This window comes from Mchenga conophoros, linkage group LG14 (genome assembly GCF_057382185.1).
Source record: "Mchenga conophoros isolate Kocher_MC1m ecotype Shallow Benthic linkage group LG14, M_conophoros_male_GT1.1, whole genome shotgun sequence".
NCBI lineage: Eukaryota > Metazoa > Chordata > Actinopteri > Cichliformes > Cichlidae > Mchenga > Mchenga conophoros.
In genome coordinates, this window is record NC_140539.1 from 13,102,736 (window position 1) to 13,227,966 (window position 125,231).

The 125,231-nt window shown below is 43.3% G+C and overlaps 4 protein-coding genes across 7 annotated transcripts; 2 read left to right on the top strand and 2 right to left on the bottom strand.

The window, feature by feature from the left end:
• Positions 1-941: 941 nt before the first annotated feature.
• hip1 (huntingtin interacting protein 1) lies at positions 942-51,081 on the bottom strand. Of its 2 annotated transcripts, none has more exons than XM_085245360.1 (31): positions 50,748-51,081; positions 31,850-31,913; positions 31,234-31,376; positions 31,073-31,129; positions 26,976-27,056; positions 26,228-26,304; positions 24,258-24,319; positions 23,029-23,169; positions 21,304-21,361; positions 21,044-21,119; positions 20,682-20,825; positions 19,429-19,526; positions 19,074-19,146; positions 18,800-18,983; positions 18,574-18,662; positions 18,337-18,453; positions 18,063-18,164; positions 15,970-16,164; positions 15,687-15,834; positions 15,489-15,575; positions 15,233-15,340; positions 7,810-7,946; positions 7,600-7,710; positions 7,381-7,439; positions 5,675-5,768; positions 5,473-5,573; positions 4,559-4,664; positions 4,317-4,440; positions 4,165-4,226; positions 3,304-3,421; positions 942-3,213 (listed from the first exon to the last, which is right to left on the bottom strand). In XM_085245360.1, the coding sequence occupies exons 1-31, from the start codon at positions 50,862-50,864 to the stop codon at positions 3,203-3,205; spliced, it is 3,144 nt and encodes a 1,047-aa protein (XP_085101486.1). In that variant the 5' UTR covers positions 50,865-51,081; the 3' UTR covers positions 942-3,202. The 2 variants fall into 2 exon arrangements, with proteins under 2 accessions (XP_085101486.1, XP_085101487.1); XM_085245361.1 differs by lacking the exon at positions 50,748-51,081 and adding an exon at positions 42,919-43,431.
• Positions 51,082-54,401: 3,320 nt separating this feature from the next.
• On the top strand, positions 54,402-56,803 carry bcl7bb (BAF chromatin remodeling complex subunit BCL7B b). Its single transcript, XM_085245362.1, has 6 exons — positions 54,402-54,564; positions 55,066-55,141; positions 55,234-55,321; positions 55,629-55,787; positions 55,882-55,985; positions 56,096-56,803. Exons 1-6 carry the CDS (start codon positions 54,452-54,454, stop codon positions 56,165-56,167), a joined length of 612 nt encoding a protein of 203 aa, XP_085101488.1. The 5' UTR covers positions 54,402-54,451; the 3' UTR covers positions 56,168-56,803.
• Positions 56,804-57,578: 775 nt separating this feature from the next.
• Positions 57,579-74,162, top strand: baz1b (bromodomain adjacent to zinc finger domain, 1B). 3 transcript variants are annotated; one of them, XM_085245363.1, is made up of 22 exons: positions 57,579-58,351; positions 59,526-59,642; positions 60,622-60,766; positions 60,936-61,125; positions 61,270-61,391; positions 61,552-61,749; positions 61,843-62,031; positions 62,131-63,451; positions 63,660-63,815; positions 63,908-64,046; positions 65,095-65,258; positions 65,497-65,611; positions 65,716-65,814; positions 65,968-66,145; positions 66,983-67,168; positions 67,351-67,498; positions 67,748-67,885; positions 68,078-68,225; positions 68,741-68,856; positions 69,525-69,664; positions 69,751-69,857; positions 71,053-74,162. In XM_085245363.1, exons 1-22 carry the CDS (start codon positions 58,233-58,235, stop codon positions 71,750-71,752), a joined length of 4,935 nt encoding a protein of 1,644 aa, XP_085101489.1. In that variant the 5' UTR covers positions 57,579-58,232; the 3' UTR covers positions 71,753-74,162. The 3 variants fall into 3 exon arrangements, with proteins under 3 accessions (XP_085101489.1, XP_085101490.1, XP_085101492.1); XM_085245364.1 differs by having other exon boundaries at positions 62,161-63,451; XM_085245366.1 differs by lacking the exon at positions 67,748-67,885.
• A 24,390-nt stretch (positions 74,163-98,552) lies between these two features.
• On the bottom strand, positions 98,553-101,245 carry fzd9b (frizzled class receptor 9b). Its single transcript, XM_085245367.1, has one exon. It carries the CDS (start codon positions 100,690-100,692, stop codon positions 98,935-98,937), a length of 1,758 nt encoding a protein of 585 aa, XP_085101493.1. The 5' UTR covers positions 100,693-101,245; the 3' UTR covers positions 98,553-98,934.
• Positions 101,246-125,231: the final 23,986 nt, after the last annotated feature.

Here is a 125,231-nt window from a genome sequence, read left to right on the forward strand (position 1 = left end):
TTAGGTCTCTATAAACAATAGAGATGGGTGTGTGGGAAAATCCCAGCAGATCAGCAGCTTCTGAAAGACTCAGACTTTAACTATAGTGTTGTGATTAAAAGTTGCAAGCAGGGTTTATAACTCAGACATTACCAGCAGAGTTAATGATGATCTGCTGCTGTGAGGTGGTATTGTTTGTATTTTGTTTCTTCCTCAGTGGCAATCAGCTGTACTGCAGTTAGGAGCATTTAAGGCTCTTATGAGGAGACACGTTTGATCCTGGAGCAGCCCAGATTGGGGATTTATGTAATCTCAGCACAGTGGTTTTAGATTACACCGATTCATTTACTCACAAGTCCCGCAGCGCCTCCAACCATATCTCGGTGCGGTGGGGGAGGGTGTGGCTCAGGCTGATTCATTAGCAGTTTTTCCTCTTTTGTCTTTCATTGGCCAGAAAATCTAGGCAAAGGTGAGTGCCAACAAAGCACTTTAAAAAATACTCGAGTCAATCCTTTTACTGGAAAACAGTCCAACCCAACCCCTGCTCCTGAAAAAGAAAAATCAATTAGCTGCATTAGGATTTCAAATCTGATCCAACGCACATGAAGGGGTTATTGCTTCTGTAAAAGATGGTTATTGAGCCTACACCCGCTGCACCCTCCCACCACTGCGCTCTCATGCACATAAGGATGCCATTGTTTGCACTTGTCTGCACGTCGTCTCCACCAGCTATTCACTTATTTCTTGGAAATCCTCAAAATCTGCCCAGCGACCACCGCGTTATCAGGTAAAAGGATTAACAGAGCAAAGACTAAAGTAATTTATCAATCAGTGACTGTTGTGCAACGTTGACGTCTTCCAAGAATACTAACATTTCTCAAAACTGTGCTCTTTACAGGCTTTGGTTTGTTCCCCAGAACTAAGATCCAACGAGGGAAAGAAGGAGACGCAGTCACGCCATGGTCTGTATTAATGAGCTGAAATATTTATTTTTAAAAACTGAAAAAATAAAAACAAACCCACCAACATAGTTTTAGTATATTATACAAAGACATATTTCAATGTTGCTATGTGAGTATCTGTTTCTCTCTGACTACAGTGTGAGGCAGTTTGAAAGGCTGGCTGAGCTGGTAGGACTAAACAGACATGAACCAGAGAGAGAGCCAAAGAGGGAGAGAGAGGTTAATAAAAAGGTAATTTGGGCAAAAATAAAATAAAATAAAACCCAAAATATCACTCGAGGTGCAATCCAGTCTTTCAAGACACTTGGAAAAAAAAAATCCATACAAAGAAAATGCTCCTTTCTTTTATGGAGGTTTTCTTCTTCTACTGAAGTCAGCTACCAGATGTGTTGTCCAGATGTGGAAGAAGTGACAGACTACAGCTAAAAATCATTTAGTACAAAAAGACCTGGACTCAATAGCACTGCAGATAATACTTCTTATTATTATTGGCAAATACTATTCGACCAGCAGCTGTTAAATTACCCAGTGTCACAACCTTTTAGAGATATGCAGCTGAAGCGGAGCGTCCAAAACTAAAGTACGTTAAGACACAGAGAGACAAACCCCCACCACCACCAACCGCGGGTCATCGAATAGAAAGAAGGTAAGTAACGTGTTGAGGGTTGAAGATAAACGCCTGCTCGTCTCAGGTTTCAGAGTCCAGAGCCAAACGGCAGCTCGTCGGGTTCAGCAGGAAGTTAGGAAACTAACTGTTTTGTTTAAGTTAAACCGAATCCTTAAAAGCAAGCAAAATATTATTTCCAACAACAGGAGGCTTGTAGTTTATGTCCACAGCTACTTGGTCTTTAGGAAGCTATTGAAAAAACACTGCAGTTTGCTTTCGTCCCAGACCCCGTGATCCCTCTGTCACTCAGAGAAGGAATTCAGGGAAAATAACGGCAGTCGGTCCCCCGCTGTGCGTGGCGAGAGGCTGGGTCACGTGATCAAACCGGGCCGATCTAAAGGTTTGTGCAGCGGGAATGGCCTCGAGTCCTCGTTTAAGTCTGACTTCAAGAAAGGTCAAAGTTCTCATGGATATTTCTTCTCCTGCTGATTTATTGGGCTAAGCTTGTGACGAGACAGCAGAGGAGGGTCTCTGTCTTTACTGAACCGAGGAGCAAAACTTGTGTTTTGATGAAGAGAAAAAGACATCAGAACGAGCTCTATATTTAAAAAAAATAACGATAATAAAGAGGGCTGCCTCTTGCTACCCTGTTCCCCAGTTTAACCAGTATAAGAAGGAAAATCTGAAAAATCAGACCCATGTTATTAGTGTTTTCAGCAAACCTGCTCATCTAAACCTTCCCCTGATGCACGGCTACCTCCAATGATGTAGCATGAGGTAGTTCACAGGGACCGTGTGTGTGTGTGTGTGTGTGTGTGTGTGTGTGTGTGTGTGTGTGTGTGTGTGTGTGTGCTACTTTGCAACCCAACCCTCCTGCACATGGACCGTTCTATTTGAGCGCTTATTAAAATAAAGACCAAAAATCAGGGGTGTGTCTGTGTGTGTGGGAGGGGTCGGTGTTTAAGTTAACAGTCATGGTCGTTACAATGGTGAGGAGGTGAAAGGCAGAAAGTCCAGCGAAGCGGACTCAATAAGGTGAGAACTCACAGTGAGAAAAAAAGAAGCGTCTCGGGCTCCCGCGGTTTCACGCGCAGGACAAAAACATCTGTTTTTAAATGGGAGAGCACGCCGTCTATGTTACGGAGACACGAATGTGGGCTGGGTGGACTCATCTCCCCCCTCCGTCCTGCTCCTCAGAGTTCGCCCTTTGTGCGGTGCGTCCCGGGATGACGAGTAGAACTTGTGCAGCGAGGAGGGAAACGACAATAAGAGACCTCGCCGCTGAGTTTTCCCAACACAGTCCAGGAGGAGGAGCGGGGGGGAAGGCCGCGAAGCCGGGCTGTGGGTCGTCTTTCACACCGTTCCTCGTGTGCACATGTTCGTCCCTCCGATACCACTAACACCCCCACCCATCCTCCGCTGTTGCTGAGCCCTTGGTGCTGTCCTTTATGGAAGCTTCGGGACATGGGTGGAGAAGCGGGTTTAGAAAAGAAGCACCTTTTCATTTGGCTTGGATAACAGACAAACAAATAATAATTAAAAAAATAACAAGGGAGAAGAAAGGCTGAAAAGTGTGTCTATAAATAGAAAGAGGCAGACAGAAGCCGGTCTTCTGGGTTGAGGAGGAGTGGGGTGACGACACCGGTGGCGGGGATCAGCCTGTGCCTGTGGAGGACGAGGAGGAGACAGATTTTAAGTGTTTTTGTTGCTACGGTTTTTTTAAAACCGTGCATAAATTGTAACGCAGGTGCCCACCTTCTTCATCCTCGCCCCAGCCTTCTGCTACGCCGGCCAGTTCGTAATGCTTCTTCCTCAGCTCGCCGAGACGCTCTCGCTCCTTCTGCAGACGGGTCTCCAGCTCCAGAACCAGGACCTGTGGAGACGCCGACACGTTCACAGGACTGTTAATCACTTTCCCCTCTCAAATCCTGGAAAACGAAAAACTATAAACAGATCGGCTCGAAGCTGAACAAACAAGGGAGAAGACGACCTTTCATCGAGCAACAGCTGATGATTTATTACATTTAAAACTGTACGTAACGCAGCCACAGCTGCCAGCGTGGGTTTATGGGTGTCACGGTGTGATACAGATACAGCTGTTTAACTTTTCTCAAACACGGAAAATCCAACTGTCATCCAGGCTGAATTATGTCAGGCTCGTGTGTTTGTGTGTGAGTGAGAGAAAACCTTCTAAACAACCAGATGAAAGCTGTTGTTTAAACAGGTCTGACTTAAACTAAAACACACATCTTAAAATAGGAGCCCTGTGTGCGTTTCCAACAATGAGCTGTGTGTGTGTGTCTGTGTGTGTGAGAGAAGGTTCAGAGCTTCCCGTGTTTTTCTTTCAGTGTGGGTGAAGCAAAGCCACAACACAGACTCAAGTGTTCACATGAACCTTGGCTTCACTCACGATGAAAAACGAACCTTCAGAGTCTCGGATCGGCACGCCTACCCGAGCGGCTCGCTCGTTAAAAATAAGACTTTGTGATTATTTTGGGGCCAAAAGGGAGAGACTATTTTTACTCCACGTCCAATGAAAGGCACCTTGTGAAAAGCTTCTCGGATGAAGTTACGGTCACCTCCTGATTTAATTAAGACTGTCGGCTGCTCGCTCACCTGTGCATCCATCTCCTGTCGCTTGATCTGGGTGAGAGTCATGCTGGAGAAGTCCATAGTGTCTAGAAAAGACCGGCATAAATATTTTGTGGTTGTTTGGTTTTTTTTCCTTTCTTTTTTAAGGTAGCAGGAAATAGGAAACTAAAACTCACCTGTCTCTTCAATCTGGGACTTCCCAGACTTAGTGGAGGCCACGACGGCCGCGGTGGCCTGTGTGACGCCGCGGGACGCCTGCTGCAGGCGGTGCAGCTTGGTGCTGTCTTTGTCTGCTTTTACCTGCAGAAGGAGAGCAGCAATAATGCGAGAGACGTGAAATCTTTAACATCTTTCCCTAGAGTTAACTGCTAAAGTAACGTTTTCAGCTTTCTCAAAAAAGCTCAACTTCTTTGCTCACCTTGGAAGCAGCCACGAGCTGTGCTGTGCTGGCAGCAATTTCATGTGAGCACACCATCAGCTCCTCAAACTTCCCTTTGCCCTGAACCACCAGGTCAGCAGCATCCCTGCAACAACAACACAGTGCAAAACAAACTCAAGGGAAGCTCTGATTTTAATTTAAAGCTAGAAAGGAAGTGGAAACAGAGTTTTTATACACTGGAGATTTTTATAGTGTTAACGCGGCTAGCATCTTAAACCAAAGCACACATAGAAACAACGAAAACGACTCCTTAAAACATAAACTATACCCCACATCAGGGTAAGTGTTTATAGCATAACATTTACATAACATTAGATAACAGCCATCATTACTACAGGACATGAACAAAACTGTTAAGTTTGTCCACCTGTGGTTGAAATTCAAAGGTTTTTTTAAATATAGTTTTACTGGTTTCTTGTATTTGGCAATTCCACTTGTTGAAAATACAGCACTTTAAGCAGAGAGCGCAGCTCATCCTGGGGAACACTGACTCAGCTAACAGAGTCTGTACCAACGCCACATCTAGGAGGTTGCTTGGATGCCTGAACAATTTCACTTTGCTCCTTTTCTGCTTTGAACGACTGCCCGACCTAATCCCATCTCTAAGTGCGCCCAGGAACGCTTCAGAGGAAGCAGTCTGCATCTGCGATGTCATCTTCCCTGTCACTAGCCAGAGCTCCTGGGCATCACGCTCAGAAGAAACTAAAACTTTGTAAATAACCTCACAAGCCTTAAAGTGTTCGCTTTATCAATCTTCTTCTAAAAAAAAAAAAAGTCTCCTCTTTGCTCATCATCATCATCATCAACAACTTTCCCACAGCAAGCACTCAGCCTTCAAGCACTTTAATACTTTGCTGTGAGGAAGACTCACAGAGGAGAGGAAGGCTACTTACACCATGACTGTAGCGCCCCATCCCACCGCTTTGGAGGCAGAGATCAGGCCCTCGGTCCAGCGTGAGTTCTTGGCATAAAATTCCTTCATGGAGGCTGCCCCCTGGTGGACAAACACCAAACATGTTTAAATTAGATGTTAGATATTGAGTTTATTTAAACTATGCTAAAATACCAGTAACATAAAGCTGCAGTGTGACTCACCCTTCCACTCTCCACGATGTCCCTTTGCAGATCTTTGGAAGACAAAATAAGCTCCTTGATGGCCTGCATGAGCTCTGTGCAGGAGGCCAAGATCCTGCAGAGGGCGACAGAGCAGAAGACAATCACTGCCTGCAGCTCTCCAGCTCAAGCAAGCCTGATGTAGCTCAGAAGCTGTACCTGCAGATATCTTGAACGCAGCTTGTAGCGATAGCTAATGCACGACTGATGCACCACTGACCCAAATCCTCAGTGCAGTTTGTGTGTTTTGTTTTGGTTACAGCTGTAGTGGCTGTTTGTTCCTCTGCATGATCATCTCCCACAGCAGCTACAGATTAAACACTTTTTTCCTTTTTTACATGAATAATTAAGTCACCCTGAGAGTTAAGAGAAAGTTTAATTAGCTTAATTTGCACACAGAGTTAATACACAGCCTGGATGAATACCAGAGAAACCTAATCAACCCGATCTTTTTTTATTGTGGGTCCGACAAACGGCCGACGTTTATTTAATGAGGCTGAAAAGACAGAATACTGCATTGAAGACAAGTGTCAGGCTGGCTTCAAATGTCAAGCTTTGTCCTGGTTTTGTGGTTGAATTTATGAAACTCTTCACACATCAGCACTCAGCAGGTGACTATCCGACATCTCGCGGTTGATGAAAACCATCTCCCTTTCCTTTCCCGCTTCATTTCCTCAGATTGCGCACATCAGAATACAAACAGATACCTGCAGGCTTGTGTCTGTGTTATTTATTCAAAATGAGATGGAGGAGTTCGCCGCTCTCTTAGGAACACTCGCCTCTGCCAAGGAGGCAAAACGCCACCAAAAAACACAACATTTGCACATTTTTGGTAATGTTTGTATGCGTGTGTGTCATTCTGACACTTTGTAGTGGTGTAGAGTGAGGTCATGTTAACAATCCATTAAAATTTAGCTCACATCTTCAAAGTTCACTTAAACATTTATTGGTGGAAAATTAACAAAAAGCCTCCAATTTAGAAACTATGATTCTTACAAGTGTGGGGTGTATCGTCAACGTATTGTGTCACATTTGACCTCTGACCTCTCCATCAAAATGTGTTATATCTATAAAGAAAGTATTTTCAGGAAATATACTGTAGTATCATGTTATATAGTGACTTCTAGTTATTTACAGCACTATTCCCTTGAAGGTAAACACTGCTTTGGTGAAGGTTTGTGGAGAGCTTCTTGTTGTTGAAGAAGATGCTGAGTTAGTTTTTGGAGATGACTCAACTTCTTCTAAAGTTCAAAAGCATTTTGCTGCTGTGCAGGAAAGAGAAACCAAAACAAAACCACCGGAAGTTAAAAAGCTTGAGGTTGAAGTTTGTTTCTAATTAGAGGTAAAATGTGGTGTTGTTGTCTGTGCTATGTTTGGCAGGTCTATATCAGAGCTTCAGTGCACTGTGTGACTGTTTGCTTTAGGAGGAGGGTGCTGCCTGGTTAGAGCGAGGACATTACATGACTCTGAACTCATTTAAAGGTCGCTGAATGTCCGCTCGTCCGAGTTTTACGCTGTTGCATGAGTGTAGAAAGGCTCACGGTTGCAGCTGCTTTAAAAGCCAGACAGTCAGTTATCTTTGGAAACCCACATTTAACTAAAAATGATGTTATAGGAAAAAGATAATCTGCTCAGCTTCCGTGCGGTGCCCCCCCTCCAAAAAAAACAAGTCCTAATCTGAGCATTACCTCTCGTTGACCTCCATCTTGATTCCTGTATCAACTGCTCGAGAATTGTTGAGCATTTCCTGTTGGCGCGCACAGAGGAGCATAAGGGGGGGAGAAGAGTGAGAGGTTAATACTGCTGCAAAGTCAAACAGGGGACAATGTTTTCACACTGGACACTCGCACAAACACCTGGTGCCTGATGACCAAAGTTAAACACCCCTCCCAAACACACTTATGCACCTCTATCCTGGCAGCGGCTGATTCCACAGCGGCTGAAGTGGCAGCCATTTCCTGCTCCACGAGGTCTCCCAGCTCCCCCTGCTGCAGCTCCAAACCCTGAGGACGCAATTTCTGAAACAGCGGAAAGTCAAGTATTCACATTAAGGGAGAAATTAGCCATCGTATCACAAAGCGGCTGCGGAGACAGAGCGACTCTTTATCTCTACCCACCTCTGCCGTGGCCAGGACGGCCTCCAGAGCTGCCTTCAGCTTGCCGCTGTCCGCTGCAGCGAGGCCGTCCTGCTGCTTCATCAGTCCCAGCAGAGCCAAAGCTTCAGCCCCGCACACCTTCACACTCTCTGACAGGGCTGACACACAAAAAGGGGCAGGAAGGATGCACGGGTTATAAATCCACAAACACACACACTAAGTGTTTGAGCTACCAGATTTATACTCTGAACTCTGGGATATGACTGTGCCACAAGCAGCTGAAGCTGGAGTGTTAATTAAACCGATATCTCCTCAGACGTGTCAACCGCTGCAGACGAACACTCTGACAGGAGGAAGCCAAAATATAACTCTGCAGCACCTGACAGCCAGATGATTTGCTCTAAACCAGGGGTGTCAAACTCATTTTAGTTCAGGGGCCACATGGAGAAAAGTCTATTCTCAAGTGGGCCGGACTGGTAAAATCATTGTATATATAACTTAAAAACAACAACTTCAGATTGTTTTCTTTGTTTTAATACGATCAACATAAAAATAAATCTAGAGCCTGTGGACAGTATGTTCAAAATAGTACAGGCACAACATAGCTAATAATCATAAAACATCAAGTTATTTGAAAATTCTGAGGACAAAGAACACACAAACACACAGTGCCTCAGTGATTCACAGACGTATATCACAGATCACAGAACTACATCAGGGAGTCTCATGCAGCACTTTCAGTGGGGTTGCATAGTTTATTTGACTCCTGATACCTGGCATCTTTTAGCTTTCACCAGCTCATCAATATCAGGCTTCACATCCTGAGCGTCAGCTAACTTCAGGATGTGCTCTTTACAGAGAAAACTTGCTCACAAAGACACACAACAGTTTTGCAGCGAGGGCTGTCAAGTTGGGGTAACCTGGCAAGAGATCCTGATAGAATGTGTTCAAGCCACCTGCGGCAAATTTGCCCTTCAAATCCGAGTCACACTGCAAGTCTATTATTTCAAGTTGGATCCGGACGGGCAGATCAAAGGGATTCACGGTGAACGGCGAGCAAAAAACTTTGAAGTCTTTCTCCAGTTCACCAAAAATCTGAAATCGTTGCTCAAACTAGTAACAGTCCCGTTATTTTATCTTTAAACCGCTTCATATCTGCCACATCGTGCACACATTTTTCAGACAGGGGAAGTGAGCTGCGTCTCCCACAATAACAGCTTCAACTTGAAAGAACGCATGCTGTCATAATACTGCGTGACAACTTTGTTGCGTCCTTGCAGCTGTTTGTTCAAGTTATTCAGGTGCTCTGTAACATCCACCATAAATGCAAGGTCCTGCATCCATTCTGCGGAATGAAATTCTAACACTGGTTTGCCCTTTTCTTCCATAAACCGTTTAACAACAATTTCTCCTCGTAAATCAAAGAAACGCCTCAGCACAGCACCTCGGCTCAACCATCTTACCTCAGTGTGGTATGGCAGGCCATAGATGTGGTCTTTCTCTCTGAGAAGACTGTCAAACTGACGGTGATTGAGGCTTCTGGATCGGATGAAATTAACAGTTTGGATGACCACCTTCATGACGTTATCCATTTTCAGTGACTTGCAACACAAAGCCTCCTGGTGCAAAATACAGTGAAAAGTCCAAAAATCACGTCCTCCATTTGCAGATTGCACTTTATCTCTGAACTTTTTTTTACAACGCCTGCCTTGAAAAGCGCTATATAAATCCAATCCAGTATTTCTTCCCGATCGTTGAGGGCGCACCATCTGTAGCCAGGCTGACAGCGCGGGACCAGTCCACTCCGACCCTGTCCAGCGCAATGAGCAATGAGGTAGCTAGCTTTCACTGCAGCATCACTGATGTCTGTGAGTAAACACAGACTGCTGTTTCTTCAGACCCGCCAACAGTTCATTCACCTTCTCTCTTCTCCGCTGCCCTTGAAAGTTGTCATATTTGTCGGCATGAAGACTCACATAGTGGCGACGGAGGTTATATTCTTTCAGCACTGCAACATGCTGGGAACACACCAAACATACAGCTTTCCCATTCACTCCCGTGAATAAATAGGAGGATGACCATTTTTCTTGGAACACTCTGCATCCACTTTTCTCTTTTTTGACAGAGACATATTGGGGCAATAAGGGTGCCAAAGCACATCAGGTTTAAATTTCGTGGGCAAAACAAAGTAGCTCACAATTGCTATTGCGCCATCCAATGGACACAATTGGAACAGCAGTTTCTTTATTGAAAAATTGATGCTCATTTTTATACTTTACAAAATCATCTCATGGGCCAGATTAAACCCGTTTGCGGGCCTGATCCGGCCCGCGGGCCGTACGTTCGACACCCCTGCTCTAAACTGTAAACAGGCTCCACAGGCAATGTATGGAAGCACACACACCGAGTCAAAGCTAAGTGCTCCTCATTGATCCTTAGCCTCTGCAGCCTGTGGTTTTGACCCAGTGTTTAGGTTTTGTTTTTTTCTTTTGTTGCAGTAAAATAAGTGCTGGCCAGAACGCTATTATATTTGGGCATGTTTAGACTTGCCATCTCCCCGAGGGCGAAAACATTACATCTGCATGAAGTCAGCACTTTTGTTCTATTCTGGCCTGTTTTGGCTCACATTCTGTATTTAAAACACGACTAAAGAACTATTTGCGACTGCAATGTGAGTGTCCCGCCACACGATAAACAGACATACACTTAATGGTCACTTTATTAGGTACAGCTGTTCAAAAGCGCAAGTTAACGCATATCTAAATCATCAATGGACTTATGTGTGCAGACATGGTCAACATGAAGAACTGGGTAAAGAAGTAAGCTGTGGCTAAGAGGAGAGGGCAGCTGTCACTAGCTAGATCCATTTTCACACAGCTTTTCAGTGTCAGTGTTGTGGAAGGAGAAATATCAAACAGTTAGCAGGAAGTTAGCTCGCTAGAAACTAGCGAGCTAACTTCATTGATGTAGCATGTTCTGGGAGATTTCTGAACAAATTAAAACGTACAGCTCTGCTACCACTTCTAACATAAATGAAGGCCGAAAACTAAACAGCAATGACTTCTGTAGGGTTACTGAAGTTGGGCTAGCTGGTATATAATGATGTGCTACGTGATCGCTAGCGACACAGCTATGTTACCATAAGATTAGCACAGTGAAACCAGTGGATGAACGCTAACTTTTTCCCACTCGATAGAAGTTGGAGCAGCTGCGAGAGAATTCAACATTAATGAATCAATGGTACGGAAAAGAGGAAGCAAGAATATTGAGTAGAGTAAAGTTTGACTTATCTGACTGTTTTGTTTCGCTTAATGCACCTTATGTATGAAAACAGGCCCGTTATCGACAGTGAGCCTTTCGGCCCGAAAAATACGGTATACCCAGTGTGCTGCACTTAAACATTCATTTAATATCACGTACACATATACACATACCCCCAAGAAGACACTGAGAAAAAATAAAGAATAACATTGAGACTGTCTCTTTGCCATAAGTCATTGTTGATTTTGTGTCTTCACTCTCCATCCCCTGCCAAGCTGCACCTGTGATTCTGCGGCTGCTCGCTGATGAGCTGACAGATAAGTAAATCTTTTCTTGGATCTTATCCTCTGCATCCAACATCATGGTTGTAAACCGCCATGAGTCTCCCATCAACGTCAAACTTATAGACTTTGGCCTCGCATGTCCTGCGTCTGCAGTGATGCCTGGTGACCGTGTGGAGACGGTTGGTTATAGTGCACCTGAAGTTATGCTTGGCCTTCCTTACAATGAAGCAAGTGACATGTGGTCTCTGGGGCTGGTGGCTGTGGAGCCTGTACAGGCGTGCCACTCTACCCTGGAAATGAAGACTATGATGTTTTGAAATTCATCATAGAGACTCAGGGTCAGCCACCAGATCATGTTCTAGACTCTGGCGTGTACACTGAAGACTATTTCATTGAAGACAACGACAACCAACAGCGCTGGACATTTAAGACTGACCAGCAATTTCAGTACGAGACAGGATATGAGTCCCTGGAGACAAGATACATCAAACTGACGCGTCTCGATGACCTCGAACAAGTTATGATGTTTAGAAGAGGACCTGAAAATGGCCAACGTTTGTTTGTAAGCTTAATTAAACAAATGTTGGCCTTGGATGCACACCAGCGCATAACACCGTCGGAGGTTCTCCGGCATCCCTTTTTCAACCCTAAGAGTTCCCCTTGCATTGACATTAGTGCCGAAAGACCACAAAACCCTGTGGTCTTTCAGCACCCTTCAAACTTGAAATGCAAGAGATCAGAGAAAATCAACTGCAGTTTCCAAAACTCGGTTGAATTTTCAGCAAGTATTCGTACACACGTCAGCCAGCCCATCCTTCAGCTCAGATGAGCTTGAAATAGTTGAAGGGAGCATTTTGGGAAACCACTACAAGGTAGAGGCTTTCCTCGGAGAAGGGGGCTTTGGTATTGTAGCCAAATGCCGTGATACCAAAACCAACCAAGCTGTGGCTATTAAGGTGAACAAGAACCGCACTGATATTCTGCAACAGGCAAAAAAGGAAATTTTCATCCTGGAGCAGCTGAGAAGGTTGGATCCAGATGCCGCCAACATTGTTAAATGGAACGGCTTTTTCCTTGACAGAGAGCGGGTTTGCCTGAAATTTGAACTCCTAGATCGATGCCTGTGGACTACATAGGGGACCCGAATAACCGGTGTCTCCCCATAAGCGAAGTCAGGCCAATTTTAGGTCAACTCACAAATGCTCTGTCCCACCTGGGTTCTTTGGGAATAGTGCACGCTGACCTCAAACCTGGAAACATCATGGTTGTAAACCGCTATGAGTCTCCAGTCAAAGTCAGACTTATAGACTTTGGCCTCGCATGTCCTGCGTCTGCAGTGATGCCTGGTGACCGTGTGGGGACAGTTGGTTATAGTGCACCTGAGGTTATGCTTGGCCTTCCTTATAATGAAGCATGTGACATGTGGTCTCTGGGGCTGGTGGCTGTGGAGCTCGGTACAGGCGTGCCACTCTACCCTGGAAAAAAATATGATGTTTTGAAATTCATCATAGAGACTCAGGGTCAGCCACCAGATCATGTTCTCGATCCTGGCGTGTACACTGAAGACTATTTCACAAAAGACAACTACAACTACAACCAACAGCGCTGGACATTTAAGACCAGCCAACAATTTAAATATGAGACAGGATATGAATCTTTGGAGACAAGATACATAAAACTTAAACGTCTGGATGACCTCGAACAAATAATGATGTTTAGACGAGGACCCGAAGATGGCCAACGCTTATTTGTCAGCCTTATTAAACAGATGTTGGCCTTGGATGCACACCAGTGGATAACACCCTCTCAGGTTCTACGGCATCCCTTTTTCAGCCCTGGGCTCTCCAACAGGTTCCCAAGTATCAACATTGAAAGACCATACAGAGTCAATCTCCAGCATGGCATCTTCCACCCTGGACCAAAGTGATAAAAACACAAACTGGGGTTGGAAAAGGATATTAACAGCAAATTACACTGGAAATATTAGTTAAGCTGCTCCAATAATTATCACTTTGGCTTTTTTTAAAAATTTTCACTCCCCCCACCCCAACCAGTCGTGACAGAGGGCTGTCCCTTCCTGAGCCTGGTTCTGTCGAAGGTTTCTTCCTTTTTAAAGGGAGTTTTTCCTTCCCACTGTCGCTAAATGCTTGCTCATAGGGAATCTTCTGATTGCTGGGGTGGCCAAAACTCTAGGGGAACTAGTAATTCTTGTGAAAATAAAAAAAATAAAAAAGCCTACCAATATTCAAAGCAGAGCAGCGGACACCTTACCATCACATCAGTCCCTTAATCCGACCTAAAACACCATGTTTACAGAAATAAATTCCATACAAATTGGAGCCTCCTAGTAGACATACCTGTGTTATAAATGTGAAACGCCTCCAATTTTCAGAAAAGTTGACCTCTGCCCTTGAAGTCAAGGTCACTGAGATTTAAGCTTCACAGAGATTTTCAGTAGATGCAACCATGGTATTGATTTGAAAAATCGACACAGTCACAAACTTGGATGTCCACAGCACCTCGCCATATACCAAAGATTAAGAGGTGTTTTTTTCTAGGTTTTTATAAAGATTACAAAACACAAATAACAAAAATGTCAACGCTATTTTGATGTTGTCTAATTTAGTGCAAAAAACAAAACAAACCCAAAAACTAATAAATAAAATAAATATATATTACATACATATATATATGTATATACTACATACTATAAAACATTTTAGTGGTTCACAATGGGGTCAATGAACAGAATGAAGGAAGTGAGTCATTTTTATATGACAATGGTGTGAAAAATCATTTTTTTGTATTTGTTTGTCACACTTAAACATTTCAGATCATCAAACAATAAATTTTTTTAATGTATAAAGAAAAAATCCTTTAACTGTCCAGTTTTCTTGATGTTATTATGCTTCTACCACTGGTTTGTCATTAATAAATCAGACTTTGATTGCTGCAGCAGAAAAAAGACGAATAGAAAATGGTGCAGATTTACACTTTACCTGAAACAGAGCAAAAGTGCTCTTTACATAGGTTAATGAATATTAACTAATATAGGCTAGATATTTGGACATTACTAGCTTCATTTGGGCCTTCTGAGCCATTAGTCCTCTGGCTTATTGGAATCTTGACTGTCTCCAGTTAGTCCAGAATGCTGCTGCAAGGTTTTTAACTAAGACACGAAAAAGAGAGCACGTTACACCAGTTTTATGTTCATTACACTGGTTTCCAGTACATTTTAGAATTCATTTTAAAATCTTGGTACTGACTTTTAAAGCTTTGAATTGTGATGCCCCTTTCTACATTTCTGATCTTTTAGAACCCCACGCTCCCTCTCGCAGCCTGAGATCATCTAATCAAAGGCTGTTGGTAGTTCCACAAACACGTTTTAAGACCAGAGGAGATTTTTTTTAGAGCAGTGGCCCCCAGGTTGTGGAATGCTCTCCCTCCATCATTACGTCGCCTTGAATGTATTTATTCTTTTAAAAAGCAGCTTAAGGCTCATTTATTTAGATTGGCTTTTAATTAGATTTGATGATGATTTCACATCACTAAGCAGACAGTGACTTCACTGTACTCAGATGACCTCTACAGTCAACAGACCTCCATCCAATACAGCACCTTTGGGATGTGGTGGAACGAGAGATTCACAAATCTGCAGCAGCTGTATGATGCTGTCATGTCAAATCTCTGTAGGTTGTTTTCTGCACCTTATTTAAAGCATGCCATGAGGAATTAAGGCTGTTTTGAAGCAAAAAACAGGTCCAACCCAGTATTAGCAAGGTGTACGTAATAAAGTGACCAGTGAGTGTAAGGATCAGAACAGTTCAGATAAGTAAGGAAATGAAAATCTCCATAAACTGAAATCATCTCTCTGTACCTCTCACAGAGAACAATCTTACCGTCAGCCTGCTCCACAGGCACCATGTGGGAGGTGGCACTACCCTGAACTATGGTGTCGCCCACCAGGTGGCCAGACTGGGTCACTGCACGCACCAGCTCAGACACACCTGCACAAAACAGCAGAAAAAAGAAAGTAAAAATTATCACAAATATTCATCAGCTTTATTTAACAGCATTAACACAGCGTGATTTTAAAAGATAACAAATTACAAACAAATAACTAATTTTTTTCTTTCACATTCTGTTTCGTCTCACCCGTGTTGTCAGCCAGGAAGGCCACTCTGGTAGAATTTAATCTCTCCATACACTCTAAGGAGGCTTGACACCTGGATGCAAGGTAGTCTGCAGAGATGGAGCGACACACTTGATGAGCGCATGCACACGAACACGCTGCTACACAAAGAGGTGATGTTCACAGTTGCACTGCACAGAATCCACACGTCAGATTCTGACCTGCCGAGCTGGTGCAGCTGATGTGCGCCGGGTCGTCTATCTGAGCCAGACTGTCCTGGATGATCTTCTCCGCCTCCTCCACGGCGCCCTGCAGGCTGGCCCAACGAGCCGCTGCCAGCTGGCTCTCTAACGCCTGCTCCCTGCTCTCCTGTGGACAAACGCACACAGTCAAACTTACAAACATCGCAATCTGCACACTCAGAGCCGCTCGCGTCTCCCACGTGCTCGATTTAAAGTGACTAAAATTAAGAAGTTTACAAGGGGAGATGTTTGAATTCATCACCTTCTCATTGAGTTGGTTCTGCAGGGTTTCAGCACTCTTCACCCTGCTCTCTCTTTCAGTCACCAGCGAGCTTTGGACCCGCTCTAGCTCCTCCCCCCGGGCCGCAAGCTCCGCCTCCACCTTCGACAACGACTGGACCAGCTCGGCTTTCTCCGACTCCAACGCTGCCAGCTGAGTGCCGAGCACCTCGCTCGACTGTGTCGAGGAAATAAAACATGGAGGGATTACGAAACAAAAACAATGAAGTGAGAAGAACAACAGAAGGAAACGATTTGGATGGTCAGGATAATTCACAGCTGTCGGGATCAGGAAGAGCTCTGACCTCACTATAAAAACCCAAACACACACACAAAAAAAACCCACTTCATCTTTAACCACAATAACCATGTTGTCTCAGACCCCAGAGCTTTGGGGTTGACCTTTAAATAAAGGAACTCTGGGAATTTGTGGTTTTGTAATGTAGCTACATCCTCCTGTCTTTGGACGAGAGCAGTGGAACTTGAGCCGAGTGCCTGCCCTTTTATTTGCAGGTAGATAGTGAAGTGTAAAAGCAGGAAAAGGTGAAAGACTTACAGCCTGGGTGCCGGCAGGTCCGACAGACAGAGGAGGAAATGAAGAAGAAACAGAACTGTTAGGCTTTTTAAAGCTGCGGTGTGAGAGCTGCTCATCGGGGAGAAGGAAAAATAAAGTGACAAGAGCGATAAAATGTGGGCTGTGGGAGCGAAAAGAACTGGAGAGAGGCGGAGGAGGACAGAAAGAGTGATGGAGTTGATAAGTGGATGCTGCAAAGAATAGGAAGTCAGGAGTGGGAGGCTGAGAGACGGATGAAAGGCACAGGGAACAGAGCATGTGCAGAGAAACGGTACAGTCGTCGGGGATCCTGAGGGTTAACAGCATGATTCAGGGATTTATTTATTTATTTATGTTTAAATTACGCTTATCCCGTTATGAATTTTCCTGTAAATGATCTCGTTAGCTCCAGCTTTTTTTCTCCCCTCTGAAACATCCGTAGTTAAGATCCTGGAATGAAATGCTGCACTAATGTAAGGGACTAAATAGCCGTGTTTCCATAAGCAGTTAATGTTTGTGCAAGATTTTTACCGCTCTCATCTCTCGCTCTCTCTTTGTTTTCTGCAACTTTTTCTATTCAGCTCAGCAATGACAAAAAAAAACAACAAACAAACCGAGAGGCGAATAAGAAAAGAAACGAGGCGGTGAGGGGGAAAAAATGAATACATAACAATTGCTTCTGTTTAAATTTCTCCACTGTGAAAATCGTTTTATTCAATCGCTGATGTCAAACAAACGAATTAGCATATCAATTCTAACACAAGCTGCGCTTTGAGCCTCTGAAGCGGTTCGCGTACAGGAACAGTCGTGATTAAGAGAGGAGACGATGAAAAAGAAATGGAGGGCGTGGATGATGGACGGGGACGGAGTGTGTTTTTATGGAGCGCGATTGTGACAGAAAAGCGGTTATTTATCTTTGAGTCATTGTCCGGGATGTGTTGTTACCATTTAAAAGTACTGTGTAAAAGTGTTGAGCATCCCTCATTTGTTTAATTCCAACAAGCTTTGCTATGAGCACCTTTATTAGAGATAAGCCTCGTTTTCCCCTGACAGCTCTCTGGGTCAAACCGGAACCAGCGTCTGATGAAAAACTGACAAACTTTCAGAAAGCCTGGAGAATTATTGCTTTAGATCACTTTACAAATGCCAAGAAAGCCTGACTCCTTCGAAGAAAAATCTGCAGATCTGAGGCTTGGTGTGCTCCAGGATCACAGGAGGATACCAGCTGTATTTAACTTTGTCCCTTCTCTGCTGCCAAGCTAGAGAGTGACTGAGATCATTTAATAATTGATGATTAGAATAAGAGTGTGTGGTGTCAGCGCCCCATTATAAGACTTTATACATAAAGATCACACAGGTCACCCATGTCATTAATCTTTTCGCACACTCTTGTGTTAGTTGGTGTTTTTATAGATTAATGTTAAAGGGCAGGGAGCGGGCTATAAATTAGTTTTGTAAGTTTTCACAGCAACTCCGGGATCTGGATTTAGGATCTGAGCGAAGAAAGGAGAGGAGAGGGAGACCTGCTGCGAAGAGGCCACGCTGGTCTTCAGGGAGTCCAGCTCTGCCCGGCTTGAGACCAGCTCTCTCTGGAGCTCCTGAAGATGCTCGAGCTGCTCCCGCTCCTGAGCAAGAAAAGCCCAAATTAAACTTCAGACATCTTAAAAACAACAGCCTGTTTGGTCACTTTGCGGCAGAAAAATCCAACTTTACCAAACTCTGCACACCATTTGGAGCGAAACCGTACTGCTTTCCGTACACGTTTGGCAGTGATGACCAAACCAGCCTCGTTCTCACCTGTCTGTCCGCCGCCTCCTGAGCGGCCTTCACCTTCTCCTGCATCTCTTTCCTCACCGCCTCCACTTCATCCTGTGCCGCCCGAGCTACCGTCATCTGCCGGGTCACCTCTGCGTTCTGCATACAGACACACAAAGAAACACTTGTAATTCAGACAGCAGATCCTCAGCTTGACAGAAATAAAGGACACGAGGAGGCCACTGCGATCTAAGGATCTCATGAAGTAGAGGGTCTCACCTTTCTCAGCAGGTCTGCGTGGCTCTGAACCAGCTCGGTGTACTTCTCCTTCAGCTTGGTGTAGCGCTGCTCGTTGGCCTGAGCTTTTCCTGGTAAAAGTCGCGTGAACACATACAGAGAGACACACACAGAGCAGGTGAAGCGGCTATGTCAGATGACCATGACCAAAAATTCGACTCGTTGACTGAGTAGATAATGTGCCGGTGTAGAATAAACAGAGCCTTACTCTCAATCTCCGTTAGGCTTCTCTGCTCCTTCTCCGTGTCCTCCCTGACCCTCCGCAGGTCGTCCAGTTCGGCCTTCAGGAACTCGCTCTCTCCCACAGCCTGTAGCCTCAGGTGGCTCTGCTCGGCAAGCTCCGCCTCCAGCTCGTTGACTCGCCCCCGCAGAGCCTGGCACAACCGGCCGCTCTGGCGACGGACAGGAGAGAGGGGGAAAAGGTCATACGTTTTGTGAGGATGCTGCTCGGATAAAGTTAGGAAAAAAGCTGCTGTTTTTACCTCCAGTCTGAAAGACTCCAGCTCCTCTTTGAGGGCCTGGATCTCCCTCGTCAGCTGCTCGATCAGCCGGTCTCTGTCATTAACATCACAGATAAAAATGAATCTAATCTGATCTTACAAGATTGTTGTTAACATAAGCAAAACTTTAGCTATTTGGGGTACGATGGCACACGTGTGTCCTGGACTGTTAGAAATACTTGGCAATATTTGTCATCTCTGCTGCTCTACATAAAACTGGAGAACAAGATTCACACGGTACCATTCAGGCACCAGAGACATGTTTACGCAGCGCTTGGGCAATTTTATATACAATAAGTGTTTATTCATGTCACTCTGCTCCTGTAATGACACTCACTTGTCATCCTTGCGCATGCCGTTCTGACTGTTGAAGTTGAACGGGTCGATAGCAGCCGAGGTGCCAAACAGGTCGTCGAATTTTGTCTCCACAGGAGCCTGAAAAGGATAAACACACAAATCACATAGCAACCTAAAGTGAAACATGTCACCACTTTTTTTTTTACTTTGATAATTATGATAGCTCATAAAAATCCAGTATCTCTTGTATTTAGAACATTTCCTTTACAGTTTGTGTTTGTACAGTTTGGATTGTAATTTACTCAGAGTGTCTGATGGGCTAGTTCAGTACACGCAAGCACAATCATGGGGAGAACTGCTGACTTGACAGCGGCCCAGATGATCATCACTGACATCCTCAACAAGCAGGCACAGAAAGAGCCTGCAGAGAAGGAGCTGACTGAGGCTGTGGTCAGAGCACCACACGCTCAGACATCTTCAGGAAACCGATCCATTCCTAAAATGAAACCACTTGTCAACCAGAGACAGCACTGAAAATGTTTTACCTGGACTAAGGACATCCGCTGTGGTTCAAAGTATCTTTCCAGATAAAAGTAAATTGTGTATTTCATTTGGAAATCAAGGATCTAGAGTCCAGTGTGAGATTTCTGCAGTCTGGGATGATGTTGAGCGCTGTGTCACCTGCTGCTGTTGGAGGTGTTTGATCCAAAGTCAACACAGCTGTCTACCAAGAGATTTTAGAGCACTTTATGGAGAAGCCGACTTCACACGTGCCCACGGTTTGTCGACCTTTTCATTAGTGCACTCGATCGACCTGCCTGAACTGAACCGTACTTGGAGGTATTGTCAAGAGGAAGATGAGAAACACCAGAGCTAAAAATACTGACAAGCTGAAAGCTTCTGTCAAACCCTCAGTAACACTTCAGCAGTGCAACGAGCTGATCACGTCCATGTCATACCAATAATTTGCACCAAACTGTTTAAGGTTGGACCTTAAACAGTAAAACCTTTTTTTTTTTTTTTTTTTTTTAATTGATCTTATTAAATATTCCAATAAGCTGAGACACTGGATTTCATGTGCATCTGAAAAACAACATAATTAATACTATACAAACCAGATGTATACAGAGGAAATGCTTAGATAGACGACACATTTAAATATAAATCTATGCGATGCGGCAGAACAGCTCTACTGGATCCTATACGAGTTCACAGATGTTCCTAATAATTTGGCTGGACAAACAGATGGGCCAAATTTAAGAAGACAGCATCCAGAGCTGCTTATCTGGTTACCGGCAGTACGGGGACGTCCGTGTCCACCAGGTCGTCCGTTTCCACTACGTGCTCTGACTCCGGGGACGACGACTCGGCGGGGATCACGACCACGGGGCTGATGTGCTCCGACAGAGCAGATGCACGCAGGAAGTTTGGAGGGTTCTGCGACAATCAGAAAGGCACGAGGTTATTCTTTGTATAATGTCCTGGTTTCGTCAGGTTCATCACAGTGGAATCTATTTGCCTACATTTTCATGAAAGCGTGACATCACATTTCATTTTCAGTTGTGAAAAACGATGGGATTCAACAACAAAGATAAAAGCTTTGAACTGAAACTTTTACACGTTTAGGTGTGGTTTAAATGCGCGTAAGTCCTCACCTCAGGCAACTGTGGGATTTGAATCAGCCTCTTAAAATACTGCAGGTTACTGGAGCGATAAAACAGACTCTTTAGCCTGAAAGCAAAAAGGGGAGAGATATAAAAATGAAAAAGAGGAAACGGGAAAACCTCACTGAGAAAAGCAGACAGAGCAAAAAGGTCTGACACTAAAAATTCATTCAGCACGGTAACAAGAGCTCAGAGAAACTGTGACCAACTCTGTGTGTGTGTGTGTGAGACACTGAAAGTGAACTTCATACTTCTTGAACTGTTCCTGGAAGCGATCTCTGTGGCCCTGGAGAGTGTCAGCTGGAAGGCCTGCGTGCACACAAAGACAAGTGGCCAGGAATTACTTACAGACAGGTAGATCAGGATACTTTAAAACATGTCTGACTGCATACACATACGGGGGGATTTGATTAAGAATACTTCAGAACTGCAAATTTCCACATCTACCTTTCCAGAGAGTAAGAAAAAGGCTTTTTGAAACTGAGCTGCTGGTTAATTTTTTTTTCCCAGTGAGGCTTTGAAAATTTTCATGAGCCCGAGGGGTTCTGAGGAATCCATCAATTCAGAGAGGAGAAACGCATCTCTCAATCTTTGAAGATAACTGTCAGAGATTTTAAGTATGCACACATCTGAGGAATATTAAGAGCCAAAGGTAAGGCTAGAAATCCTACAGCTAAACCCAGTGCAGTTCAGGAGACACAGGGCTTCATCAGCTTGTACTTAAGTGGTGCTTACGAGTGAGACCTTGAATACAAGCCCATACTACAGTATTTATTCGTCTGTGATTTTACTATTGTAGGCAAAATGATGATGTCAAATATTTGAGGTATAGTAATGTTCAAAAGTGTCGAGCCGCCCCACATTTCTTTATACTTTTCTTGGAAAAGGTGCAGTGACTTATTGAAGCGGGCAAACAAAACTGCATTGGGAGTGTGTTTGGGATGATTATCATGCTGAAAGTTGAAAGTGATGCCAGTAGACGGATCAACTGAAGGTCCAGATGCATCACTCAGGTCCTGTGTCAGGTCTTTTTCCTATTTCTTAAAGATGTGACTTTCAGATGCTGTTTATCTGCTGTAGATAGTTTTTTTAGTCTTTCCCTTTCTTCTTTTGTCCTGCATCTGTTCAGTTTCCTCAAATTTGTTTAAGGACACATTGCACACCACGCTGAGATATGCCAAGTTTCAGACTAATAGCTTTTTGAGAATTGCCTTGTTGGTGCAAAAATGCTATTTTGTGGAAATTGTTACCAGCAGTCTGTCACAAAAATGTTTACAAAGTGTGTAAAGACATTGGGTCTTTGTTAGGTTGTCTGTTACGTGTAGACACAACACTGGTCCATCCACTGATCATTCGACTGCACTTGAATGAGTCACAAGTTAGTGTTAAATGGCTTAAGCACATCTGTGCTTTAGACAGATGTGATGGCAATGACTACTATTTACCTTTAGCAACAAATTACAGAAGCATTAAAAAAAATGGCAGTTTTGTTCATCGCTAGCTGCAGACCTAATGTTGCTGTTGTGTTTGTTGACCAGTTTCGAACATTAAAAACAATTAACATTAAAATAAAAATACAATTATGATTGAAACTGGTCAACAAACACAGTGAGACTAAGTCTTAACCACATCTGATTAAGCCGAGGATTTGCTCTCATAAGCTAAGGTCAGAAAACCATAAACAACATATAGGATTAAAAAAAAAAAAGTTTCAGAGTAAGGCCCGTGTTTATTTTCCTGCACAATCTCAACTAATAAAAAAATGGAAATAATCAGTTATCACCATGGACGAAATCCTACTTTAGCTAGACATCAATAAATGCAAATCGGCCCAGTCTAACAAGGGATTCCAGTCACTTCAGTGATATTCAAAAACTGCACAATATTTGCATTTAGTAACGACAACACTGAGCACCGCTGCAGTTATTGAGCCTGCAGCCGTGTGTGTGCTCGACCAGCAGGGGTGTGTGACTCACATGAGTGCAGCTTAAACAGCAGCTTGACGGTGTAGTCATACAGGTGGCTGCAGTCGAGGATAACCTGGATGAGGGGGGCCAGACGACACTGACCCGCCGCCGTCACAGAGACCGACCGAGACATGTCTAGAGAGCTGAACACTGTGAGGAGAGAGACGGTCAATAAATGCAGACCCAAAAATCAATGCACACACATACACACATGAGCATTAGTAATTATTGCAAACAGTGGGAGACTCATCGATCATACATGTTTCATGACTCAATCAACTCGTGCTCTTCATTTTACTGCTTCTGCCACAATTAACTAATAAAGTGTCTGAGAGCAGCACACGGCTCACTCTTGCTGCACTTAAAGGTTTTAAGTGACGCAGAGAGAGAGAGCAGCAACCTGAACACTAACAGGATTGTGTGACTCGCTGTCATTACGCCCCCCTCTTTCATTTCCCTGCTGCCCTGCTCACACTATCCCCAAAGTCAGCCGCTGAGAGCTTATGTGTAAAGCTGAGGTGTGGTTTCCTGCTTAGTCACAGCGTGCACACACACACACACATGCACCTAGATGTCTGGCCTCTTCACCCCCAGATGACGTGATGCTTTTTAGAGAACAGACCACATGAGGAAGCTGACGACAGCATAAGAGATTTGGGTGCAACCTCGATTTTTGATTTGTCAAAACACGACATGTGATCGCCAATGTAACGAAGAGATATGATTTAGGCTTGGGAGCAATATTAGGAGTGAAGTTGGGGACGAGGGTTTGATAACATCACCAGGATGTTGAATGAAAGCCATGATAAATAGATACCAGAATGTAATTTCCTCCTGATCATTCATAAATGGAGGCACGCAGCCTTCCTGGCATTTCTTCTGAGCTCCTGGTCACATCCCAGCGCTCTATTTTTAGCTCGACCCACACTTCAAGAGACATTAACCTGGGATGACTCACCCAGACAACAAGGGGGGCTAAAATATAACATGAATCCACAAACAGCCTGGCAGTAAACTGAAACAGAAGAGGTGGAGCTCTGACGTGACATATATATATATATCATCACATCATCTTTATTTCTGCGCACCATTGTGCAGAGACCTCCGATCCGTCAGACTGCGTATTCCTGTCTGTGAAAGTGTGAACTTGGATGCATTCATCTGTGGGTGTGTGAATGTTAATGCGCACGGTTTCAGATAAGCACAGCTGGCAGCGCAGTCAGACCAGAATAACTTACCACCCAGGAAGAGGTTGAGCTCACACTCCAGGTAGTCAAACATCTCTACGGTCAGCTGGAAGCTACAGGACAGGAGAGAGACACGCAGAGCTCATTTAAATAGAAATGCTAAACTTAAATAAATAAACACTCTGAAAACACATCAGATCTCATGCTGGATGTCTACACCGATATGGACTGGATAATCTGTTAGCAACACAAGGATGCCACATCATTAGATGGAAACAAAAAACATTATGCCACAGGGATTTTATCGAAATGTCATTGTAGAAACTCATAACGGTGCTCGTTAGTTTGCTTGTTTGCATGCCTGACAATGTTGAGGCTCATAAAGATGATGGATGGTGTGTCCTGCAGAGGTCTCCTCTCAAATCTGGACCAGGGCATCACTGAGCTCCTGGCCAGTTTCATGTGCAACCTGGTGGCATTGAAACATAACGTCCCCGAGGGTTTCTATTGGATTTAGGTCAGGCAACCATGAGGGGCAGCCAATGGCATCAGTTCTAACATACTCAAGGAGATGCCTGTATACTCTCACCACATGACGCCGGGCATTGCCATGTACCAGGAGGAACCCAGGACCCACTGCACCAGCGTAGGGCCTGACAATGGATCCAAGGTTTACTGATACCCAATGGCGGTGTTGTTGTCATGGATACACCTCCTCAGGCTATCACTAACAACACAGTCATGCTGAATGACGTTACAGGCATCATAATGTTCTCCACGGCTTCTAAAGACCCTTTCATGTCTGTCACATGTGCTCAAAGCAAACCTGCCAATTCTGGTATTCTATGTCAAATTCCAATTGGACTCCACGGTGCTGGCAGTGAGTACAGGACCCTCTATAAGTCCTGATTGTTTGGTCAGAGACATTCACACCAGTGATCTGCTGGGGGTCATTTTCTAGCTCCGGCAGTGCTCATCAGGATCTTCATCGAACAAAGGAGCAGATACAGATACAGGTCCTGTTGATGAGTTAAGGACTTTCTACGGCTCAGTCAAGTTCTCCTAGAGTAACTTTCTCATGGAATCTCCTCGAAACAGCAAAACCCAAAACAAAACAAAAAGCCCAGAAAGGAATAGTTATGGGCAAACTATCCTAAATGAAGTGTTTGACAGCTCTTTCATGTCTTCCTTTTGCCCGTGTTAATTAGATCCATGTGGCTCGCAAAAACGAATAAAAGACAACTGAAACCTCTCCGCGTCCGTGAGATGGCTCTGACACTGATATACATGCCTCAGATTACAACATCGATGGCAAATCTAACAAATGGGTACAGAGCACTTGTAACATTAGATTTCTTTTAACCTACAGACGAGTGTTTTCCTTCTTTTACACATTTCTTTCCATTTCTTCTGATTTTCCACAAACTTTTGCTCTTTTTTTGGGAGAAAATATCAAACAAACATGTCTGGTTTATTACTATCAAAGCATTAAAGAAGCAGATACCAATCCAGGACTGTTGGCTTACGTGACCATCTCTTTCCGGATCGGGAGCATATCCAGGCACTTCCTTAGCCACCATTTATTCCTAATATGTCTCCTATTGAACATCAAAATGTTCATCAAAGGCCAGCCACAACCAGTAACCACTGCACAGCTGCAGCCTGCACTCATCCAGGAATGCAGAGCAATCTCTCAACAACAGATCCGGACACTTGTGCAGTCCATGCACAGATGGGAGACTGCTTGCATCATACTGAGTGGAGGCTATACCTCAAATGAAACATCTTCTGTAAACGTGTTAAAGTGTTAGTATGTGTCAAAGTAAAGAACAAGCCTTTTGGTTATCCCCATGAACAGCCACATATTATCCGTGTGCGACTGTCCAGTAACAACTGAAGGATTTTGCATTTCACACTTTTGCTCCACAAAGCTGAGAAAAAGGCAACGCTGCCAGCACAGCGGTCCTGTCTGCAAAACAAAAACAATACGAGCAGCCGAAGCAGCGACTCGCCACACTCACAAGTTGTTGACGTCGTTCTCTCCCGCCTCGTCGAGCTGTCGGTTTGACATCTGAAGGTTTCCTGGAAAACGAGGGTTCTGAAAGACAAAGCAATGTAAAAGTCCTGATTACGGTTATATACCAGACCAATCTGGTGGTTGTAAAAAGCAATGTGCTATTTAAATTAAGATTCATTAATTAGTCTGAGTACTGTGAGTCAAATAAGTTGTACGAGCGGTTGGAGATGAGGGAAGGGAGACCGGACAAAAGATACAAATGACAAGGCTTTACTTTGAAACACCCCGTGAGTATTTCACACTATTTTGTACTTTCACCCTACTTCTTTTACTCGATTACTCCATTTAAAAACATGTAGTGAAATAGCAATGTCAATCTACGCGTAGTGATCCATTTTTAATAGAAACAACTGATTAGAGCAATTGTTAGTAATACTGAATTAATATGCATACTAGCAGGCATGCATCATATGCATGTTTGCCACTTTCCAGGTGAAAATCCTCAACCTTGGCAAAAAACACCCAGACCTTCTGGGACAGCACCGGCACTGTATTCTGGTCCCTCCTTAACTCTACTCAGATGTCTCATAAAAAGCTACACTACAGATTCTTGGGAGGCCATTAGTGTAAAAGCTGGAATTTTCTCTGAAGCCACCCGCAGAGACCTGCTGGCACTAAAAGGAGAGTCTGAGACAAAGATAATGAGAGACGAGGGAGAGTGGTGATGGGTTTTATAGGTCAGGCCAACTCACTTTGATGTGAAACTCCATTTTGGTGATGAGCAGTTTGAGGTAGATGCTGCACAGCTTCCCGTAGCCTTCACTCAGGTGACCCTGATGTAGAAAGACAGAAGAGGAAGTGAAGAAATCCAAGGAAACAAAGGAGAAACAGTTTCCCCATGTCCTTCCTTCTAAAGGTCACAGGGACACCGTGACCTTTAGAAGGTCTCACAGTGTACGGGTGAATGCAAAAACCCAGTTGACAATATCTCTAGCCTGTGAGTGAGGGTGGTAATGACATAACAGGAAAGAAAGAGGCCACAACCTTTGTCCCACTGACCACGCTTCCTGTATCCTCCTTCCTACTGACATCAGCAAAACTCAGTTAGTGTAATAAGGAATATCTTAGACCTCCACCCCAGTCGCTGTTGCTCAATTAATCACTTAGGAGTGTCTCTTGAGATTTTTGTGGCTAAATGTATTGCAGTTGACACGCTTGCATTTCATCAGAGTCACCGGCATCAATATAATGAAGAGAAATCTGCTCACTTCTATCAGTGGTTCCCAGCATTTTCCATCCATGCCCCATTCAGATGGACAACACTGCTTCATCAACACTATAGTACATATATCTGTGTTATTTGGGTGTACATTCAGGATTATTTAGCCTAATGTTTAAGCTGTTATGTTCCGTTAACAAGAATTTTAGCTAACAGTTTATTCACACTTTTTTTGGCTTCCACTTTCATCTATTTATTTATTTAATCTATTCATTTATATATTTGTTTTATGTATATATTTGTTCAAGTTGGATAGCAACTTGAACAGCTCTTGTAACTTGTTAGCTCACTGTAACTGTTAGCTAGCTATGACAATTGCCAGATTTTAATGTAATACTTAGCTATTTATGTCATTTTAGCTGTTAACCCCCCCCCCCCCCACACACACACACGCAAGTGAAAATTGTGAGTTATTCCTGAGTCGAAACTTGGTATGCAACTTGCTAACCTGCTAACATAAAAATGTGAGTTGCTGAAGGTAAAATAGTTTTTCTTTACGGATGGAAACAGGCTTTAATCATTTATCCATTATGTTTAGCTGACTATTTCATTTGTTTATTTATACAATTAGGTAATCGTTTAAATTGCTTGTTAAAACTTCTGTTTTTTTTCTAAAAACATTTCTTTAGCTCTCTCAGTTATTGAGCCATACCGTTAGCTAGCTAAGATAAATTTCCAACTTTCAGTCTAGTTAAGTTTAGTTACCTACTTCAACTATTAACCAATTAGGTTGCGCTAACAATGTAATGTATGCATACAGTTAATCATTTTTACTGCCCATCTAAACCTTTATGTTTATTATCTACATAATTTAACTCATGAGGCATATAGTTAGCTAGCTATGACAATTTACAACTTTTAATGTAATACTTAGCTATTTATATCATTTCAGGTGTTAACTGTGTAAGTTTGTTTCTGCCACTGAATAATAATTTAACTGTTGAGGCACACAGTTAGCTAGCAATGACAATTTTCCACTTTTAATTCATTACTTATCAACTTATCTTAATAAAATAATCTCTGCATTTATAATGTCAGGAAACAATTTTCATCCATGCTTTTCTAACCAGTCAGATATTTCTTGTCCATTTTAATCACTTGTGTTTTCTTTCGGTTGTTATTGGTTAACTAAAGGCGCAGTAACACTAACAGTGGTGCTCAAACCTATTCAGGTCAACTAAATTATTTATTCTTTTAATGCATCTCTGGCTTCCTACAAGATACCTGGAGAGGGAAGTCAGTGGGGTGGATAAATGCAAATATTATCAAATGACATTATTGTTTTTTAACTACACCACCAAGACTAAACGCATGTCAGCACAAATCCCCCAAACCAGAACGACACCAGCCTCGGTGACATTACTGTTTCATGAGGGTGGTAGATGATGCAACATGAGCTCATGTGGCTTTTGTCCATTATGTCTGTCACTACACCCTGGCAGCAGGCTACCAACAAATGATGATGAATATAATCTGCTATGATCACCACAGCAAAGAGGACAGTTGGCAGCCGTACTCTGATAATGAACAAAATCCAAGTAAATCAGCAAAAATTGCACCTGTATATGTTAAACTCCTAGAAAGATCATTTTAATGAGTCAACACCCACCTGGACAGCCTGTTAATGCCTTTTTAGTGAGTGCCTTCACCTGGCCTGAGGTTCGCTACACAAGTTTATTCCATGTGAACTTAATCTGGTGCTTAATCTGACATCTCGTAAAAATAGCCTGAGCACTATATGTCTAATAACTCTGCCGCCTGTTTATTTACTGCTGCGTTATTGTTTCTGTGGCTTTCTTGGTCTCTCAACATGCTTTTAAAAAGAAAATAATCTACTCTGAAAGCACTTTAAGCTCTGCTGTAATTCAGGAAGTAAAGCGAAAAAGCTACTGCCTCCGTAAATTAATTGACAGAATTTGTTTTGTTCATTTACCGAGCGCCTCTACAGTACTATGCACTTCTGCACACACAACTGCGATGCCAGAATAAAGGGCATAATAATACACAGTGTTTCGTGTCTTCACATAACAAATGCAGTGGTCCCACAAGCCACTGCCAAGCTGCACGATAATGCCAAGCTGTCAGAAAATCATGCAATCACAGAATGATTTATAACATTAATTACTGTAACTAGAATTTAATGACACTTAAAGGCAATAACAATAAGGCATCCTTCATATAGCTGCAAAAGACAGTTTGGTTGTACAAAACTGGTTCAGTAAAGATAGATCACATCTCTTATGACGACAGCTGTAAATATTACTGGAGAGTAGCATTGCTGGTCACCACAGCAGATAGCTCGGCATATTTGATTTGGCAGATTTCTAAACTGGATGCCCTTCCTAACAAAACCTCAGAGTGATGTGTGTCTCCACCCGGTATCTTTCACATGCTAGGCATATGTGTAACCACTACACTATGGAGCCACTGTAAATACAGGAGTAACACCCCAGGCTATACTGACTAGTTTAAATGGTCACATTTTAGTAATGAGTATGTTTCATTCGTATCATGTTTTATTCAATTCCTTTTTAGTGTTACAATAAAGTAAGGACTAAAGAAGATTACCGTATTTTTTGGACCATAAGGTGCATTAAGCGAAACAAAAGAGTCAGAGAAGTCAAACTTTACTCAACTCATTCTTCTTGCTTCCTCCACTTCTGTACCATTGATTCATTAATGTTGAATTCTCTCGCAGCTGCTCTATTACCGTGTTGTCGCAGTATATTAATGACTAACCTCGTATTGTGGATGGATTATCTCAGTTGTTCTGACTGAAGTTTGGTCCCTTTACAGCATCCTGCCAAGCGATTGGATTTATCCTTAACCATCAGGAACCCTCACGTTAACTTTTATCCAGTGGAAAAAAGTTGGCGTTCATCCTCCAGCTTCACTGTGTTTATGTTATGCTAACATAGCTGTGTCGCTAGCGCTCACGTAGCACATCATTATATACCAGCTAGCCCAACTTCAGTAACCCTACAAACATCACTGCTGTTTAGTTTTCTGTCTTCATTTATGTTGGAAGTGATAGCAGAGCTGTACGTTTTAATTTGTTCAGACATCTCTCAGTCAGAACATGCTATATCATGTTTAGGTGGAAATTAACGAGCTAACTTCCTGCTAACTTCTAAATCTGTTAAATTTAATAAATTCTGTTTTCATGGATGCCTGGATGTTAAACTTAATTGTTACACCTTGTAAAGCAGCAACGCTGATCATTTTATTAAAGATGAAATAATTTAGACAGTTTTTGACTCTCAGTGATGCTGCAGTGTTCGTTTGACTTTGGGGCCTAATGGGGACGGAGTTTTGGACCCAGATTACTCCACAAGGCTCCTGACTACGGCAGCCGTTCTAAAACATTTTTTGTCAGATTTTTCTAATGCCGTGTATCACATAAAATCGTATCGAGGTCAGTAAGCACAGCCAGAATTCATACATAAGACAAACTGGATTATAAGGCACACTGTCAATTTTTGAGAAAATTAAAAGATTTTAAGTGTGCCCTGTAGTGTGGAAAATGCAGTAAATGAGACTTATGACTGTGTGAGATGACATAATCCTTACCCACATCCTGCTCATATCAGTTAAATCAGCCTTGTTCCTCATGGAGTCCTTTATCACCTGAAGAATCAACAATGGAAACAAAGAGAGGGGAAACATCCTTAACATTGAGTATCAGAACACAGTTACAATAAGAGGGAGACAAAGTTTTCGTGTTTACGTACGTTCGGATGCCCGTCCCGCAGCAGCTTGTGGAAGACATGGCAGAACTTCCAGCAGAGCACGGCGTTGCTGGAGAGAGGAAGCCGGTTGACTGCCGCCCAGAAGGTGTGGGCACCTTTCTCATGATGGGTCCCCAAGATGCAGGGTGAGAGCGGCAGTCAAGGATCACAGGCTTACAGTGTTTGTGTAGCCTGGCGGAGCCTAAGTATTTACCAATCTCAATACAGAAAACTCTTATTTTAACATTTGTTGCATCTCCTTTGTGTGTGAATTTTTTTTAATGATCTCTTTTCTGATGTTTGAGGCCTTTGCTTAGCTCCGTCTCTGTGCAGGATGTTAGATGTTAGCAGTTTGGTGCTTTTTAGTCTGTCTGATAAAACAGAAATATGTCCGTCTAGCCTTCCATTTGGTTTTACACATGACTAAATTAGCTGTGCAGCAGGGCCATGTGCAGACGACGGGGTTACACAAAATTAGCTGTTTTGCACCAACACAGCCCTCCAGCTACGGAAGGATGATTTTGCACACACAACAAAGTCAAAACAAATGCTCTTCCTCTCCTCAAACACTCAAACAAACACACACACACACACACACACACACACAATGTTAGGATATTCCTGGCATGCTTCTCTTTGACAGCGACCTCCTGTGTGTTGATGGCCTTGTTGATGCTGACAGCCTGTGAAGAGGAGTAAAGAAAGGGCAGAAGAGAAGAGGGGAGAGAAGCAGAGGAAATAAATCAGCCCACAGCTTTTTTACTCACAGCAAAAAAAACAAGTCAAGTTTTTCATTTTAAAACTTGACATCCTTCCACCTTTCAGAAAGTTGCCTTTTCCCTTTTCTAACCACCTGGGGAATGAGAGGCAGCCCAGGTTTTTTTATAACGCGCTGATTGACCCATTTTCTGCAGAGTTGGTATTCAAGGCAGCAGCTGAGAGGCCTCCTCTCTGCTGCTGAGGAGGATCTACAGCCTCGAAAGAGACGCGTGTGCTGCCAAATCTCAGCATGGAGTGCAGTCGGCAAGTTAAATTACAGACATGTGACAGAGCATGTAAGAAGGGCCGAAACGGCGCAGGTGCTTTTTTTTTTTTTTTTTTTTTAATTCTCCTGCGTGTTTGTGTTAATTCACAGGATTAGATGTCATCATATATACGAACAAAGCAGGAAACAGTTGCAACATCTGCAGAGGATAGAGGCCGGACAGAAAACCACCACGGACTACTCTTCAGCAAACATAGTTAACATTAAGACTGTAACCAGACAGATTTAATGAGACGGCACCAGCAACCAGACACGTGCGGATAAGCAGGGGAGCATCTGTCTGTGCTATGACATCTACTGTACTGAGGAATGTTGGCCAGACTGAACCTGAAGCTCCTCCAACTTCAGCTCAAATTTTAAGAATCATCAGAGATGAATTACAGAACCACCAGAACACACTGGAATGACTTTTCACTTCTGCTCTAACCCAGTGTGACACAGTCACAAGGCTGAAAATGCTGCCACCGGTAGCTTGGATGGTGTTAGTTTGGCAGTTTTTGTGGGGATTTCTGGTTGTGCTATGGCACGCTATTAGCTTTCAGCAGGTACTATGGACACTCCCTCTCATTCTTAAACTACCCTTTAGATAAAAGCTCATGGTTCAGGCCATCATTTAGATATGCTGCGGTGGCCCCCCCCCCCCCCCCCCATTTTCCATGCATTTCTTTGCTACAGCCAATTACTTTTTGTTCTCTCTCTCTCGCTGTGGCCTACCTTTGTGCAGGCTCTACATGTTTCAGGTCTGCACTTCCTGGCCCACCAAAGTGGCGAGTATACCTTCTTAGCTGAGGCAGAAGCCACCAATCCCGAGTGTGGCTTAGTTTGGGGTTTCGTTTCAGTTGAAAGGGAGTCGTTTCTCTCAACTGTAACTTTCTATACAGGATATTTTTGGGTTTCTTTCTTTGTAACATAGGAAGGTGAAAATGAGGCAGTAGTCGCAGTAGCTTGAGTAATAGTAATAAAAAATTAAATAAACAGGGATAATAATTGATCTCTGTGCCAGACAGATATATTGCGTTACACAGACTGAAAGCACGAGGTATAAAACATTTCCTACATCCAGCCTCGTTTGTTTTCATCGTTTTAGTTTTATTTGTTAGCAGGAAAACACTTGCTCATTGAAAATGAAGTTTACAGTTTGAGTCTGAGTGGAAAGCAATTCGTTTTGTAGGCGCCTGGTCAGAAACCAGAATGTTGAAATGATCCAGAAATGAAAAACAGGAACTGAAATGATCACCCAGCGATAGCGCCAGAAGAAAAGCTAAAACAGTTTATAGCACCAATGATTAAAGCGATGAGGCAGAATTAGACATCTCATTCTTTCATATCCTCCATGCTAAATTTCCCAATTTCCCACAATGCAATATGACCTCAACGTTACACACTGGCTAATTTCGTCATCATTCGACTGCCTGACGCATCAGCATGTTTTTTTTTCTTTTTTTTAACTCTACCCCTCACCAGTGCTGATCTACGAAACATAACCTGACTCATAACCGGTTTTGTGCAATCAAGTTCACTATTAAAATATCTTCACGTATTTGGTGGCGCCTTCTGCGATGTGGAAACTGGCCAGTGGACTTCCTCTTTGACTCAGCCTGTGGAGATCACCGATATGCGGACATTTTATGATAAACCATTTAACACCTGCTGAGAAATTTCCGTACACATTTTACTTATGATGAGAAAAACAAATAAACATCAGAGATCGCTGCATTTATTTGGATTCATCCTCTGAGGAATATCTGAACAGTCCAATAGGTCGTTTATTAATCAGAAGGTCAGCGGTTTCATCCCTGGCTTCCCTTCGTCTGCATGTAGAAGCACCCTTGGGGAAGATACTCATTTGTCGCCTGGAGTAGTAAGAAAGTACCTTGAGGGCTCAAACTGTGTAGGAAAGATATATTTGTGGCCCATTTACATTTGGACTGACAGAAATTTGCATCCATACGTGCATGAAAAGTTCAAAAGCCTTCTAGCTGTTGTGTGAAAGTTTTCACGATGCTTTTAGGTTATGTCAGCTGGCAGCCGACCAAGAAAAACCCGCAAGTACAAATAAATATAAATCTTCTAGAACCCACATCGCTTCAGAGTTTTTCAGATAGTTTCTGTGAAGGCGAGGTGACGTGAAGCAGCATCTGGCTGACATTAAACACGAGGGGAAAACAAAACCGGGAAAAGTTCTACATCCAAACAGCTGACTCAAACGGAGCCCGAAATGCCGGTCTTCCGCACACACGACCAAACAGGGCAGCGTATCCTGCCGCTATCATTTGCAGGGTGTCTCCAGCAGAGAGCGAGGAGAGCGATGGGGATGGGGTCAGCAGAGGACGGGAGGCCTGTTTCATAATCTCACTTCCCACAGATGTTCGGAGTGCGCTCCTCCTCTTCCAGTATGTGAGCTGCCGGGACTGGAAGTTTACTGCGAGGAATCGGAAGAGGAGGAGGAGTGGGGTAGAAGGAGGTTGGAATGGGGAAGGGAAAGGAGAGATGAAAGGAGGAATGATCTGGGAGCAGGGATTTCTGTCAGTCTCTTTAGGAAAATTTTAAGATCTTCTCTGTGTCGAGCTGACCTCGGTGAATGAAAGGCTCCATATCTTCTTAGTCTGTCTCTGTGTGATCTTGCAGATACACCACATGTTGATGTTCGAGTTATCTTCTATTGCACAATGTTCTGACAGCATCCTGTGACTGAGCTTGACAGATAACTAGACTATAAATATTCTAGGTTTACAGCGAGTTTTATTTAGCTTTGGGAAGACAACCTGGGTGTGTGCACCTCGATCTACTTCAGATTTCCACAACGCTACCTGGTGTCGCAGACTGCTGAGAAAAAAAATGCCCGAGAGAGCCCATCTAGAAAGTATTTTCCTTCTAGCCACAATCCTGAAACAGATGACGTTTGGATCGGAGAAGAAGAATGTGGGTCTGGCTTGTCAAAACAACGGCAGACAATAGACCGCCACCTCCACACGCGCCATCACTCTGAGTGACATATCAGCAGCAGCGAAAGCAAGCAGGCAGGCAGGCAGGCAAACACAAGTTTACTGTTGAGAAAAATCTAATTTATGAGTTTGGTTCAGTCACAGGAGTGATTCAGTGATCATGAGAAGACGAGGAGGAATTCAGGAGCTGATTGCTGTTTGCACAGCATCCGCCCCTCCGCGCTCAGGTCGTAGTCCTGTCGATGGTGAACAGCCGGCGCTATGAATCATAAAGGTGAGAAGAGACAGACGTGGATAACAGAAAGTGCGCTTATACTTTGGTGCAGTATGGGTGGGGACTCTTTATTAAAAGGAAAAGCCGTAAAACTTACAGCAAGAAAAGTTCAAAATCTATCCACTCTAAAGTTGTCCAGTGGGCCGGGTAGGAGCCTTTACTGAGCCGATTTAGGACCCAGGGCCTTATGTTTGACACCCCTAGCGTGACCTGGGGAGAGCAGGCACGTGGCGGGACACATGACGGCCACCGGCTAGTTGTTTCTATGTAGGCACAAAGTATAACAACCTGACGCCGCACGCTTTCTTGTTTTTTAAAAGGTTAAAGGTCGGCGCCGGATGTTTGCATCCTGACACGCACCGCTGGATATGATCTAGAAAAGCGTACGCGTGAAAACAGCCTGTGTCTGCTGATAGAGTCCACAAAAGGAAGGCCAGTGAGTTATGATCAGTCATGTGCTTTAAAAAAAAAGAAAAAAAAAAAGTTAGACTTCCTGTTTACAAATAAACCAGAAGGTCTGACGACAGGATCTGGAAATTTATGGGAACTTTATGATTACTGGAATACTTTTCTTTGTTTTGTTTTTTGTTAAACAACCCTGAAGATTCTGTTCATGCACAAAAGGAAGAAAGAAAAAAAAAAGACCCCATGCAGCTGCGAAACCCTGATTTCTTGCACCACCTGAGGCTGATACAGAGAATGGTTGTAGAAAGGCTTTCAGTGATGCAACACATTCAAAAAGCTATTTCTTCTCCAGAAACATTGAGGCTGTGTAGACTGATGCACCTGTGAGTATTTGGAATTAAACAGACTGAATTTGAAGCTTCGCGTGTGGAGGCTGGAACATGAAATGTGGCCAATGGCAACACAAAAAGCCTCAAATTAAGATAATATTGTCACTCCTTTTCAGGAGTTATGAACATATAGCGCTGTATTTATTTACACTTAAGAGTTTGAATACAATCTATACACACTTCTTGTGTTTTGCACCTTTTTCCTTCTTTTAAACACGATCCATATTTCTAAACATTGTATTCAAAGTGTAGGTTAACACTGAAACACCATGTCTACACTTAAGCCACATCTGCTTTACATTTTACTGATGAGGGAAGTGACTTTTGTGGCATTTCCTGTCATGGTCACTGGCTGCTAATTTGTCACAAGCACTAAAATTGTGACACTCGTGTTGTGATCTGCATGTGAGCTAACACAGCCTTCAGGGATCGAAGCTGTAAGTTTTAACATCGACAATTTGCTTTGCTTGTCCTTTTCTTTCCATCACACAAGAATAAAAAAGAAGAAGAAAAAAATCAAGGGATGATTGAGTAAACGCCAGTGCAACTGGTTCCCACATGAGGATGACCCAATTAGCCCACAGTGAGACTTTGTACTTTGTGTTAGGGTTGAATGGGAGTGCCAGCTGCCTAGATCTCCTGGCATTGGCTGAGGCGGCTTGCCGGCATCAATAAATCAGTGGCCTATTAGCCCCTCGCAGTGCAGCCACTCGGACCGGCTGACAAAGTCAAATGACGAGCAATTAAATCACAGGTGAGAGGAAAGTGATTATAAAGCTGAGGCGCAAAGATCCGCCCCGAGAGAGTCCTTAAACTGGGGAACCTACGTCACTGCATCTGCAGGGGGCCGGCATCTTTTGCGCTTCCCCTTTCCGCCCTGAAGCAAAGAGTCATAACGAGCCATCAATCAATTACTCGCCGACGCAACACAGAAGTCCTTTCTGCTTCTTGATATCTACAGAAACATCTTCTTTTCCACAGTTCTGCTTTCAAACAAAGTGTTATTGATACAGTGTTGAAAGCATGCAAAGTCGGGCCTGGCAAGCACCAATCAGCTCTTCTGTGGAAAGCGCGGCATTGATATGCTGATCGTGGTCTGGCTGCGCCCGCTGAAGGCCCAGCGCACAGCACCCAGAGGGAGAAAGCATCTTCTGCCTGCTAAACGAACCGGCCCTCGCTGAGCGACTCCCTTCCCCAACCCTCCGCCTCCCAAAGAGCATGTGACTAAAAAGCGATGTTGGGCGATTTGATTCCCATGTCAGTCCCGGAGACATGTCATCTTATCGTGGTCACTTTATGACGGTCACAGAGAAAAGACAGCGCTCTCGGATATTTTTGTCTCTGGCGCGTTGTCGCACATTTCATGTCAGCATTAGTGCCGAGAATAACTCAAAGCTAGTGATGCTCAATCATGAGAAAATGACTGTGGAAAACCTCGGCAGGGCCAAATGAGAAGGGGGAGAGTAAATTCGGCAACACTTGTTCTCACTGGATTTAAGCAGGAGGAGGAGGCGGCATCCTTAGCATGGGAGTGGAGTGATTAATTTAAGTTATGGTACTATGATTATCTGACAGCAGTTATTTAGGTGTGGATGGAGGAGAGAGCTCATGACAGGCCGTGGAGTCTGCTTTAGCTTCACCCATGTTCCCAGTGATTCTGACTCTGGCATGATATCAACAAGTGAAGCCTCTGGTCTTAAAACCTTCATTATGGCACAGCTAAGAAGGACTGCGTGTCTGTATTTAACAGCTGCATGCTTTCCCAATCCTTTTGCAATGTTTCCTCCTTCCGATTTAACCTCTCAGCACACCCAACAGGGGACAAGAGCCCAGAATGCTTTCACCAAGTCTGTCACTGTTCCCAAACAACAGAGCAGACACCAAACTGCTGTCATACCTTTTGAGCTACCCGTCTAAATTAAAGACGGATGTCTCGGAGGCCGAGGCTGGAGCTGCTGCCGAGACCGGTCCAGCTATTCTGCTATAAAAAGGGTAAACAGCGATGGGATGGAGGAAGGAATGAAAACAGGAAACGTGCAGGCTGTGAATGCAGGAGCCCTGTTAACGCTGAGGTGAGGCAGAGGAGGCACGGTCATTGTGGCTGACGCTGTAGGGGTGGAGGTGAAGGAGAGAAGGGGGGGGGGGGGGGGGGGTTGCAGGCACTCAGTCAGGCTTCCTGTCTTGGCACACCCTCCACTGCCCATTTCCTGCCTGCTGAAAAATGCCCAAATCCACAGCACCCCCGCCTTCAGCTAAAACCTTGCTCAGTCAAGCCAGACAGGGAGCAGCTGAGACCAAACACTTTGCTCTGTCTCCATTTCCTGCCAGATCCCCTCCAGGTGTCTTTGTGTGAATACACTCAGACCTTTAGGAACACGGATATTTAAAAATGGGCAGTCAGCGATCGCTAACAGATGACCTGAAATAACAATCTAAAAAGAACATGCATATCTCTCCCCACTTCACAGACCGTAATATTTAGACACAACTTATCAAGCACACACATCTGTTTGCAAACACCTGCATGCTTACATGTGAAGCGCACACACACTGTGAATAGCATTTTCTGCTCAGCTGATCAATAAAAGTCTGATATTCACTGAATATGTGTTTTGTCTCCAGCTCAGTATATAGAAAAATCCAAAATGATCTTTAATTCATATACTATCAAATGTTTAAAGAACAATATTTGTACTGTGTCTTATCTCTTTCTAAAAACCTTTGGAGTCTGCACATGGTGTCATACCTGGAGAATACAGTACTGTGCAAAAATGTTTAGCCAGGCCTCACCTCTTATTAAATTTGGCTTCAAGTAGCCAGACTTTAATGTCTTTTTTTAAAGATTACAGTAAACCCAAAAGCAAAGTCGCCAGCTGGAAAACGAAACCATTGAGCTCAAAGATGTGAAGGGGAAGTGCAGATTTGGAGACAAGCCTTTCTGTGTTTGTTCTTATGAAACCTCCCTTTTACATATACACACATGACCTAATCCAACTGTTTAATCTAAAAACACAGATTACAGCAGTATGATATAGTGGTGTAAACATTTTTTTTGGACTATACCGCCGATGAGCATGGTTCCGGTGCACTCGGTATCTGACTTCAGGTTTCACACACTAAAAATATCCGCCTATTTCCTCGAAAATAAAACAACAGCCTTCATGGTTCAACGTGCACAAGTAAAAGTATACGTGGTAAAACTGAGAGCTCGCCTTACCGTGGTGCATTTCACACAAACAAGCAGCCTCCTCAGAGGTCACAACACCATGAAATAACAGTTTTTATTTATTCTTTTACAAATCCATTGAAAGAAAAAAAAAAATTGGATAATAACAGGAAAAGCGTTTTTGGCCCAAACATTTTTCCAAGAGCGACTCCACCCGGCTGAAAAGGTCACCGGTCTGAACAGAGCCCTCTGTGTTGCTTGTTTCAGGACCATGTTATGTGTCGCGTCTGACGTGCAAATCTGCTCCCGTGTGAGCCTCCTCGCATCTCTCAAAATTCAGGCTTGCACTGACGCAAAGAGGGCAGAGTGAGAGTTTTTTCTTATGTGCACGCAGGGAGCAAAAATTACAAACCCATGCATGCTACACAGGTGTCACTGCAGGCACTGAGGGAGCATTATCAACCCAGCGAGCTGAATCTGGAATGCAATGTACAATTTTATCATAGAGTGAAGGTGAAACCAGCCACCAGCCTAGTAACAATGGCTGCCAGTCATGTGCAGGCCCCTGAGGCTGTAACTGGGAGCTTGTTTTCCACCTAATGCACCGAGTATCTCCTGTCCCATTAATAACGGGGCAATGGGTGATGCAGATAAGCCCAGTGGGATGTTGCAGTCTCATAAGAGCCCACTAAAAAGCATGCAAACATACAGCTCCGGGATGTTTGGAGCGTGCGACCTAACAGCAATGGGTTCGTCGCTGAGGGTAGAGGTGGAGGGTGGCAGCTGGTTAAAGTCACACGTAGGTCGAAGGCCGGGCTCCACCACAATTAAACTCTCAGCCCTTCATCCCCGTGGCAGGCTTTTGAGCCCCTCCTCTCTTTGCAACTCTGCGTGAAAAAGCCTCACGGCCTCGCCTCAACTTCCTGAAGACGTATCAGTAAAAGCCACATCTGTGCACCTCAGCTCACCCCACCTCACAGCACAGCAATAACCGAATCTACACAGGCGTCACAATCATCTGCTTCCGTGGCTTCTTTTTCATTTTATCTAAAACAAACTGTTTCAGCTGATGCAACAATGGGGCAAACGTTCAGCTGCACGTTAGCACAAATTTCTAATCGGCCAATCAAATGCCATTAACTCAGTGCATGAAGGCATGTCGACATGTAGAGAAACTCAAGACGACATTCTGAAGTCCAAACTGAGCATCAAACTGAGAATGAAAGGTCATTTGATTGACTTTAAACGTAGTGTGGTTGTTAGCCAGAGTATTTCCGAAAGTGCTGATCTACTGGGATTTTCCTACACAACCATCTCTAGAGTCTGGGGAAAAAAAGAGGACGAAAATATCCAGAGAGAACAATTCTCTGGGTAAAAATGACTTGTTGATGTCAAATAAGAAAGCCCGGAGTACCTCGAGCTGATAGGAAGGCAACAGTAACTCTAGCAATACTTGTTAGAACCGAGGTATGCAGAAGAGCATCTCTGAATGCACAACATTCAGATGCAGCAGAAGAGCACACCAGGTGACACTGCTGTCAGCTAAAACAGGAAGCCGTGGTCCGGACTCACCGGAAATGGACAATAGAAGGTTGGGAAAATGTGGCTTGATCTGATGAGTCTCTATTGCTGCTGAGAGATTCTGACGATGGCGTAAACAACACAAAAGCATGGATCCATACTGCTTTGCATCAATTATTCCGGCTGCTGCTGGTGGTCTAATGATTTGGGGGATATTTTCAGAGCACCATGTCACCAAGCTCAGATCATCTCAAACTGGTTTCTTGTACATGACAGAGTTCACTGTACTGACATGAACTCGACAACCACCAGGTCTCAATCGAACAGTGCACCCTTGGGATGTGGTGGAACAAGAGATTCATATCATGAATGTACAGCCTACAAAGCCACAACAACTGAAGGAATGTTTCCTGCACCTTGTTTAATCTATATCATGACGAATTAAGGCAGTCCTGAAGGTAAAAAACAAATAAATAAAAGAGTCCGGTGAGTGTATATTTACATAAAGAAACTGTAGGTCTATAAGCATTCATCCATTCTTTGCCGCTTATCCTTTTCAGGGTCGCGGAAGGGCTGGAGGGCTGTCATCATCTCTAAACAACACACCCTGCATACCTTCAGCCACATTCCTCAGTGTTTCATCTCTGCTGTGCATCACCAGATTACCTGTGGTGGAGCGGTGATGCACAGTCTGCAAGACCCACTGGACAGTGGCAGAAACAACATGTAGAAAAGCTTTGATTGAAATACTTTACACTTTCCCACTTTTTCTCGAGGTTCAGCTAAAATAACCTGTTAATTGCAACTGGAAGGTGATGCCCTAGGAGGCTTTCCATCGCTACACCTACCTACACCATGTCTACACGTGACTGACTTCACGTGGGCGGCTGAGGTTTTTTCTTTCCTCACAGCTGAGAGACTGATTTTCCTGTTCCACCTATGGACAGCCTGTCAGGATCCGGTGCATCGTTGCAGAATTTACACTCGCTGTGCTTTTCCTCCACAAACCTTTGAGTCTCCAACCTGGTTGGGGATTACTAGAGAGTAGGCTTTCTCATCAAACCACACACACACACTCTTACACTTCAGTACAAAAGGCTAAAAGTGCAACCCCTTCATCCACTGTGAAAGGCTTCTTGTGCACCTGCTTCAGCAGTCCAAGCTGCACCTCTTTTGCCTCATCCCCATCGCTCTGAGTCAAAGGAAGATGAACAGGCAAATGTGGAATAAACTCCACATCGATCGCCAGTTTGGAAACATCACTGCTTGTGAAGAAGTTGTACTTTAAATTCACCCTTAGAGCCCCCAGTCTCTTGATTCTGTGTTATAGAGCTTTAACTACACACTCAGACTGGCCTTGAGGTTTGTCAATAAGATCCTGTAATTGATATTCATGGCGCATTTAAACCATGCTTGCAGAACTTTTTCCTCTAACCTGCAGCATAAACAGAGCTCTGGTCAACACAGGAAACATTTCCAGGTCTCAGAAGAACACTATATTAAAGCCAAATGTGTGAATGGCTTCATTTACTTGCAATAGAAATGTAAAGCCTCCAGAGAGTAGGCTGCATTAACACAATCGTGTGCTTTCTGACTCTTGGTTTCATCATTTCCCCGACTAAATGCAGCTGTTCTTTCACTACAGCAGCTCGCAAAACCCTGGAATAAACCCACGGGAGACCTCCGAGCTTTCACAACAAAACCCAAACTTCCCACGGACGCATTTAGCTGCCATGTAAACAGCAGACAGAGCAAGTCCCTGCTTGCACCGAGCCCAACTTGCATGTATTCACCCTGCTGAGTGTAGTGTGTGCGCTCAGGACTTCTTGGACACCACCCCCACCTCCACAAAAACATGCAAACCCTGTCGCTTTCTCCTTTTTTCTCTTAATATCCGTCCTTAGCTCACATAAAGACAACCCGATCGGCTCTTCGGGACTTACGATTTTGCTCAGATCCATGATCGTCCTTCCAAGACGGCGAGCGGGGGATCCTCGGAGCTGCTGGCTCTCTCCTAACGCGCAGTAACGGGAAAGCGACTGAGCCTACAAATGCATTTGGGAGGAGAAGAAGGGGGGAGGAGGTGGCGAGGGCCGTTAGCTCAACATGTGTCCCGATTTGGTATTAAAATGCTGCTCTATTCTTCCTTTGCTTCCTTCCGCGTCCAGTCTGCTTTTCTCCGCGAGCTCTGCGCGATCTCTTATCGGCGAGGACTTTCAGCATCCGACCCGGCGAGGAGCTCAAGCTGTGTGGGAGGAAAAACCCAGAGGACTACCGCTACCGATAGGCGCTCATTTCACTTTAAAAGGGGCAAAAGAAAAGACAATCACCCCACTCGCATGAATCAGCCCTCGTAGGGGCAAACACTGAGGCAGGAGGCTACCTTTATTTTGCAAATAGCCCGCTCTCCTGTTAGACAATAGTAGCATGGAGCCTGCAGAGTGGGATGGCTCAAACACGGTGGGTTTCAAACTGGGGTCCGGGGAACCGCCGGGGGTCCTAACAGGGAGAGAAACAAAACGGGGTGGGGGGTGGTTGGGGTTTGCAACTGCCACTGCTGCTCCATTCACTAGTAGGAGTAACAGATGATCACCTGATCTAAACTGCAGCAGGAGCCAAAAGACCATCTACCCCTCCCCTATCTCCAAAAAAATAAAGAAATTTAAAAAAATTTAATCATCTTCCTCACCGTGAAAATCAGAAAAAGCAGGAAAGAGAAGAAGATGTGGGAACAACAACAGACACTTAGATCAAATGTAGCCAAAAGAACAAAAAGGCTGTGGTACAAAGAAAACTCAACAACTCAACTATACTGACAGTATACAGTAGGCCCCCTATATTTCCATACTTTATATGCACACACTGCCTTAAACCCTTATCTTGACTGACTACAGTTAAGCCTGGAAAAAAGCAACTTTCAAAAGGTGAAAAGTGGGGGAAAGGAGCTCAGCGTCCACCAGGAGATCACTCCTGGGCAACTGATGCCCCCATCTGGTGCCTCTGAGAGTCTTCAGTTATTCTGTGTTTGTGTCAGCCTGCAGGATTTGAGCTTCACAACAGCTTAAAGTTTCAGGCCCTTTTGACTCAGAAAATTCTGGGAGAGTCGTCTATAACAGACCCTCCATAAAGATACCATTTTAACATGACATAGCAGGTAAAATGCAGGTGTTACTAATCCCGTAAACTAAGCCTCTGTACTGAAATATGAGCTTCATTAATTCGATCAGCAAGTCCTAGATGCTTTTCTTCATACCTTTGTTGTAACGAGTGGTTATGAGAGTTACTGTTGCCGTCCTATCAGCTCAAAGCAGTGTGGTCATTCTCCTCTCACCTCCAACATCAACAAGTCAATTTTTACCCAGAGAACTGACCAGCCCAGCCCGTCTGGCACCAACAACTATGCCACATTCAAAGTCACTTAAATCACCGGGATGATGCTCGGTTTGCATTTCAGCAGGTCGTCTCGACCACGTCTGCATGCCTAAATGCATTGTGTTGCTGCCACGTGATTGGCTCATTATACAGTTTCATTAACGTGCTGTTGCACAGGTGCGCCTAATAAAGTGGCCAGTGAGCGTATATAAACAGCATATTGACTAACTTCAATTCACATTTTAGGGACCAAGTGTGGACTCAGCCGTACACACAGAAGTGTCATCCTGATGCCAATAACTAGACTGTATAAAGTTGCCAGTGTGTGCGAATCTGTGCAAATCTGCGCAAAACATCCAGGCAGAGTGACAAAGACTCATCCTCAATGAAAAAGAGACAGTACAACCGCCAACATCAACGAGGCAGTCTGGGATTACACAACAGAAGACTCGGAGACAGCCAGTGAGCCCACAGGATCCATTTTTAAAATCCAGGCCAGGCTTTCAATCACAGCTGACCAACCAGGGCCAGGCCAGCCACAATAATCAATATGTTACTCATTAGACTATCGGGTGTGCGCATTAAACCTCCAGGCTGCCCAGCAGTCAGTCTAAAAACAATGCAGGCTATTTTCCACCGAGTCTCCTCACTTCCTGGTACGGCGTGGGCCCATCGCCGAGCATTTCTCACATACAGCAGTCCCACTCTGTCTCTGTCTTCATTTTGACTCAGCAACACTCATCTCTGTTTTTGTCTAACCAGCTTTAAAAGGACACATCTCCGAGTTTCAGTCATTGTTTTAATTTAGCCGTATGAAGCATGTAAAAGTGCTCAAGGTGTTTCAGCAGTTAAATCAGATGTGGGCTAGGATTGCTGAGTAAGTGCAGTTCAATACGGGCTGGCTGGGTTGTGCTGTCAGCATACATCATGTGCCATCTTTTTTCCTGTTCCAGTAAACCTCTCACAGTCCACTTGAACCGTGATGTCATACTGCACCTTCCTGACTAAAGGTTAAGGACCAAGAAGAGCAATGGCTCACCTAACCTGCTGATTATTTGTGTTAAACTTCCTACTCAGCAGCCATATGACATATTAGAAAACGTGTGTCATATCTCTTTAAGCAGGTGTGGCTTGGAAAAGGTCGTTGTACCATGTCAAAACACAGTCAGGGGTTAAAGTCCTCCAAATGTCTCTTGTTTGAACTCAAGTGTTATGATGTATGTGCATGTATGTGTAAATGATTCCTTCATTTACAGCTCGGTTTTAAGAGCTGGAACGCATTTTATACGTGCAACTTGTTAAGCTCAGCAAACTGTGCACCACATCGTCACCGGAGCGTGCATGCATTCAGCCGGTGATACAGAAAGTGCATAAATGTTCTTATACTGCCAGGTCTCTGCTATACACCTGTTCAATCAATACACTTTATTTGACTCTGATCTGCCGAGAAATCAAAGAGATTTCCACGGCTCCTTTATTTTGCTTCGGGGCAGTAACCTTTCATGTTTCAAAGCACAGAGCTTCGATGAGCAGCCACCACACTAGAAATAAACATCAGCACCGAGAGCGCACTTAGCAATAAAATAAATACATTAACTCGAGTTTAAATGCTTATTTTTACCGCTCTGAGTGTTAAATCCTGAGATTATTACCCCCCTCGTATTATTTGAAACTGTGTGACATTTGACTGCTATAGTTATAGTATAGTTGATGTTCTTTAAAGATTTTATCTCCATCATCATCTGATAACGTCTCTGACTGGAGCAGGCAGCGCTCACAGGGACTCTTTCGTGTAGAGGAAGAGTCATATGATGCGTGAAATGCCCCTTGTTAAGTGAGCGCTCACCGAGAATGACGCAGAAAGTCGGGCTTAACAGAGAAAGTTGATAAACACTGTCATCTTCCACCCGGGGTTTTAGGTTGGGTCAAGCCAGCTAATGCCGAGAAAGCCCAGCTTTGATGAGCTTACTTCAAACTAGCAGGGAATTTTCAGCCCCAGACATTTATGTGTAGAGGAGACCTTTGTTATTGTGTCAGCAGTAAAAAAAAAAAAAAAGCTTTCATTTTCATGCTGACATTTGGTATTCGTGTTGGCATGGTGACCATCAGGGCAGGACCTCTGGACTTATTATTATTATCCTGAAATGAGAATATTGTATTATTTGAAATGAAGAAAACCTGACAATGACATAGTTTGTCACATGGAGTAAATGGAGTTGTACTCTTATAGTGCTTTTCTGCTCTGTTTGAGCACTCAAAGCGCTTTCTTACTACAAGCCTCATTCACCCACTCATACAACCATTCTTTTTCTTTTAAGCTAACTCTGATGAATGCATCAGGTTCAGTATCTTGGCCAAGGATCCTTCGCCGTGCAGACTAAGACTAGAAGAGCCAGGGATCGAACCTCCTGATTGGCAGACCTCCTTGCTCTACCTCCCACGCTGCAGCCGACGAATCAAATACAGGCGGCTGAAGCAGCCCAATTCCCCTAGCGCGCTCTTCCACCGGTGACGTAGCTTCCAGTCTGACTTTTGACCTCTGCTGCGACTGAAACAAACAAGCACCCCGTCTCCACCTTTCACTGTACCGTGCTTGTAAAACTCAGCAGGGAACTCCAAAACAACCTGTAATTCAGAGTCATTGTTATTGCCACCAGAAACTCCGCAGTGCACTTTGTTCCACTTACTAACCAGTCACTCACGTCCCGCTCCATTATTCCACGCAGCCAGCGCAATGAGGCCACAAACCACCACCCGCCGTTTCTGCTCCCTCAGCGCCTTTAATGGTCTCGCTTTCGTGCTCGTCTGCGTGTATCCCGCATGCATGCGGATATCCCTCGACAACTTCCTGCGCATTCTGAATCGCAGGATGTCAAAGAAGATGACGAGGACTCGAGACAATGAGCGGCGGAGGGGAGCAGAAGGAGGCAAAGACAAAAGATGAGGGAGAAAGAGAGGCAGGAAGACGGCGTGATTAAAAAAAACCCGCCTGTCTACAAAGACCCCTGCTGATTCCTGCTTGTGCCCAAAGGCCGCGATCTTGCTCCTTGCCTGAATTCCAAAGCTGCCGTGACACCAAACGGAATTAAAAGATCGCGCAGGCCTGGGGGACAGGCCTTCTGCACTAAGAGCAGGTTATTTACTTCCTACAAATCAGCCCAAGGATTAATCAGACTCTAGTTAAACATCCAGCTTCTACTACTCCTCCAAAACACCAGGAACAGGACTGCAAACTCAACCAAAACAACCTTAATGCTGGCAGTTCAGTTTGATAGAAAATAAAGAGAACATTAACAGTCAAACAGTCAAAGCACTTTTATATCCAGATACAGGAGTGCCCTCAGTATGGACAATTAAAGGGGAAGGATGAGGCAGACAGACAGTCTGATTTTAAGGCCTTCATTATGTAACATGCGTACAATGTGGTGTCACTCTGTGGCTCACTCTGCATATTCCAACCGAGGAGCTGGTGCCCCAGAAATGTTCCTCAAGCACTAATTATGGTTCCTATTGGTCCATAGATTACTACCTACGCCAGCTTTCAAATGAAAAACCTCTCCTGTCCTCTGGGAGCTCAGGGACCGGGAGCTGGCATCTTGGACATTTCGGAGCCTGAAGATAAAAGATGATAAAAACTCCCGCTGGTGTTCATTGTGTTATTTACTCCTTTGTTTTCACTAAAGCTTTGAGGCTACGATTCAACCCAAACCAAAACACAGAATGACGTTTCAGACGAACTCCCCCGGAGATTTAATCCGCCTAAACTCTAAATGAAAGACTCGGTCGCTGTTATGAGACTAAACATGTCATTAAAAGTGCTGAGTGCTATCAGGTTGCCCTGGTTCGTGCTTTTTATAACCCCGAGTGGACATGACAGAGGGGATTTTGCACACAACAGAAAGGATCGGGCAGGAAGTTCTCAGGATGAGCGTGGTTAGAAAACCACAGAAGACATTTTTTAATTTACGCTTAATTTACGCCTTGAACTTGTCTCAACTAACAGCAGATGATTCTGGAGTCATTTTTAAGTTGTTGTTGTTTAACTCAGTGGGTCTAAGCCAGGGTGGGCAGAGTAGGCGGGGTACTTCTCCAGTACAAAGGGGTTATATGGTTGGATAAACTCAACTAATCGAGGGAATAAAAAAAACCCAAAAGTTATCATTTAATTAAAGAGCTGAGTGGACAAAAGGTTGAAAGTCAGTTAAAAGTAATGTGTAAGATGTATAAAATGGACAGTTTTTGTCTTGTATACTGTATTTCCATGTATGTTTGCAGGTGTTTTAGTAAATCCCTGCACCTATTTCAAATTTTCCTGGCAAAACATAAACAAACGAGAGGTACACCGAGAGCTCTGCACACTGCTCTATATTACGGATGTTGAAATCGGTCTTCAAGGGAAAAAAATAGCATGTCAGCTGAACTAAGTGCATGAAAGGCTAAAACAGTATGTCGTGAGGGTAAATCAGATAAAGAAGCGTTGGGAATAATCTGGGAATGCCTGGATTCATTCATCTGCAAAAAAGCATTGAGGCTATGATTAGGGGTTATTATACCGAGTCATTTTTGACACTAAATAGTCCAAACAAACTTGAACATATCACTGATAACCAGCAAAACAAGACATTTAACAGAAATAATAAGATTCTGTTCCAAACGGTAGAAACAAATAACATAAAAAAAGTTTTACATCTAAGGTGAGCTTGTTAATGTGAACGGACGGATGAAAAAAAAGGGGAAAAAAGGAAAAAGCTGGTGAAAGAAACAAATATCTAAAAGCAGGCAGGCTGTTGGGATTTCTATAGAGGTGAAAGCCAGCCACCCAGCAGATTTAGGCAGCTTTAGAGCACAACAGATCAGATGAGATTATCTCTCGTTGATCCCTGTAAAGCAGACAGCACATTCATTGATTCCTGCACCTCCTGCCGCAGCTCTGGATCCTCAGTCAGAACCCCCCCCCCAACAAAAACCCCCAAAACAAAACAAAAACAACAACCACGAGGAACAAAAAGCAAACATAAGCATTTCCTCTCATACGGGTGACAAATCCCAATGAGTATTATCTTAAAAATTACACCTTTACGAGGCGGAAACTGACTCCATTAGTACGAAAACAGTAGTATGATCTGCCGACAACACATCAAACTTGGGCTTGTTAAAGCTTGCCTGAATATTTTCACCCTCCTTTAATGGGAGATACACTAGAGCAAGACAAAAACACCTTTCTGCTCAGACACATTTACTTCCCCCTCCAGTTTCCTCGGAAGCTGGAGCAACTATGTGCCTGCATTACGTTGCCATGCTGGCACCTTCCGCAGGGTGTGATCTCAGGAGCCTGACAGTGACCCAGTGACCAGGATTGGCTCGAGATGCACAAAGCTACGCATGCGTCTTTCCCCAACTTTAATCCATACTGCTGCTGCGACGGGCTGGCGGAGAGGGGGCCAGACTGGATGAGACCATCTAGAGGCAGCGAGGCCAAATACCTACTGTGCACATTTAGGCTGTGTGGACTGCACTGTCCGATTTTAGCAGCAGGAGTGGATTGGGAAAAGCATGTTGCAGCACTACCACGCTGCCTTGATTCATCTGACCTACTTTCCCCCACCGCTTTCCCTCCTCTGCGCCTGGTCCGGGGCAAGGGGAGGGGAGACCACCAAGCAGGAAGCAGCAGGCTCCACAGCACATACATACATATATATATATGAGTAAAGATACACAACATTCATTATTCATCAGCAGCCATGAAAACTAAACACAAGGAAGGAAGACAGGCAGTTACCTTGGTTTTACAATTTCACCCATTTTCATCGTCATTTTTTATTAGTCCTTTATTTATCCAGGTAAAAAATCTCATTGAGATTAAAAATCTCATTTCCAAGAGAGACCTGGCATCATCCCTGGTCCTGCCTTAAATGCAGGGCTTCGGAGGCACTTTACATACATGATACAGCTCCACTGAGCCCCCCTCCTGTGTGCTTTTTTATGCAATAGTTATCTGAATTCAAAAGGCCACTGACCCACATCTCCACAGCTCTTTTGTTGTACAGTGGGCTCGTTTTGTGTCTGCTGATCTCAGACAGACGTGTGGGAAGGTGACAACAATGTGGATCCAAAAAAAAAAAAAAAAAAAAAGCAAAGCAAACACGGGATAGGCCTGATCGACTCAGCTGTCACACGGTGACTCGTTTAAAATGAAGGAAAATTTTGGCTCCCGTGTCATTTCTTTCTCTCGCGTCAGACGGAGAGAAATAGTGACACAGTGCTGTGCATAGTTTAAGTTGACATGACTTTTTAAAAACCTCCCACCAGCGCCATAAAGAGGCTCTCAGCCCGGGACCTCCATCCCACACTCTCGGCAGAATAACGTTATTATATGACTGTGACCTCCTGTGCTCCGTACCTGCACTCTTTCAAAGTTTTCCCTCTCCAGCTCCAGGCTGTTGGCTCCTCCGGTCCGTCGGATCACTTTGGGGATAGCGTTGGGGACTTGCTGCATGGAGTTTTTTACTCGATCCATTGTCGTCTGAGGCAGATGAAGAACAAACAGCAGCGGGGGGGGAACAGAAAGAGAGGCTTTTAGCTTATAACCGTTCTCTAGGCTACAGTGAAGTAGACTCCGAACTGCGCTAACTATGGCGGGCAGCCGTCCATGCTGCGCTGCTGGACTCGTCGCCCCCGTTCACAGAAGCATTTGGCCTCTGCGTCCACCACCAACACCACCCCAGTCAATGACAGGAGCAGCCTGAGCGGCACCAACGTAAAGCTCGCGCACGAGCTCACCGCGAAGGGCTCACTTCCGCTTTCACTTTTTCAAACTAAAGTTCCCAAATTCCGACAGTTAGCGAGGACGTAAATCTCACATGTGGAGAGCGGAGATAGACTCAGCTGTTACTTATATTTTAACTTACAGCTTATATTGTGAATATACACTCACTGGCCACTTTATTAGGTACACCTTGCTTTATTTCTTGTTTGCAAAGATTCAACAAGGTGCATGAAACATCCCTTAGAGATTTTCCTCCATTCTAACATGACAGCATCACGCAGCAGATCAGTGATGAGAATGTCCTTGTGCACCACATCCCAAAGGTGTTCTATTAGATTGAGATGTGGTGACTGTGGAGGCAATTTGAATACAGCGAATTCATTCAAGAAACCAGTTTGAGATGATTTAAGCTTTGTGAAGTTGTGCTCAGTTGGGACTAAGGGGTCAGAAATGTGCCAAGATAATATCCCCCACATCATTACACCACCAGCAGTCTGATCAGTTAATACAAGGCCGGATGGATCCATGCTTTCATGTTGTTTATGCTGAACTCTGATCCAACAACTCATCACACGAGGCAACATTTCTCTCTGGTGAGTCTGAGTCACAGTTTCCTCTTTTTTGTGACACCCAGTGTGGTCTTCTTCTGTACCTGAATGTTGTGCATTCAGACACGCTCTTCTGCATGGTACCTTGGTTGTAAACAAGTGTTGTTACTTTTGCCTTCCTATTAGCTGGAAACAGTGTTGCAATCCTCCTCTGAGCTTTCTTTTTCATACCATTCTCTGTGAACTCTAGAGATGGTCGTGTAAGAAAATCCCAATAGCTCAACATCTCGTTAAATTCTCAGACCAACAACAACATCATATTCAAAGTCACTTAAATCAGCATTCTTCTTCCCTCTGATGGTCAGTTTGAACATCAGCAGACCATCTTGATCAAGTCTACATGCGTAAGTGCGCTGAGATGCTGCCATGCGATTGGCTGATTAAGTAAATGTTAACAAGCAGCTGAACAGGTGTACCCAATGAAATGGCCAAAGATCAAAATATTTTAGTTTTACTTTTAAAAGCAGATATTTCTTCAACCAGTTACTTGTCATGTTTTTGCTTTAAAAAAAATTAAATATGAACCAAAGTTAAATATTATATTTTGCATTTTAAGCCAGGAGTACGTGCCCCCTCTGGATGGCAACAATTCTGAGTAAACTGATGGACGTCCATGTGTGGAATTGTGTGTAAATAAAAGCACAAAATTCACCTGACTCATAGTGTTTGCCATCAACGGTGATGTGCAAACCTCACAATCTCTGAAAAATGAAAAGCCTTTAATCACAAAGTCGTGGCAGGAAGTTGCTGCCATTGTAGGTACCATGACAACTTTCAGCTGCATGCTGGGCTGTTATTTGGATATTTTCTCTAGTAACGGCCTTGGGACTCCTCCCTGTGTTGTCAGCCACTGGCTGAAGCTCTAGCAGTCCCCGCCCACGCCATCAGTTAATATGTTGACATTTTTCTTTTTCTGTGGCCTTCCCCACATTCAGCTGTCTTATCGTGTCCTGTCAAACAGATATAGAAACACTAAAAGAAAATATTCAATGTGATGATTCTGGAAACATACGCCACAGAAATGTTTAGTCTGAGACTAAGATACAGATTTTTCATCGCTGAGATTATTTTTTCTAGGCAGCATCCAGTTTATTGTAACTCTCTCACTCACTGATCTGATGTTAACTGAAAAAAGGGCTTTAATCTATTTATGTTCATTCTTACTAAAAAGATGATAGTGTTAACAAACTTGCATAAATAAATAAAATATTCACATTACTTGACAATATTGTCACAATGTTTCTAGTTTCATTCTTGGCAGAGTGAAAACAAGTTGCTTAAAGAGAAGCTGGCCCTGCTTCTGCTCCTTTACTATCTGCAGATGACAAGCAAAGCAAACAAAGGATAATTTCCTGTCAGTGATTCCTTCCTATCTCAGCAATAAATCAACACACTGACAACCTTTGCTCTGTGTCCCCTGAGGGCCGGGAGGAGCAGGTCTGCTAATGCCTGACTCAAAGCTGCCCTCTGTTGATTACATGTGGGAACAAGTACATACAAAAATCAATACAAAAGCAAAGAAAAGAGCTTTATGCACTATAAACGTAATTATTTACTGCAGTGGATCCAAGATGTTCTGAGAGGATTTTATTTGCTTTGTTTTTAATTTGTATTGTTAACACAGTTTGTACAAATCTAATGAGCTTAAAAGTCAATATGTGAACTTTAAACTCTCTTAGACAAGCTTTCTTATAATTTCTCTAAGTGGTTTTCCGGAATAGTTCTCCAGGCTTCTTGAAGGACATTCAAAGCTCTTATTTGGATGTTGGCTGACTTTTGTTCCATCCTCTCTAACAATGATCCCACACTCCTTCAGTAACGTTGAGATCCGGGCTCTGGGGAGGCCAATCCATGACTCATAGCATTCCGCGGTGTGATTTTCTATACAGGCATGCTTTTTCTTTGTTGGCTGTGTGTTTGGGCTCATTGTCATGCTGAAATAGGTAGCCTTTGCCAATCAGATGTTTTCCAGGTGCTACATATGGTGGATCAAAATCAGACAATGGTTTTGATACTTCTCCCTGTTTCCCCTCATAGCAACCACCCTTCCACTGAGACCATGTCTGATGAGGCTCCAGCGAACATTAGATCCTAGGTGGTGGCTTCCACTTCTCCAGTTTCCTCCATTTTTTTTAAGTGCACAGTTTGGACCTAATAGCTGATTCCCAACGAGCTTGAAAGATCTTCGGAAAGCTTGGAGAGCTATTCCTAAAGACCACTGGTAAAAATTGACAAGAAAGTCTGGCTGCTTGGAAGCAAAATATAAAGAAATAAGACTTTTGCACAGCAGTGTAGTTTTGAGTAGAGCTGCTAACAACTCGCTTTAAAGGTGACAGGGGCTCTGCACAGGGGGACAACCCCACAACATGTTGGGTTTATTTTTCATTTTTTTAGGAGAATGCCTTTTTTAATGTGAAAACAAAATCCCCACGTCTCATTTTACAGCCTTCAAAGCTGTCATTAAGTACAGCATTTGAATAAACTGTACATTAAATAGAAACCCCCACTATAGTCAGAAGGGATGGATAATGGACAAAAAAGACGAATAAAATCAAACGTGCCCAGCCTGTCTTTACAGTACATTATATATATATATATAGTGTGAACATAAGGTGTCAGAATGAAGCTGACAAAAAAGGGAGAAAAAAAATGTGACGAATGAATCTCGCGAGATTACCAGTGTAACGGAGGACTGGGGCTTGGTCTTGAAGTTTTCAGATGCATCTGTAGATGAATCATAACAGCATCAAGATGTCGGGACGATCGGGCCGCGCTGAGACGCGAAGTCGGGCTAAAGACGACATCAAAAAGGTGCTAGCGGCCATCGAGAAAGTGCGCAAATGGTACGTAAGCGATCCGCGGGGGGACAATATGGAGGGAAAGGTATTAGTAGACCGAAGCCCGATATCTGCTGCGTCGCACAACAAACTTCAGTCGGAAAAGTTAGATGATTGACGGAGACGCCGACCAACCCGTGCCCCAGTTTGACAGAGGGGGCGGGGCTAGCTGAGTTTTTCCGCCGAGAGCTGTCAATATGGCTTCAGCCTGACATGCGGAGCGCGGCTAATTCCGGCTCGCTGTCCCGTTAGTCTAATTACAGTGTAATTCATAAACACCCGCGGACGTTTCCCCGGGGGTTTTAACCCTCTCCTGCACTGTGAGCGATGCCTGTTAGTGGGCACATTGTGATATTTGTGCAGCTGTCCATTGTGTGCTGTTGCAGAGAGATAACGTGAGCGTGTATGCTGCATGTCATGTTAGAGACTGAGGCTGTAGACCAGGTGAAAGCGGAAGGTGTTTGCTGAGCTCCTGTCTCAATGTAATCAAACTAATCACATCCCCAGGGAGAAGAAATGGGTGACAGTTGGTGACACGTCTTTACGTATATTCAAGTGGGTGCCAGTGACGGAAACAAAGCAGGTGTGGGCCTTTTGTCATGTGTAGCTTATTTTTTTAATAACCTTATTTTGCTCACATTTCTTGAAACTGACAAATTGCACTTCCATTGTCAGATATATCGCACCAAATCCACCGGTGGAGAAGTTAGAGGCTTGAAAGATGTGGTCCTGGAAAACACCAACTCTCTACTGGATTTTACTGGTATGTTTGAAGGCTTTTAAAAATAATTTTTAAAAGGTTTGCTGACTTGTTTTGTACTTAATGCTGTCTAAATTAAAACAACAATCTAAAAGAAATTAGTAACAGTACTGCTCTAAAGGTGGTCATACCAAATATTCAGTTGCAGTTTCATGTATGTTTGCACGTCACAGTAATTCACTGGACCTATTGCTCATTTCATGAAGAGATGAGAGGTTGCTCGAGACTAATGCACAGTAATATATATTTCAAAAATGCTGTAAAAGCTGTAACCTCATGTTCCGTGCCTTTCCCTTCCTCTCTGCGCCAGATGAAAACAGCAACCAGAGCTTCCTGTCGGACGTTTACCAGCCTAAAATGGATAACAGCAGCAGCACCTCCAGCTCGCAGCAGGTCAGCCCTCCTCATGCCTCCAGCCTGCGAGCTGAAGACTCCCAGCCTCCAATGCTCGGCCAGGAGAGCGTGGATGGTATGTGGATAACATGCACTGCATCACATTTGTTGTGACGGTGCGAAAGCTTCGATAATCAGTATATAATCTCGCTGCCTCCTTGATGATGCAGAGCCAGTTCACTCAGGACAGGAGGGCACAGATGAGCCACCCACTCTCATCAAGGAGGACCTTCTATCATCAGGAACTGTCAGACGGAGCACCCCAGACACCCAGGTTCACTGCGTTAAAAATGAGCTCAAAGAAGACCAAAAAGCATGTTCCTTTGTTAAATCATTCCTAAAATTATTGCAGTCTAATTAAATGTGTTTCTTTTCATTGAACAGGAGGAACTGGATGAATCAGGAGCACCTCCCTTAAAGAAGATTTGCACAGGAGAGAACGCTGTTCTGAGATAGCTTATTTATGATCGTTTTGTCAAAATACACACAAAACACGTCCTCAGTTGTTGTGAGATTAGCAAAGCTTTGACAATTATTCTGGATCTCTTCATATATTTACGCAAATATTGCTTATTTTAAATTCAGCTTTTAAGAAAATGTGTATTAACTGCAAAATCTTCTATTTTCCCCCTACTTTAATTAATATTTGAAGTCATGCTGTGTTTCGTTTTTCATCTTGAAAAGGACGGGGGGAGCATTTTGAACTGTATTTCGCAGGCTTTGTGTATTTTCATGCAGTTGCCGTAACTGTCTGATTTTCCTGGTAGCCGCAGCTGAAATTATGCATGTTTCCATATGCTGTTGCTTTATTCTGAAGGTTTATTGGCGATTTTGAAAAGGTGTTATTTGTGAAGCTTTATGCAAATTGCTGTTTTTAGATGTGCCATTGTGTATTAAATACAGTGCCCTCCTTTAAAAAAAGAAGAAGCTTCTTTTGGCTTATCACATGCAAGAATATGATTTTTATTTTATATATATATATATATATATATATATATATATATATATATTTGCCCATGTTTATAACTGAACACATTTGTTTATAACTGAACACATTTTGTAAATCATAATAAATGCGACTGTTCATTTTAACTCACTGAAGTATGGTTTGGAGATGGTGGCTCTAACAAAATACATTTTAACAAAAGGTGGCAGAGCAGAAGATGCTCAGATTGTCGCTGGGGGTGAACAGCGTGGACAGGCTGAGCATTTAGAAAGTTAGAAAGTCAAAACTGAGACAGTTTGGAAATGCAGAGAAGACAGTAAATAAACTGAATAATGTATGTTTAACATGGAGCAGCCAGGCAGGAGGAAAAGAGGAAGAGCACAGAGTAAGTTTTGTGTAATTAAGGAGGGCATACAGAGGGGCTGGCTTCACAGAGCAGTATGCTAGAAATCGGGGGAGATGGTTAACTGTGGCGACCCCTAAAGGAAGCAGCTGAAGACGAAGAAGATCCTGCTAAGTTAGGATTTATACACCATGAGGATTCCCAGTAGTGGGTAACCTATTGTTTAATCAGCATATTCAAAATGGAGTCCAGACAATGGTTTTAAAAATTAATTCGATAACTGAACAAGACAGCTCCTCGTTAGATATCGACAAAACCCATGTTCAGTCTATTGAAATATGATTTAAGAGTGCTGATTTGAACGGTTTATATAATTTTTATTGTCATCAGCTGACCCTCTTGCCTCATGTATATTATATGAGGGCGTGGTTTATCGGAAAAGACTGAGAATAGACAGGACAATTCAACCACTGAGAAACCTGCAGGCAAATTTGACGATGGCGCTTCAGCGAGACAGCCAGTGAAAGCGAAGAGGGGGCGGGACATGCGCGCGACGCTGCTTGCTACCGGGGAAACAGAGTTCTGAGGGTATGAGGCACAGTGCCGGTGGACTGAAAACTCCCGCCATTTCGACAGGGAATTAACCTCCTCTTAGCTGATTCAGGTTACTTTCTCGCAACGCTTGCTCACGCTGTTACCTGACGCCAAGGAGCTTCAGAGCATGCAGCGAGTACAGTTTGAAAGGGAGCAGGCCTAATTTGCGAACACTTGCTCGGGACTGTACAGCCGCCAGACCTGCTGTTGACTGACGGTTGCCGTGAGTTTCATTTTGGTGCGGTTCGCATCCTTTCACGTTCACCCGAAGGTGCTGAACTTTAACAACGGAGTCCGGGGACACGTTTGCCAGCGTGTTTTCTACCTAAGGTGCAGCGTAAAAAATAGCCTGACACCACTTCCAGAAGAGCAAAGGATGGTGCGATGAGTCCGGCGGCGAGAAGCGGCGCACTGTTATTGTTTTGCAACGAGATAACCCAGCCTGCTAGCTAGAAAGCTAGCTGCTACACGCTGAGAGCCGGGCCTGCCGGCGGTAACGTGAGACGTGCTATCTGTCGGCTCTGACATTTTTAATACTGGGATACATGCAAAGGACATACCATTGTGTACTATTGCGCTAGTCTGTTGCTAGAATATCTGTTTTTACTTTCGGCACTTGTGCCATCTCTGGATTTGAAATGGCACCGCTTTTGGGCCGGAAACCGTACCCGCTGGCTAAGCCGCTAGCCGAGCCACCAGGCCCGGGAGAGGAGGTCTACATCATCGAGCACACCAAGGAGGCCTTCAGGAACAAAGAGTATCCTTTAACATGATGCTGGTTATCAGTCTCGACTTATCGAGCCAGTCGATAGACTGGATAGCGGGCTTTGTCTTGGTTAGCTGAACTGATGTGCTCATAGTCACGAGTAGAACGCTATAAAGCTGGCTAAAGCAAGGAATTTGACCTGACATTTCTCCCCGTTAAGTGTTTCCCCGCATGTACACAGTTTACTCTGGGTTGACAGGCTGGCTAGCTAACACTCCGCTGTTTCTGGTAATTAAATAATTTTACCTATTAGTTAGCTTTTTACCTAACCGAGCTAAATATATGACTGTAAATAGCACGTCATTGTAGAGAAGGGCGAAAAGGAGTCTTTCACTTTCATGTTTTACGGTTCTGCTGGCAATGCTAACAGGGTGAGCTAGCCAGTTGCTAACGTTAGGTATCCCATTATGTCACAATAGCCCAGACTGACGCCGCTCCCCGGCTGGTAATGTGTTAGCTGGTAATGCTAGCACAGAAGAGTCTCAGAGTCCGTTTCGCTTTAACTTACTTTCGTATTTTGGGCAGACTGAAAGGTGTTCAGTGACTTATGACAGCATTTTGTTGTTAGCTTGGTTTCTTCTGGTGTCACAATTGGAGAACTTTACCACGTTGTTAAAACGTTCACATGAACGCTTTAAGCTCTTAAAGGTCCACGACTGTCAGCAAGGTTATGAAACCTGCTGTGGCACACGTAGCTAGTGTTAAGTGTCCATAATATGCTGATATGGACAATCGATTATGATATTTGACTTTATGCGGGTGTCTAAACTCTGTTATCCATTTTTATTGTCTTAATAAAGCTTTGTGAACCACTACGCTGTCAAACAGTCCCATCTATGGGAATTTGACTTGGTATGTTGTTAGAGTACCCATGGAAATGTAGTATACTCCATTACACAGCATCCAACTGATCTTTCTGACTTTCTCTGAAATCATTATTCATTCCCGTCCCTAACCCTCTCCTTGTCTTGTTAGGACAGGACTATTCACAGATGATTTGTTTTGAAATGTGTTTATGCTGGGTCTCTTTACCTCTCATTATGCTCAGTGATGTTAAATGTCATGATGGAATTTTATTGACTTGCATCTTGCTTGTTGTGCGTAAGCAAAACCCTAAATAGGAAAACATTTGGATGATGTAACTTCCTTGACCGAATGTACACAGAGAGTACGAGGCCCGCCTACAGAGATATAATGAACGCATTTGGACATGCAAGAGCACTGGAAGCAGCCAGCTCACTCACAAAGAGGCATGGGAGGAGGAACAAGAAGTCACCGAACTGTTAGTATTACATCCACAGTGTTGCACGTGCACATTCATTATTCCATGTTAACTTGTGAAAGCTCTGTTGGTCTACTATGCTGATTTCAGACCAAACAGAGTATGCACTTTTAATAAAGGCTGTTGAGTGAGTGAAAATGCATAGATTCAATTCTTTAGGTCCTGCCCTTTGTATTCAGATGTCCAGTAAAACCTGGTTTGCATAAATCTCTGATTGTAAAAACCACACCTACTTATGTGGAAGGACTGTGCAAGAAATACACAGTAGTCACCTAACAGAAGTTCATGGTATCAACAAAGAAGGGAACCATACAACCCCAGTGAAGGTCACAAGGCTTACTGCTTTGCTATGATTGGATAAATCTTGTGCTCCTCCTCTCAGTCTATTTAGAGGGCGAGTGACTCAGTCATCCTTGAATCTGCAAGGGCCTGAGTTCCTTTATCTTGAACCTATGGAAAATAATAAAATGGTTCAACTCATGTCTTTCGGTCCACTTGACTTGAAATATGTATTGACATATGGGATCACTATGTCCTTTTAGCAAGAGAGAGAACAAAAAAATAAATATGGCCCAAAGAGATGTCGCAGCAGAGACTGGGAAGAGCAGTGCTCAGCAGCCCAGAGCTGAAGTAAGTCGGGATCATGAGCTGTACAGTATTTACACTCTAATTATTTCAGCCAAGAGAAACTACTCCCCCTACTGGCAACCCTCGGCAAACGATCCATCCATCTATTTTCTTCTGCTTATTACAGTTCAGGGTCATGGTGTGTCTATCACAGGTTGATTTCTGCACTGCAGATCTAAGCAAAGTAAAACAAATCATGTGATGATGAACTCTGTGTTAGCATCACAACCCCTGTGAACAGAGAACGATGGAGCTGCAAGACAGTGTCACACTTGTTACCTTTTTATAAACTAACCATTGATCACTTTGTGTGTGTGTGTGCGCGTGCGTGTGTGTGTGTGCGTGCGCGCAGGCTTCAAGAGGAGTATCCAAAGTGGTTTGAGAAACCAGTCCTTGAGATGGTTCACCACAACACAGTGTCTTTAGACAAACTGGTTGAGATGGCTTGGGTGGAAATCCTCACCAAATATGCTGTGGGTGAAGAGTGCGACTTCCTGGTCAGTTTGACAGCTTACTCTTATTACATTTCTAAACTTGTCTGTAATGTCAATCTTATGATATTGTCAGTATTTTTTATTTTTGTAACCTGATAATTTACTGCATTAAAAGTTATAGTGTGTGTGTAAAATTTCTCATATAATGTCAAATCTTACATCTTGGCTTCAGGTGGGCAAGGAGAAAAGTTTGCGAGTGACAGTGGTAAAGATCCACCCCTTGGAAAACACAGAGGGTGAGTCTGGGGAAAAGAAACTTGAAGGTGCTTGTGACTCTCCATCCAGCGACAAGGAGAACGCAAGCCAGGAAAACCAGAGGAAGGAGCCTCCTCCCCGAGAGGAGAACAGGAGGGAGAGTCTGAGTGAGTGCCAATCAGTTTTAGGAGGCGAAATCTTGCATCGTGGATAAAATTAAGAACATGTTGTAAATGCTGCTTGGATAAGCAGGTTAAAATTGTTTATTTATACAGTATTTGTTCAATATATGATATTTGGCTTCCTGTTAGGTGACAGAGCACGACGTTCTCCGAGGAAACTACCCACTGCCATGAAAGAAGAGAGGAAGAAATGGGCAATGCCTAAATTCCTTCCTCATAAGTATGATGTAAAGCTCATCAATGAGGACAAGGTTTGTTTTGTTTTTTTACATCATCACCCAAGAAATGGTGTGTGGAGTGTGTTCTATTTTTAGAGTATAAAAGGTTATACTTAAGGTTCATATACTTGTGAACAATAGACTTGGTGATTTTAAGAAAAACTGGACTCTAAATTTCCAACATGTGTCATAGGTGATCTGTGACGTCCCAGCGGACAGTCTTTATAGAACAGAGCGTCCTCCAACCAAGGAGATCATGCGCTACTTCATCAGACACTATGCTCTAAGGCTGGGCATGGGAGAAAGTGCTCCCTGGGTGGTTGAAGATGAACTGGTGAAAAAATTTAACCTGCCCAGCAAATTCAACGACTTTCTTCTCGATCCACACAAGGTAAGTTTAGTTATTTCATTTTGCTGTTCATTATTTAAATCAGTTTTTTAAGTGTTGCATGTTCTTGACTCACCTTCCTGTGTACATCTCAAGTTCTTGGCAGAGAATCCCTCCACGAAGCGCAAGAGCTTGTCATCTCCAGAGGGTAAGCCTAACAAGAAGCTCAAGACTGCTGACACTCCAGGAGAAGATTCGGGCAATGAGAAGGAAGAAAAGACTAAGAAAAAGAAGAAAGATGCTTTAGGCATGCCCCTTAGTCCCACCATCTGGGGCCACATGCAGGTTAGTCAGCTTGTGTGTACATGGTGAAATGTCATTTCATTTATGAGGTATCCCTCAAACGTCACTGTTATGTTTAATGGTTCCTTGGTTGTATTTCAGAAAATAAAAATGAATGGTTCTCCACTCAAGGTAAAGAACTCAGGAACCCCTAAGAAAGGAGAAGGTAAAGGCTCCGCTCCCTCCACTCCGAAATCTGGCAAAAAGTCAGGGGACAAAAAAGAAGGAAAGAAAACTGGAAAGAGTGGTGAGAAGAAACTCAATGTTCTCAAAGCATCCAAAAAGGACGGTAAAGCTGGTGCTAAGGGGCCAAAGATGAAGCAGATGACTCTACTGCATCTGGCTAAGAGCGGTGCTGCAGGAAGCCCAAAGAAGAGAGCTCGTAGTTCTGGCATTGGTACACCGAAACTTGGGAAGCCACTACACCCTATGGCTCTCCACCTCCTTCGTTACTACAAGGAGAACAAGGGTAAAGAGGATAAGAAGAACTCCCTTTCATCCCTTATCTCCAAAGCTGCCAAGACCTTGTCCCCAGATGATCGTAGTCGCCTGCCAGAGGAACTCAAGGAGCTAGTGCAGAAACGCTGGGAGCTTCTGGAGCAGAAGAAGCGATGGGCAGCCATGAGTGAAGAGGAAAAGAAGGAAGAGATGAAGAAGAGGCGTGAGGAACTCAAAGAGAAGTTAAGAGAAAAGGCCAAGGAGAGACGAGAGAAGGAGATGCTGGTCCGCCGTGAACAGTCGCGCCGATACGAAGATCAGGAGATCGAAGGTGGCAAGCCTCTGCCTGCATTCAAGCTTGTGGACATGCCTGAGGGGTTGCCCAACACATTGTTTGGGAATGTGGCCATGGTTGTGGACTTCCTTCACTGTTACTCAGGGCTGCTGATGCCAAATGACCAGTATCCCATCACAGCAGCGGCTCTGATGGAAGCGCTAGCTGGGGAACGGTCTGGCTTCCTTTATCTAAACCGTGTGCTGGTGGTGCTGCTCCAAACATTACTGCAGGATGAGCTGGCTGAGGGCTACAGTGAGCTCGACATGCCCTTATCTGAGATTCCTCTGACTATGCACTCAGCTTCCGAGCTGGCACGGTTGTGCCTGCGACCATGTGACGCTCACGGTGAGGAGAGCGGCCAGGGCTCAGAAGACTCTGGGGCCATGGGTGGATATGACGATGTGGTGACCAGCGAGTTCCTGGATAAACTCGAGACAACCGAGGTGTTTGAGCTGAGCCCCGAGGAGAAAGTCACCCTGTTAGTGGCGCTGTGCCACCGGATCCTGATGACGTACTCTGTGGAAGACCATGTTGATGCAATGCAGCAGCGGTCAGCTGAGCTGTGGAAGGAGCGTTTGGCAATGCTGAAAGAGGCCAATGACCGCAAGAGGGCTGAGAAGAAGAGGCAGAAGGAGATGGAGAACAAAGGTAGGAGGGATCATCAGTTTTACCAGTCTCAATATATTGCTGTGAATCAAATGTGTACTTTACACACAGTTTCTAAACTGTGCATCTACATTTTACCCTAAGAATTGTCAGAGAAAGTAGATGCCTTTCAAGTCTAGTGTGTATTTGAAGTCTCGCACAACACGTGTCTGTTTGTATTAACATATTTGTGTTTTGCATGCGGTTAAAGGTGAGAAGAAAAAAGAAGGGTCTTCTAAAAAGGAGGTCAAGAAGGAAGTAAAGGTTGAGCCAGAACCAGAGGACATGATCAGCTCAGTGAAGAGCCGGCGACTAATGGCCATGCAGGCTAAGAAGGAGAAGGAGGAGATGGACAGACAGAACAAAGGTACAGTTTTTAAGCAAGATTGATACTAATTATAACTTTGATTCATTACATAGTATGCTTTATTTATTTTTGGTTACTATTATTCCTTTTAGAACGCATGGAGAAGGAGGCTGAAGAGGAGCGGATGCGTAAACAGAGGGCGGCTGCAGAGAGGGCTTTTCAGGATGGAATAACCAAAGCGAGACAAGTGATGCGCAGGACTCCTCTAGGTACCGACAGAAATCACAACAGGTTGGTACTTAACACGAGGAATTAACTCAGTGTGCCAAAACATCATGTCTGCTCACAGATGAAATCGTCTGCACCAGATATACCAGTCATTAATTTAATTGAAACTGTTTACAGGTAAAGTGCTGTGTCCTAAATGTCATGCAGCTGTTTGCCCTAGATGGCGCTGCAAGCCTGACATCATTGAAGACAAATCAAATAATCTAAGCCTGATCTTTTTTTATTTAAAGCATATTATTGTTAGTTATTTTGAAGGTGAAAGAATGAGTTGCAGATACAAACAATGGAAATGAGACTTCTTTGAAGGACAGATGGGCTCTGCCTTAGTGATAGAGTGAGGAGCCATTTGGGAGCGACTCAGAGTAGAACTATATCTCTGCCACATTGAACTGAGCCAGCAGAGGTGGTTGCTTCCTTGGTGTGGTGTTCTGGGCGTGTCCTGCCAGGACAAAGACCCTGGTAGACTGAGGACACGCTGTAGAGATTGCATCTCTTGTTTGTCCCCGGAACGCCTCGGTATTCTCGGTTTATGCCCAGTTAAGCTGAGGGAGGTGGCTGGGGACAGAAGTCTGGAAAAAATTGATGGATGACTGATTGTTTTATGATTTTATTTTTTTATTTAAATTTTTATAGCGCGGGTTGTATTTGTAAATGAATGTGCTGTACACTATGAATGATTCAAAATGTGCCACACTATTCAGTCGCAATTGATTCATTTTTCAGAGGTTAAGTTGGCAAAGTACTAATAATTATTTTTTTCAAATGCCTTTTTAGGGAGCTTCTGACATTGTTCATTAAACTGGTCTCAAATGTGACTTTATCTGATTGCTTCTCAGTGTTAGAATAGTGCATTAGTCAGGTTAGGGAATAAGAATTTAGTCCCCAGGAACATCCCTAGTCAGGGATGTATTGTAAATGTCATAAATTAATGGGTATCACAAAATTTCTGGACATTTTACCTGTTTCTTAGTCTTTCAAAATTAAAAGACTAACAACATATTTACCAGAAGCACTTTGGTAAATTGTAACCATACGTGATGTTTTTGTGCAGATTCTGGCTTTTCTCTGATGTGGTTCCTGGTCTGTACATCGAGAAAGGCTGGGTGCACGAAAGCATAGACTACAGCTTCACCCCTCCACCAGAGGAAAAACCAGCTGAGCCTGAGGTAGAAGAGGAGGAGGACGGTGAGGCAGCCCCTGCTCCTGATTCACAAGGTAAGCAAAAATACATTCTCTTGAAAAATGTTTGTTTTTCTTTAGATCTAATAATGCAAATATTTTTATTAACTGATATAGAATTATTATTATTTTTCTTCCAGTTGTTTCTGTCTGGTTTTGTTTGCTCTGTGTGCAGGCTTGTTTGCACATAATTGGTAGTTAATGTGTGTTTTTGAGAAACAAATTTCCCCACATGGCTTTATCTCGAGACACTAAATTATTATTTATGTTGCAGGAACTGAAAAAGATGATGGCAGTGTAGACGGTGCTGTTAGTGAAGGAGCCCAGCAGGGAGCAGCACCAGATGTTTGTATAGAAACTACTGTTCCCAAACAGGGACAGAACCTTTGGTAGGTGTCTATGTCTGTCCTTATTTTCCTTTTTCACTTTCATTTGATGCATTTTATCCTTTTTGTTTAATTGATCTTCTCCTCATTTTCACTTCTGATTTCAGGTTCATATGTGACAGTTCAGCTGAGCTGGAGGAACTGGTGGAGAGTCTTCATTCTCAGGGGGTCAGAGAGAGCGAACTAAAGTCAAATATACAAAGCAGGTGAATGCAGTATTATAAGAGATTGTTTTAACCCATATAAAACTGCAAAGTTCAGTTTTTTTTTTTTTTTTGTTTGTTTTTTCGTCTGTAGTTCATGTCTATGATTTTTATGGTGGCAGTGGTGATAATGTAAAATACCTCTCACTGTGTCAGGTATCAGGAAATACTCCACTCCATCCATTTGACCCGGAAAGCCAGGCTCGGCCTCAGGACCTGTGACGGCTATGCAGAGCTACTCAAATATCTGCGTAGCGACATCCAGGAAGTAGCCTCACGCCTGCAGAAGGGCGGCCTCGGGTACCTGGACGATAACGTGGACATTGAGGACAAGGTGAATAGTCAGACAGTTTGAAAATGAGACTCTTCCCAGTCTTTAGTGAAAATCTGTGTTTAAATTCTACTAAAAGGGCACAGCATGTAGTCAGAGTGTTTGTTCAGGCTATCAGGCAATGGGCATGGGACATAGTGGTTGATTAGACAGATAACTAGTGCAAGAAAACAGATGTTTTGAAATCATGTTCAGTGTGGAAGGCATATATGGTAGAACCAAGTACACAGTTAGGCTCTGAAATGTTTAGTGTAAGTATTAAAAGCCACGGTGTAAACAAATGTGGGGTCAGAACAGCCCACTGATTGGCTTTCCAGGGTGTAAGAAATGCTTGGTCATTTTTAATTGCTCAAATTTTTCAGTAAAATTCACTGCCAAACCTGGTGTGGCGATGCCAGTGTGGGCCTACAGCACAAAAGTGTAAATGTCCTTCTAAAAACACAAATTATTTCAATCATAAAGATGTAAAATACTGTTTTTAGTTTAGTTACCAAAACTCTGCATGTGAAGACTTTGGGACTCACTGCAGGTTGGAAACCTGATATTGTTGAAATTGTGCTTATTTTTCTTAAAACGCATCAGGCTGTCCTTAACCTTTTTTCTAAACAGATTACTTGTAATATAGAGGAGCTGATTTAACAAGAAATATTACTTTCTGTATGCTTTGTAAATTTTAAGGGAGTATGATCTCCATGAAACATTTGTACTTAGATGTTTAACTGGTCTAGAGAGATGCTCTTTCCTCATGAAGCACCCATCGGGGAAGTTTTGTGACTTTACTGGGCATACCGTCTGTGTTTTGAATTGAAATTTTCTGTCTGCTTCATCCTCTTGTCACAGTTGAAAGACATGGAGAGCCTGAAAGACTTCGGCGAGTGTATCATCACCATTCAGGCCTGTGTAATCAAAAAGTTCCTGCAGGGGTTCATGGCTCCTAAGCAGAAGAAGAAGAAGAAGCAAGCAGGAGAGGAAAGCAGCAAGGCTGAAGAGGTGGATGAGGAGAAGCGGTTGGCAGAAGAGGCCAGGGTAAGAGGAAAGAGATGAACTGTTAGCACTCTGATGGAGTATGGAGCCAAATCAGGGTCAAGTTTTATTCATTTGAAACTGAAATTCTGATTTTTGCTATTTAAAACAAATAATAAAGTAAAAAATGTTGAAAACCCCCCAAAACCAATTAATTTATTTTCAATGTTTACTTCTCCTCACAGGTAGCAACAGCAGTGGAGAAGTGGAAGACCGCTATTCGAGAGGCCCAGACATTTTCCCGCATGCACGTGCTGCTGGGAATGTTGGACGCTTGCATAAAGTGGGACATGTCTGCTGAGAACGCTCGCTGCAAAGTCTGTCGCAGGAAAGGTTAGAAATGTTTTCCACGGTTGCCCCGCTCTGTGTGGGAGAACGCACATCACCAGTTATTTGCAGCTGATGGGAGCATTATTGATTACGCACAGTTCAAATTCCAGAGAGGACAACAAAAACTGCACTATTATCTAGTTTCACTCTGAATTTGCCAGATTATTATGGTGTTAATTTGCATGTAAACTTCATAAAGGTTAAAGTGAAGCATTTTGCACTTGCCAAATGATATTCTGCCCTCCTGTCTAGTGCTCTGGGAGAACCCATCTGTGCTGAAGTTGGAGGAGTGTAGATCCAGGCAGGGCAGCAACTGCAGGGTCAAAGCACATCAGAGTAGTAGTGTCAGGCAGATCTACATACGGAGCCAACCACTCCGCAGGCCGACAGGTGAACCTGTAGTGATAAGATGACAGTAGAAAACATGTGAGAGATTTGCTGAGCTGTTGATACACTGAAGGTCAGGAAAAGCAAAAGGAGTTGAGGTGGAAATATGTGGGGCTGCTAAAAAGACCCAGAATAAAACTTAAGGCTTTAAAATTAAAAAGAAAAGGCCTTATGGTTCATGCTGATCTCTTCCAGGTGATGATGAGAAACTTATACTCTGTGATGAGTGCAACAAGGCCTTCCACTTGTTCTGCCTGCGACCGGCTCTCTACCGGGTTCCCAATGGAGAGTGGCTGTGCCCAGCCTGCCAGCCGACTGTGGCCAGACGTGGCTCCCGCGTAAGGTAACTGTCCTCCACTCTTTAAATAAGCTGATCCCTAAAGAGTTCAAAACAAAAGGAGACTAAAATATAACTGAAAGTGCCCATCTTGCACAGACCCTACCACTACCACATTCATGGAGGAAAAAGATAACCAAAATATAAATAAAGGCTAAAGGAATTCCTGGTTTCAGCTGACATACACCTTAAATATACATCAAAGTATTCAGACAGTTAGTGACTACAGAAAGCATCTCTCCTGTGCCCCAGTCCCTAATGCTAACCTGTCTGTACAGTTGCTGAGAAACAGCTGGTTAGGACATAGTCTAACAAACACATTGTTTATTTTATTAGTTTTCTATCATGTGATCAGTAATCGCACACCCCACTGATGGTGTGGTAGCTGGATATAGTGAAAGGGGAGACCCTCTTCAGGGTGCTCCACAAACAGAGCAGCGGATCAACCAGTGTAACTAAAGCCCAGATGTGTCTGCCCTATACTTCATCAGCTGTCTTTAAAGGCGAGCTCTCCATTGCAGGAACTATAAGCAAGACTCTGATGAAGAAGACGATGAGGAGGAGTCTGAAGAGGAGGACTCTGAGGAAGAGGATGAGGACGAAGAAGAGAATGACTACAAAGCCATGGGACACAGCTGTGAGTATTTTACAGAGAAAATTAGGTTAAAAAAAAAAAATTGTAACTCTTTGACCAAGTTTAAGTTCACTCCTACAGTTAAGGAGGTGGTGAGGAATACAACAGTTTGAGTTACCATTAGCATTTTTTCCATACCTTTTTTAAAATCATTGTTGTGAAGACATTAATGGTCCAGAAAGGATAATTTTAAAGGCTTTAAGACCTGAGTTTGTTTTGGAAATGGAGGATCTTTGGTGCTGAAGGTTGAGAATGAAAGGAATGCTGATGGGGAATTTCAGCCATTGTCCTCTTTGTCTCATTGTCTGTGTGTGATGCTGCACAGCTCAGGTCTGGACCTGGCTTTGAAGCTTTGTCACCGTGGCTTCACTCAGAGTATGTGGCAGGATGATCCCTTCTGTCAGTTCAGGCCTGCCTGTCAAGGATAATGATTTAGAAGTTTCAACAGAGAGGTGTCGGTGCACCTAAGAGCCAGTTATCTTTCTCAATTCAAGCGTGAGGCTCAGACAGGCGAACGTTCAAATCATGGTGGCCTGGGAATGTTTCGAGCCACCTCTTAAAATGCCAAGAATTGAACAGTTGGATGTGGATTGATTTCATGAGAGAAACTGCAGCATTATACATGTTAATTTGTACTTCTGCTTCTTCTCCGTGTCTTTCCTCCTCCACAGTGAGACCAAGAAAGAAAAATAAGCAGTCTTCATCACGGCAGAAAAGCTCAAAAAGTAAATCAAAGAAGTCGGCCTCTTCTAGTAATCAGAGCGGCAAGCAGAGAACAGGCCCCAACAGTCCTGCAGACATCGACGAACTGGTACAAAGTTTACAGAGAGCTTAGAACAGACCAGCTTTGTATCGTTTGTCCTAAAATTATAGCTTTTGTGTGTGCCGTCTCTGCAGGTGCGACAGAGCTCCCAGACAGGAGTGAGCAGACAGGTGCTGGAGCTGGAGAGGTGTGAGGAAATCCTCAAGAAGCTGATGAAATATCGCTACAGCTGGCCTTTCAGGTGAGGGAAGAAGAAATGTGACACAAGTACATGTGAAACAGGAGCCACTTTGACTCCTGAACAACCTTTTCAACTATTAGCCAAACTACAGATATTATAGGGACAGAAGTGTTGGGCCACACCTCTTACTCTTTGAATGTAGCTGTTTTGAGCCTGGTGGCCACAGGTGTGTAAAATCAGGCACCTAGCCTGATGCTGTTTGCCTCTACAGACATTTAAGAGTGGGTTGTTCTAAAGAGCTCACTGAATGTAAGTGTGGTGTTATGATAGGATGTCACCACTGCATCAAGGTGGTTTGTGAAGTTTCTTGACTCCTTGTACTTGCAGCTGTTACTGGTGTCATCTTGAGTGTTTAGGAGAAACTCAGTTGCAGACCACTGAGTCAGTTTCTGCAGAGTTCAAACCTGCTCTGGCATTAACATCAGCACAAACGTTGTGTGCTGGGAGCTTCGTGGCATGGTTTCCATGGCACCTAGGTGCACTGCTCAATGTGCAGGTGGACCAGTACTTTTGTATTTATGCTTCCATCAGCGTGGAAAGCATTTGTCTATGGAAACTACTTGTGCATTCAAAAACCTGTGTGCCACAGAAATATTACAAGCTTATCAGACTGAGTCACATTTTGTAAATGGTTTTCTCTCGGCAGAAACAGTGTGAAAACTGCAAAGCCCAGAGCCTCTTGGGCACTATTTCCTTCTAGATCGAGCGCTGACCTCTGCAAGTTATTTTACACAGAGCAATGGTGTGGGTTGTATGGCTGGTTATTAGCTGCTAATCCTGGCAGCAGTAGAGATTTGTGAGAGAGAAAGGTGCGGGGCTGAACTGCTCCTCTGAGAGTTTATGATCGTGATAATAACTACTGTACTAAACATGCTGGATGGTCTTCAGGGAGCTGCTCAGACATGTTGAAGAGACAAGGTAGCTGGTGGTCACATTCACCACTCTGACTCATGTGACTCCCTTTTTCAGAAGGGATCACCACAATGGGTAGGTCTGCATGTTTGATGCTGGATCTCCCTCATGACGCAACCCCAAAGGGATTTGTGTCTCTGCCTCCAATAAATGTCTAACAGGATTTAAACGTTTATATTTAATATGCCTTATGTATGTTTCTCGACTTTTATAAAACATGCGACACATTATGGTCCCAGGTCTCCAGTCTAACACTCATCATATGCTTTAAATCCTCTTTCAGGGAGCCTGTTTCCTCTGAAGAGGCAGAGGACTACCTAGATATCATCTCTCAGCCCATGGATTATCAGACAATGCTGGGCAAGTTCAGCCAGGGCTCGTACCGCCACGCCCAGGATTTCCTGGAAGATGTAAAGCTGGTCTTCTCCAATGCCGAGGAGTACAACCAGCAGGGCAGCACCGTGCTCTCCTGTATGGTCAAGACGGAGCAGACGTTCACCGAGCTGCTCCAGAAGCTGCTGCCTGGTCTCAGCTACATCCGGCGGCGTTCCCGCAAGCGTGTCTACCAAGCTCCTGCAACATCGGAGGAGGAGGAGGAGGAGGAGGAAGAAGATGAGGAAGAGGAAGAAGAGCCCAAGAAGAAGATGACAAATGGAAAATCTCATGCGAGGAAAACAACCAGAAATGATCGAAGACAGAAGGATGACGACAGCGAGAGTGAGGAGGAGGAAGAGGATGATGAGGTGGATGGAGATGAGGAGGAGGATGATGATGATGATTATGATGATGACGATGGCAGGAGGAGAAGTAAGAGAACCTCTGCCACCTCGGGCAGGAAGGATTACAGAGAGCAGGATAGCGACGGCGAGCGGGAAACACGAAGAACTCGTAAGCGCAGGGGCCGGGGCGACAACGAGGCAGCGAGCAGCGACGAGGACCGGTCAAACCAGCAGCGACATTCCAAGAGACAGAAACGCTCGTGAAATCCAGGGTGCTGTTTGTTTTCTGTCATCTCTCTTTGCTTTAAAAATTTCTGTCCCGCTCCTCAGAACGATGACCACGAGCGCCTCATCTCCTCCTCACACAGCCAGCGGGACCCAATCCTCAGAAGGACTTTTTTTTGTGTTAATAAGTCTATGCTCATATTTTGGAAAAACAAGAGAAGAAAACTGATATATATTTGTAACATGTTTAATATTGGTGATGTTTTGTTTGTTTGTTTTTTTCCAAACCAAGAAAAATGAGACATTTGAGATAATCGAGAGGTCCTCATAGCTCTTAAGACTCTTCGATTTAAAGTCGACAACCTCACACACAAGTGTAATTTGACTTAAATGTTGTGAACTGCTTTGTGTCCTCTCCAAACGTGAGTACAGTGTAATCAGAGGGACTTGTCTTCGCACTTAGTTGAGACATGGCTTTACTGGTGTGCTTCAGGAATGAGTCCAGCTAGCTCTCTGCCCCCCCAAGCATCTGTGACGAGTCGCTGACTGTAACAGATCGTGTTGGTGTGTCTACAAACAATCTAGGAGTTTGCTGATAGCCGTCACTTGTAAATTGCTCTTTCTGTGAAGCATCTTGCTTACAATCTTTGGTTAATTCCATGTTCATAGATAAACACCATAGGATGTTACTAGATTTAGCATATGCATACATAAATATATATATATTTTCCCTCCTAGTCCAGGTTTAAATCTTTCATTCAAAGCTGGGCTGAGACTGCAAATCAAAATTCCTTTTCAGACACAAGATTCTCAGCTTCCTCAATCTTGTTAGTGACAGCACTGAGTCAATTTTCAGGCTTCACAGAGCCCCGGGACATTTTTAGAAACCACAAACTGTTTAGAAGTTGGATGTAGCTACCATGATGGTGACCACTGGTTTGCGAAATCCTTATTAAGAAGCCTTGAGATCTCGCGGTGAAGCCACACGTTCGGCTAATTTATCAATCACAAGAAAGAAAACGCGAAATGTGTGATGTGAAGCCATTAGAAGGAAAGGAGCTTGTGTCTGAAAGGGGCTTTGTAGTCCAATCACTTCACTGGTTTAAAACAAACAAACAAAAGCTTCATCCCAGCTTTTGGTGCCAAGATGTTATCAGGGACGGACTCTGAGTCTCCCCCTCTTTGTCGGCTTGTAGAGCTGTTCAACCTTTCCCCCCTCTGTAGTGCCCTGCCACTTTAAAGGTACCTCAAATGATCCGTCAGTTTGCACTCCTCCTGTGTAAAGTACACTTAATATGCCAGCAGCTGCAGGACCATACTATATTTGAAATTATGTGCATAAACATTTGTAAACAGTGTTTAAAAGCAGCAGATGTGATGTTTGTTAAGACAAATGGGCATTTTTTTTTAACCTTTGATAATTTTTGCACTTTTTATTTGGTTATTTGTAAATAATAAATAGTACCCAGGAATTTGCAAGGTTTTAAAACGGGGCTCTCTTCAGAACGTGCCACGAGTTCTTTTACTTCTCGCATAGTCAACAGCAGAAATCTTCCCTTTTTACGTTTTGTGACACAGTGAGCGCTGTGGTTCAGCTCAATTAGATTAGTAGCTCAGACTTGGGGTAAAGCAGCTCTTTAAAGGTAAATCAAAGGTTTTCTAGCACATCTCCTGGTGTGGTCACCAGGTGGCGCTCTATACCTGCACTTTTATTACTCTGGTGCCAGCATTTTCCAAGTACTTCAGCGGCAGTGCTGCTAGCTGTACTCTTGTACCACCTGCCTGTCACTGCAGGGGAGCTTCATAGTGCTGGGATATTTTAGCTCTTAGTGTGCAGAAAACCATGTGTAGTTATTTGGTTGCCTGCCATCAAATGTGTGTGTGTGTATATATTACCTGTATACTGATGTGGCAGTGGCTGGGTCGCCCTCTTTTGTCTGTACTGTGCTGTGCCGTTCGCCCGTGTTATTTCTAGTGCTGTTACCATCGAAACTTTCCTGTTTTCTTTCGGCCACTGATTGTTTTCGCCCCGTATTGTTTTTGTTTAAATTCAGCTTCCCGACACGATTAACAGCTGTCAACAATGTTTGTAAAAATTGACATGTCAACAAACGAGCAAACTGCCCTTCTCAGAATGAGATCTGGCTGTAAATGCTTTCTTTGTACTTGGAGCAACTGCAAAATCCTTTTACACCTCCTTTTTTATATATATTTATAGTCTCTAAAAGCTGGGTTTGGGCAAGTTCTGAGGATTCACTTGTAAAGAATTTCCAATAAAGGCTATGGATGAAGACCGTAGTTCTCCCTGTTTGATTTGTGCTGAGCTGATGAGGCTGACATCACTGCCGTCCGTCTGTAAACTTTGTGATTTTAAAAAACAAAAAATGGGCTAGCTTTGACAAGCAAGTTATGTCTTTACTTTTTAATAAAATATCAAATCATTGTTTTACACTGGTGTTGGTTCATTTTCTCGGAACATCTGAATCTTTGTGTGGAAGACAAATGATCTGCAAACCCTGGATGTCGAAGCCAAAGCCGTCATAACAGGATAAATGGTTTCATTATTCACAGAAGGATGAGCGACTTGGACTCAAAGCGTTCCATGAAGAGGTGAAGCTGTCTGTTTGGATTCAGATGTTCTCAACATAGTCAACTATACTAACACTTTATTAGGTACACCTATTCACCTTGTCAACCCAGATAATTAGTCAGCCAATCACATGGCAGTAATTTCGTGCTTTTAAGCATTTATACGTGGTCAAGACTGAACTTGAAAGTGAGAATCGGGAAGATGGATCGTCATGGATGTGTAGCCGACAAATCTACAGCAACTGTGTGATGCTATCGTGTCTACATGGACCAGAATGAGGGCTCTGAAGGAAAAAGAGGGTCCAACCCAGCACTTGTAAGGTGTACCTAATAAAACAACTGGTGATTGTATTTATCCAACTATAAGGTGCAGCTTTACCTGATTTTTAAAAACTCTGTGCACAATAATTTCGGAATAACCTGAGAAAAGTAACCACTGGTAACCAGGTTCGCTCAGGAAAGGCTTGTACAGGTAAGCAGGCGGCAGCGATGATCCCACAGAGCGTGTGATGTATGGGCCAAAGAAGAGTGCAAGGAGGACAGCAGGACCTGATGAAATATTTAGGAGTGAAGTGGTGACAGCCTGTGAGCCATCTGTAATTTGGCAACAGGTGTACAGTCTAAGATGGATCAGAGTAAAGGTCAGAGATGTGAAAAGTCAGTGGAAACGTAGCACTTGATTAGTGGCAGTTCAGGCATGGTGGCAGCTGCATTCAGCTATAATAAACCTAAAGTGATCTTTCACTTTGGTATGTTTTATTGTGCTTTTTATTTACTCCCCGTATAAATATATAAAAACCTAATCAATACATGAGGACTTCTTTTTAACACTGGTTCTTTAACTGGTTCCAAAGTCTGAATGAACTTCTAATGAACTCTGGGGCGTAGATCACTTTGATTTGAGGAGTCTCATTGTCTTCTAGATACAGCCATGATATATTAATGTTTTAGGAGTTTTGTGGATCTATCGGTTTCTGTCCAAGCTTGTGAAACGTGAGGTATTTGTCATTCCTCACACAGTCCATCCTACGCAGCGAAACGCGCATTAATCACCCAACTCTCACTCCCTTGTTGAGGTCAGAGTAGATAACGACTGCACACATTGGCATGTCCCACCAAAAACATTTTACAGGTAGCTCAGCAGGGATAAACGGTCCACGGTCCTTCATGATGACTCATTATGTAGCGACTATGTCGGGTTCGCCCCATGTTACACATTAGGCATTGCTAGTGACACAGCTTTTGGCAGTGTCAGTGTGACCCTCGTGTTGGTCCAGACTGAAGTATCTCAACAAGTATCAATGGATTGTCATGAACATGTGCTGGACGAGTGCGTGTGGGGTAGTCTAATTTTCAAAAGTTGCAGATACATTGTTTGACATCCATATTTAACCCAATAGTTTTCACTGCATGTGATATTATTTAACCTTACATAGTCATATTGAGCTTTGTGCACTGTGCTTCCACATCATGTCTTGCTCCCCTCACCCCCAACCAGTCATGGCATATGGCTGCATTCACTGAGCCAGGTACTGCTGGATGTGTCTTCCTGTTAAAAATGAGCTTTTTCTTCCCGCTATTGCCAAGTTCATCTTCAAAGAGGGTCTTTACCTTACAGTACAAAGCGCCTTGAGGTGGCTGTTGTTGTGAATTGGTGCTATATAACCTGGGTTGTATCATTGGACATGATACAACCCAGGTGCAACATCACAACTGACCAATCCTTCAGTTAGCATTAGCAAAGAAGTTAGCTAATACTATTAAAAACTGTCACAAGCAAACCAACACGAGTAACCTGAATTTGGCAGGAACATAAAACCTAACGTATTATATTATTAATATTTTAAATGCTTAACAACAACAACAACAACAACAACAACAACAACAATACATAGCCAGTATTTTCTCATAAATACTTGCTAACTACTAGCTGAGCAATAGCAAAACATGAAAAAGCGCAATACAAACTGGAAATTAAGACAGTTTACTTTTGAAGTAGAAGTTGTTCCTCAGCACTGCAGTCCACATTTTTGAAAAGGCACAACTTTTACTTTGAAGGGGAATGTCTCTATTTACTATTTGCATCACTCTTCCTGGTTTCGCTGCAGCTCAGAGAGTACCTTTAAAATGTTTGTAGACGCTTGCATTGAGGAAGGTTTTTGCCTTGGAAATACACATTTTATACTAGTGACAGGTGGTTGCCAGGGGTCTCTGGCCCGGTTGTTCATTTCCACTTCTCTTTAGCACATAGTACTGCCTAAATTCCTGCTACATTTCAGTTCTTTTTTAAACTTTCTGGCGCCAAACAACATGTGCCTTTCATACGGGGTCACGGCACAACATTCTCCTGTTTGAGCTGCTTTTTCCCTCTCTGCATGACGTCAGAGGAATCTTTTACTTGAATAGTTGTGAGCATGTTGTGCTGTTTTATGACTTAATGTGTGGTGTGGAATGTGGAAAAACTTCCTTATATAATGTGGATTTGCTCTCCTTTATGTCACTGACTGAATGTGTTCGGATGCGTAAAACTCCCCTTTAGTTTCATGTTGCACATTAGGCATTGCTAGTGACACATTTATATCACACAAACACACACAGAGTTCAATAAAAGTACAAACAGCAGCAGCATGCCAGCAAGCAAACACTGGCCATGCGTGGACTAACCTTTGAACCCTGTGCAAACCGACTGTATCATGGGTCCATCGGCACAGCGTGTGGATGTGGATGAGCAGAGTGGAGCAACTCGCCCTGCAAATATTTACCTCAGGTCCAAGTTAGTGCAGAGGGCATGTGGCAAGAGGGGAACAAGTGTGTTTGTCGCTCTCATTCAGACAAGGAATGACTTCACTGGGGCCACATAGCAGGACAGCTGAGGGACTGGATTGTTAATGTGATACTCACCAATGTCGCAGCGAGCTTCAAGCATCTATAACAGGGGTTCCCAACTCCAGGCCTCGAGGGCCGGTGTCCTGCAGGTTTTAGAGCTCACCCTGGGCCTACACACCTGAATCAAATGATTAGTTCATTACCAGGCCTCTGGAGAACGACAAGACATGATGAGGAGGTAATTTAGCCATTTGAATGAGCTGTGTTGGATCACGGACACATCTAAAAACTGCAGGACACCGCCCCTCAAGGCCTGGAGTTGGGACCTCGATCTATAAGAGTGGTGCAATATTAAAACATTTGTTTACTTGTCATGCTGTGTTCCTTCCTTTATTTGTTCCTTATGAGCTTTTATTTCATTGTGAAACTTTAGTTTGTTCTTTTGTTTGGTTTTTCATATTGGGACCTTACGGAAACAAACAAGAGGATGCTAATAAAGATCAAAAATTCCTAAAAAAAATTCTTAGATTGCTTGAAATAGATTTAAAACAGTACAGTTCTGGCATTCCTATATAATACAACGTATAATACAAATAAAATATTCACCGAAACCGGAGGAGAGGCTTGTTGGACACTCTCTTTGTCTCTTTGTCAGTTAATTGCATCAAAAAATGCTCCAAAATGCGCCAACACAGTCGAGTTCAGAAATTCATGTTAGCTGAGGTGAAGCCTGGCAGCTATTCAGTTCAGTTCAATTTCATTTATATAGCACCAGTTTGCAACAACAGCTGTTTCAACAGTGCCTTATAATGTCTATTAGACAGAGAACTCATCTAATGCACAGATGATCCCCTATGAGCAAGCACTTGGCACCAATGGGGAGAACGAGCTCCCTTTAAACAGGAAGAGACCTGCATCTAGTGTCTGTGTCAGCATCTGGCTGAGGCTTAACTCCAAGCCTTAATACTGTGCTAACAGGTGAGTTATACACAAATTCACACTTTGGACAGCCGTCACAAAAGGGGAAATAATCTAATAAACATTCTTATTTCTGCTCAAAATCTGAGTCAGCACAAGAAGCAGTGTGGCGACGAGATGAACCTTTTTCAATTTCCAGGCGAGTGATGGGTTGAACTACCAATGAAAGGGAAGGATACTGTTGATTAACATCTGACAGTAAAGTTACCTAGGCAACCAGAGCCTGGAATGTCATCCAATCACCAGCTACGATGTGATGCAAAATGAGCGCTTTGCTTCTCGTGTGGACGCAGATTAAAGCTGGGCATTAAAAGATGGGAGTCACCAAAGACTAACTCATGACCATCCCAGGAACTACAGGGATGTGAAGTCTACCAATGATTCAGTAGCTTATTGATCCAAGTTAGGCAGCAATAACTTGAAGCGATCAATTTCTGTCTGACTTTCTCAGTCTCTCAGATCATTACGAAGGAATTTTGGCCCACTCTTCTTAACAGTTCATTGAGATTTGCAACCATTTGTTTATGCAAAGCTCTCTTAAACCACACATTTCATTCAGGTTGAGGTCTAGACTTTGACTGCACCATTGGAACAACTCGATTCGTTTGCTTTTCAGCCATTTTGTTGTTGATTTCCTGCTGTGATTTGGATCATTGTCCAGTTGCATGACCCAATTTGGCAAAGTGTTGGCTGTCTTAGGTGTTCATGGTCGACTCAGTAACTGCAAGCTGCCCAGGTCCCCTGGCTGCAAAATAAACCTAAATCATCACCCCTCCACCACTGCACAGTTGGTATGAGATGTTTGTGTTTGGTTTTCTCTAAACAAGATCCTGTGTATTGTGGTCAAACATCTCCACTTTGGTCACTGTCCAAAGGACATAGTTCCAGAAGTCTTGTGGTTTGTTCCTAACCCATGCTGCCATGTTCTTTCTCCTGGGAGCCAAAAAAGCCATATTTGTTTTGTCTTTTTCTAATTGTGCTGTCATGAACTTTAACATTTAACATGCTAACTGAGGAATGCAGAGTCTGAGATGTAGCTCTTGGGGTTTTTGCAGTTTTTCTGAGCATTGCATGGGGTGACTGGCATTTCTTATTCATGATTTGGACACGCCTTTTAACCTTACGGTGTAACCTCCCACACCCTGACGTGAACCTCCCAGAGAATTATTACTGCCCGTCGGGTCAACGGAGCCTGCACTGACTTGAATGGTGTGGAAAGTTACAGTACAAGGTTAGGAGGGGTTTCTGGTTCAGTTCAATTCAGTTTCATTAATACAGCGCCAAATTAAAACAACAGTCGCCTTGAGGCGCTTGATATTGTAAGGTTGACCCTACAATAATACATACAGCGACCCAACAATCATATGACCCCCTATGAGCGAGCACTTTGGCGACAGTGGGAAGGAAAAACTCCCCTTTAACAGGAAGAAGCCTCCGGCCATCTGCTGCGTAACTTACAGCATTTCTGGTAATGACTTAAGTTACGATGTCGAAGTCTAAATCAAGATTCAGTCTTAAAACATATGTTCAGGTGACTAAAGGTGACTAAACAACAGAAAAAGTACATTTAGGAATGTAACATCCATCCATCCATCCATCCATCCATCCATCCATCCATTCGCTTCCGCTTATCCTTTTCAGGGTCGCGGGGGGCGCTGGAGCCTATCCCAGCTAGGAATGTAACAAACATGGATAATTCCATAGATGGCACAAGGGATCAGTAAACGGCAGATAGATGAGTTTGAGGATTGGTCTTTGCAGTCACCTGATCCTATCATGTTCTGGAGGCTTGTGAGTGTCTTTTAGCTGCACATCTGTACCTGTAACAGCTGTCACTGTAAGGATCTTTTATGAATATCTTAGTACATTTTGAACACATCCCCAGCTTAAGATGAAGTTACACCGAGGCCTGTTTGCCGCATTTTTGACACCTGTCCCACCGGTGCCATCACAGCGAGTCAGGCTCTTACTGCTCCGGCAGACAGCGAAGGTAGTTTTGAGCTGTGAGCGTAAACTCGATTTGTGTCATATCACGCCACACTTCAGAATGAGCTCAGTCAATAGTCTATCAGGCTGGCAGCTGCAGGAATGCACACAGAGAAAATGAGGACAAGCGGGGGGGAAAAAGAGAAAAATCCTGACAGGCTGCCAGAACAGAAAGAAGTGAAGTAACATAATCATTCACAGAGCATGAAGGTGTCTCGAAAATTGAGTGTGAAAACCAACTCACATGACTGCAGCAGCGACATGCCCTAAATTTCTGTCTCCCCCTTCTGCTTTAAGAGCAAGTATAAATGATTATTAATGCATTATTCACAAAACAGAGCCGTCTCTCCCCCATTTTTTTTCTCCACTGATGTGCGCCTTCTCCCTTTGATGATATAACCAAAGTAAGAGGGGAGAAAAGTGAGGGAGCACAGAGACTGGGAAGTTCAGAGGATGGCTTTTTTCTCTTGGGAATGCAGAGCTCTCATCCCAAAGGGAATCCTGCACTCTTCTGAAACAGTCTGAATCTTCCCGTAGACCAAGCAGCAGCATTTACATATCACTCACATAACCTCTCTCTCCGCCATGACTGCAACAAATGCCGACACCGTCAGCGCTTACATCCTCTGGCTGGCTTTCCATGACACAGGTAAACGCTGCTATATTCCTGTTCATATCACTTCCTCTTCTTTCTTTTTCAAAAATATTTTAATTTAAGATTCACATGATGACACAAATAGGAAAATGTTAAAGGCAATTTGGGAAAAGGACTGCAGAGAATAACCGCAGAATCACCCAGTGAGTTCTTTGAACTGGGGGATTCAGATATGGCAGCAGCAACAATTGGATGAGCGCGCTACAGGGAAGATGAAAGGCAGTCAAACTTGTAGACGTAATAAGTGGGCTGAGGCCTTTCATGATTCATACTGAGGCTTCATCTCACCGTTCAGGCAAGCCAGTGATTCCAAATGTTGAATAGGCTTATATATATCGGTGGATTCTTTGCAGGCTTAGCAGTGGATGATACAGAGCCAGTTAACGTCCTCCCACTGTTTATAGCAGGCATGGAGACACATGCAGTGACACAGAGCTACCCTTAAATTACTTTTTTTACCTTTGGCTTTTTAAAAGAAAAGTAGTAAATGGCATTTTATTGTCACCACTCTTATATCCGTGAGTCCAATGCAGAGCTACAGCTAGAAGGCAGCTTAGCTTAGCCTAGCATAAGTGCTAAAAGTAAGGAAATGGTGAGTCTGGCTCTGTTACTGTGCCGGGTTGATGAATAGTTCAGCACATAACACTTATAAACTTACTTTTCCCTTTTTGGATTTAATCCGAGTTTAATAAATGATATATAATATGTTAATTGGTGACCTTTAGAGATGCTAGTAGGGGATTTTGTTATCTTTGGAGAGAGCCAAGCTATCTGCTTCCATGTTTCCAATGCTCAGCTAAACTTGGCTCTATCCAGCCAAAAAATATGTAAAATGTGATAGTGAAGGTCTGACAGGAAAGCAGGGAGGGGAAGAGGGGATATTACAATGCACCATATGCTGAGGTTTTCCTAAATATTTGAAATTTAGTTGTTCAGCATTTTGGATATATGGCAAGAATTAGGCCTAGAAACTGGTCTGCAACTATTTGGCAACCACGAGTTGCCAAATAGTTGGAACCGTGAGTATTCCCAGACTGAGAAAAACTTTGTGATTACTTTAGTTGGTGGCAGATTACTACTGTTGCCCATACAAGCTGTATGAAAGATGCCAACTTATCTACACACACTCCCCAACTATTGGAAATGGAGAACATTTGCCTTTAGAATAAAAGAATTGTCTTTTAAAATGTGTTTGTTGCAGTGGTAAAGTACAGTTTTTGCATTAGATTGCACTTTTCCCAAGTTTTACTTCTGCTCAACTAGTGGTTAGCAGTTAGTATTCGCAGTGTGATGTCACACACTTGAAGCTGTCACCTCGAGTTGTCGCCGTACTCGTGTTTTATAACCAGATGTGACGAGAGAGGAGTGGATCTGACCGCAACAGCGCACAGAAGCATATCCTGGATTGTTCTCCTTTGTGTCGCTTAGAATTTACAATTGGAAAGAGTCATAAAGCCCATAAACTCATCAAGAAAGCGTTTACTGAGTTGAGGCAACCATAGGATCCCCCCCCTCACCCACTCCCCAGATGGCCACTATAAGAATGCATGTTGAAGGTATTTCTAACCTGGAGGCTATGTCCATTTTTTAACTGTCTATCAGTTTTGCTCACTTTTGGCACCTGTCTCAAATGTCCATTGAAGCAAAGAAGTGTTTTGGACAATTGTTGGCTTTATTTTCTCTTTTGGGCATGCAGTAAATATGTTTCTACCATGGCTCTCCGAGAATAAATTTTTTTTATATTTTTTTAAATTTAGTTTTATGTAGACTTGGCCTTGTTTATGGATGACACAACTGTCACCATGGTCTGGTCACTGTTAATACTGGTCCTTTATGGTAAGCTGACTGACTGCAGATGGTCATTAAATGTTTCCTGTACAAGTTATAATTCTTCCCAATCTACGTCTTGGCAAGAAAGCAAATTCGTTTTTGCAAGTTACTCTAAAATTACTTTATATTTTCATGTCTCTGGTAAGCAGATCAGGAAAACATATCAATCCATTTTCCGTAATCCAATAATAGAAAGGAATAAGTTGCAGAATAATTTCCTGCTACCCCAGATCATTGTTTTGCATCGATCTTTTCTCTTATGATCAAATCCACCTAAAGTTAGGTGGTGGCCCTGCACAGCTAATGCTCCTCTGGAGTGTGCATATGCCAAGTGAGAGGGATGTCAGCAATAAATAGATTAAAGTGTGTAATGGCCCAATAACCACCCCTGCACTTCTCCACCATGCACGGTTGATTCACTTAAAAAAATGTCTGCAGCTGTTGGGGATGACCTAAGTTCAGATTTTCTGTTCAGTAAGAAACTGGAGGAGGTTGTGTTCAGGTCTAATTGTCTTTGTATAGAAAGAGAAATGGAAAAAACTGCGGAAAAAAATGTGAATTTAAAACTGTTTAGAAAGTGCAAAAGTGCACATGAATGCAAAACGGGTGTCCTTTGTGTTTGTGTGCTCATCTGTGCCAAGGTGTATAAGTGTACCAACTGTGTGAGTGCGTGTGTGTGTTATAGGAAGCAGTCACAGTGCTGCTCCATAAAGGAGCCTTTGAATGGCTTGGCTCTGGTAAATTTGTAGCAGATGTGGGGGAAAGAATATCCACCCAGGTTGAGTGGCCCTTCACTGCTAAGGCGACAGGAGTCCAATCCAGGGTAGGCAGACGGACGGGAGACAGGAGCCAGGAGACACACACACACACACATTCAAGCACACACAAACACACACTTGTTGGGTGAACTCCAATCAGCCAGGAGGGAACTCTGCACGGCACTAAACAGTAGACAGGACCTTTTCTTTGAACCACTCTGGCTCCTAAATTGAAAATAATTCTCACTCTTATTCCTAACAGAAAAAAAAAACAAAAAACGGTTGAGTTCCTTCCTTGTGTTGCTCTCTGGGCACGTTTTCCATTCGAGCGTACACGTTAACTCCAGGTGCTTCGGGGATGGCCTGCACACACACTGGATCAAGCCTCCTTGTTCCCTCTGGACCCAGGGAGTCTAGAGCGCTCCGAGGCCAGGCTTTATGCCACCTTTCCTGGCTCTGACTGACGCCAGAGGACTGGTGGTGGGGGAGACTGGCGCCTCACTGCCAATTAACATCCTCTCACACTGAGAGCACGGCCAGGTAACACATGATAGGCCTGAGTCTTTCAAGCAAAGAGCTGGGCAGACAGTCAGGTGGGGTGACTCTTATTAGCTTATCCATGTGCTGGACATCTGTCAGCGATACGACCCGAGGCAAGAGTTTCTTTCAATACGATGAGAGGCCCAGCATGTTTGAATAGATCCTGCACAAATATATCATTTGACACATATAAGAATATCTGGTGATGCGGTGTGCAAAGAAATAGTCCCACGTAAACACCCTGTACAGCTTTTGGAGAAATGAATGGGAATAAATGGCTTCAGCCGTGCCTTTAAGTGCTGTAAAGGCAGCGTGGACGGTAAAATTACCGAGTCCGAAAACTCATGAATAAAGTAAAAAACAGAAACACGGTTTGCACAGAGGAATCCAAAACTGTTCCCTGCACCGTGTCAGCAAATCCAGCCCCGACTTTAATTAAAAGTAGTCTGGAACATTTATCACATGGGGGGACTGAAGCTCATTCACACAGTTTCTGCCTCCTACACAGGCAATTACAGCTGATAGACGGAAGGCTTAGCTTTATTACCTGCATTGCTATAAACACGGCGTATGTACAAGAAGCTTTTCTTTCTTTTTTTTTTTTCTGGTGATGAGGGATCCTATGTGCCAGCTCATAAATGAGGCCCCAGCACCGGAGGCAATCGGTAAACACAAAATGAGCTCAGTCTCTCGCCCCTAAACTGCTGTTACGACTGTGACCGCAGTGCTAAAGCTGTACTGTGTGATGAAGATGTCCCTTCAAAGCATAAAACTGCAAAAAAAAGAAAAAAATAAGAAAGATTATATGAATGCTGGGAATTGCCCTGCAGTTTTCGTCCTCGGTCTGGATAAGAATGGTTCTTGTTCCCCCGTTAGCCGGTTGACAGAAGCGATCTTGCATGCAAGGGTGCTTCTGGAAAAGCAGACCCAGGAGAGTAAGCAGATTTCTCTGTAAGCAATACGCCCGTCTCGGTGTGTAAGGGCAATGGCCACTTTGTCTGTTACTCAGGCTGTTCCATCTGACTGCAAGTGAAAACAAACGGCAAGAGGGGAAATTTCACACCCTGGGCACCTCCTTAGCAGATAAATCCCCTACTCCTCTGCCCTTTCTCCCTGTCTTTGTATTTGTTTGTATTTGTTTGCATTCTCATTTTTCTGAAATCTGCTTGTGTTTTATTCAACAGGCCGTAATGCTCTTCTCGTTTCATCCTACCTGCAGATGAACCTTGGGCGGGATAGATAAAACTGTCGCAGTTGGCCGGCGGGCATCGCTTTCACTTTTAATTAAAGCTTCACACCCAAATAAATGTAGCAGAGTATCACACCCACTCATATCGCCCTGTGAAAAAAGTCCACCGGGGCCAGATGTTTGCCTTAGCGAGGATAAATATCTAAGTGGCAGCTTTCTCTGTAACGGAATCTGCTCCCTCTGTCGTTTTGTCGGATTAGCTGGGGTAAGGAAAACACGAGGATCGTGTTCCGAGCGTTTCCCAGTCGCTGGCTGCTCAGCATAAACACCAGGAGTGCTTGGCCTCCCTCATATCCGCCTCCTCAGCTCCTCCACCTCTCTCCTTGGCCCCTGGGGTTCTAGCGCGGGTTTGTTTTAGTAGTGTAGTCCCAGAAGAGTGTTTGGTTGTGTTGTGTGTCACACTGGGTGAGTGTTTGATTATGTTAAGCGTTACACCGCGCGAGTGTGCATGTGCAGAAAGGCGGGAGATGTTAATCCCTCTCTGCTTTGTCCTCTGTCTGTGCAAGACGCTTCACACTGGAACGTCGCAGGAATTCACGAAGCCGCCGCTCTGAGGGTCTCATAGTTGTGCGCAGATTAATAAGATGGCTACTTGGATATGCACAGAAAGAAAGGAGGTATCAAGAACGCCTCAGTATGCTCATGCTAATCAAAGAGACTCATTTAGCAGCCATACTTATGCCATGAAGGGCAATTCCCATTAGACTAATTCCAAGAAAAGACACAAAATCAGTACTGAATTTCTAAAACCCGGAATTGTTTTGTTTTTACCTTGTGTTTCATGTTTAGTTTTGCTTTGTGCATTTGTCTTGTTCCCGCCAGCTGGATCACCTGCCTGTGTTGTGCCACAAGTTTTTAGACTGAGTCACCGTCCAGGATAGAGATGACAAACATAAGGCCCTGGGGCCAGAATCGGCCCAGCAAAGACTCCAATCCAGACCACTGGACAGTTTTGGGAAAACATGAAGGCGGGAATTCATTTTTGAACTTTTTGAAGTTTGACAGCTGCTTTTCCTGCTGATAAAGACCTCCCTCACAGGCATTTATACTACACCAAAGTAGTTTAATAATATAAAAACAAACGACATGACAAAAAAAATCATGCTTTTAATTGGCTAATACAGAAATTTTGGTTAAAAGTTCAAGTTTTAGACATACGAAACAGTCCGGGCAGTGAGCTACCAGAACCTTTTCTGTAATTGTACACATTTATCATGTAGAATAATTGAAATGTGATGGTGTAATTTCACCTCTTCATCTTATTTATTAAGATATCTCAGGGATTAAATGTGTAGTTGAACATCTTTACACTGACAATTGATGTAATATAAGTTTGACACCCGGGGCTTAAATATAACTGGAAAATATGCTCTTTGTACAAGTGTAGCCTTTTTATCAGTTAGTTAAGCAGTTAAAATGTCAGCATGTGATTAGGGGTTTAACATTTGAATTAGGAAACTCTCTCAGCCTAACTTGTAGTAGAAGAAGCTCTTTTAGCAGAGAAGTCCTCGGGCTGCAAAAAGGATGGAAAAAGGAAACACAACAACAACACAAAAAGGCCCGGATATTGACTGAAGATAGGAGTGGAGGATGATCATGGGATCCTTTCCATGGCAAAGACCTCTTCAGATATATAATACTTAAAATCAAATGAAGAATGCGCTCACTATGTGGCAGGGTGTTTTAAAGGGAAAACAAGAAAAACCAGCCATCAGCTGCAAGAACAGAAAAAAACAGATTAGGCTCTGCAAAAACATCTAAAACAGCAGACCGGCGCTGGAACTGCATTCTTTGGATATCTTAAAGAGAATGACGCATCCTCTGTAAAACACACTGGAGCCAGTGTGATGTATGGACACGCACAGCTTCCAGTGGCGCTGGGTCACTCGTGTTTATTAGTGATTTGACAGAAGACAGAAATGATGAGCTGCGATGTGTACGGAGATTTACTTCCAGCTCGGACTCCTCCAAATGAGGGAATGTTGATTGGACTGTGCTTCAAAGTGCAGATAAATACTAGCCCAAAAGATACTCAGGAAGAAACCTGGGGTTTTTAGGCTTTAGGTAAAGAAGGAGGAACATTAAAGGAGGAACAGATTCATCACAACATAACTGAGCTGAATTGCACTTGAAGACAGCAGAAGGAAAGACCTGGCAAGGCATCACAAAAAAGAAAACTCATTAGTTATTGAGATCCATAGGTTTCAGACTTCGGGCAGCCGGTTTTCATTTGACTCCCTGCAAATGGGACTGTATTAAAATACATTGTTTTGTTCAGCTCCTTGAATTCAAGCGATTGCACTCTAAGTCATCATCATATAACTGCAACCTAAATATTTTCTGTAAGTAATTTAAAGAAACAAAAGAAAAGTTTGTCCTAAGTTATCCACACACAGCTTTACTCGCGCTGGCTCTAACACATTAAAAAGTAATGCACTATAATCACATTTTTCTGTAACATAGGCAGTTTAAAGCTCCGCCTGGCTGTTGTTTTGAGATTGCCAGTCCCCCTGTGGTTCAGCTGATGCCTTGACTCGAGATTTTTGTACCTGTTTTTGCTGCTTTGGTTGACCTTTTACTGAACTGGGCTGGACTTCTGTGAGTCTGTTTTTCTGAAATTAGGCCTCACTCTTTGTTTTTGCAACCTGGCGTCGTGCACACTTTGCATCTTTATTTTCGGGTCCTCCTTTGAACTTCTGAACTTTAAAAAATAAATGTGGTGTTATGTATTAATATACACAGCTGGAATTAGTGTTCAACAAATGCACACAAACCATTTATTCTTTCTATTCCAAAAGCTTAAATATTATGATCAGAAATTTGTGATTAGTAGTCTGATGGTGTGAAGTGTGTTAAGCATGTGTTAAGAAATGAAACACAGAATATCACCAGCATTATTTAATTCTGCATCTGAGGCCTCCGTGGATGATACATGTGCTGGTTTTTTAAATTAATTGCACACTTTTCTAATGAGTAAGCTTTCCTTCGCCATGTTTGGCTGTATTTTGGAAACCCAGCTGAAGCACCTGGCCCAGTTGGGTTCTGGTTTGGGGCTACAGACTGGTCCCACTAATAGGCACTTGAGCCCCCCCGCCACATCCGCCTAGTACCATGTTCCACTTAATGAGGCTCTTGCCTAGGCTGTAAACAAGCCCAGATGCAACCCCAAAACACACACAGGAAATGTCTCATGACCATAACAACACAAGGATCCTGCCAGCTCATGCATGATGGGGTGTGAACAGGAAGGCTGATCCTTGCAGGTTTTCTCCCTCTCTCCTCCACAGGCAGTTATTATCCTGAGGGAAAAGGCCGCATGTGGTACTGCTGCTGTAGCCCTTGGTCTGCATGCCAAATCCTCACCAGCCGCCAAGATCATCACAGACCGTTGCCTCACTCCGTTTCCACAGCCTACAGTTACAGTATGTACACAAACCGCAGTTTATTCAGCACTGTGTTGGACCTGGCATGGCAGCTTTAACACGCCACAATAGGAACAATGTCTTATACAACAAGGTTTTTCTTTTACTTGTAGGGGGTTCAGACCTTGACAAAAGGTCCAGTGTTGGAGTGAGTGTGGCCCCAGCTGGTTCCTTTTACTCCGCAGACTGGCTAATGTACAGTGATCAGCCTGAGTCAACAGTGCTGGCTAGAAAGGGGCTTAATTGATGATAGGAAAGTTGTTTTTTGGATAAATGTGTTTGAACTGCCCCAAAATGTCCTATTCAATAAATTCTCCTTTTATTTACAGAATACAAATAATCCCGGGCAACCTGAGCGGATACTTGCATAAAGTGCCAAACACGCAAGTTAATTAACGCACTCATTTTTGCAAACAAAGAACAGAAGCCAGGCTAGAAAACTGTTCCCATTGGTGTTATATTGAGGACTCCCCCTACACCCTTCAACTTTCCACACACACCCACAATAACAGGCACCATTCACACAGCGCCGCTTTAATTAGCCAATTAAGTCTGGTGGAGTAAAATCACCCCTCTGTTTTAAAGTGATAATTCAACATTTGTTATGTAGCGTCAGTTTGAGCCTTGTTCCATCCACCTGCCGGTTAGCTTAGCTTAGCATAAAGACTGGAAACAGGTGACAAAGAAAACATTTAAATCTTGCTAATTAAGATTTTACATCAAATTTATATAATCTTTTTGTAAAAAATATTTGAACAGAACCTCTCTTGAAACCGCATCTTGTTTGGATAAGTCAAACCTCACTGTTTTCCCTTCTTTCCAATCTCTTTGCTAGGTAGCGGGTGGCTAGCTTTAGCGTCATGTTTAGCAAAAAGACAGAGTGGTACTAGTCTTTCTCTTACTCTAGTCTTTCTTTTACTCTAAGAAAACAAGAAACTATTGACTTACAATTTTTTTGTGCGTGTAATTCTGTGAAATATTTGCTAATTACAAAGATAGCCAACAGTTAGCTTAGCTTTGCAAAAGACTAATGGTAAAATAGTTTCAGACTTGTGATTTTTTTATGGAAATAAAATTTATAATAGCATGTTAATGACAGAGATTTAGAGGTACTGGCTTGCAGATTTTCTTACTTGCTCACACTTGTTTCCAGTCTAACTATCAACTAAAGTGATGTGCAAAAGTCTACCCTCATTGCTGTATATTTTGCTTCTAAGCAGCCAGACTTGTAGTTTTTTAAATGCTCTTGATCAATAATTCTTCAGGCTTTCTGAAGGTCTTTCAGGGTTTTTAGTTTGGGCACTGGATGCTTTCTCACCAAATTTCAGTCCACTACTTTTACCTTTTAGATGACGATTTTTATGTTTGCTTAATGCTGACCTATGAGTCATTCATTGATGAGTCAATATAAAAAGGAAACTAATTTGAACTATGAAGCAGTGTGTTGAGTCAACAGATCGCAGACAACTCAGCTAATTTAAAATTGTATTACTATACACACGATTTGGCCCCATTTTTTTTGTTTTTTTTTGTTTTTTTTGTTGTTTAATGTAGGAAAGATGCCATAGATAACACAGGCAGATGATGCCAATAAGGGGATTCCCCATTGAGCTATTAGTGGAAAACATTTCCTATCCTCAAAAATTGATGAAACTGAATAAATGGAGGAAAAAAGAAAAAGAAGGGGTAGGCCTGAAAAACTATTTACACCAGATAAACAGTATCTGGAAGTCATGTCTTTAAGAAATGGGAAAAAATACAGGAAAGACTTGACACAGAACCTGAGAGATGCATCTGGCCCTTCAGTTGATTCACTGAAGCCTCATCAGAAATGGTCTCGGCGGAAAGCTGTCAAGAAGTTATTGTTAAGGAAGGGAAACAGGGAGAAAAGATTGACGCATACCAAATTACACAAGAACTGGACTGAAAATCAGTGACAACAGGTGTGATGGAGCGATTAATCCAAACTTAAAATTTTAGTTCAGTTTGTTGTCACGATGTATGGAGGAGGTCAAGTACAACAGTGAGTGTCTGTAGCCATTTATAAAACACAGTGGAGGCTTCTGATTTCTTGAGCTGCATTTCAGCCAGTGGTTTTGGGGATCTTGTCAAAATTGATGAAATTATGAACTCAGAAAACCACCTGGAAAGTGTCTGATTGGTAGCAGCTTTATTTCTAGACATGACAGTGCATTCCTGTCATACTTAAAGAAATTCCAAAAACGTATACTTTTAAGGCTATGATTAACATATTTACACATATTGTATTTCTTTGTGTATTTGCACATTTGAATAAATCTCTGGACCCATTTTCCTGGCAAAATCTAAAGAAATGAGTGGTGTCTCAAGGACTTTTGCTAAGCTACTAGCTAGCAGCTTATTGTTTGAATACAGATATAACGATGGTACTAGTGCTCATCTCAGTTCTGCCAAGAGAGTCAATACACTGTAGAAGGAAAATCTGGAAAATATTCAACAAAAACAGCAGGCTTGCAACTTTGCAAATAAGTAACTTTTCAGACTTTATGCTAAATCTGCAGAGGTAGCCTAGCAGTCCTCTCATCTCACTCCCTGCAAGGATGTAAATGTTTGAGATTAAGACTAACTCATTGTTTTGCATACAGTTTATTGGCCTTCTGTCAGTTTTGGCCGGCGGTCATAGGTTCTGTCCAATAATATGACGCGAGACTGGAGTAAAAGACATCCATGGATTGGCACTTTATTAAAGAAGGAGCATGATAACAGCACAAACACTAACTACAACTAAACAAAATGGCTTCCTTTTATACTCTACCTTTTCAGGTGAGCATCTGGAATAGCCCAAGTATGGGGGTTAACTAATCAAAATGAACACATAACCCTCCACACAAACAAACATACAATAACATCAAAGCACATCACAAACATATACATATTTCCAACACATACTATAAACAAACCAATAACATAAGCTTCACCCATTTCTATCTAAATTAAAACCCTCTTTATCCATACTCCCTAACCTGGCACACTGGTCTGCTCCAAGAGCTCTTAAACAGGTGATTGAGCCGCTTTCACTCTTTTGCTCCACATCCTGCAAGAAGCAACTAGGACAGGTGAGTACCTTTACAAGTTCTCATTTCACATATGTTTAGGTTATTGATAAATGATTAACTGCAAACCGCTCTAACTTTGGCTCTTCTCCGACACAGGTAGGATGGCCAGTCCCACTGTCTCTTTTCTGTTACAAGCTGTCAATTTAATTGTATATCAAATAACCTAATAAAAGACTCCAAAAGATCTAATGTGTTTCCTTTATTACCCTATTTTAAATTCCCAATCCAACAATTTATTATTAACAATACCAACCAGGTAATGGAACCCCTGGTCTCCATTACACCTTCTTTGTCATTGCAAAGGCTCACTGACTGAGAGCAGGCGTATGCGATTACAGACAGCATTAGAGCCATCAGTGCTGCAGTGCCAGTTTTTCAGAGCATTCATCATCTGAAAACTTCATGAATCAAAACAGTCAATATGAAATAGAACTAAGTCAAAAAAAATAGAGAGGAAAAAAGGCAGACAAGAACAAACTTCAAAACTCCAAATCAAAGCGTGTGAAATGCAACCGAGAATAGCAGATCCTTACTGAGCCCGGGGCTGGGGTGGGAGGGGAGGATCAGTGGGTGGGGGTGGGGGGTGGTGTGCCTCCTTTTCTCAGAACACAGAGCCGAGGGGTGAGCCTTTGATGGCGGAGCGTGACATGAGCACATTTAGGATGGGGGTGCAGCAGCAGCAGCGCGACAGCAGACACACTTTGCCAGAAGACCGAGCTCCACATCTGAGCGGTTCTGATCCATTTTGGCACTCGCTGACAGAAAATCTGTGTCAACATTGTGACTTTCATCAACTGTCCTGCTTTGACTGACCCACTGGAGCTGTTCCACTTGTTTTGAAAAGCTAGACTCGAGAACTGAAGGCTGTTAAGTTTTCGCTTCCCGGCGTTAAGCAAGAGTGCCACAGATTCAAATGCTGAATGTAGCCCGCTGTTGTTGATCCTTTAGTTAGCGAGTCAATGGCACAAACAGTCCACAGGGGTTTAAAGATGTTCAGGAGGGCCAGAGCAGGTTTCAGGGCCGAGCTTAGACTCCCACATCCTGTCCATTTCCGCTCCCTCCCTTTAGAGTGTTTCTAAAAGCAGTCCTTGCATGGGTTTGTGTTCTTTGTTGATGCTTTTTTTCACATTTTTTCCCGTCCTTTGTAACTCCTGCTCCCTCTCTTTTTCTCTGGGGAGAGACTCTTTGGTACAAGAGATTAGAGCGGGTGCTGCCTAGCAACTGAATAAAAATGGCAGCTACAAAAGGGGTGCTCTCACTCTCCAACGTCTGACCTACATAATCCCAAGCCTCTGATCGTGCAACATAACAACATGATGAAAGGCCTGCTGTGATTTAGCCCTCAAACAAATACTTGCCATGGCTGACCCCCTTGCTCAAAGAGCCATCTCGCTTACTGCAGAACACCAAAGGGTGACTTCTGAAATCTTGACGGTGCCTAATTAGAAAGGAAGAAGAGGCTGCGAACGCTATTGGAAATGAGATGAATGTATTTGAGGAGATGGCAGCAGAGTGGCAAAGGAGATTAACAGTGATCACAGCAATGCTGTTGGCTTCAGAGAGCGAGAGCGAGCGGTGGAACCTCCCTCTGTTCACTGATTCATCTCTCCTTCAGCCACAGGCAGACGGAGCACAGGAATGAGTACAGAGGGATGAGAAAGCTTTACTTCTGTCTTCTGCTTATTGATCAAAGGACGTGAAAAAACAAAAAAAATATATTTAAAAAAAGATACAGCAAAAAGCTGGAAACTTTTTCTTCAAACTTTCACTTCCTGTAAAGTGCTCCTACTCCCATCCGTACCTCTTATGTTTTTATTTGTTCTGACCTACAGCGCTGTTTTCCCTGCACTTTTGACATCTTTAACTTAATTTGTCCCAAAGTAACTTCACAATTAGAACCATATCCTCTCGGTAATGCCACTTGCTCAAACCATCTTTTGTCTTTGGTGTCTTGAATATTTCAGATAGAGGTCCCGCTCTAGAGACCTGTGGCAAAACTGGCAGTTTTATAAACCAGGAGATCACGTACTGGTTCACTCTAGTAGAAGATCATAGGATGAGTTAAAATACACCCTTTCAGAACAGCAACACGTTTGAGAATAATGATTGTAGCTCTCACTAATTCTATAACTCTGAACATCACAAAGAGTGGATTTTACAAAACATTGTCATTTTTTCATCCCTGGACTTGGAACAACCCGAAGGTCCAATGTGGTCGGATTGGATATTAAGCACTAGGGAAACAATGGACTTGTAGTCTTGTTGCATTTGAAATGATTGCTTCACAGACGGAGACCAGGTCTGCGATCATTCAGTTGTCCTCCTCGAAGCCACTTGGATGCATCAGGAAGATGATAAAAGATGAAGTCTGCGATCAGTTTGTGTTTGAATGGGGTCAAGTTGATAATAGCATGCAGTCTGTTTGTGATAATACAGCAGTGTGTCTGTAATAAATATCTGAAAATTGCAAATCTGATGTCTACATACATAGAAGATCCCAATAAACAGAAATTCACATGAACTACTTCAGCGTCCAACCAGAAACTTGCAGACCGGGAACAGACAATTCAGAAATCCTCCACAAATAACAACATAGTTAATGCAGGAATGGGCTTAAACAGTAGTCTTGGTAACCTTGCTTTCCTATGGGAGTAAAACCAGAAAACAACCAGTTGGCAACCAGTTGAACTGAGTTTCCTATTGCAAAGAGATGAGCTGCCATTGGACAGACTAACTCCAATTGATTCCAATGTGTTGCCAGTCTCTCTTAATTTATAATTTAGATATGCTGTAGTTATCTGAGTGACTGCAGTCACTCCTGGATGGACTGTGATTGGCTGCAGAAGAGTTCTCTCCTAGAGGTTGTGGCTGTTCATTGGTTTCCAGGTGTCTGAAAGGTGCAGTCACTTCCTGTTTCTTGTGCACTCTTTAGTGTCAGTGGATGACGCTAAAGAGTGAAGTAAGGGCATTATTAATTATGATTTCAATACAACAATAGTCACCCATTTTTACTTTTTTCCTTACCGTGAGCTTTCCTCACTCACTGCTCCTTATTATATTTAACTCCTCTTATATCTCGGAGCGAGTCGACACTCCTTGTTAAGGTCCTGAAACAAAACTTTAGCTTCTTTCTGTAATTTTGCCATCTCAACAACGCCACAAACGTGTGCACCCGCTTGTAAGCCGTGCTGCAGATTGTTGCTGTGCCTGCGTGCTCTTCATTGAAGTTTTAAATGTTGATTTGAGTCCCTTTTGGACGATGTTTAATTCATAGTTCATTCTGATTTTAATTCAAAGGAACACTTCCTCCTGTTCGTGTCTCTACCCTCGTTAGATGAAGATGAAAGGATGAAGACTGAAGGTACGTGTCCTTGAGCTCACATCAAGCACAGTTACAGCTGAGACTGCGATCCACAGAGTAATAAATATCAGGTCAGTGTGATATGGATATTTAATATCTGACTTGTTAAAACTGACCAAACCTTCTAGGTAATGGATAATATTTTAAATACAAACTGACTTTCTTTCCTTTACTGAAGTGAGGCAGATGGGCCTTTTTCCCCCAGACAGCAGCACTGAAAATATTGACGTGAACTTGGACGAGCAACAGCTGGACTTTATCCTTAAAAATATCTCTCAAACAACACAGAGAGGTAACTGGAGATGGACTTTCAGTACCTGTATACAAACCTCCAACAGATGTATGTATGACACAGTAATTTTGAATGGTGAAAACACCTTTAAGCATTCCCTCTGTGCTACATTAGAGGTTCTTAAACAATAAGAAACCCTCTGCAAAACGGCTTTTCATCTCTCAGTCTGCCTGCTTTCATTAAACCGGCTGGAAAACCTCAGCCCCTCAATCTCTTCCTCTGCCACTTGACACTGAAATCCTCATTTTAGACAAAAAGTCACCATCAAACTTGCCTCAGAGGTCGCCGCGCGGGCCGTGATATCAGCATGCGCGCGCGGTCACGTTGTGTGGTTTTTGTGCGTGTACTGGGCGTCTGATTGGAGTCCGGTTGCGAGGACTGGTGAGCTGTGTGAACTTTGGTGCTCTCTGACTGCCGCATTTTCATGGAAAGCATCTCTTTGGGGGCCTGCAGGTTTTCAATGCGCTCATTTACACATCAAAACAGCACAGGAAAGGGATAGTGCTCAAGGGGGGTGAGGGGCTGCAGAAGGGAGGGAGGGCAGGGTAATGAAGGATGCTTTATTTTCTCTTTTTACCCTCAGGGTTGGGCAGGGGTTTTAAGTCTATGAGGGAGGCGTACTGATGCCATAATGATCGCCTTTAATCAGACCCATGACCAGATGGAGGGATTTCTCCTCAGCAGACAAAAACACAGTGTCAGCAGCTAAAGCGGGATAACTGCTGAGGTGTTTTTACGCCTTTTAGTCGAAAACAAATTGTACAAATCCCGGATAAACAGAATCAATAAATACTCTGTAAAGCTCTCAGCGCACACAATGAAATTTCCCTGAGAAACCTATAAGGGAAAAGTGTTGCCTTTTCTGGGAGTAGCCTCACTCTTGGCCCAGACAAACTTGGTGCTCAGTGCGACTGACTCTGACACTATTTAACCTCCTGAGCCAGAGGAGAAGAAAAACAGTGCCGAGCCTCAGCCAAACTAAATCTTTCGAGCGAGACCGGGCTTACTTACTCCTGAAATTGGACATTACTGGAGATGGGGTGGGGTCTTCTTCAAAACAAGCCTGCTGCTGATTGGCTGGCGCTCCTCCAGCCCCGCAGACCTCAGGTGTGTGCGCGTTTGTATGCGTGTGTGAAGGCAAGGTGTTCCCGGCAGCCACATATCTGGCGCCAAAAGAACCACAGCTCAAACAAACTGTTTTTGGAATGAACCTTTCTTTCGTTCGTGCCTCTATCTGAAGCGCTGTGCTGTGTGATTCCTTTCCTCTGTGAAAGAAAAGAGCTAAAAATAGCTCTCAGTGACCTGGAAATGCAGCGATAGACTTCATACTTGTGGAAAAGAAACACATTAAAGACATCCTGTCGCTGTTGCTGGCCCCACTTTTTTATTTTAAAAAAGAGGCTTTTTATTCAGCACTACATGGAAAAATATATTTAAAAAAAGCTCAAGAGGGGCTTAACCCTCTGCAGCTCCTATCTAATCAGAGCAGCTCAGCGCAGGTGGGACAAGCTGGTTTGTGTCTCACACGGCAAGTGTTTGGCCTCTCTGGGTCATGTCACTGGAGTGTGAACCGGGGAGGAAGCACGCGCCCCCGATCAGTCGCTCGTGAACTGGAACATGTGGCCTAAAAACACCACCAGCCGAGCCTCGGGCCGCGAGGGCTCTCCAAGCAAAACAGCTCTTTTTAATAGTTAAATGTGATCCACACAGTGTCAGAGTCCAGGACTCGCAGCGCTCGCCTGCCAAAACCGTGGACAACATCTACAATGGCTGAGCAATGAAAACAAAAGAGGGGAGGATATTGGTAGTTAACCCACATCTTCTTCCAACGAAGGAAGGAATAAGTAATTTAAGTTAACTCATGCGTTGCACAAATCCACGACAACACCACCACGCCAAGTGGAAATGTGGTTAATTTACTGCAGAGACACAACTTGCCTTTGATTTTAAAAATGCTGTGCGTGTCATAACTGAACAGTGGAACAAGCTGTATTACATCCTTAATGACTCGGCTGAAGTTCAAGCGGTGGAGAAAAAAAATGCAAACGACACAACTTTTAGATGTGCGGAGATGGTCAGCGAGCTCACCCCTGCTTCACCCAGCTCACATCCCGGTAACGTTCCTGGTCATCCCACTTTTACCAAACTATCACTCCCACAAGCTGCTCCTGCTGCTGCTGGTGATTGTGGTGACACAGCACACAATTACACACAAACATAATAAACTCCACCGCTGTCAAACACTAATTTCCACACAACTTGCTGTGTGTGTGTGTGTGTGTGTGTGTGTGGTTGCAGTTTACGTTTGCGCTTACACTGTTAAAGTCCAGTAATGTAAAAGCTATTTATTTTCACTTTTTTATGGACCGTGTGAGGAGATGGTAGCGCTCATGCACAGTTAAAATCAGGTTTATTACTGAAAAGTTAGCTGCAGAGGACCAACTTAGAGTATTTGTTCAATGAAAAATAATGCTATGCATACCTTCTCTCTGAATCAGCCAGTGATCATTTATACCTCGTGTCAGTTTCTGAGAGCACGTCGTTGCTTTAGCCAAACAAAATGCACTGCTTTGCGGAATTCCTTAATTCATATCACAAGCGCAGGCTCCAAGAGACACAAGCCGCATATAAACTCGAATATTAAGTTAATAATCCATCTACTCGATGAGCAACCACAGTTTTGGCCGCGTGCGCTAAGCTTCAATCTGTCAGTGAAACCATGCAATAAGGCTGAAATCCACTTCAGGTCTGTCCTCTCACATCAAAGTGCCGAGTGTTTGCACGGGGATCAAATAGAGCAGCGAGAGGGCAACAACAGCGATTCGGCGGAAGGATTAAAACAGCTATTAATTAAATATATTCCTCTGATGATGCAAACATTAATACTTGCCACGGTTTGTCACTCTATTCATCAGCAATTCTCTTTGAGGATTATTGTCGGGGACGCCTCTGGGATGTAGCCTGCGCTTTGGAAGACAACACACGCGGCAGCAGTCCTGCTGTAAAAAAAAAAATCCCTGAAGAAGAAAAGCTACGAAATCTATTCAAACAATCATCTGTAGCCACGAAAACTTATTAAAGGTTGCTGAAACTGTTAAACGGTCATCAAAACAACAAGAAGGCAAGAAAGTTGAGGATGAGTTCCGCAAATTTATTATCCTTCAAAAGGCCAGAACCAGAGGTCTTAGAAAAGGCACTTGATTTCCCACGACCTTTTTAATAAATGTATCTAAACAACAAATCCTGTAAGAGCCAAGGTGAACTTTAAATTAAATATATTGACAATAAATAACACATTTATACACATTTATACAGTTAATCATGCCACTTTCAGGGAGGAGAATACGCTAATATTTCCCAACATACCTCCCCTACGAGTCTCTTTTTCCCTCTCTTTGCAACACCGGGCATGTCTACTGCACAGAACACTATGAACAGGAAACATATGGATAGCAATACTGAACATTTTTCCCTTTATGCACTGAATACTGTTTATAGTTTCTCATGGTGTAGCTTCGTGTCCCTTGGCAGCAGCACAGAAGTAAGTGACAGTTCAATTCAATGCCTCATCTTCATATTAAGTCTTTTAGCAGCTCCTTACACAGGGCAAAGGTGTGTGAGTGTGTGTATGTGCTCAATCTCAGACGTGTGTGGGGTTGTCTGAGTGCAGGTCAGTCTTGGCCATGTGCAGAACCACAGCAGGAGATTTGTAGTGGCAGTGTGTGCTGCCGCAGCTGACACCGCTGCAGGGTTTCCTACTACTAGTCCTGTCTGCCAGCTTCCTGCTGCACAGGCCCTGCCAGGTCTGCAGGGTCTTGGAGCTCCAAACCCACACCCCGCTGGTGATACCGACCACCAGCGACATGAAGATCTTCAGCATGAACACGGCCACTGTGGGCACGGACGTCTGAAGCGAGCAGTCGCTGCCGGGTCCGTTGAAAGATCCGCACTTCATCTGCAGCCCCCTCAGCTTCCAGTAGTCCATGTTGAGCCTCTCGTAGAAGTAGCAGACTATGACGCAGGTGGCCGGCACGGTGTAGAGGATGGAGTAGATGCCGATTTTCACCATGAGCTTCTCCAGCTTCTCCGTGTTGGTGCCCTCGGTTTTCATCACTTTCCGGATGTGGAAGAGCGCCACGAAGCCCGTGAGAATAAAGGAGGTGCCGATGATGAGGTAACATGACAGAGGGATCAGGACGAAGCCCGTGAGGGCGCCCGAGTCCATGCTTCCTACGTAGCACAGCCCCGTCAGCTCGTCTCCAGCCACCTTCCTCATAGTGAGGATGACGATAGTTTTGAGAGCAGGGATCCCCCAAGCAGCCATGTGGAAGTAGTTGCTGTGAGCTTCGATAGCCTCGTGGCCCCACTTCTTCCCTGCAGCCAGGAACCAGGTGAGGGTGAGGATGACCCACCAGATAGACGAGGCCATGCCAAAGTAGTAGAGGATGAGGAAGACGATGGTGCAGCCGGTGGACTCCAGCCCCTCTTGGATGATGTACAGCTCGCCGTGCTCACGGTCGCAGGCGATGTTCTCGGGCCCAGCCACTGAGCGGATGATGAAGGCCACGGAGTAGACATTGTAACACATGGAGAGGAAGATAATGGGTCGCTCTGGGTACTGGAAGCGGTGAGGCTCCAGGAGGAAGGTCAGGACGGTGAAAGCGGTGGAGACGAAGCACAGGATGGACCACACAGTCATCCAAATGAAAGCAAAGTCTTTGTCCTGCCTAGACCAGAAGACATCCACAGCAGGGGAACAGCGTGGAGCGCAAGACTGGCTCTTCTCCACAAACTGGAACTTGTCTGGGTTCTCGCAGGAACCCACGCTGCCCGGAGAGCGGTTGTTGCCCGTGCCCGGCTGCCTGGGGCGAGGGGGCACTGGAAGCATGCCCTCCCCTTTCTTCCCCTCCGTCCTGGTTTCGTTCTCCGGGGCTTCCATGCACAGAGCGTTGGGGTCATTCCTGGTAGGCAGCTTTTCGCAATTAAGTGACTCCGGCCAGGTGTAGCTGAACTTCTTCATGACGGGAGCGCACTTCTCCTTGGCCTGCTCGCACATGGGTCTGCATGCGGGGATGGAGGTGGACACTTTGTCCGTGCACATGGGGGCGAAGAGGGAGCAGAGGAAGAAGCGGAGGTGCACATGGCAGCCGTAATGCACCAGGGGGGCAAACTCTTGCAGTTTGATGGCAGCCTCCTTCTGGTCGTCGTGGGCCATGAAGTTGGGCATCCGGGTCAGGTTGTAGCCGATCCCCTGGCACATGGGGATCGTGATGAGCTCGCACTTGGCCGGTCTGCCACGCTCCAGGTCGTAGGAGCCAATCTCAAAGCTGGAACCCGAAATCACCAGCAGACACCACAAAAAAATCACCACCTTCAGCGGACAGCCGTCCATACTCATCGTTTCGGCCAAAAAGAAAAGAAAAAAAAAAGGGGTCTCTGTCTTTCAGAAGACACACGGGGTCGGGTAGAGAAGATCCCCGCTATTTCCCCATGTCGAGGGCAGGTCGAAATTCAGCCAGCTCTCCGTTAGAAAACCTCCCCAGCTGCACTCGGAGCGGCTCGCTGTTATGATTTAGTCCTGAATTAAAGCGGTTACTCCCACAGTCTGCCGAGATAAAGGTCCGTGACTAAAACGTGACAGAAACTTCGATACAAGATTGAGGAACGAAAACAAAAACAAAAATCGTAAAATCAAACGCCGGGGAGCTGTGCGTAAATCCTCAAAGTGGACCGAGCGAAGAGAAAAAGAGAGGCAGCGATCACAGCGGCTGTTTGAGCTGCTGTGAGGCTGTTTGTCGGCTCCAGCTCTTCCTCCTCCGCTTTCAGGCTCGACACTGAAGTTTGAAAGCCGCTCAGTGGGACTTCACTGAGGGAGAGACGGAGAAGAGGAGGAGGAGGGTGGGCGCTCCGTGACGCTCACATTTCAGCCCGAGCACTACACAAGGAAAATTATCAGACAGATGCTGGAGGATGGTCAAATACCTCTGACATTTCTGCCCTGAATAGTATGCCTACCCTTTCAGGCGCTTTGCCTGGAGGGTGGGGGGAAGCTGCAATGTCACGACGAATATAGTCGTTTGCACACTCGAGTAAAAAACAAAATTATCGATGTGACAGAAAAGCTGCTGCACTTATTTGGCAACTTTTCAAAACACGACGTAGGGCAGCAGTTAAAAAAGGCAAAAAATCTCACTCAGGAACAGCTATAATAATAAAAACTTACATGCAGTAATGAGGATACCATGGATTTCTTTTTCTTTTTCTTTTTTTTACAGCAGGCTATTCTACATGTTTGCAGTGTGAAAATACATAAAAGGTATTCATGCATTTGGTCATTCATTAGTAATGTGCCAAGTAAACCTGCAGAGGCCCCCTTACCTGGGACTAGAAGTGCTGCTGTGTTGCCCAGCTTGTAGAATAATTAAATGCAGCATTTAACACATTTAATATAACAGGAAAGTGGGTCACAGAGCAGATAGTTCTGTGCCATTCTGCAAATTTTGGTGTTGATCGATACCAAATTAATACAGGGTCAATATTTCGCAGACCAGTATCGATACGTTTTACTTATAGAGGCAGCTTATGTAGGGGAAGAGCAGTGCGTCATGACGTATGAGATCAATTTGAAAATTCTGATCATATTTTAATAATCACCAAATCACACCTTTCAGCTTTTCATGTATTTTGAAACCTTTTTGTAGACCCTGAATGTAAACACAAAAAAGTTAAGACATTTTTCATAGCGCATGTTTGGGGTATATTTTTTCACTCCCAAAAATATAATTAACTCAACAAAAATCATTGGCCTAAATACTGAGGATCAGATGGTATGATACTAGTGATATCTGGATAGATCCGCCCAGCTTTAGTACCAGGTTTAGACAAAGGAAGCTTCAGGATTTGGTAAAAGCTAAGGTCTGTCTTTTCTAGAAGTATCACATTTACAGCAGATACTTTCAAGCAGTTGGTTAGTATTAAATATTAGTTACAAACTAGCATTCCAATGAGGACGTGAAGTCATATAAAATGCAGACCATACAGTCGGATATGAAAACAAGGGGAGCTGGAATGGTGGTTATGTGTTAATAAGTAATTTTGAGGACTCCATAAAAATGACATATGTGAGGCAGGAACGTCCCCCCTCTGGATCCCTAATAAGGAACCTGCTACTACTGCTCCTTAGAGTTTATTTTTCTCCAGCGGAGTTGTAGAAAATAACCCGCTCCTATGGTAAAGTGATAGTCCCAGTGGCGTTTCACTGTTGCTGACTCACAAATTACTCTGTCACCATTTCTGCTAATGTGTTCATGCACTATAATGTGAAACTTTATTAAGCTCTGCGGGCCAGTTTCTATAAAAGCAAAGCAGTTCTGCAGCTGTTTTTTTTCTTTCCTTTTTCTTGCTGCCTTGCTAAAAGATGCTTCAGAAGAGGCAGGTGCTTGTATGCAGACCAGTTGAAGGATCTACAAACACAAGACCCATGCATACCCAGAATACATAAACAGGATGATTTCACGGGCATGATGAGACGAGACAAAGCGGTGCACGGAATCAGGCATAACAGGCAATAAACGAATGCAGTGGTGGTCGTGCAGAGCAGGCTATTGTTTCCATCTAGTGGCTGATTGGGAAGAGCCTGCAGCTCCACAGCTGTCGCTCTGAGCATTTGATCTTTTCTCAAACAGGGCTGGAACTCAAGGATTTTGGCCCCTCGCCCTGCGGGACTGAATGGGTTGTCAACTGCATACTGTCTCTATTAGCCCCTGTATTAAAAGTCTGTCTGCTGCAGCGAGATGCGTTCATGCCTCGTCCTGCCCCTTTCTGAAGGGTTAACATTCAGGGCACTGCACAGCAGGTTAAATACATTGAAAAATTAGAAAGATGCCGTGGAAGTTCATGGAGCGTTCTTATTTGCTTCAATAGAGCTGATAAGAGTTATATGAAATACCACTCCCATATCTAATGTTAAATAAAGGGTTACCAGCAGCAGCAGCAGCTGGTAGCTAAGCAGCATGATAAAATAAAAAACTTTTTTTTGCTTGAGTTATATTTATGTATTTATTTATTTTATTTAGGACAGTGCATGTTAATGAACATAAATATAAAAAAAAATTACATGAATGTAAACATACCAGATTATAGCCAAGGGCTATAAAACTGAAAAGCAAACCACGCTTGGTTAGGCCAAAACAAAATCTGCAGCTGCTAGCTTTGCTTAAAACTCATATGTGCAGCTCGATTTCAGTAGTTAAAATGTTTTAAAATCATAACCAAGAGGCAAACTTATAGGCTGAAAAATGAAGACAACCCAGAAGCACCAAAAAAATGCCATTTATTCAAAATGTGTGCAGTGCAACCCTTACAGTTTACTAATGCAGGACCCTCTCATATGAACATGGTTACTTCCAGCCATCGTTTACAAGCTGAGCTTTAGCCACTACAGGTCAGACGGATATAATCTTTGATGTAAACAATAAACCAGAATGTCAGTGAGTTAGCAGCTCATCCAGCCCACGATCCTTCACAGTTCACCTGCCACGGGCTACAAATGAAAATTAGCTCATGGGTCTAAATCTGGCATTGTTTACACGGTGTATTAAAGTGCTCATGTGAATTAATATGCATCGTCCCTTTCTGATAAACATAAATATAAACACAAGGTACTGTATTTCATGAGATGCAGGAAGAAAGTGATAAGTTTTCTTGTCATCGGGTGGCTGTATTGCACAGAATAATTAGACTTAAACTCCTTTGAGAAGTTGAGGAGACACAAAAAAATTCAAATCTAAGACAGAATAACCTCATTTACTACCAAATCAAAGTGTCTGAGTTCAAGCGTATTTAGGAATATTTATATTATTATATATTTCCACAGTGGCCATAAATCATCTGCTATAATTAACTTTAACCTGTAGTTTTTCAACTCTTGATGATCTGGTTTCTTATTATAATACCAAACATCAAAACCTTCTTAATACATTCGCTCCACTCAAACGCAGATCTGTCTCCTTTTCTCAGCACCTTGGTTTACATCCACCTTGCGCCTTCTCAAAGCTAAGGGGCGCCAACTGGAATGCCTCTTTAAGAAAACTGGACTAACCATACACAAAGAAATGTATAATAATCACATTTTGTTTTACAAGAACTGTATTGCCTCAGCCAAATCTGCATAATATTCTTGTTTAATCTGTTCTAGTGCATGTAAAGTTTCTTTTCTTGTTTAACAACATTACTTGGCCTCTGGACTCTTTTCCTTCTCATATGTATGTGCTGGCTTTTGTAACTCTCTCATGTCCTTCTTCACAATCAAAATTTCTAATATTCACCAGAAACCTAATTCTGCAGGAGGTGAAGTCTTTGAAGCTGACTTCCTGCTCCACTCTTTGTTTACCATTTGTCATTTTCGAGTTTCACTCTCCCCTCAGTATCTGATGTATCAATAATGGTTCAAAAGTCTAAATTAAAGCCTATCTTACCTCACTGGTCCCCCTTATTACCACCATTAGTCACTCTTCCCTCAGTACTGACGTTATTGAGAACTACTTCCGTTACTCACATTGTTAAAAACCTGGTACAGATCTCCATAATTTCAGTAACCTTTGACCACAGCACAGAAACAGCATTATTAAAAATCACCAGCTGATGGCAGCTGATGCTGGTTCTCTCACCATCCTCATCCTTCTTGATCTGAGCTATCCTTCTGAAAAAACTTGCATCCATCGGTATTAATCATAACTCCCTTGCCTGGTTCACCTCATATCTCTTGGATCACACTCAGTTCATTTTCTGTTTCTGCTGGTGTGCCCCAGGGTTCAGTATTGGGGCCTCTTTTATTCATTATTTACATGCTTCCACTCAGTCACATATTTCAGAAATACAATATTAATTTTCACCGTTATGTGGATGACACTCACTTGTATATTTCTTCCAAACCCAATTTCACCCTTCCACCCATCTCCCCTTGTGACTGTCTCATGGAGGTTAAATAATGGTTCTCCTTCAATTTTCTCAAACTCAATATTAATAAAACTGAAGTTCTTGCACAGATTTCACTCCAACCGCATCCCACGCATTTTCCATTAATATTGACAAACCCATCTTTCCCTCCCCTCAGGCTAAGATTTTGAGTGTCATCCTCAACATTTCTTTATCATTTCAGTCTCTTATTAATCACATCACCTGATCCGCCTACTTCCACTTATGCATTACCAATTCCTCACCCCCCATGCTGTAACTATACTTCTCACTTCTAGGATTGATTATTGTAATTCTCTTCTCTTTGGTCTCCTAACAAGTCCCTTTACAAACTCCTCCAGAATTCTGCAGCCTGGATCATAACTCGCACCCCTTTTCTTCAGCGGCTTCACTGGCTACCCGTAGATTCTAAAATCACTTTCAAAATCTTGTTTCTCACTTCCAAATGCATCCATAACCTTGCTCCTCCCTACTTGTGTTATTTACTCCACATTACTACTCCCTCTCGTTCCAGGTCACCTTATTGTTCCCTCTGCCCATCTCACAACTATAGAGAATTCACTTTCTCCTGATATCAGAAATACTTGCTCTATTCCCTTATTCAAGTCAAAACTCAAAACCCATCTTTTAAAACATGGACTCTAATTGTTTTCTAATGCTGTTTTTTTTAAAATCATTTTTTCTGTGATCCTGGCTTTTAGAAAGGTGCCAACAAATAAAATGTATTATTATATCATTATTATTAAAAATAAAGAATATTTATGTATAATATATGAGAATCAGCATGTCATTGCACTGACCGTATTACTGATATCAGCATAATGGTTGATAAGCAGGCCCAAATCACACCTTCATAAACCAGGAGGACCACTTACTCCATCATCACCACCAGTAAGATGATGTTCATCACCATCTGCATGTAGCAACAAGTATGGTGATTTTAATCCAATAATAATACTGTTCAGTACATCAGGAGCGAAGATTAGATGAATCTGTAAGTAGAGTGCGTTAAAGTCACGCTTTAAAAATGGAAATGTGATCTTGAGCAGAATTTGAATGAAGACCTTTAAGGTGAACACTTGTGTGCAAGTTTCAGTAAAATTGGAGCAAACTCCAAAACGAGCTTCGATTTTTGTGAACCTCTCTATGTCATGAACTCATCGGTCCTTCAAGCTGGATAAGCTAAAAATAACTTTAGTAGGCTTAACTTTACTAACTCAGTTTTGGTGAGTCGTATTTTATAAGTATCCTGGACTACTCGGACTAATACCAATACCAATACAGATACTTAAATACACAAACTATAACCCCCGTCCCCCGAATCATAGCTGTTATACTTTTAAAACGTTTCTCTTTATCCAGCTTTAGAGCTGAAGTACTGCTTCTGTTTTTTCCTGTCTCATGCCTGCTAAGGGAGTGACTTCAGGCCTCTCTGAACAGTAAAGCAAATTTTCCCCAGTTTCAAACTATTTCTTTAAGATAACTGCAAAGCCTGATATTTTCATCTTGTCCAGTGAAGTGTGAAAATCAAACACTGCACTTTGTAGTATCAGACGTATTTTACCTTTGCTTTATGAAAGGAAATTTACTCCTGTGCTTCTATTTGACAAATCGGGCTAGAAGACGGTTTTATCAGATCTGGCTTCAGGTAGGAAAAAAAGGCTCCGACTTTAAATTAAGCCTGATCGAGCAGGGGAGGAAATGCATTCCAGACTCCGAGATGATATCTTATTGTACATCAGCACCCAGACCTCGGTGTATCAAAAAGAGAAGCTTTGACTGAAGTTCCATTACCACTCTCCACTTTAACGTTTTTTAAGTTCACACTTCAAAGACAGTGGGTCATCGGAGAGGGCCAGACTGAAGGCTGAGTATGCCCCCTGAAGGCTTCAGTTTATTGTTGGAGAGATTTCTCTCTGTAAGCTAAGCAACACATATCAGGATGCATTAGCAGGTCTATGCAAGGCACAAGGCCTCTCACGGTGGGAGCGCTGGTGGATCACGGTTAGAGTGGAGCAGTAGCCTGGATGATAGTTACTTGGCCCTCAGTCTGCATCAATCAGGATTGACCTTTTTAAAACAAATAAGGAGTCGTTCAACATTTTGAATGAGACGATTCATGATGCTCTCATGTATAACTTAGTTTAGCAAATGCAAACTAGATGCAAGATATCAAACAAATGCGAGCATTGCTGTAGGGAGTTTTAGAGGAGCTGTTAGGTGGATTTTTGATTCATATCGGTTGTTTGTCTGAAATAACCCACATAAGGGTTCCTGAAGTAAAGTGAAAGCTCTTTCAGAGACTGAAAAACTCAAGCTTTTAAGTTTGGGTTCATTCCCTGGTTAGAGCCAGACAAAAGAATAGCAACTGCTTGGTATGGTCCCCTCACATAAGTAATTAAGTAAGTAAAATAAAAAAACACCTTTCAAGACAAGGATCACAAAGTGTTTCATAACAAAAAACAGAGAATAACAAAAGTTAACTAAATGCAAGTTACATAGAAAGCAGTACGCACTACATTGACTGTTGGTTTGAGCAGGAAATAGCCCAAAACTTGTGTTGTGCTCTACCCATAATGTCTTTTTTTGTTGCACCTTTTCACAGCTTTAGTGGCCAGTCCAGGCTGTCCTAAAAACTTCTGTTAAGTCTTCAGTTAATCCAAAATACTGCAGCAAGAGTTCTGACAGGGACTAGAAATAGAGAGCATATTTCTCCCATACGTTGGCTTCCCTTCATTGGCTGCCTGTTAAATCCAGAATAAAATTTGTATTCCACTTTGTATTTGGGAGACAGACACTATGTCTACTTTTAAGATTGCAATCAAAACTTTCCTTTTTGATAAAGCACATATTTAGGGCTCGATCACATGACCCTGAATCCTCCCTTAGTTACGCTGCAATACTCCTAGGCTGCTGGGGTCTTCCCATGACACACTGCTTCTTGTTCACACACCTTTTTCACTCCACTCTATGTGTTTATACACCGATCTCTGTTCAGTCATCTCTGGTTCTCTTCCACAGTGTTTCTTTTGTCATGTTTCCCACCCCTCACCCCCACGTCGCAGCAGATGGCTGCAGGTTTTTTCCTATTAAAAGAGAGTTTTTCCTTCCCACTGTCGCCAAGTGCTTGCTCTGATTGTTGGGGTTTTCGCTATTTTATTATTGTCTTTATCTTACCATATAAAGTGCCTTCAGGCAAATGAGTATTTACCTGTCAGATCACCAGTTGTCTGTTAATTTTCCATGGTGAAAACCAGAAACCTCCAGCAACCACTCGCTAACCTGTCAGGTGAGGACTAACAGGTGAGAAATTTCCTCAGAAAGTCCTCGTAACATCTTGTCCACGTAACATCTTGAACACACGGCCTTTGGGTTGGTTTCTAGGCATGTTAGTTTTGGATTTTCTGCTTTAACCAAGGTGCTATCCTAACCGACCATATTTGTAGGCTTTATGCTAGGCTAAGCTAGCTAGCTCAAGCTCTGTGTTTAACACAGAAAAATCCAGAAACTGATATTAATCTTCTCATTAAGAAAGTGCATTTCCTAAACTGCCTATTTGGAATGAACCACATCTTTAAATAAAACAATGCTGCAGCTAGCCTGTCTTTCAAAAGGCTGATTAATGGTTTCTGTGACTGTGTGGTCATTTACTATTATATCTCAGGACATCACTGAGCCAGAAATAGCTGCTTGGTGAACGGATGTCGCTTTATTTTTACTACAGAGTGCTATTAATCTTCTCAGCTAACTCCTGGCACAAATAAGCCGAGTGTGATGCAACTTACTGGGTTAATTTGCAAATTAACAAATGGGTCCTCTGAGTTTGGCTGTTGCACCTCCTTGGTATTCCTGCTGCGACTTGCATAAAGAATAAATGGCACTGTGCCGCTGATTAGCTTTGGAGCCACACGGTCTGACCACACTGCTGCTGTGTGTCCCGGGCCCTACAATAGGATACTATTGTGCTTTCTTTGTATGTTTTTATTTCTTTTAATCATGTTATTCCTTCCTGACCTGAACAGAAGACTGGAATAGAGTCGGAATGTGTGCAATTGAGTATTTTGATTTGGGCATTTTCTGGCTTGCGGCTGATTTGTTTTAAGAAGGTCAATGCTATTTACTTTGCTATTTGGTGGAAATGGGTATACGCTATTTATACCCCCCTTTGCCTGCTCATAATACTGCCGTATGTCAAGTCTCTGTATGTCTTTGTAATAACAAGCCTCCACAAAGAACCCCCATCTTTTATTTCACGCATTCATCAGGCGATCCGCTGGAGTGTGGGCCTTGTAATTACTACTTCTCACTTATTGGTTATCATATATCAGGCACAAAGCTATAAACAACCTGTGGAGAACAATGGGAGAGCCTTGCCAAAGCCCAGCATGACATTACTATCCCAGAGACACGGGCTGTCTGAGATTGTTATGGGTGTAATAAGAGGCACTTCACATGTAAAGCAATACATCTGGATGAGTGCGCTGCCTTTGACAGGGAGTATAATGGCAAATTGTTAAGGCTCGGATCGTCTAATTACCTCTTTGTTCACGTTGTGTAGCACTAATCTGAAATTTATGCAGTGTTGAAGGGTAAAGAAAAAGCATGCGGAGCAAAAGTCAGCATCAGCTGGGGCCGTCTTGTTTTGCAATCACGACTGCAGGATTTTGACGTCCACATTCGCCTCTTTTTGAACGTTCCTTTTGAAACAATCATTTGCTGTAATGAGAGGACAGCGTGCACAAAGTGTCTCAGTTTCACTGTTATGCAATTTTATGTAGTGCTATTAGGTGACTGAGTGAATGGGCCTGATTCTTCACCTCAGTCCATCTGCGTTCCTCATCCTGTTTTGAAATGAGATAATGTTCTTCACAGCCTGCGGCAGGTAGCATGAATGACGCCGCTGCCATATCCTCTGAATGTCAGCATTACTGGAATTAAACGAGCAGATAACTGAGCTGCTAAACAATCAAAATGTTGTGATTGTGATCCAAGTTCTCTTGAAATGCATTTATGGAAGCACGTTTTAATAGAAACGCATCTAAGAGGCAGCTAAGTCTTACTGTCCACACTTGAAAAATTTCCAGGGCTTTTGAAATGCCAGCATGGATATTAGAATCACTTGCTTTATGACTGCTCTGTAGAAATGTCGAAGTTTTCCATATGCATGCCTTAAATTTCCTTCTCTTTCTTCTTCTTGTGCCTTACAAACAGCCGATCCGTCTCATCCGACGGTAAAAACAGAGCTGCACAGCCACTGCTGCTTCCTGCAGCTGCCATCCTTCCTAAAACTGGCGTTCAACCCTTAAGCAAATAATTTGTTTAAACACTGATTATAGAAACTGTTATCTGTCTTGCTACCAGCTGACTACATGCAACACTGTGGCAACGTTGCCAGCTCTTTTTTCAAGGACAGTGGGTACTTGTTGCTAAAAACGTTTCCACAAGTTGGCTCTTATAAATAGGATATATTTTCTACAGTTCCCTGTTTGGAGTAAGAGAAGTGCACTACCCCTGAAGAGCCTGAGCGGTTCATGATAACACCGCTTGGGTTATGACTAGTATGTGACTGGCTTGCCAAACTGAAAGGTTGGGTTTAGACATAAGCTTAACACTGGTTATGTTTAGGTGGGAGCCTGAGATGCTTAAGTTTGGGTGCAGAGTTGGACGTTGTTCTGGTAGAGATCTTAGTTGACCTTTTCTGTCTAGTTAAAGCTGCTGTGATGCATGGTCATCTGTTCTTTTGTTTTTACTTGTTTTACATCACTTGCTCTTATTGCGGTTCCTGAGCTTCCATATCAGTCATTTCTATACGCAGGTATCTGCAGAAGAATATTCAGAATCTTAGAGTTAACCTGACTTGTCTTGTTTGAGCAGACATATTGATGTCTCTGCTGAAACTCAATCTCAAAATTATCTGCATTATAAGCAAAGTCTGGTGGAAACAGCAGGAAGTGTTGAATCTGATATCGTGGCTGCAGTGGAAGCCCTTAAAAGCTGGCCACTGTCTCCAGAGGCAGACTATCTGACGGGTTCACAGACTGTCTTATCGTCACCTGCCTGCACACCTGTCCCACATTGCCTTGTTTTTATACCAGCCCACTGTCTTGTCAAAAATCCTGCTCCGTCAGTTTGACGGAGTTTGACTGCCTGACTACTTGCTGTTTGGTCTTGTTTGCTTTGCTGGCATCTTATCTGTTGTGTCTGACTGCATACGTCTGTACTTACACTTGCTTTTCTCATGCAAACGGGTGCTCACACTGACAAGTACAGTCATGTAATGAAAGATTTTATAGGACTCTCTGAAGTCCTGTGAAAAACTACATACACCCTTACTACTTCCATAGGAATTATGAGGGTCAGTAGCAGAAGCATCAAATGTGCTTGATAAACTGATCATCAGCAGGTGTGAGCACCTCCCATTGTTTGTTTCCTGTACTTAAAAAAAGGCCAGGAGCTACATCTGAGACTCTACAGGCTCAGTGTCATGACAGTACAATTAGAAAAACAATGAATGAGTATGGCTTATTTGGAAAGGCTTCCAGGAGAAAGCCTCTTCTCTCTGAGAAGAACATGTCAGCACGGCTGATTGTTTCCAAAGTTGCATCTGAACAAACCACAAGACTTCTGCAAAAGCGTCCTTTGGATAGATGAGACCTAAGTGGAGATGTTTGATTATAATGCATAGCACCTCATTTGCAGAAAACCAAACACAGTATATCAGCACAAACACCTCATATTTACTCTCAGGACAGTGGAGCAGGGGTGAGTCCAGCATGAGTCCACCTGTCTAACAGCTAAAGCTTGACTCAGACTAAATCATGCAACAGGACAATGATCTCAAGCACAGCAGCAAATCTACAACAGAATGTCTGAAAAAGAAAAGAATGAAGGTGTTGCAATGACCAAGTCAAACTTCAGACCTCAGCAAGACTAAAATGCTGTGACCTTATAAGAGCTAAGCATGAAGAAATGTCTGCAAACCTCAACGAAATGAAACAACGTGCAAAGATAAGTGGGCCAAAATTCCTCCACAACATTGGGTCGTGCAGACTTTGTTGTTGCTAAAGGTGGTATTCGCCAAATATGTTCTCACCAGAGTACCAAATGGCAATCTAACAATTGTCAAAAGGTTTGGTGTGGAATACTTTAGACTTTACATCATCCATGGTCACCAGCATGTCTAGTTAGTGGAAGGGGGAGCACCAAACAATTTTCAGCCAATAGGTGGAAGATGCTTTTTTAACACAGCTACCAAATGGTTGCATAGTTATCAAACACTGTTGTGTAAAAGCTTTTTCATTGTAGAAGAATTTAGAATTAGCTGTGGCTCTTTTTCTGAGCACTTTCTGAGTCTCTAAATTGAGACAAAGTGCATGCAACCTTACAGTCTGTGCATACTGCGTTTGCGATGTCACAACAACTTAATGAAGCTAATGTAAAGTCATTATACATAAAAAAACCCTGATGTGAAATAAAACATACATAAAAGTTGTTGGTTATGTAAAATAAAGTTAGTGTCCTGGGAAATATGGACTAGTCCTGCACAGGCCTCATCTTTTTGCAGCCGTCCGTATTAACTCCTATCCTCCCATTGCTGGTTTGTGTAGATTTACAAAGGAACTATTACAAAATGTAATTTTTTTTAAAACTCAGGTTTGTTCATTAAAACAAAGCTTTTTGTGACCCAAATGTATTTCTTACTTAGAAATCAGAGAAACGGGTCTACAGCACAATTATAACCGTTATAACAACAGCCAGCTGTGCTTCTGAACCATTCCACCCCAACTTTGACCTGAGTTCAAACCAGCCTCTGTGGGAAGCAAATTCATAGCAGCTCTGTAGCTGAATATAAAAATAGATGCAAATACAAGAAAATAGACAGCAGCTCTGATTAGCGACCTCAAACATCCCGAAACAATGTCCGAATTAGGGCCTTTTTTTGATGAACATGTAAACATTTAGTTAAAAAAAATATGTTTCAGGCACAGGATGTTTATCCATCACGAGACATCACAAAGTCTCTCTCAGACTCAGGAGGACACACACAGCCACCATAAATGTGCCAGCGAGAGCAAAACATTTTTGAGATATTACAAAATAAATTGGGCCTGTATATTCATATGAGAGGGATTTGTGAAAGTATAAACATTGCCCCAAAAGTTTGCATTAGCTAAGAAGAATGAGATGGATTATAGTCTTCTTTCGTTCAGCTTTGTCAAACACATGAAATAAACGTATGATTCACTGGTGTATTAACAGGACGTCTGCATGCGGTGCGTGCATTCGTGCGTGTTTGCACAGGAGGGCTAATGCTGAATGGCTCAATTTGCAAACAGTGAAAAGTCTCTGCTTTGTTTTTAAAGGCTGGAGTTTCTGGGCATACACTTGGACACTCTCAGATGTCCTTGGGGAGCAATGCAGTTGAAAGCAATACCAGTGCATGGTCATACAGACGTAGTGGAGAGGGGTGGGGGTGTGTGTTTTGAATGGCTAAGGATTTGCACAGAGAGAAAGAAGGGTTGGAGGATTTAGGAATGTTTCAAGATAAAGTTTTTAGGGGAGGTGAGCCAAAACAATGATATTATGTTATTGAGATTGTTAGAATTTCTGTGGGAGGAGAAACAACAATGCCAGTTTGCCACAGTTGTATAACAGGAGATGATCGTATATTATTCTTCTTTCCCAGAATATGAATGCTCTAAAGGCATCCTGCTTGGGGATTGATTGTGTTTCACTACAGGTCGTAGTGCAGCTAGTGACCGACACAGGCTGTCAGCCAGCCCGGCATGGAAAGACTAAAAATGGACTGAGGGGTGTTGGGGTGAGCAAGGTTAAAGGAACAAGTAGCATATCTGACTTGAAATAACACATGCAGTTGGTGTTTATTATGTCAGGAGCCGTCAGTCAGCTTCAGAAACTTTCCTTACACAATGAACAAATCTTAGATGTGTTTATTCTTTAAGGTCGGCTTGAAATGTGTTTCGTAAACTGTCTGCTTTGTTGGCATTTTTAACACCATGCTGCAAGAGGCAACAACCCAAATGGACGCTCTTTAAGGGGCATCCGCACAAAAGCATTTATGTTATTGGCTCAGTTTACTTTCACACCTTGCTAAAACCTTGCTAACTAGGCAACTGGAGCCTGGAGTGTCCAAGAAAGCCATGATTATACTTTTACACAAACTGACACGAACAGACCCGATGCTGAGTACTCATTATCAAGTCCACTTGAGGTCCACTCAGGTCCGAGTGACAAGAATCAACTGTCAGGTAAAAAGCGATGTGCAATCTGAATCAGATGCTAAGGTAACCTCAGTGTGCTGTATTTACCTGCAAATGTCAGTCAGCTGTATTCTTCACTCTCATTGGTAGCTGCTTTCATTGCTCGACTCAAAGTTGAGACGAGTCTTAACTGGGACCCACCCACTTCACATGCTGTCCATCTACACCAAGCGGTGCAAGTCCAAAGCTAGGAAGATTATGATGGACCTCTCCCATCCCAACAATGGACTCTTCTCACTGTTGAGGTCTGGGAAGTGCTTCCGCTCCCTTAAGGCCAAAACAGAGAGAATGAGGAGGAGCTTCTTCCCCCAGGCTATTCGGGCCCTGAACCAGGTGTAGGACTGGACTCTCCCAAACACGTCACTATAAGACTGGACTTTCACACACGTCACCACACGCACCACCACACATTTCCTATAATCCTATAATTCCTATAATTTATAATCCTTATCTTTATAATCTCTTCTGCTATTTGCACATTCTTTACTGTAAATTCCTAAGTTAATTTGTAAATTTTTGTAGTAAACTGTAAATTGTAAATATTGTAAAACTTTCTTCTGTCATTTAATGGTCGGGCATTGTACAGCTACAAGCATTTCACCCCCATGTCATACTGTGTATGGTTGTGTGTGTTTGACAAATAAAATTTGAATTTGAATTCAGCTTGTGGCCATTTCGTCCATCGCTGACATCACTGCCATGCCTTCGACTTTCTATAGTTGCTGCTAGTTGCTTTTATGTGGATGCCCTTAAGGGGTCAGGCTTGTTGGGCGTGAAGAAGGTGGAAATATGAAGCAAAACTTGCAAAAAAACTAAAGAGCTAAAAAGCTATGCTAAAGTGAAAAATATTGAGGATTGTCATGTGAATTTTGCTCAAAAGTTGTCCAACATATTGGATGTCTTAAAAACACCTATTCCCGGGCTGGTGGGCAGTGGTGGTTGCTGGTGGAAGTTGCTGCTTCTACCTGGATGAAACTGGCTGCAAAGAATGTACTGCACCAAAACCTCGCTTTTGGTTGCTTGCAGATTGCCACAGTCACCTGTAGTTTTTATCCCTCAGCTATAAAACACTGACATCATCCACCCAACTTTGTGAACATGATAACTCGAGAACGATACAACATAGGACTTTTAAATTGTTACCATAGGTGCATAAAAATAATCTTGGACAAGTTAGAATCTTGGTGGCAATGATCTCAAGCGCAAAGTTTTCTGAAAAGCTTGTGAATGCAATAACTCAAGAAGGATGTCGCCTACGATGTTCAAACTTATCAGTGCATCCACTGGGAGGCTGAGGGGTAGCACTGGCAGCATTTTTCATGTTTGTTTAGCAGATACTTGCTAACTGCTAGCCCAGCGATAGTAAAACTTGAAAAACTGCATTGCAAACAGAAAATGGAGACTGTTCACCTTCAAAATAAAAGTTGTTAGCAGTGCAGCAAACATGTTTCAAAAACCTTTACTTTGAAGGCTTTCATTTCTAATTTATGTCACACTGTTCCCAGTTTCACTACAGCTCGGAGAGTAGACATACAGTGTTTGTACCACTTCCATTGAAACTATGACTGAGCAATGTGATAGCAAACAAAACAACCACATGGAAGTTTCTGCCAACCAGCTGGACAATAACGTTTTTTCCATAGCGACAGCTGGATGCCAGGAAGTCACTGACTCATCTGGAGACCTGTGTGATGCGGGCGTTAGCAGTCAGTTTCCCAGCAATTACAATCAACCTCCAGCAATAGATAGACTGTTACTTAGAACTAATCAGCAGATATGGATACAGCTTGATGACATTTGCTGAAAACTCCCTTCTTTTCCTCCAAATATGGTAACACCAATAAACTTCACACCATCTACCAATAAACCAACATAGTGGCTTATGCTGAGACTTCGAAATAAAAATTCAACACTAATGGGTGACATCATGAAGGCTACATCCATGTTCAAAAGCGTCTGTAGTCTGGGGGCTAGCACGAGAGAAAGGAAGATGTTTTGCGCTGTTGGCATTGTTGTTTCCAGGAAATCTGACCAATACTGGATAAATTATTAATGCTAAACAAATAAATAACGCATCCAAGTTTAATTAGAAATTAAATCCAGTCGAATAATTAGCTCTGAACGTAGTTAAAGAAACCTTTCCCTCTAAATGGTGAAATCTGGTCCTGGTATGTGATTAGCTCTGTGAGTTTAACTAGTGCTCCAGTCTGTAAAACCCTCCCTGGTGTTCAGGTTCAAGGCCCTGTGGACGGCCCTCGGATTTCTCTCCTCTCCTTCTCTGTACTGATGGAAAACTAATAAAATACTGAAGGAGGGTGCATTGCTCGCTCTTCTTTGAAGAAAAAAAAGGAGGGAGGGGATTATTTCTCAAAGCTGTGCAGTCCTCGGGCCATATCTAAGGAGCCGCCACCATAGATGTCAGCTCTGTCTCACACTAGCTCTTAAATCAATCACATGTCAAGGCTGTGAATAGCAGCCCAATAAGCTCAATTAACACTAAAATACTCCGAATCCATGCCCCTCTGCCACCCGTCACCACCTCCTGGGCGAGGCCTCTCAGATCTCGGGACATGAGAAGACGCCGACATCCCTGACTCACCATAGCTCCGGCCCAGCAGTGGCCCCCGTAGCCACGCACAGCCCCTATCAAGCTATAGCCGCATAACTTAAGCCTGCATTCACACACAGACAGCTCAGTGCCTATTTATACACCACATCCTGGCAACGCACACGAGAAAACAAAACTCCTGCAGTATCAGTGTATCCAGTGTTGTCTCCCTCTCAATGCTCAGTTCCCATCTGATGTCGGAGGGGGCACAGAGACATAGCTGCTTAGGATAACTGAAAGATGGCTGCTTTAGATAGCTGGAGGTACCAAAACAACCTGATTATGCATTTGGCTGATATTCCAATTGTATTCCCTGCATGTAATGCATTCCTGGCCATGTAACTGTCATTACCGACATTGTTAGCTACAATAAAACAGCAGGTAGGCGTGTGATTTAACTCCCACGTTCTGCTGTGAAAATAAAGACAGACACCTTTAACTTTACTAAAAAAGAAACTCACAACTGGGACATGAGGTTGGTAACATATCCAGACCTCACAGTATAATCACAACTATAGCTTTAGTTGTTGTGAGTGAACCAATATTCTGTGAACTTAATAAAAAAGATGTTAAAGATGCTGAGCACTTTCCTGGTTTGAGTTTAAAACAAAATACCTCCAAACTACTTCAAAAATGTTTCTTATGATGTGGATTTATTTTTATATTTACCAAAAAAACCACACCACAACAAAAAAAAAGGCTTACACGTGATTAGGTGAACATCAAATGGGAAAAAATAGACTCCTCAGATCAGAAAAAATGAAAGATCACAAAGAAGCACTCTTTATTATTCAATTTTATTTATATAGCGGAAAATCACAACAACAGTTGCCTCAACGCGCTTTATGTTTTAAGATAAAAACTCTACAATAGGACAGAGAAAACCCCAACAATCAAACAACCTCCTGTCAGCAAGCGGTTTGGCGACAGTACAAGGAAAAAACTCCCTTTTAACAGGAAGAAACCTCCAGCAGAACCAGACTCAGGGAGGGCGGCCATCTGCCGAGACCAGTTGGGGGTGAGGAAAAGAAAAGAGGACTTCTGCATAACGCAACTGATGCTCCCAACCCCATTAAGAAAGAAGAAATCCCATGAATGACCCCTGATAAGGCACACTGTGAAGTGGAAACCATTTCAGGTGACTACATCATTAAGAGAAGGCCAAGGGTTTGCAGCGCTGTCAAAAAAAGCAAAGGGTGACTACTTTCAGGAATCAAAGATAAAAAACAAAACAACTTTTACATATCAATTTTATCTTTGTTAAATAACTTTACATCTTGCTTCATATATTTGAGGTCTTCAGTTTGTATCTACAATATAGAGAGTAGTGAACAAAGAAAAACCATTAAATAAGGAGGTTTCTCCAAACTTGACTGGTAGTGTATATATAGCAGCATAGTGATGGTGGGTTTGAATCCACTGTCCAGCTCACGTCTTTCTGTGTGGAGTTTACATGTTCTCCTCATCCTTGCGTGGGGTTCTCTCCGGTGCTCTGGTGTACTCTTACAGTCCAAACACATGCATGTCGCTGGTGGCTCGAAATTGACTGCCAGTGTGAATGTTTGTCTGCCTCTCAGTGTTAGAACTGTGAAAGACTGGTGACCTCTCCAGGATCCCAACAGCTTGGTTGGTCTCTAGCCCCTGAGCTCACTTTGACCAGAGACTTGAAACAGAGACAAACAATAGCTTGTCCTCATATAATTTGTCTTTTAAAGGTATAAGCCTCTGAACCTCGGGCAGAAGCACTTCCCACCTTACGCTTAAAGACAAAAGTGTTTGCTGGTTGTGGAATAACCTGCCAGAGGAAATATGGTTCACCTCATTAGCATCTTTTATATCCCCCAAGTCTCATGTATACTATATACTATGAATTCAAGAGTCAAAAATATTAGGATTACGATTTAAGGATTAGCCTCCCTTGTTGTGCCAAGTAATGATATTTAGTATTTCTACTTTTTTATTTTTTTAAACTAACATCTTTACTTATATTGACAAATAGTCTGTAGTGAGCATGATTTATGAAGGGGTTAAATATAAAATTAATAAATTACCTGATTAAGTCATTATGACTTAACCTAGCCATGTTTTGGTTCCTTGAAGTAGGGTTATAGAATAGTGATGTTATCTAAAATTTCTGCTGCCCTCTCGGCCAGATCTCTCTTGAAAAAACATTTTTGTTAATGAGATTTTTTTTTTTTTTTTTTTTTTTTTTTTTTTTTTTACCCAAGGGGGGAGGGGAAAAAAAAAAAAAAAAAAAAAAAAAAAAGGGAAATATCAAAGTTACTTTGCCACAAACTCATTGCAGCTTCTACCTTCTCTTTGGGATGTTTTATTATGGATCAACAAGTCACTCATAACAGTTTAAATTCCTGGAGCAAGTTTTTGGCACAACACTGTTAAGGAGGAAAAGGGCAGATACAGACATTTATGCTGCAATCATTATAGTAAGATTATTATTGATCATTGTGTCATGGTGTGCAAAGGTGAATCGTGCGGAGAGAATGAAGAAGGGACCCAAATGCAGACAATGGAAATGAAGATGAAACTGAAAATGAGCCTTTATTTGTGGCTGAATGAACACTACAAAAAAAAAAAAAAAAAAAAAAAAAAAAAAATTAAATTGGGGACAGCCAAGCATGAAACTGGAACTAAACAACCTGAAACCTGGAAACATGGCACAGACTTTCAAAGTAACAGAGCACAGAGTAGACATAACATAGGACACAGGGGAGGCACATAAACAAAACCTAAAGACTAGAAATCATGAAATACTAAGAAACTAGGGAGCTAGAAATACTGAAACTGAGACTAACAGTGAAAACTTATGATAAAATCAAAGATTAATAACAACACAAACTCAAAACACTGGTTTGCAGTGAAAGTACCCACACCTCAAGGGCTGGCTCCAGACAGCCCAAACCAGAAGAGCATAACAATAACAACCCAACAAGGGCGGATGGTGGTGGTCCAAAACAAAAAGCACTAGAGCTCATGAAATAGTCGAAAACAGAATATCCACAACAAGCACTGGAACTCCAGAAACAGCCTAACCCTAACCCGGCCTGGAGGATGAAAGCGCAGGAGCCCAGGCCTAAAAAGTTCAGGGGGCCAAACTGCACGGAAAGCGGCGGCGCAGACACAGTTCAGGAGGCTGTCCGTGGAGCCAGCAGCAGCGAAGAAACAGTCCAGGGTGCCTGCCGTGAAGAAAGCGGCAGCGGCGCCAGTGTAACAAGTCCAGACGCTGACCACATGGGAAGCAGCTTTGGCAACACAGTTCAGGAGGCCGTTAATGATGTCAAAGATGCTCAGCTGATGGCCTGGAAAGTGGCTGGCGACAGTGTGGTGCTGGACGTTGACAAGCAGGCTGTGGACAGCTGGATGGACTCTCCAGAGCCCCCAGCGGGAGCAGATCCAGAGCTAGCAGTTGCGGAGACCTCTGGCTGAGATGAAGCAGGGCCAGCAGGTGTGGAGACCCCTGGCTGAATCGGTGGCTGAGCAGATATCTGAGCTAATACCTGAACTAATAACTGAGCTAGCGAGTAAGCTAGTGATAGAAGTTGATGTTGTTGTAATGGTGGATGAAGTGGTGGATTAGCAGGTGGCTGAACTAGTTCTCCTAAGCCTCCAAAAAACGAGGGAAACGGCTGGACAGGCTCACCTAAGCCTCCAGCGGAAACAGGAACGGATGCAGGCACCTGCTGGACACTAGCCGCTCCCACTCGAGGAGTGGGTATGGGTGCAGAGGTGGGCTGTGTCCTGGCTAGCATCGCCCTGGGAACTGGTATGGTTGCCGGGGCAGACCGGACACCAGTCACTCCCACCCGAGGGGTAGGTATGGGTGTAGCAGGTTGCTGGTTCATGGCCACCCTCACCCTGGGAGCCGGAATAGGTACCGGCAACGGCTGGGCAGCTGCTGTCCCCACCCGAGGAGCTGGTACAGATGCAGACACTAGCAGAGCTTCACCTGGCCTTGAATCCGGAGCAGGGACCAACCGGGCCCCAGCCCCCCTCACCCGGGAAACTGATACAGGTGCAGGGGACGGCCGGACCACAGCTGCCCTGGAAACAGGGGCACAGAGAGGCAGAGGAGAAGGCTCGGAAAAAACAGTCTCAGCAAAAATAGGTTTAAAACCTTTTTGTTCACTCAACCTTTTGGTTGAGTGAACAAACTGTGACTTGACAGAACCTGACTTGGTAACATGGCTTACAGTTTTTGATTTAACAGCGTTAACAGTCCTTGAAAAATGATTGTCTTTTACCTCCTCTGGAGGAGCAGAACGAAAGGAATCCTCCAAGTCCAACTCCTCATCAAAAAAAGAAATCCCAAAGCTTTCCTGGGTGAGTTCATAGTTTCTTATGTTTGTGGGTTCTGAAGGCGCGTAAGAAAAGGAGTCACTTTTACTCACCACTGAAGGTTGCTCAGCTGGTGTAGAGTGACGGCGCCGTGAGCGCCGCTTCCTCCGGGAAGAGGAAGCCGGTGATCCAGGCAACTTGGCCTCCAGCGCGCAGAATGGCAGCACCGAGGCTGGGGAGCGCAGGCATGAAGGCTTGGGTGCTGGTTTAGCAGCAAGTGAAGCAGCACGGCATCTCCGGGGTCCCCCCAGAGCTAAACGAGTCCCTTGAAATATGCTTTCGTAGTCAGGGGTGAGCCATGGCTTCCACCTGAGCTCGTCTTCCAGCTGGGCAAGAACAGCCTGCTGTCGCTCATGCATTTCGAAGGCTGCTGCGTCCATTATTTGTCAGAGCTTCCAAAGGCAAATTGTGTGGTGAGAATGAGGAGTGGACCCAAACACAGACGATGGAGATGTTTAACTGAAAGCGAGCCTTTATTTGTGGCTGAATGTAATACTACAAACTAACAAAAACCTTAACTGGGGACAGCTAAACTGGAACCCTAGCTAGCAAGAAACTGGGGAACATGAACAGAATGATGAGACACAGACAGTCTGATGAAGAACAGAGGTAAATATACACACAAGGTAACGAGGGGAATGCACAACAGGAGGGAGACACAGCTGAACCTAATTAGACGTGAGGAGACAGGGAGGAAGCAAAACAGAATACATTGCCATAGGACACAGACTTTCAAAGTAAAACAGGAAACACACGAACACGGACGCAAGGATGAAGAAGACACAGAGAAAAGAGACGTGGAGCAGGAAGGCACAGGGGAGGCACATAAACAAAACCCAAAGACTAGAAATCATGAAATACTAAGGAGCTAGGGAGCTAGAAATACTGGAAACTGAAACCAAGAGACTAGCAGTGAAAAATTATGATGAAATAAAGATCAATAATAGTACAATCTTAGGACCGTGACACATTATTTTTAATATTTTTGCAATTATATAAACTTTAAAGTTGTTTTTAAAGTGTGCTACTAAGTTTAGCAAGAAAGTCGTGATCTAAACTTAACCTTAAGAAACTGCAGAAAAAATACAAATAACCCGAAACAAGACTTGAATGTGCGTGTGTTGTCCCTCCTGCACCCCGCTTTCACCCTAATGTGGCCGTTTTTGGTCTTTTAAAGTGGAAACACACGTATACGGCATTTGTTTCAGGAACGCATGCATAGCTATTTTTTTTAAAACCTCATACATTGGTCAGACTTCAGTCTTCTTATGATATTTTACGTATTAGCCGCTCGAAGTTCCAAACTGCTGCCAGAACGGCTAAAGCGGCTTTTCTCTCTAAAATTATTACCACTAATGGTGATAATCCACGAATTCTATTTAAAATTTTTAACTCTGTGGTGAACCCCCGTCCCTCTATGCCACTGCTGTCTTCCCCGGGTCTTTGTGGAAAATTCTCAAACTATTTTTTAGATAAAGTTTTATCCCTTAGATCTACTCTTCCTCTGGTGACTGATTGTATGTCTACTCCTGATTGTTCGGCCACTTTTTATCAATTTGAACCCGTTTCTCTCTCCACTCTGAAGCGTCTAATTGATAAACTGAACAATACTAACTGTGTACATGATGCTCTCCCATCCCGTATTGTTAAGGATTGTTTCAGTGTAATTGGACCTTGTTTATTGTCCATATTGAACTTCTCCTTGCTTTCTGGCTATGTACCTTCAGCTCTCAAGCATGCCATAATCCAACCTGTTCTAAAAAAAAGGAACCTTGAGCTTAGTGATTTTGCCAATTTTAGGCCAATTTCTAAGCTTCCCTTTCTGGCTAAAATACTTGAGAAGGTGGTTCTGCTCCAACTGCAGACCTACCTTGATGAGAATAATATAAATGATAAATTTCAATCGGCCTTCAAACAACATCACAGCACAGAATCAGCATTGCTTCGTGTTTTCAATGATCTCCTACTAATGGCTGACAACGGACGCCCCTCAGTCTTAGTGCTTTTGGATCTATCATCGGCATTTGACATGGTTGACCATAATATCTTATTAGCGAGACTTGAGCACACTGTAGGCATCAAGGGCGCTGCCCTGGATTGGTTTAAATCCTATCTCTCCAATCGGCTCTCTACGGTACATCTGGCTACATCCTCTTCCTCGGCTGTACCTGTTTGCTGTGGTGTCCCCCAGGGATCTGTGCTGGGCCCTACCCTTTTCTCATTATACTTGCTTCCTTTAAGTGCCATCTTTGAGAAATACCATATTGCTTATCACTATTATGCAGATGATATCCAGCTCTATTTTGAGCTAAACGACGATCTTGCTCTGTCTCTGAATAGCCTCCGAGAATGCATGTCTGAGGCCAAGAAGTGGTTGTTGTCGAATTCTCTTATCCTTAATGAGAAGAAAACCGAGATTATGATTTTTGGTAGTAATGCCCTTCGTGCCAAACTCCGGGATGCCTTTGGTTTTCTTAGTTGTTCTCTCTCTGATACTGTCAGGAATCTGGGTGTCTTATTTGACAGCTCCTTTTCACTTGACAAACAAGTGTCTGCTGTTGTCAGATCTAGTTTTTACCAGCTTCGTCTTATCTCTAAGGCTAGGCGCTATATCCCGCATAAAGATCTCGAAAAGCTCATCCACGCCTTTGTAACGTCGAGGCTAGACTATTGTAATTCACTTTATTGTGGTCTCCACTCTTCCCTTTTACAGAGATTACAGACAGTTCAGAATGCTGCAGCTCGCATTCTAACTAAAACCAGCAAGTTTGCCCACATTACTCCTGTCCTTGCCGATCTGCACTGGTTGCCTGTCAAATATCGTATTCAATTTAAAATTTTGTTGTTTACTTTTAAAATTACTAACAACACTGCACCCAGCTACCTTAAGGACCTTTTAAACCCTTATGCTCCTGCTAGGGCTTTAAGGTCATCGTCACAGTTACTGCTGGCTCAGCCCAGATCTCGACTTAAGACTAGAGGTGATCGATCGTTTGCTCTTGTTGCACCTGTGCTGTGGAACAATCTCCCGATTGGCATCCGGGCATCTGATTCTATTCATTCTTTTAAATCACAGCTTAAAACATATCTTTTTAAACTTGCCTTCTCCACCTTTTAATTGCTGGTTTGTTTGTTTGTTTGTTTGGTTGCTGTGACCTATTGACCTCTTGTATTAATTCCCTCCTATCTTTCTACTGGTGTCTTTTATTATGGTGGTACAGCTTTTATCTTGCTATTACCCATGTGCTGTAGTCATTCTTATTGGTAGCTTTTATCTATGAACATAACTCGTTATTTTTATTTATCCGTTATCAATGTTTGAACCTTTTATTGTTTTATGTAAAGCACTTTGGTATGCCCAAGGCTTTTAAATGTGCTCTATAAATAAAGATTGTTGATTGTTGTTGGTCGTTTCCTGCAGCAGGAACAAGCTGGCCTGATGGTACAAAGCTTCTCCAATTCATGCTTCCCAAAAGCTGAGCTATTCCTTTAATTCAAGGTCAACACTGCTAGTTTAGCTAAAATGCTGGGGGTAAGTATCTAATGGCATTTGTGGTTGACATGAGGGACACCGAGTGCCCAAACCAAACATATGTTATCAGTGTATGGTGATATACTGTCAGAGCTGCTGATCAGACCCAGGTCAGTGGCTCAGCATGGTTCCCCCTCTCTTTTCCTAATTACTTCTTTATCTCTGTTTTCTTAGTGGAGGAATCCTCC

Bases quoted from the DNA above. Each gene is read 5' to 3' on its own strand.
- fzd9b (XM_085245367.1), bottom strand. From the start codon at position 100,692: ATGAGTATGGACGGCTGTCCGCTGAAGGTGGTGATTTTTTTGTGGTGT.
- bcl7bb (XM_085245362.1), top strand. From the start codon at position 54,452: ATGAATCATAACAGCATCAAGATGTCGGGACGATCGGGCCGCGCTGAG. The intron at 54,565-55,065 runs GTACGTAAGCGA...TCACATCCCCAG, and splicing joins ATCGAGAAAGTGCGCAAATG to GGAGAAGAAATGGGTGACAG. The intron at 55,986-56,095 runs GTTCACTGCGTT...TTCATTGAACAG, and splicing joins GGAGCACCCCAGACACCCAG to GAGGAACTGGATGAATCAGG.
- baz1b (XM_085245363.1), top strand. From the start codon at position 58,233: ATGGCACCGCTTTTGGGCCGGAAACCGTACCCGCTGGCTAAGCCGCTA. The intron at 58,352-59,525 runs GTATCCTTTAAC...GAATGTACACAG, and splicing joins GAGGCCTTCAGGAACAAAGA to AGAGTACGAGGCCCGCCTAC. The intron at 67,886-68,077 runs GTGAACCTGTAG...GATCTCTTCCAG, and splicing joins ACCACTCCGCAGGCCGACAG to GTGATGATGAGAAACTTATA.
- hip1 (XM_085245360.1), bottom strand. From the start codon at position 50,864: ATGGATCGAGTAAAAAACTCCATGCAGCAAGTCCCCAACGCTATCCCC. The intron at 18,454-18,573 runs GTGAGACCCTCT...GTCTGTATGCAG, and splicing joins ACGCAGACCTGCTGAGAAAG to AACGCAGAGGTGACCCGGCA. The intron at 18,165-18,336 runs GTGAGAACGAGG...TTTCTTGCTCAG, and splicing joins AGGAGGCGGCGGACAGACAG to GAGCGGGAGCAGCTCGAGCA.